We start from the raw sequence: 144179 nt of genomic DNA, 5'->3' as shown, positions 1-144179 counted from the left end.
GGTATCCATTTAGAAACTTCTCATCTTAGTTGTTGTGGCTTAGTGGTCAAGATGCGTTCTTTTGACATATCGTCTAATTTCATTGTCTGATTTAGGGTCAACGACGCATACTTAAATGGAGCTGCGAAATTTATAGATTTTGCATTTGCAAATGCAAGTAATGGAGGGAGGATCCGATGTCCATGTAAGAACTGTAACAATAACTTCTAGGTGTCTCGAGAAGTAGCATATGATCATATCGTGTGTGACGGATTTAATACAAGTTACACCTACTGGCGTTTCCATGGGGAGGTTACGTCTTCTTCCATGCCTGCTACCACAAATGTCGTAGGCGATAATCCAGATCCACATGATGATATGCACGGATTGTTACATGATGTGTTCGGTATTTCAAATCTAAATGGTGAAGAGAGTGATGCGGGCCACACGTCATACGGACCTACACAGGGGCAGAATACTGAAGCACAACAATTTTTCAAATTGGTAGAAGATGCTGATCAGGAATTGTACCCAGGTTGTAAGAAATTCACTAAGCTTTCTTTCGTTGTGAAGCTATATCACATAAAGTGCCTTGGTGGATGGAGTGATAAATCATTCACCATGTTACTTGAATTGTTGAAGGAGGCTCTTCCCGAGGGTGAAATGTTGCCAAAGTCTTTCTATGAAACGAAGAAGATTATTGGGGAGTTAGGCCTCAAATATAACAAAATTGATGCATATCCCAATGATTGTATGCTGTACTGGAAGGAGACTATCAATGAGCAATCATGTGCTATATGTGGTACTTCCAGATGGAAAATGGTTGAACATCAGTCAGATGATGAGGGATCTTCATTTGCAAAGGATCGAAAAATTCCAGGTAAGATATTGCATCATTTTCCCTTGAAACCAAGACTTCAAAGGTTGTTTATGTCATCAAAAACAGCTTCCTCTATGAAATGGCATGAAGTAGGACGCACCGACGATGGAATATTAAGGCATCCTGCTGATTCCCTAGCGTGAAAAACTTTTGACCACAACCACCCAAGTTTTTCTTCGGACGGTTGTAATGTTAGACTTGGGTTAGCTGCTGACGGTTTCAATCCATTCAGGACAATGAGTATTGTTCACAGCACATGGCCTGTTATTCTGATACCATATAACTTACCACCATGGATGTGTATGAAGCAACCTAATTTCATGTTGTCCTTACTTATTCCTGGCCCTTATGGACCCGGTAATGACATTGACGTATATATGCAACCTTTGATAGATGAGTTGAAGGAATTGTGGGAGGTTGGTGCAGACACTTATGATGCCTTAAGCAATGAGACGTTTCGATTACGTGCGGCATTGTTGTGGACTATCAATGACTTCCCTGCATATGCAAACTTGTCTGGATGGAGCACTAAAGGACTTCTCGCTTGTCCTTGTTGTAATAAGGACACTTCGTCTAAATAGTTAAAACATGGTCGAAAGTTTTGTTATATGGGTCATCGTCGATTTTTAGAACATGATCATAAGTTTAGAACTGATAGCAGATCCTTTGATGGCACGGAAGAATTTGGTGAGGCGCCAACTCCACTATTTGGTTCTGATGTGTTGGTCCAGTTGCAGGGAATTAATGTCACCTTTGGGAAGAAGACTGTAGGCAGTCATGGGCATAAGAGAAGACGAGAAGACAATGAGGAAGAAAGATATAACTGGAAAAAGAAGAGCATTTTCTTTGATTTGCAGTATTGGGAGCATAATCTATTGCGTTATAATTTGGACGTGATGCATATTGAAAAGAATGTATGTGACAATGTGCTTGCGACGCTGTTGAATATTGCAGGGAAAACAAAGGATAGTGTAAAGGCACGTCTTGATCTACAAGATATGGGTATAAGACAAACATTACACCCAAAACAGCTTTCATTTAACAAGACATATTTGCCACCTGCATGCTTTACTATGTCACCAAGTGAGAAGGATGATTTTTGCAAAATCTTAAAGTGGGTGAAAGTTCCAAATGGTTATGCAGCCAATATTTCACGTTGTGTGCATCTCAAAGAGCGTAAAATTTCAGGACTCAAGAGCCACGACTGTCATATTATGATGCAGCAACTACTTCCAATTGCGATACGAACAACATTACCTAAGAACGTAACATCAGTCTTGCTTGAATTGAGCGGATTCTTTAGAGAATTATGTTCCAAAGTTGGTCGAGTAAGAGACTTTGACCGATTGGAATCTTGAATTGTGTTAACACTTTGCCATTTAGAAAAGATTTTTCCACCAGCTTTTTTTGATATTATGGTGCATTTGACCATTCATTTAGCGGGTGAGGCAAAAATAGCTGGACCGGTACAATATCGATGGATGTATCCCATTGAGAGGTGCGTGTTAATGTTTACAAATTAAAATTATTTGTCATGATATGCTAGTCATGCTAATCGACCATATATTTTTAAACTTTTTATTATTGGTGATCACAGATATCTACTCACATTAAAGTCGTATGTGCGTAATAGAAGTCGGCCTGAGGGATCAATTGCGAAAGGGTACTTGGCAGAAGAATGCTTAACATTCTGCTCGAGGTACCTGCATGGTACAGAGACAAGGTTTAATCGGCCAATACGGAATGATGACTATGGTAACACTGTTAGAGAAGAACAATCCTCTATTTTCCCATTAATAGGTCGTGCATTAGGGAAGTCGGAGGATTGTGTACTGGATAACGTTACATTTGTACAGGCACATCGATATGTCCTGTTTAACTGCCATGAACTCAGCCCATTTCTTGAGTAAGCCAACTATAGGACTTAATTTATACATAGATAAATTTACTATTTTTTTTTGCTAAAACTAATGACTTTTACAGAGAACATATGAATGTTGTTAAGCGGATGAATCGTCGCGCACGGCCAAGGGACATAGAACGCATTCATAATGATACATTTTATAAATGGTTTAGTGATCGTGTAAGTAGTCGATTTGATAAGTTTAAGGACATGTGCATGTTTTTTATTTTTTATTTTTTATTATTCAAACATGAGCTTTTGAATGAATATTTTTGGTATCTGGATAGGTTGAACAGTTGCGCCATGAGAGGAATGAGCAGGTTTCAGAAGACCTTAGATGGCTAGCTCGAGGTCCTAGTATGGCAAGAAGATATAAAGGTTTTATTGTAAACGGCTTCAGATTTCACACCAAAGATCGTGAGAAAAAAAGAAAAACTCAACATAGTGGAGTTGTTGTGACTACAAAGACATCAAGCTTCCCAAGTGCCAATGACAGAAATCCCATTGCAAGAGATGTAACATACTATGGTGTATTGACGGACATCATAGAACTGGAATATTGTGGTACTCGGAAGGTTGTATTATTTAGGTGTGATTGGGTTGATGTTCGATCTCAAGGCAGGGGTGTTAAGAAGGATGGGTTGGGGTTCACACTTGTGAATTTGAAATGATTATGCCACACTGCTCAACATTTGTCTGATGAACCATTTGTGTTTGCATCTCAAGCTGAGCAGGTGTTTTACGTACAAGACCTCATCGAGAAGGATTGGCATGTTGTAGTGAGGACGAAACCTAGAGACTTATTTGAGATGCATGGGCAAGAGTCTGCAGATGATGTTGATACATTCTTAGGCATGTCGCCCTGCGATGATCAATGTTTGGAGGACCCGAGTGATGACACTGTTAGCTGGGAAAGGACAGATGTCGATGGTACAACAATTGTCACATATTACCACCCACCCAGCCGATGGTAGAAGAACAAATAGATGATACTGAGTTATCTGATCCCATTGGAGACAACATTTTGTACAATAATTGATTTCTTAAGTACCATGTTTTCTTAATGTATGAAATAGAAATTAAAATGTCTTTTTTCATATGGTTCTGTTATTTATTTATTCAAAATTGAATCGTCTTATCAACATGCATCTATTCACTAATGTGACTCAGGTTCTTCTTAAGACATGAAACGTGCTCGTTCTAAACGCACGACTAGGCTACCGATAAGCCTTATGATTGGTGGCATCAATCAGCCTCAGCTACCCGAGACTGATGTGGGTCCCTCTCAGCCTCAGTTGCCCCAGCCTATAGCGGGTCCCTCCCAGCATTAGCCTTCCCCGACTACATCGGGTCCAGTCCAGCCTTTGTTGCCCAAGTCTACAGCGGGTCCTTCTCATCCCCAGCTTCCCCTGCCTATGGCAAGTCTCTCCCAGAGTTTGCCTCAGGATCCACACCAGACAGTTGATTCATTAGAGGATACTTCTAGTGGTATGTTATGCATTGGTTCAAATATCCTTAAAAATTTAATGTATTTTTTGCTAATAAACTATACAAGTCTGCATATTATTTATGTGCATTTTTTTTTCAACAGATTTGTTGTTCACGAAGAGGAGTCGAGGCCCCACACGATGCCATCAAGTTTGGAACATGCGTGAAGGGCAACGCATTTTTATTACCACCAACAATCTAGGGCAACCTGTTAATGAAAATGTTAGCAAGCTGACAAACTTTTTGGGGACAATAACACGTAATGGGGATTACGCACCCCTTACATATTCTAATTGGAGGGTAGTGCCAAACGAGAAGAAGGATAATATGTACGAACTTGTCATAGTAATGGTGATTTGTTTTATTTATTTTATGTATTTGATTATTTATTCTTTATTCAATATGTGATTGTCTACTTTGTTTATGTAATGCAGCCCAAGTTTCAGTTTGACAAAGAGATTAAATCTTGGGTGTTAATGTCGATTGGAAAAAAAATGGAGGGATTAGAAGTGCGAACTGAAGAAATTCCACTACTCGCCTCATGATAATGATGAGGCGCGGCTAGCAGACCTCAATGAGCGTGTCCAAATGGATCAGTGGAAGGCCCTCATTGAGTTTTGGAACTCTGAAGAGGGAAAGGTATGTGATGAGTAGTTACTAAAACCTTCATGTTATGAAATTACACAATTGTCTTAAGCTAAAATTTCATAAATTACTCTGTTAATGTGTCACATTTTAGGTCCGTAATAAGATAAATACGGAAAATTGGAGAAAACAACGCATTAGCCACACTGCAGGCACGAAGAGCTTTGTGCGAATACGTGAAGAAGAGGTAATTTTTTATTAATCACCTAATAATTTGATGTCAATCTATTTCTCATATATAACTTATTTAAATAATGATAGAGAAACAAGAGGGCCAATGGGGAGGATTTGACCCGAGTAGATATGTTCTTGTTGACACATAGACGCAAGAATGGGATGCCTATGGATGAGGCCTCAGCAAGAGCAATGGTATGTATATGTATCTTCTTATTTTGTTTAATCTTTTGGCAATATCAAATCTAAATTAGTGATTTTTAATTGTAGGAACAATTAAATGAACGAACTTCGCAGCAGCCAGAAGCTTCACATAATAGCACTGCGAGGAAAGATATATTCTCAGAAGTCATGGGTGACGAACGACATGGCCGTGTCCGCACTTATAGGTTAGGTCCCTCTCCTTCTGATATATGGGGCACAACATCCCACAGTGTCCAGTCCCAAGGGATGACCTCCAATGCTCAGAAGATAGATGAACAATATGAGGAATTGCATGCTGAAATATCTTCACTAAAAGAAACTATGGCTGATAGAGATGCTCAAATATCTTCACTAAGAGAAACTATGACAACATTGATGGCTGCCATAACGAATCCAAGCATTAATCTAGCTACATTATTAGGTGTTTCAGCTAATCCTAGCTTGAACCAACCCTCCTCATCATCAAGCCACTTGGTTCCAACCCCTCAGGTAATTATAATATATACATGTATATTTTTATGTGTAATATGTTTTCAATTATACATAGTTCGAGCTGTATATAAGAATTGACATTGATTTATCATTTGTAAAGAGACTTGGTGAATAAGGGGAATTCTACGAGTTGCACTAATGTGACTCAAGTTCTTCTTAAGAGTATTGTAAGGCCTGGGGATACTGTAGCTAAAGGAATCGTTTTGAGCACGGATCCATTGACAAAAGTAGGGGGGCAAAAACTTGGAGTTGGTTTCTGGGAAGTATCTGTTCAAGTGGCAATCGTACGTGATGAGGATTTGATAAGGACCCATGGACGATATAAAACAATTGGGGATGCAATTGGAACGAGTATTGCTTGGCCCACTACTTTATGTATGGTAAGTTTTTATTTTTTATTTTTTATTTTATTATTATTATTTTTTAAGCAATAGAACTTATTGTATGAGATTGTGAATAATAATTGATTTATTTTTGTTATTTTTTATAGGGTGCAGACAGAAATGGATGATGACTACATGAGAGAAGTTTTTATTAAGTATTTGGAACTGTAAACATCTTTTGTAAGTGGGGGTAGTAGGGATCTGTGGTTTCAGACTTTTGGATTGAGTCAGACACATCTAAACAATTTATTTTTATCTTAGTTTAATTATAGAGAGCACATCTAAACTCATCTAATCTCTTTAATTTAATCTTAATTTTATAACATTATGATTTGTGATTTGAATTTTGCATTTGCATGTCTTTAATTTAATCTCTTCTGTTTCTTTTTTTTTTTTTTTTACATGTGGTCACTTAGTCATCATATTTGTAGGGTAAGAGTTCCTATCATACCTTTTAGTAAATTTGCATATAAGTCTTAGGCTCCATTTGGTCATCACATCAATCTTTATGAATATAATTTTTTCCGAAACCAAATGGAGCTTAAGCCCTTTTTTAACTCCACCAATGCAACTTCTTGCATTGCCGGTCCCAAGCCCGGGTAAAGGAAGAGGGAAAAGGGCGTCAAGGTGAGTTGTGTCATTTTCTTCCATTTTATGTCTTTTGCGATAGTATTCAATTAAGTTTAAGTTTAATACACTCATAAAATGTTTCTTCATGGCAGCCTTATGTTGACTTGGCGAATAGCTATGGCACTGGGAAAATGTCAGAATTAGAGAGTTGTCTTGAGACAAACATGAAGAAGTTCAAAACTGTGAGTTCTCTATCTTGAATTAGTTTTCCTTACTTTTTGCCAAAGCTTGGTAGTCAACATGTTACTAAAAGGCAGGCCACACTTATACCATTGGTGGGCAGAACATGACATGTTGTTTCTTCTGTTGATCATTTTATAATGCCTATTTGTATTTGTGTGTATATAATTTTATTCTGCTTTAATGGTTATTAGTTTAGAGTACATTTGGTTGCCACTAAAGAGATTTTTCTTCATATTTCATAATTTATAGAAACCTACTAAGAGCCTAAGAGTAGAAATTCCAAAGTCATAAATTTGTTTTTCTATGCCTGTGAAATGCTCATGAGCCAAATGCAACCTGAATGACTTTCTGATGTAAGATGTTAGAAACTATTCATGAAATGTAGGTTCCAGGGTGTGTTAGAAACTATGCAGGACTTACCAAACCAAGAAATGCTGTAAATGGCCTACTGATTCTTCTTGAAGTTAACTGTGCACAAAAGTATTTCCTTCATCGATTCCCATGAAGAGTTGTTGCTCTGAGAAGAATCAAGAACTGCTTTATATGCAGGATTTGATGTTGCAGTAGCAGCTAATACACCAACCGGTTCACCAGCAAGAGAACTTCCAGGACTATTTTCGTCCACCTGTCCATACTCAAATTGAATTATACAATTGTTGTAGAGGTTTCTCACTGTCCCATCATAACAGATAACGACATCTCTAAGTGTGGTCATTAGATTTTTAAACAAAGTTCCTGGTTCAGTAAGTCCTCTGGAAGAACGGATCAACACTTCCCTGGATGATATGGAATGGACCAACTCTTCATAGGGGGTCAGACCTTGAAAAAAGGAGCTCTTAACTAACCCAAATGCCTCAGAAGGATAGTCAACACCATTAACAGAATACTTATTTTGGAAGTGGAAACTCATATCCTCAACCAAACGCCTTGAATAAAACTTCCCTCGGTCATAAAGTTGAAGCCCCAAAAAGCCAAGTTGTTGAACAACCTTACTGATAACTGAATCATTTTTAGAATCTATCAAATTACCCAAAGCAGATAACTTTAGAATACGAGTCACGATAGGCAGTTTTACAGTTTTCAGTTAACTTTCCACTTGCGACTCTACAAGTTCATTGTAATTTGATCTCAAGTGAAGCAGCAAAGGTGATATGTCCTGGATCATTCAATCAGTGTGTTTTTCGCATGGTAGTCCATCATGTTCTGGACTAGGTAGTTCAGATTGATGGATTGAACTATTCAAATGGATAGATGAGACTAGGAGAACTGTTCAAACCAAGGGGCTGCAGTCCTCATGAAGCATTGTTCATTCAAAGCTTTCTTGTTCTCAAATATAATCACATTATATTGCTCACTTATCGTCGTTGTCTGCTTCATCTGGGCATGGGGTCATCACATGAGTTTTACGTGATGTGCTTATGTGGGGCCATCGGCTTACGATCATTGCATGCCTGGTGCTGATGGTTTCATTCATGGTAGCTGTGTATGCAGTGGTTGCACTAGAGTGCTTGTGGCTAGCTATTTTGATCTTGGCTATTGGTTGTAGTGGGCCATTCCTTGTCTACTATGTACTATTTGCAAAACAGTCCACAGAGGACCTGTATGGTGAGCCTTAAGCAAAGCAGGTTCTAGTAAAACTGGTGAAACACACATAGCCAATTGTTGCGCAGTCGCTTTGTTCAAGAAAAAAGTCTTAAACATGAGTTTCAGTGACAATAAAGAATCATGCACCAGTTGTAAATTCAGACTACCACTATGAGAACCACGGATTTGCTTTTCAACACTAAACAGCTCCAAAACTTCTACCTTTGCTAGTAGAGACTATGGATAAAATATATGAACACAATCCCCATCAAAATCCGCACCTAGGGGAGCACAATTAAGAGGATTGATCTTAACAGTATGGTTGTCATGCACATAGATAGAAAATGCTTGTAATGAATGTTTATGAGTACTAGGTGGCCTATTAATGAAAACAATGTCTCCGTCCATAATACGCCTATTTATGATTTGACCAACTTTCAAATTTGATTTAGTTTACTTTGATTCTCTTTTTTCCAATTCGGTTTTGAAAATTTTGAATGTTGGAGAAGTGCTACTATGATTTGTCTGGATGTATTTAAGTGACTATTTTGTGTGTTCTCTACACTATAATGAAGGACCACAGCTGGTCATAGAAAGTTGTGAGGTGCATTGGACACAAAAAGCTGAAATATTATGCTTTTGTACTATTTCAATTCCCAAATGGAAACATTGACTGTATGCTAGTGACAAAGGTGGGTGTAAATTGTGGCTGCTCCCTTTTTGAAATTATTGCTTGGTAGATTCATCTGTCAAACATACTTCCTTAAAATGGGTTTTATAAGATAGTTCCAGAATATACTTGTACTATACTGCATTCGGTTCCACAAGAAAGAGGCGTTCAACTATCGTGCCTATCTTTCTTTCAGTTTTGATGTGTTAAAAACTGAATCAGCAAACTGAAGAATGCAACCAGTGCAGTAAATTGCAGTTAATTTGAATGGAAAAAAATATCTGTTTTGTATACAAGAATCCAGGTTGTATACACTAAAATGATTTTTAAAAAAAAATCTTTTCATGCACTAGATGATAACTAAACCAACCCATTAGTGCAAACTTTTAAATGGTTACATGACTTTGCATCTCCATGGATTACACGAAGGAGATGTGAAATCCAAGGCGAAAGAAAGGGAAAAAAAAAAAACAATAATCATCCAATGATGATTTTCAAGAGAATTATTGAAAGATGGATTCCAATTTTGAGTTCTTGTTTGGGTAATAAGTGGAAATTTCATGTTCCTCTCACAATGCTCACCTAGTTTCTTCTGCCAAGAATCTAAAATCTGGAAAAGTGTTAAGGATTGCTTGTTGGAATCCACCATTTTCTCATCAACAATAGTTGGGGGTGGAACCTACACCTCTGCTTGAATTTTTGCCAAATTTGTATTTTGTGAGGACTTGTTTGAAATTATTATCGGGCCCACTTAATCATCAGTTCGGATTAGCGATTCGTTGTCCCATATGCAGACTGCAAGGTTGGCCACAGGTCGGCAATTACTCTGTTGGACTCTTGGCTGTTTTCATGTGTCTTTGCCCATGGATTTTTGGGTGTTTGGAAATCGACCTGTTTGAATTTTTGCTGAATTTGTATTTTGTGAGGATTTGTTTGAAATGATTATCGATTCGGACAGTGTGAAGCGACTTGTAGATTCGGTGTTTTCTGTCTAAAATTAGTTGTTTTAAGCTGGAAGATAATTTTGTTTTTATAGGATGTGTTGTTTGTGTTTTATTCTCATAATGGAAGATGTTTTTGTGTTTTATGCAAATTGCAAGGTTGGCTGTAGGTGAGGCTGAGGCCCTGCAATTACTCTATTGGACTCATGGCTGTTTTCATGTGTCTTTGCCCATGGATTTTTGGGTGCTTGAAAATCGACCCGTTTGAATTTTTGTTGAATTTGAATTTTGCAGGAACTTGTTTGAAATGATTATCGATTTGGACAGTGAAGTGAGTTGCAGATTCGGTGTTTTCTATCTAAAATTACTTGTTTTAAGATGAAAGATATTTTTGTTTTATGGGATGTGATTTTTGTGTTTTAATTTTCACAATGTTTCATTCATTCATGGGGGCTCATGATCCAGTGCAACTTCTCTGCATCTTATTCCCATGAGAATTCCTTTGTGGGACACAGGTGGGCCACTGGATGGGGGTATTCCTCGATGTGTTTCAGATTGTCATATGATCACCCAATTTGGATGATCAAAACCATCCAATTAAGGGCCTGTCAAATGGAAATGAGAAATTCAATGGGAGGCATCTGGATAGGAAGGCTTGGAACAGACGATCGGGTGCGGGGAAGATAGGAGTAGATCTTCTCTTTCTGAAGTTGCTTTCGTCTGCGGCTTGCGAACTGCTTTAAGGTGGCTCGAACGGGGAGCATGCATGAACTAACCAAACTCAACATGTTAATGGTCACATCCCTTGTTGGTTCTGTTTATTATATGCAATTTCTTAGATGACTTGATGCTTGTTTGTTCCTATAGAAGATCTCATGTGCTTGTTAGCCTAAAGCTGCAAATGTTATTTTCCACAGTCGATGCACCAACATCGCATGGGTTCCTGAAAATGAAGGCACTTTTGTCTTTTAAAGGGTATGACAATGGGATCGTCATTAACGTAGTCAATACAAGAATTTATCATCGAGAAACAAATGGTCTCCATCAAAGGTATTTTTTGTAGGCATTTAATTTGACTTGAACTGTTCAAACCAACAAATTTTTCTCGGGATGGAAATTCCCATGATAGAAGTTTTTTTTTTTCCTGATAGTTTTGATACAAAGTTTAGACACTCTCATGTCGTACTTTCTTATTCCTCAGTAAATTTTATTACTTTTTCGGCAAATAAAAAACCGCATGATCAATACACAGTGTACCCATCTTAATTTGAGAGCCTTTTTATTGGCCTTAGTTTGAGATCATTAATATCATTTTTATGTATTGAAATTTTCTAATTATTTTTATGTTTCCCAGTTATAGGATTTATGTCTAGTGATATGTAGGTCAACTTTCCATTTACCTATTTTTATTGAGCATAATTAATCAATGTCTATGGTTGTGCAATTTAAAGATTTCTCTGATTTTGAACATAGATTACCACTTACTGAGATAGATACAATAACCATAAACAAAAGAAACATATATCCAAAAGGAGCATTTAACTATCAAATTGAAAGCCAAGGCTGTCACGACTCACAAGCAAAGAAACATATATCCGAAAGGAGCACTTGACTATCGAATTGAAAGTCAAGAGTGTTACAAGCAAAGATATTTTCTGTTTTCACTACCTTGTCATTTTATGGTTGTCAATTGGCTGGGCCTGGAGTTGTCTTTGACCCGGGTTTTGAACTATTTGGGCCAGGCCTATGCAAAATTTAGATTTTACCTGGTCCGAGTCCAGCCCATTCACAGCCCTTCATGGATTGCATATACTGCCATTGCATGAACAAACTCATTATGTGAAACTTCCAAAAACTCCTTATCTAAGATTACATATATTGCTATTTCCAAAGCTACAATTATGCTACTCATAACCAAAGACTCCAGGATTCCGGATTTGGAAGATGCAGGACAATAGTGTGGTAAACCTAGACTCAAGTGGTAAATTGAGCCATATCATTGTGCTGAGCATCCTTGTGGTTTCTTTATAACTTGTAGGGTTTTGTTATCATGATGCACCATGCATCTAGGTACTAATATCTTTTGACCTTTCAAAAAACAAGCCTAGATTTTGTTCTAACTGAATATTCAGATGCATGTTTGCATATTTAGGAATAATAAATCTTCCTTTAATGGGGCCTAAAAGCACATATCGTTGACTCAGGAAAACATGGAGAAAATTGTGGATCCATCCATCCATCATGATGCGTGCATACACACATTCACAAACACACCTCATCCATCCATCCGTGCAAGCATACATACATCCATCCATACTCCATCCATTCATGCATGCATATACACACATAAAAACATGGATTTCATCATACAACCATGCACCCATTAAAAAATGAAATGGAAAATCAGGTTGCTTGTTTTGAAAACCAGTTACTTCCATTTTCTATTTTTTTAAGACTGAGAATTTATTCCTCATTGTGGCAGGCATACACGAACAAGCTGGAGAACAAGGTTTCACGTCTGGAAGAAGAGAATGAAAGGCTCAAGAAGCAGAAGGTCGGCATTTCATCTCTCCTTGCGATTTTTTTTTTTCTAAATGGGGTTGCAGGACCATGCAGAGTTGGTTATATCTAAGTTTTGGTCGGATATTGCCTAAGAATTAGATTGTGTTTGTTTTCCTTTTGGTTACATTTTAAGGCATCTTATGTTAAACAAGCTAGGATTCAGTGGCCTTATTGTTGTTTTTTTTTTTTTGTTTTTCATTAGTTTCTCATAGCAAGTTGCGATTTTGGTTCGTTTCCTTTTGCTATTGAAATGTTAGGAATTTACTTAGCATTTAGAAACTGCGGGCTGCTCCTTATTTATTTTTCTTTGTTGGATAGACTTGGTAGAAGAGAAGTATCTTGTCCCAGCTTCTTAGGGTCTGCTTCAAGGATCTTTTTTTTCTTGGTTGCCAAAATTCCTATCTAGGACCCTATCATGTGCGAATGAAAAAGCCATCTTGTCCATTATCACCACCTCTATCATGGTCTTGTTAGAGTATCTAAGGGCCCGTTTGGCCGAGTGGATTGGAAGCGATTGAATGGTATTAGGATGGATGGCATGGATTTCTAGGTAATGAAGGTGTTGTCAATGGATTGTCTTGAGCTCCATGGGATTGCTATATCCCTGGATTGCTATATCCAGTCTATTTGGCACTCCTGGCCAATCTGGGGATTAAACCTTCCCATCCCTTCCAATCCCACGAACCGAACATGTCCCAGGCAAATTTGAATGGATTAGGGTGGATTGGATGGGATTTAAAGGTAATGATGGTGTTATCAGTGGATTGTCTTAAGATCCATGGGATTGGGATCAGATTACCGACTCTGTTTGGCACGCCCGGCCAATCCCAGGATTTAACTTCCAATCCCTTCCAATACCATCCAATCCCTTCCAATTCGACCGGCCAAACGGGCCCTAAGGTAAATTAATGGAATCTTACGAATATGAATGAACTAAATCAATCATATTTATCATCTACATTCTGACTATTGAGTTTTTTTATTTCTTCAGGTTTTGGATGCTTCTTGTACATGCTTGACTAGCAACGAAATCCACTTCAAGAATATCAGGTGATGACTTATGTTTGCTTTTTCTTTCTAAAATTTTCATACTTGGTGTGTTTTTCTTACTGGTTTTCTTTTACAATGCCAATTTTTGTTTCCTTTGTTGCTTATGATTTGCAATACCTGCCAGCAAGCAATTGAGTAGGGGTTGTATTGTGGTGCTTGTAAGCCTTGTAGCACCGTATAGTTTGATACAATGACAATTTATTCATGTGATTGAAGTTCCAATTGAAGGCAAATCATTAAGAAAAAAGGAAATGAAAAAAGAAAGAAAAGAGAAGAAAAGTTCCAATTGATACAATGACAATTTTTTTTTACTGTGACACTTTCCCAACTATAGAGGTGACTTGTGAAGCTGATTGTCCTTTTATTTTCTTGTTTGTCATAGGCCTTGATTGTTTATAAAGGTTCAAGTCTTCAACAAATAGAGGGCTTGGTTCTGCAGCACTCTATAGTTCCAAGCAGTATAATCTCAATGCCGTGCCACTTACTGAATCAACTATATGCTTCTCAGCCCATTGTAGGGAAACTTCTCAGGGAGGAATTTAGGCTCATTGCAAGAAAAGGGCCTACATCACACATAGTGGACACGTGATCATGGCCAGTGAGGTTGGTGTTGTAGACATTTGCCAGAAGATGTGGCTAGGAAAGGAAGACAAAATTTTCCGGGTCATTACAAGTTCATGTGAAATGCTAAGAAAGGAAGACATTTATAGTTTGTTTTGAAAACTTTAAATGGACCATTAATTGTAATTTTGTTGATATTGTGCTAATTGTTGTCTTGATGAATGTTAGATTATTGGGTAATTTAAATTCTTGTCATTCAATCATAGGTTTTTGATAGTTATGCAGATAGAAATTTGATAGTTAGATTGATGGAGATATGATTGTAGGACAGCAATTATAGGAAAGGATTAGTCAGAATTAACAGGAATTTGTGTGAAAGGATTAGCAAAGAATCAAGAGGAATTTCTATTATCGGTACTTTTAGCGGCGTTTCTCTAATTTTTTAGAGCACTTGTTACATCTTTTAGGGGCATTTATAGTACTTTTAGCAGCGTTTCTAACAAAATTTACATACGTTTCTTATCACTTTAACGGCGTTTTTATAATTTTTTGCGGCGTGTTTTGTGGCTTTTTACCGGCGGTTATTGGAGTTTTTATCGGCGTTTGTACAATTGTTACCGACGCTTGGTGGAGTTTTTAGCGGCATTTTTTACTTCCTTTAGCGGCGCTTTTATAGTTTTTAGCGGCAATCGCAGAAGCGCCGCTAAAGTATAGTAAGCGCCGCTAAAGTCAACTTTTTGCGGCAGCTGTTAAAAACGCCGCTAAAAATGGGAGACCGCCGGTAAAACATACAGCATAGCCACATTGTAGTGGCACGTGCCCGACCGCCGGTAATTCTTATACCGGCGGTTTTTTGGACTTTTAGGGGCGGTTTTGGCCGCCGGTAAAGGTCATTTTTCTTGTAGTGTGATATTAATGGGTATAGAGCAGAAGTACATTACGTTTACCCCTGCTCTCTATGAGGCCCATCATGATGTAAGAATTTTATCCATGCCTTTCATCCCTTTTCTTGCATCATTTTATAGCAGGATCCTGAAAATGAAGTAGAACCAATGCTGAACTAGACCACAGTGTGGATTGAACACCCACCATTAAAAACTTCTTGGTAGCTGCAAAAGTTTCAGATCTAGCTGATATTCGTGTTTTCACTTCATCCAGGTGTGACCTTATGAATAGGCTAGATGGTAAATAAATATCACGGTGGCCACTAAAAGGTTTCAACGTGGCTGCCATTATCAGCGTTGCTTCCTTTAGTGTGGTAGACGGAAGCGGATTGGCTGGTGTACCGCACATTAGCTGTCACACTCCAAACCCGGAATTCGGATTCACAAGAATCCTGATCGCCGAATCCGGTGTCGACAGCCTCCGTGGTACCACATTCTCGGCTCCTAGCATTCATATGCCAGATTCCGATCCTGGGATTCTATAAGGAAAATTTTTTTTTTTTTGTACAATTAACTCATAATAAGCATAACCACAAGATTACCCAATTCATAAAGGTAACATCATCATCACATATCCACTAATATAATCATTTGAGTACAATGCTGAAAGGGAAATACATAAATCGAAAATCAAGCTCCAGAAGACTGATGTACACTCTAAGCTCAACACTGTTGCAACCTAACATCACCTGCACGCATCTATCGTGCATAAGCTTATAGAAAGCTTAGAGGGTGGTGTAAGTGTGTGCATAAGGTAAGTGCCAAGTATTCAATACAATGCCATGATCATACAATATCAAAAATACTGGTAATCCATAAATCGTATAATGTCGAAATAAGCAGAAATACTAGCAAGATCATGAATTATCAAAGTACACAGAAATACTGACAAGATCATAAATCATACGATAACAGAGTAAGCGAAAATACTGATAAGTTCATGAGTCATATAATATTAGAATACACAATACAAATCAATAATACAAATCAACAATACAAATGAGGAATCATATAGAGCCAAATATCAAATGCAGAGGATGCAACGCGATATACATTTCTGATGAGTAACACAAATAGCGTCAGCCATACCTAGACTATGTAAATGCAGAAACACAATAACCCAAATTGTCATATGCCGTGGATGTAATGCAACATGCGGTGCGAATGGAATGACCATGATAGGGTGTCAAGTAGGGATGGTAATACGTAATATCGCAGGCTATGGGGTCCATCACAATGGACTTCTATCCAAACGAGTCCCATACCTAATTTGGATAGTCAGACTCAATGTGGTAAACTCCTGATCTCAGGTTAGTCGCACGCCCCAACCAAAATCCTGGCCATTGCGAAGGTACACGTAACAAATCGTTGCACACCACCAGCCCGAGTGGATAGTGAATGAATGAATAAGTATGCAACTCCTGCTTGATAAGTCCACATATCAGTACAGTTCATCTCTGGGATCATCATCGGGGTCTAGTACACTCTCCACCAGCTTGCCGCCCCATCAAGCGCACAACTGGGTGAGTGAAATAGACCTCACTATCCGCCTGGGTAGTAGTTAGCTAATATCTACTTGGCACATCGATAGCGGACCCATTCATGAGCTGGTCAAACTCAGCCTAGCTATGCCTACTCCCTTAGGCGGGTAAGGCCACACCCCCTCCCAAGCGACCACGACACAGTGGGAGACGCGACCTACTGGTATACAGCCCTTATGCGCTCATACATATCCACTCGGTCTCGACGTTGGCGCGTCCTCTGGTACCAGGAGGGTTTAGGGATTTTCACTCAAGGCCATCTATGGCAGCCCGATGCTAATAACATATTTTCAGTGTCTCATCTAGCTATCCACGATATGCCTGTGGATACTATGGCCCTGATGTCGCTAGGGCGTATAGTAATCAAAATGCAAGATGCATGAGTCATACGATCCAGTCATGCATCAATCCTGCACATACCGTGCGCTCATGTGAGATAACCTCCACCTATCAGAGAGTCTCTTAACAACCTACTCAATGATACATGCAATGGTCAACCACATCTCATATCAAACATGCAAATGATGCGTATGGGCATGTATCATGATCATATGTTGTCACATACTCATAATCGGTATCGATAACCAACATCGATAATCAACATCAATAATCGGCCTAACAAAGGGCCTAAGGGAAGGTCACAATGAGGACTTCTAACCATCATTGCCCATCAATGTGAACATTTAACCAACATTGCTCCCAAAGAGTGGCCCATACAAGGGATTCATACACAGTGTAACGGTTCATACATACATCGCATTGGGCCTCAGCCATGGGCCTTGAATACATCACAATGGGCCTCATCATATGGGCCGGAAATACATCACAACGGGCCCCATCATATGGGCCTCGAATACATCACAACGGGCCTCGAATACATTCCAATGGGCCTCATCATATGGGCTAGAAATACAGCACAATGGGCCTCGTCCATGGGTTTCAAATACACAATAGGTAGGCCCTACACATGGGTCTAATATACATAATAGGTGGGCCCTGCACACATGTCAAATGAGCCCCAACAGATGGACAGCGTGCCTGCTATACACTCATTAAGGTGGGCCGCATAAGTGGACGGCATGGATAAAATACATACAACATGGTGGGCCCCATCCACTACCAAAATAGACGGATGGTACGGATATAAACTACATGTATCATAGTGGTGGGGTCCACATCCTAGTTGGACAAGACGGCGTGGTTAAAACACAAGCATCAAGGTGGGTCATACGTCCATCAAAATGGACAGACGATGTGGCTACAAAATACATGCAATCAAGGTGAGCCCGTCTTAAAATGATCTGGAAAACTGGATGGACAGCATAGATGCAAAACAGGTGGGTGGCGTGGAATACACCACATAATTCAAGTGGGCCCCACGGAACTTGCTAACGTCAATACCTCAGTTATCAAGTTGGTGTGAAGTACTCTAGCCAATCTGAATCCACCGTCCATAGATTGGACAGTGCGGATGCAATACATTAAATCAAGGTGGGCCTCAACAACAGGCCACAAACACATCAAGGTGGGCCTGTCACATGGGCCTCATATATATCAAAGTGGGCCCAACAACGGGCCACAAATACATCAAATGGGCCTAGTCATATGGGCCTCAAATATATCAAAGTGGGCCCAACAACGGACCACAAATACATCAATATGGGCCCCATCACATGGGCCTTATAAAAACCAAGGTGGGCCTCAACGGATGGCCACAAATACATTAAATGGGCCTAATCACATGGGCCTTATAAATACCAAGGTAGGCCTTAACGGATGGCCACAAATACATCAATATGGGCCCCATCCCATGGGCCTTATAAATACCAAGGTGGGCCTCAACAGATGGCCACAAATACATCAAGATGTATATAATATATATATATATATATATATATATATATATATATATATATATATATATATATATATACATGAATCATCTCAAAAGATCAACTGGACCGCACTCCAAATAACAATGGTAACAGTGATTTCCACCATTAAAATTCTTAAGGCCCACTGTAACATTTATTTTCTATCCAATCTGGCCATAAGACCACACAGACCTGGATTAAGAGGAAACAAATTTCCTAATGATCCAAAACTTATGTGAAACAAAAGGTTTCAATGGCAGACACTCAATCCCCACTACTTTTGCTATGTGGTCCACTTGATCCTAGATCTGCCTCATTTTTAGTCTCAAGCCTGAAGGATAAGCTAGCCAAATGGTTGGACGGTTTTGGATGCAGCACATGCATCATGGTGGGTCCCATCAGATAGATGGATCTGACTCATCCTTTAGCTCATGTCATAAATGAGCTTTCAAAGTGGTTGGACAGTTTGGATGCAACACATGCATCATGGTGGGTCCCACCGTCCAGGTGTGGACGGTGTGGATAAAACACATAATTCACGGTAGGTCCCACCGTTAGTGGATGGTGTGAATAAAACATATACATCATTATGGGTCCCACGTGGGGCCCACCATAATGTTTATCTGACATCCAAACTCTCAATGAGGTCACACAGACCTGGGCCCACTGAAATGTTTATTTTCCACCCAACCTGTTCATGAGGTCACTCGTACCTGGATGAAAGGAAAAATAAATTTGCATATTGACCTAAGCCTTATGTGAAAAGGGTTTCAATGGCAGACGGTTCATCAACACTGTTTCCTGTGACGTGGCCACCTGATCAATGGCTGGATGGAGTGGATAGGACACATACATCACGGTGGATCCCACCGTCCAGGTGTGGATGGTGTGGATAAAACACATACACCACTGTGGGTCCCTGCCTCGTCAGTGCACGCTGCTGCGTGCGTCAGCAACAGCAGGCACTGCTGCCTTTTTTTTTAATCAATTTTTTTCAAGGTTTTTCATGTGTGGGGCCCGCATCGGTGGAATCCACTCCACCCATTGGATTCTATGGCCCATGACGGATCAAACGAATCCAATATGCAGTATGTTTTTTGGCGGGTAGAGACATTAAGGTGTATTTCAACGATATAAATACTGTTTTCTATGTTATGGCCTGCCAGGTAGTCGGGTTGACCTTATTTTTTTTGACTCAACGCCTAAAATGAGATAAGAAATGGAATGAACGATGTGGATTTGATCTGTACATCAAGGTGGGGCCTACACCAGTGGCCCTCTCCAAAGCTCAAATATAGTATATTTTATTTTATTTTTGTTAGCTGTTAGTACACACCCATGTCAGTACACGCACTCCATGTTAGCCTATATCACATCCAACGTCCAGGGACGCTGGACGGCATGGATATAACACAAGCATTATGGTGGGTCGCACAGGTACGTGGCCCACGTTTCATCAAGGTGGGTCCCACATGAACGTGGCCCACCTGATGAGTTTGATATTTGTGTTTTCTCACTATCCAGGCCCACCGAATGGCCTGGATGAAACAGATGGACGACATTGATAAAATACATCCATCATGGTGGGTCCACGATCAGTGTGGATCTAGTGGGCCACGCCCATTACAAAAGACAGAGAGAGAGAGAGAGAAAGAGATTGGTGAGAAGGGGAGGGACCTCGCCACTATGGGCCCTCCCTAAATACAAAGCTTACATCAAGATGGGTCCCACCTTATGTGGGCCCTCAAATAAAAGAATTGACAGTTAGATCACCCCCCTCTAGGCCTTCTCCTTAGTCCCTCAGTCTTTTATGCACCTATGCTCAATGTTTAATGGTGGATGATGGAGTCTTGATGGTGGGGATGAGAGATGAGGGGATGGGCGACACTTCTTGATTTGGGAAAGCTTGGGAGGGCTTGGACATTTAGAGCTTGGTAGAGTGTTTTGAGAAATGAGAGAAAGGGAGAAAATGATATTTTAAAAAGGGATGGGTATTGTATGGAAAGGAATGGGAATGTATGGTTGTGGTTGAAAATTGTAAAAAGAGGGATGGTTAGGGGAGAGAGAGTTGACTAATGAAAAAAGGAGGGATGGGTTGTTGTACTTGGGGTATGGCTTGTACTTGACATTGATTGATTGATTAATTGATGGGACATATCGTAGAGATTCTCTCGAAATTCGCAACGCGTGACGTTTCTTGAGAATAAACGCGGACCCACATCTCCTGGCCTGGGTATCGGTTCGGTGCACGAGTCGCGGCGTTGGAACCACGGCGACGGCGCGATCGCTAAGGTATAAGTTTCGGATCGAGCCGACTTCAGTATGTAGGACCCGGCTTAGGCTCACGCGCAAACGTCGGATATAGGTCGAGGGTTGCCGGAATTCGATCGGGAGGACCACGGAAGCCTACGAAACAGTACGAACTAGGACACGGGTCTTACACTAGCGACATGGTTGGTGTGTTAACATCACCAAGTTCTATGGGTCCCATCATAAGGTAGTGTTATATCCCAACTGTCCTTTCCTTTGGCGAGCTAATCCTACGACTAGAATCGAAAACTATGACATATCCAAAGATCAAGTGGACCACACTGCAAAAAGTTGTAGGGGATTTATTGTCTACCATTGAAACCCTTATGCAGTCATAGAAGTTTTTGATCGATATGATATTTGTTTTTCCTCTTCATCCAAGTCTGTGTGACCTTATGAACAGATTCAATGGAAAATAAATGCCATGATGGGCCCTACAAATGTTTTAATGGTGAGAATCATTGTCCCTGTGCTATTTATGGTGTGCTCCACTTGAGCTTTGGATATGAATCTTTTTTTTATCATGCTCTAAAATGATCTCATAAAATGGATGAACGATGTGGATATAATAAATACATAATTTTTTTATCTCCTTTGAACCGTTCGTCCAACATAGCCGGTGTAGATATGAATCACTGGCGCTTTCTGTGGCTGCCCCTGATGCAGAATCGGCTACTAGTAAAAGTCCTACGAAAAATCCTAACGGTTCATACAAGTACTCTCTCATTTTCTCTTTAAAAAAACCTCTCTCTTTTATTTCCTCTTCCATAAGAACGAACGCCCATACTCTCTCTCTCTCTCTCTCTCTCTCTCTCTCTCTCTCTCTCTCTCTCTCTCTCTCTCTCTCTCTCTCTCTCTCTCTCTCTCTTCTAGGGTTTTGGTTCAGGTCGCAGTTAACGATGATGCACCTGGCGGAGGTCGCTGTTGCATTGGCTGATGCGACAGAGGGTGCAGCAGATGAAGCTATTGGCACTATTAGCAGTGGTTGTGGCTACAGATCTGAGAAGGATGAAAGATTAGAGGCGAATCAGAGGGGCGCTGGTGGTGGCTACGATCTATAGTCAGGGGTAGGTTTTTTGAAAATTTGAAATTCCCTTGCCAAGCCAGCCTGTTGGCCATCATGCATGTTTCATGTCCACCTTGTGTGGATGATGATTATTTTGGAGTTGATAAATAGATGTTTTTTGCCACCGGCTTGAATTGAGCCCGTTTGTGCAGATCGGGCTGTTGAATTTCTATGGAAAATGTGAAGTGATTGGGTGTGCACGTAGGGTGTTCGATGAAATTCCTGAGATGAATTTGATCGCTTAGAGTGCGATGATTAATGGGTATGCAAGGGTTGGGTTAGATAATGTGAACTTCTTGCTGAAGATCTTCATCACTTGTGTTTAAGAGGATCTATCTGGGATCTTTCTTCTTGGGCTGGGTTGAGAAGCCGTTGATCTGGGTTGCATTGTTCTATTTCTTCGTTTCTTTTTTCGCTTTTGCTGGCATTTTTCTTAATAAAGTTTGATTTTTCATTTAAAATAATAATAGTAAAAATGTCTACTAAAATGGACAGATGACTGCAAAGTTAACCATCCAAACATGTGGTTGTCTTGAGCACAATGATTTATGATCTGTGATCTATGATCTGATTATATTATCTTATGATCTGATTTTTTCAACATTTTTAGGACATTGGTCGTAGAAACTTTTAGTTTTGCAATAGCTCTATGCCAACCTTGTCTCAACTATGAGTCTTTTACCCACTTGATATCAAATCCAGACCATTCATCGTTCCTCTTTGTTTATTGGATGATGAATGATCATAGAAACTCTCATTTGAGTTCAGAATCGCTCTATGTCGACCTTTTATAAATTGCAATATTCTTTCGCCCACTAGATATCAAATCCTGATGTTCATCATTCCTTATTGTTTATTGGATGAGCAAAGGTCACAAATCAGGACTAGTCATCATTCCTTATTGTCAAACAATGATAGTTTCATATGATTTACGATCTGATTTTCAATTTGCCTATTAAATATTTATTTTTTTCGGAACATTGGTCATATAAACTCTATTTCGAGTTTGACAAATCTTCACCCGTAGATCAAGCCATCCACCCGTTGATTCTCAAGATGGACCATCACACTACAAGAGAAATCTATGTTTAGGGTTTCAATCACCTTGATAAATAGATCAAACCAACCATTGTCAATATCAAACGCCGAATCATCAAATTCATCGTCCATCAGGCCATGGGACTAAGAATTTATAATTTGCATTGATTATAACCTAAACACATAGGTAAACCATCATGTTTCTTCAAAATTAGGTGAGGGGGACTCTAGGGATCAGTAATGATTAGGTTTGGAATCAATCTAACCATCGGATCGAAGGAAATCAACTGTTAAAACAAATGTTCACTTGATATGGCCCAATTAAACATTGAATCCGCCTCATCTTTAGTCTAATAGCCTAAAAGTGCCTGGTTGGTAAAATAAGATAGACAGAGTAGATTTATCCTGAACATCACTATGGACCCCACCTTTGATGCTTGTGCACAACCGGTGTGTGCACCCGCGGAACGTCAAACCAAGTTTGACCCGACAATGCCCGAAGAAGGAAGTTTCCCTTTCATTTCCCACCTGGACAAATTCGAATGAGCGACGGCTGTTGTCACTAGTTGTGGCCCACCTTCATCATCCATCCGGATGATCTAAACCGTTCATCACAATCAGGCAAGAATCCCAACCAAACCCTGAATACTTTCACACAAAATTGCACATGTGTGTGCGCACATCACAAGCATAAATAAGGAGTGCATGTGGCTAATCACCAAAAATGAAAATCCATTTCAATGTTAGGCTGGCAATCTAGACAGTCATTTTCGGATCAATCCTAACCCTTCATTCTCGAAGGATCTCAGCCGTGCATCTCACCTTAGTTTTAAGGTTTCCTCCCTTAGAAAACCAGAAACCACGACCGGTTTTGGCTATGTTGGCCATATTTGGAGGTTGTTGCAAACTAGCGAGATCCAAGTCATCTATTCTTCATCCAACGACTCAGAGAGCTAGGGTAAGCCATAAAGGAGAGAGGATTAAACATAACCCTACTTTCTCCTCCATTTTTTGCAGCAGTTCAAGAAAAATAACCCATCTTCTTTCAAAGCTCGAACCCACCACCTAAACAAATTTGGAGCTTCGAAAACTCCCTCCTGCTAGTTTCCCTTGGCTGATCTTTGACGTCCATATGCCTCAGATCGAAGAAAGATTTGTTGGATGGAGTTTCGCTATTGGAGGAGCTCTTCCTGTTGGAAATCAGCCACCGCATGAGATGTTGTAACTGTTGACTTGAGATCAATTTCATCCACCAGGTAGGCCATGTATTCATCAATGAAAGCCCTGAAATAATCCCATTTTCAGATCCAAGTCAGTAAACGAAACTGAGTTGCGTGCGAAGCTGGTTGTCGAGTCAAGTTCGAGTTGACACACTGGCCGATTTAGTTTCTATAATTCCAATGTGTTGCTGGTTACATTTGTGTCGGTTTACTGGGTTAGAAAGAAAGAGAGAGAGAGAGAGAGAGAAGAGAAACGAAAATAAAAAATGTGAGGGCGATTCAAAACATCTGTGCCGCACCAACTGGACTCACCGTCATGTCACCATCCGAGTTTGGTGAGTTAGGGCCATGACTGTACACGCCTGGTCTGGAACAATTCAAGCACCATCTAGTCGAGAGAGGGAAGAAAGAGAAGAAAAAAAAGGGAGAGAGAGAGAAAGAGAAATGAAAGAGGGAGAGTGAGTTCGAGAGTGATTCGAGTCGAGTCATTACTGCTGGCTCGTGAGTTGTAAGACCCATATCCTTAACCGCCTCATTCCGTAGGCTCCCGCGGTCCTCTCGGTCAAATTTCGGCAACCCTCGACCTGTATCTGACTTTACGCGTGATCCTAAGTCGAATCCTACATACCGAAGTCGACTCGACCTGAAACTTATACCCTAGCGACTGCGTCATCGCCGCGGTTCCAACGCCGTGACTCGCGCATCGATTCGATACACGGGCCAGGAGATGTGGGCCCACGTTCATTCTGAAAAAACGCCATACGTTGCGAATTTCAAGAGAATCTCTACAACCCGTCACATCAATCAAGTCAAGTACACTACCATACCTCAATGCCACATCACCCTATCCCAAGTACAAATGCCCTTTCCCTCTTTTCCACAAGTCAACTCTCTCTCTTTCTCTCTCTCTCTCTCTCTCTCTCTCTCTCTCTCTCTCCCTCTCTCTCTTTCCCTTAGTGATGATGATGATGATGATGAGAGTGGCCCACTTATGACGTATGTATTATATCCTTACCATCTGTTTTGGGATGTATGGACCCCACCGTGATGAATGGATTAGATCCACACCGTCCATATGAGGACCACGTTTGAGTGGGGCCACCTCAATATATGTGGTTGGTGGGCCACGTGTACGTGGACCCCACCTTAATGAATGTATTGCTTCCATATGTTAGACATTCAGCAGCCTCTGCTGCTGGACTATGTAAGGGATGACCTAAAAAAAGAGAGAAATAATATTTAAATAATATATCATATATATATATATAATGTTATTATGGTGGGCCCCACGTGGGACCCACCTATTGTGGTTCAATCGCTGGAGCACCCAGCTGCTGGCTTTACGTCAGTAAGTTGGTGGGGACCACCATCATGTGTGTTACATATCAAGTCGTCCGTGCCTAGACGATTCCATGGGGCCCACATGATGTTTGTGTCATCTAGACCGTCCAGACACTGGGTCTAGACGGAGGGAAAAACACGAATATCACCTTGATTCAATCATGGTCGCCCACCCACGTGGCACCACCATGATGCATGTGCTTTCTCTCACCGTCCATATGATAAGGATGGTGGGCACCTGCTGCCATCCAGCCGTCCGTCCAGGACGTTGGATGACTGATTGTTAATATATATATATATATAAAATATTTAATATAAGAGAGAGGGTAGTGGGGTTGGCCCATCTATGTGGGACCCACCTTTAGTGTATGTGTATATGCACCGTCTAGATCCATCTGGATAGTGCCATGAGGGCCTTATATATGTGGTGTAATCCACACCGTCCACACCACAGGACAGTGGGACACCTTATGTATGCTGATGCACGTGCAGCAGCAGCTGCATGCCCGGGTGATGCATTTAGTATCCACACCGTCTATCTGTTCCCCTGCGTGGGGCCCGCTGATGTATGCATTATATCCAAACCGTCCATTCATATGGCGAGCTCGTCTCAGGGTTTGAGACTAAAATAAGACAGATCTTGTATCAAGCGGACCACACTACAGGGAGACAGTGGAGGTGGACGTCTACCATTGAAACCCCTTTGGATTACTGAAGCTTTGAATCAATATAATATTTATTTTTCCTCCCTGTTCAGGTCCTTGTGACCTTATGAACAGACTTGATGGAAATAAATACTAGGGTGGGGCCCACTGAAAGATTTAACTGTGAAAAATCATTATCACCACCGCCAACTATGGTATGGTCCAGATGATCCTTTGGAAATGGTTTCTTTTTTTAATAATGCTCTAATATGATCTTTAACAATAAAATGAATTGTGTTGGTTGGCCCATTCGACTTGGACTACTTGACTCGGCCCATTTGATCCGACCCATTAATTCGGCCCATTTAAATCGACCCATTCGACTCGGCCCATTTGTATTGGCCCATTGACTCGACCCATTTGTATCGACCCAATTGACTTGGCCCATTTGATCCGGCCCATTGACTCAGCCCATTTGTATCGGCCCATTTGATCGGCCCAATTGATTTAGCCCATTTGACTCGACCCATTTGATTCGGCCCATTTGATTAGGCCCGATGTGATATATGAGGCCCATTATTGAGGCCCACTTTGATGTGTATGAGGCTTGTTGTTGAGGCCCACCTTGATATATATGCAGCCCAATGATGCAACCCACTAGATGTGTTCGAGGCCCATGGGTTAAGGTCCATTGTGATGTATTTGGAGCCCATGGGTAGAGGCCCATTATGATATATTTGAGAACATGGGATGTGGCCCTTTGTGATGTATAGTAGGGCCGTGCTAGAGGCCCATTATGATGTGTATGCGGCCCATATGATGCGGCCCACCTGATGTATGAGAGGCCCATGGATGTGACCCATCGCGATGTGTGTTAGGCTCTTGTGTGAGGCCATGGGCCCACTATATGTTCGGCCCTATGTGGGCCACTCCTTGGGAGTAATATTGGTTAAAGGTCCACATTAATGAGCAATGATGGTTAAACGTGCATATTGTGACCTTCCCTTAGGCCTGGTTAGGCCCATTCTCGTCATTCTCTAGTGGGTTACCCCAAACGGTTAGGCCCCATTGATATTGCTTAGTCCATCATTAGTTGTCTATCTATGGATCCCACCTTGCGTAGAGGCCGATTCCGATTATCGAGGCCGATGGTTGAGGCCGATTCCGATTGTTGAGGATGATTGTATAAGCCGATTGTCGAGGTCAATTATCGAGGCTGATTTCGATTGTCGAGGCCGGATATCGAGGCCGATTGACGAGGCCCAATGTGATGTATATAAGGCCTATATGATGAGGCCCATTATGATGCATTTAAGGGTCAGGCGATGGAGCCCATTGTGATGTATGTTAGGCCAATGTGAAAGGCCCATCGTGATGTGTATTAAGCTCTTAAGTGAGGCCCATGGTGTTGTATATTTGACGCCTGTGTGAGGCCATGGGTCCACTATACATTTTGCTCTATGCAGGCCACTCCTTGGGGGCAATGTTGGTTAAATGTCCACATTGTCAAGACCGATTGTCGTTGTCGATTATCGAGGTCGGTTATTGGTACCGATTATGAGTATGTGACAGCATAGGATCATGATACATGCACATACACATCATCTGCATGATTGTTATGAGATGTGGTTGACCATTGCATATGTCATTGGGCAGGTTGTTATGAGACTCCCTGATAGGCGGAGGTTATCTCACATGAGCGCACGGTATGCGCAGGATTGATGCATAACTGGATTGTATAACTCATGTATCTTGCATTATGTGTTGTGATTACTGTATACCCTAGCAACATCAGGGTCGTAGCCTCCGCAGGCATGTCATGGATAGCTAGATGGGACAACGAAATTATTTAGTTCGAGCATCTCGGCACTTTGGATGTCCGTGGGTGAAAGTCCCTAAACCTCCGTGGCCAGGAGATGCCCCAACGTCGAGACCGAGTGGATACATGAGCGCCCGAGTGTCAAATACCAGGAGGCCGCATCTCCCACTATGCCATGGTCAGTTGGGTGGGGGTGTGGCCTTACCCGCTCAAGAGTAGGGGGCATAGTTAGGCTGAGTTTGACCGGGTCCGCTATCGACGTGTCAGGTAGATATTGGCTGACTACTGGTCAGGCGGATAGTGATGTCCCTTTCACTTGCATGATAGTGCATCAGTAGGCGGCGATTTGCATGTAGAGTGTACTAGACCCTGGTGATGATCTCATAGATGTACAGTACAGATTTGTGGAGCAGGCGTTGCACACTCATTCATTCACTATCCACTCAGGCTGGTGGTGCGCAACTATTTGTTACGTATGCCTTCGCAATAGCCAAGATTTCTGTTGGGGCGCGCGACTAACCTGAGATCAGGAGTTTATCACATTGAGTTTGACTATTCAAATTAGGTATGAGACTAGTTTGGATAGAAGTTCCTTGTGGTGGATCCCATAGCCTGCGATACTATGTACTATCATCCCGACTTCACACTCCAGCATGGTCATCCCATTCGCATCGCATATTGTATTACATCTATGGCATGTGGCATTTTGGGTTACTATGTTCTGCCTTTATATGGTCTAGATGCGGCTGACGGTATTCGGAAACTCATCAAGAATTGTATATTGCATTGCTTCCTCGGCATCTGATATTTAGCTTTTTATGGCTCCTTGTTTGTATAGCTGATCTGTATTGCGTACTCTAAATTTGTATGACTTATGGATTTGTCAGTATTTCTGTTTATTCTGATATCGTATGATTCATTATCTTGCCAGTATTTCTAATATTGTATGATTATGGCATTGTATTGAATACTTGGCACTTACCTTGTGCACCCACGTACACCACCCTCTAAGCTTTCTATAAGCTTATGCACGATAGATGTGTGTAGGTGATGTTAGGTTACAGCAGCATTGAGCTTGGAGCTTGCAGCAGAGTTTTGGAGCTTGATTTTTGATATATGTATTTCCCTTTTGGCACTGTACTCAAATATTTATATTAGTGGATATGTGATGAAGATTTTACTTTTGTGATTTGGGTAAACTTGTGGTTATGCTTCTTACGAGATAAATGTACATTAGAAAATCCTCCTTGCAGGACCCCAGGATCAGAATCTGGCATATACGTGCTAGGAGTCGAGAATGGGGTACTACGAAGGCTGTCGGCACCGGATTCGGCGATCGAGGATTTTGTAAGCCCGGTTTTCGTGTTTGGGGCGTGACATGAGTGCTCTATTGAGTTGGGTCTAGTCTAGTCCAGCAACTCTGCTAGCACATGGGTCTGAGTGAGAAGGAAAGAAAGAGAGAATGAGAGAGAAAAAGAGAGTAGAGAAAAGAGGGAGAGGGAGTGAGTCAACTCGCTGTCAAGTTAAGGCGATTCGGACGGTTAAGTCCGATTCGAGTTTGGGTCAAGTCAGTTGGGTCGAGTTAGGTTTGGGGCTGGACATTGTAGAAGAAAGAAAGAAAAAGAGGGAAGATAGAGAAGAAGAAAGGGTTGCATTAGCTCGTTCATCATCAAGTTAACTAGATTAATCTCACTGAGTTTGAGCTGAATCTAGCCCCTAGCTAGCTAAATTAGAGGAAGGAGAAAGAATAGAGTAGAAAAGAGAGGTGGAGATGGAGGAAGAAATGAAAATAGGGAGAGAGAGAGAGAGAGAGAGAGAGAGAGAGAGAGAGATCGACTCATTGTGGTGTTATATGTCCACAACTGATTTGACTCAGCTAATGACTTGAGGCCATAACTATTATTGGGCCCGATAAACCTGTTGGTCATGTATTTGTAAAAGAAAAGGAAAAGAAAGAATGAAAAGAGGGGAAGAAAGAACAAGAAGGATGAAGGAGAGTCGATGAGTCGACTCGGCGAGTCAATCCGAGTTCAACCCAAACCTGAATCGTTTCAAGAGTATTTTCAGTTCATTAGGCCGAGTGGTGATTGTAGCTTGGTCCAGTAACTGTTGCAGTCTTGACCAGCTCCGTGGAAACTCAGTTTGGATCCAAGTTGAGTTGAGTTGACTCAATGGTAAGGTGAGCAGAACTCCATTCTTTAACTAATTATAATTCTTATGTTGATTATAAGGAATTTGAATTCCAAATTTCATCGTTGGATCTTGAGTAGATTTAAGTTGGAGATCAAATTACTCTTGGGTTAAATTGCGGTGTATCAAATGTTCAAACGCAAATCAGAGCTCTAACCAATTTAGATGAATTGAATTTTAACTTTGAATGTAGGAATAACACTTCTCCTCAAACCCTCATTTTGATATCTATTTCGAGTAAGTCACGACCACACTTTAAGGTGAGAATCCCCCTCTAAGCTTTCCACTTAAATTCGTTAATCTTGATGTAGATGATGCTTAATCTCTTATATTTAGTATCTCCTGCATTACTTGATTAATTTACTTATCTCACTATATGAACATGCTAATCCAACTCTTAAATTAAATAACTAAGATATCTCTTTAATTTTAGTAAGCATGAATGATGTAATTGCTACATGTTATCTCAAGTTAGAGAATTCGTTAAACAATTAGATGTTGGTCACTTGTGATTACTTGATGATATTTTTAAAAGTCTTTGAACTAGTGTATATGTGAGGCCCGTATCCTAGCCCATACTGTTCCATAGATTCCCGCGGTCCTCACGGTCGAATTCCGGCAACCCGCGATCTATTATAGTTGTTTACGCGTGATCATGAATCGTGTCCCGTATATCAAAGTCGGCTCGACTCGAAACTTGTAACCTTGCTACCGTGACATAGTAGTGGTTCTGACGATGTGTCTCGTGCGTCAAGGCGATACCCGGGCCAGGAGATGTGGGCCCGTGTTCAGTTCGAGGAAAAACGTCGCACATTGCAATCCCTAGAGAACATCACATCAATCCTTTAAGGTTGATTTTGAATGGGTAGCTTCTTGTATATTTGAATGGTAATGAAATTTTCTTTTACGTTGATTTGTCTATTCTACGCTCATCTGCTTACTCTGATGAAAAAAACTATATACTTGAGTTTGACCATCCTTTAAGGTTAACACTTGGGTTTTTAGAAAACGGGTCATATACTTGGGTCCTGAAAAGTCGAAGCATTACACTTGTATTTGAGGCCCATGTGATAGGGCCCACCTGCCTTGTATTTAAGGCCCATATGATGGGGTCCACCTGCTTGAATCTGAGGCCTATGTGCAAGGCCCATTGTGATATGTATTAGGCCCATGACGCATGGCCTTTTTGATGTATTCGAGGCCCAGATACGTATCCCATTTTATGCATATGAGACCCATGTGTAGGGCCCACATGTTATGTATTTGAGGCCCATGAGCAGGGCCCACATGTTGTGTATATGAGGCCCATTGATGCAGTCCACTTGATGTATATGAGGCCCATTGGTGCGGTCCATTGATGCGGCCCACTTGATGTATTTGAGGCCCATGGCTTGCGGCCCATTATGATGCACTGAGGCCCATGGGTCGTGACCCATTGAGATGTATTTTCGGCCCATATGACGTGGCATATATGATGTGTTTCCGGCCCATATAGTGTGGCCATTGTAATGTTTTTTTTGTAGCCCATTTTATGAGGCCCATTATGATGTGCATTAGGCCCATGGGTTATGGCCCATGAGATGTATCTGAGGCCCATGTGCAGGGCCCACCTGTTGTGTATATAAGGCCCACGAGTGAGGCCCATTGTGATGTATTCGAGGTCCATATGATACGGCCCATAGTGATGTGTATATAACTCTTGTATGAGGCCCATTGCGATGTATATTAGGCCTTTGTGTGAAGCCATGGGCCCACTTTATGTTTGGCTCTATGCGGGCCACTGCTTAGGAGCGATGTTAGTTAAATGTCCACATTGATGAGCAATGATGGTTAGATGTCCACATTGTGACCTTCCCTTGGGCCCATTGTGAAGCCCATTCTTGTATGAGTAAGCTGTCTAGGCTCATCCTTGATATGAGGAAAGTACACCATCATCATATAACATGCTTAGTATAGCTTCACGACTTATACCCATGTGCATCATATGTATGCCTGATATGAGGAATGATTGATCATAGCACATGCCATTAAGCAGATTATTACGGGGCTCCCTGATAGGAGGAGTTGTTCACATGAGCGCGCAGTACGTGCAAGTTTGATGCATGACTGGATTGTATGACTCATGCATCTTGCATTATGTGTTGTGGTTACTGTAGCCTCTACAAGCATATCGTGGATGGCCAGATGGGACACTGAAAATCTGTTCTACCATCAGGCCGCCATAGATGGCCCTGGGAAAAAATCCCTAAACCCACTTAGTACCAGAGGACGCTCCAACGTCTAGACCAAGTGGATTATATGAGCACCTAAGTACCGAATACTAGTAGGCCACGTCTCCTACTGTGTCATGGTTGGTTGGAAGGGGGTGTGGCCTTATCCGCCCGATTCGTAGTGGGCAAAACTAGGCTGAGTTTGACCATCTCATAAATAGGTCCGCTATCGATGTGTCGGGTAGGTATTGGCTTACTACTAGCCAGGTGGATAGTGAGGTCTCTTTCACTCACCTAATTGCGCACGATGGGGCGGCAATCTGGTTTGGAGTATACTAGACCCTGGTGATAATCCCAGAGTGTACGGTACTGATATGTGGACTTATTGAGCAAGAGTTGCATACTAATTCATTCATTCATTCACTATCCACTCGGGCTGGTGGTGCGCAACTAATTATTGTGTACCTTCGTAATGACAAGGATTTCAGTTGGGGCACGCGACTAACCTGAGATCAAGGGCCTACTACATTGAGTCTGGCTGTCCAAATTTAGGTATGAGACTGGTTTGGATAAAAGTCCCTTGTGATGGACCCCATAGCCTGTGATACTACATACTATCATCCCGTCTTCACTCTAGTTTGGTCATTTCATTCGCACCACATATTGCATTGCATCCGCAACATTTAGCATTTTGTGTTGCCATGTTTCTACAGTGATATGGCCGTTAGCATTCATGCCTTGCATCACATAGCTTGGTACGACTGATGGCACTCATGGACTTACTAGTATGTTTCTGCTTACTCTGATATCTTATAATTCATTATCTTGCCAATGTTCCCAACATTGTAAATTATGGCATTGTATTTATGTGCTTGGCACTTATCTTGCGCACACACTTTCACCACCTTCTAAGCTTTCTATAAGCTTATGTACGATAAATGCGTGCAGGTGGCGTTAGGTTGCAGCAGCGTGGAGCTTGGAGTATGTAGCTGACTTCTGGAGCTTTCATTTCGATATATGTATTTCCCTTTCAGTACTGTATTCAAATGTTTATATTAGTGGATATGTGATGATGACGTTGCCTTTGTGATTTAGGTAAACTTGTGGTTATGCTTATTACGAGATAAACGTACGTTGGAAAATCCTCCTTGTAGGATCCTAGGATCGGAATCTGGCGTATGGACGATGAAAGCCGAGAATGGGGTACTACGGAGGCTGTCGGCACCGGATTCGGCGATCGAAAATTTTACGAGCCCGGATTCCGAGTTTGGGGCGTGACAGTATATGTTAATGAATTGAATGGAATTTGTCGTGAACTTAATATATTGCAGACCATTTATGCCCTATGTGGCTTTGATCACATCTTTGCCCTATGTGGCTTTGATCGTATATTTGCCCTATGCAGCTTTGATGGAATATTTTCCCATTTAAAATTTTGATGGAATATTTTTCCTTTTGATGCTTGATGGTTTAATTTGTTCACTTGTTGATTTTCGGGTCATTATGCGAAGTTCTTTATGATTTTCAGATGAAGTTGAAGTTCATTTATTGCTTTTCTAGTCACCTTGCAGAGTTCATACGATTTTCGAGTGGTACTAGAGTTCACGTGTGGTTCTCTCTTCATCTTGCTTAGTTCAGTTGTATTGTGATTTTTTGGTGAAGCTAAAGTTCATTTACTAATTTTCTAGTCACCTTGCGGAGTTCACGTATAATATGATTTCTGAGTGAAGCTGTAGACACCCCACCCAAGCTAACATCTTGAGAAAGCTAAGACAATCAGATAACCATAATCATATCCTTAACCAAACCCTAATCCCAGGTTAAACCCTAATCCGAACCGTAAACCAAAAATCAGCCCAACCCTAACCCAAGCCCTAGCCTTAAGCTTAAATCCAGATTAAACCCTAAACCCAGCCTAACCCTAGCTTAAACCCTAATCCAAACCCTAAACCATCGCTCAAGCCAAAAGTCAACTCTTTTATAAACATACCCCCAACATTCACTCTATTTACCATCCTGCCAAGTCAAAAGTCAACTTTTATATGAAATTACCCGTGTAGTTCACCCTATTTACCATCCTACCAAGCCAAAAGTCAACTTTCATATGGAATTACCCCTGTAGTTTACCCTATTTACTATCCTACCAAGTCAAAAGTTAACTTTCATATGGAATTACCCCTGTAATTCACTCTATTTACCATCCTACCAAACCTAATAGCCTATAAAAGTATGTCATGTGGCATTAACCTCTCCTTAACCAATCCCAAGCTGCCATGTCAACTTTTATCCTTCACAAACCCAATAATTACCACATTGCCATTAGAAAAGGCTATAAATAGTCCTCTCCTCTTCACATTTCAACACAACAATTCAAAGAGAGAAAACTCTTCTCATTTCAAAGGAAGGGAGGGAGACAAAGGAAGAGAATGAGGGTTAGAAGGAGCTCCTAAGCCTCAAAGTTCAAATTTTTTAGCTACCCCTTAGCCTCCTCCCAACCATCTCAAACCCCAAGTCTGGCACGGATTGATCATGGAGCTATCCATGTCTTAGCCTACTCAAGATCAAGCTAAAGATCTTTTCATTTTATATACAAGTATTATCATGACATTTGTTCCCTTCTCAACCCCATGCTTCTCTAGATCTCTAGTGAACGTATGTTATGTGACTTGCCATACATCGGATCCTATCACATCAGAAATTCCTAGTGATCTAGTTCACTTTTCTTTACCTTTTTACATAAGCATCATCACATCTGCCTTCTAGACACGTTGTTGGACGTATGCTCTTTGGCTTGCCAAAATCTCGGATCTTGCCACATCAGAAATCTACATGTGCCTAGTCCTATTTCAACTACATCATTCAACCCTTGAGATTTTCTTACCACACTAAGTAGAGACCGTACATTTGTATGGGCAAAGAGGATGCCTAACACCTTTCCTCTTTGTAACCGAGGTCCCTTACTCAGAATCCCAGATCGCAAACTAGGAGTCAATCTAAGGTAAGAGAATCTTCGGATTTCTCAAACCTTACATATTCCGCGGGTTCTAGCCGACTGTGAGATTTTGAGATGAAGTGGCTAGTGGTAACTCCAAACTGACAACCAAGGTTACATATCCCCCATAAAATACACATAAGAGAAAAAGAACAAAAGACGAGATCGCCTAAAAAGAGTGTGGGCGCCGATTTCCAGCGTTCACAGAAGCATATGTTTGAATATTAATTTTTTATTAATCTTGTAGAGTTCACTTGTATTGTGATTTTTAGTGAAACCGAACTTCACATGTTGATTTTCTAGTTACCGTGCAAAGTTCATATGATTTTCGGGTGAAGTTAAAGTTCATTTTTTAATTTTCTAGTCACCGTGCAGAGTTCTATATGATTTCCTGGTGAAGTGGAAGTTCACTTGTTAATTTTCTAGTCATCTTGCGAAGTTCATGTACAATCTGATTTTCGAGTGGAATAGAAGGTCGTATGTTAATTAGCTGACTATATAGATATATTCACTTGTATTATGATTGCTACTACATTTTTCTAATTGTGAAATTATATTAATTGGTTATATTTTTTTAGCATTTGATCATGATTTCGAATTGCGTTGTTATATATATCTCTTTTCATGCCTTACGAAGTATATTGGATTATGAATAATGAGTGTGTAATCTTATATGGTATTCCTCACTATGATAGCCATTGACGTCATTAAAACATATCAATTAACGCAAGTGTAGAGCGAGCCAATGTAGGTCACTTAGTTGTTGGAACATATCGGGTAGTTGAGGAGCTAGACGGGGTCCATGTGGCCCATATTGAGTGTCACGCCCCAAACTCGGAAACCAGGCTCACAAAATTCTCAATCACCGAATCCGGTGCCGATAGCCTCCGTAGTACCCCATTCTCGGCTTCCAATGCCCAGTTACTAGTTTCCGATCCTAGGATCCTACAATGAGGATTTTCGACGTACATTTATCTCGTAAGAAGCATAACCACAAGTTTACCCAAATCACAAAGGCAGCATCATCATCACATATCCACTAATATAAATATTTGAATACAATATTAAAAGGAAAATACATATGTCGAAAATCAAAGCTCAAGAAGTCCGTTGCATGCTCTAAGCTCAACGTTGTTGCGACCTAACATCACCTGCACGCATCTATCGTGTATAAGCTTATAAAAATCTTAGATGGTGGTGTAAGTGTGTGCACAAGATAAGTGCCAAGTATTCAATGCAATGTCATAATCATACAATGCCGAAAATATTGGCAAGATCATGAATCATATGATAACAGAGTAAGTAGAAATACTGACAAGTCCATGAGTCATACAATATTAGAGTACGCAATACAGATCAGTTATGCATATAAAGAGTCATAAAGAGTCAAATATCAAATGCCGAGGGTCCAATGCAATATGTAAATCCTACTAAGTCCGTTTAGGCCATATAAGTACAGAAAACATCACAACCCAAAATGTTATATGCCTGTATATGCAATATGCGATGCGAATGAAATGACCAAGTTGGAGTGTAAGGTCGGGATGATAGTACGTAATATCGCAGGCTACGAGGTTTATCACAAGGGACTTCTATCCAAACTAGTCTCATACCTAAATTTGGATAGTCAGACTCAATGTGGTAAACTCCTGATCTTAGGTTAGTCGCGCGCTCAACTGAAATCCTGGTCATGCGAAGGTACACGTAACAAATAATTACGCACCACCAGCCTGAATGGATAGTGAATGAATGAATGAATGAGTATGCAATTCCTGCTCAGTAAGTCCACATATCAATACAGTTCTTTTCTGAGGAATCACCGGGGTCTATTACACTCCAAACCAGATTGTGGCCCCATCGCACACAACAAGGTGAGTGGAAGAGACCTCACTATCCGCCTGCCAATATCGGGCCCAGCTCATCGATAGGGACCCATTCCTCGAGCTGGTCAGACTTATCCTAGTATTGCCCCCTCCTCTCAGGCAGGTAAGGCCATACCCCCTTCCGACTAACCACAACACAGTGGGAGATGGGACCTTATGGTATACAGCCCTCGTGCACCCATGCATCCACTCGGTCTAGATGTTGGAGTAACCTCTGGAACTAAAAGGGTCTGAGACTTTCACCCAGGGATATCTATAGCACCCCATGTGGAATAGATCTTTAGTGTCCATCTGGCCATCCACGATTTGCCTGTGGAGGTTACGGCCCTGATGTCCCTAGGGCGTGCAGTAATCACAGCACATAATGCAAGATGCATGAGTCATACAATCTAGTCATGCATCAATCTAGCGCATACCGTGCACTCATGTGAGACAATCTCTACCTATCAGGGAGTCTCATAACAACCAGCACTATGGTATATGTAATGGTCAATCATATCTCATAACAAACATGCAGATGATGCGTATGGGCATGTATCATGATGCTACGCTGTCACATACTCATAATCGATATCAATAACCAGCATCGACAATTGACCTCGACAATGCGGACATTTAACCAACATTGCCCCCAAGGAATGGTCCATATATATCCTAACATATAGTAGACCCATGGCCTCACATAAGGACCAAATATACAACACCATGGGTCTCACTCAAGAGCTTAATACACATCATAATGGGCCTTTCACATGGGCCTAACATATATCACAATGGGCTCCATCGCCTAGCCCTCAAATGCATCACAATGGACCTCATCACATAGGCCTCATATACATCACATTAGGCCTTAAACACGGGCTGAATACACATCACAACGGGCCTCAAATACTGGCAGCATATACATCACATTGGGCCTCAAACACGGGCCAAATGTACATCACAATGGGCCTCAAATATGGGCCGCACATTGGTCCTCGACGATCGGAATCGGAATCGATAATCGGAATCGGTATCAACAATCGAAATCGGCCTCGACAATCGAAATCAAAATCGGCCTCAACAATCGGCCTCGACAATCGAAATCAGCCTCGATAATCGACCTCAACAATCGAAATCGAAATCGGCCTCAACAATCGGCCTCGACAGTTGAAATCGGTATCGACAATCGAAATCAACCTCGATAATCGGCCTCGACAATTGTAATCGGCCTCAATGATCGAAATCGGAATCAACATTCGAAATCGGCCTCGACAATTAGAATCAGAATTGGCCTCAACAATCGGCTTCGACAATTGGAATCAACCTCGACAATCGGAATCGGTCTTGATAGTCAGAATTGGAATTAACAATTGGAATCGGCCTCAGTAATCGGCCTCGATAATCGAAATTGGAATCGGCCTCAATAATTGGCATCGACAATCAGAACCAGAATTGACATTCGGAATTGGCCTCGACAATTGGAATCAGAATTAGAATCGGCCTCAACAATCGGAATTGGCCTCAATAATCGGAATCGCCTCGATAATCAGGATTGGCCTCGATAATCGAATCGGCCTTGACAATCGAAATTGGCTAGAATTGGCCTAATAAGGCCCAAGGGAAGGTCACAATGTGGACATCCAACCATTATCACCCATTAATGTGGACATATAACCATCATTGCTTCCAAGGAGTGGCCCACAAAGAGCCAAATGTATCATAGGCCCATGGCCTTATACAAGGACCTAATACACATCACTATGGATCGATCAAATGGGCCTGATACACATCACTATGTGCCACATCACATGGGCCTAACACACATCACTATGGGCTTAATACACATCACTATGGGCGACTCAAATGGACCTGATACACATCATTATGGGCTGCTCATTCGAGCCAAACACACATCACTATGGGTCGCATCAATGTGGCCTAATACACATCACAACGGGCCGTATCAATGTGCCTCAAATACATCATATGGGCCTTAACATATGGGCCATAAATACATCGCATCAAGCCTTACCCATGGGCCTCGAGTACATCACAATGGGCCACAACCCATGGGCTTCAAATATACAATAGGTGAGCCTTATACATAAGCTTTATACACATCAAGTGGGCTACATCAATGGGTCATAAATACATCACATTGGACCTCATCGCATAGGCCTCACATACACCAAGTGTGCCCTGCACATACAGATGGGACACACCAATAGGCGGCCTAGATATAACACATAAATCACAGTGGTTTCCATCGTCCAGACCATTGGACGGTGTGCATAAAATACATAAATCACGATGACGTCCACTACACGGACAGTGGGGATCAACCCAACATCACGTGTGGGGCCACATCGAAGATCAAGACACTCTGGATAATGGCTGGACGGTGTGCATAAAACACATACTTCATGGAAGTCCCATGTGGCAGGTGGGTACCATATATACATCACAGCAAACCCCACCCACCACACCGTCCAGATGGATGGTGTGGATACAAAATACATATATCAAGGTGGGTCCTACCTACCCACATGTGTCAAACGTGTGGGGTGGGCCCACACCTACAACAGATGGGAGACGTGGATATAAACCAACCTACGCATCCAACAGATGGGATGGTGTGGATCATGTCCCATGGAATGGTGGGCCACGTGGATGGGATCCACGGATGGATGGAATGCATGAAGTAAAGATGGGTCCCACGTGGGGCCCACCATAATATAACATTATATATATATATATATATATATATATATATATATATATATGTATGTATATATATATATATATAAATACATACACATCCAGGCCCCTAGACAGGCGGCCTGGACAAAACACTTGAATAGTGTGGGTCCCACGTAATCTAGGATGGATGGCCAAGATAAAACCCATACATTGTGGGGTCCACATGATCTGCATGGACGGATAATGTGTAAGAAACACATACAAAAGGGGTGGGTCCCACTGTCAATGGACGGTGTAAATACAACACATAGATCATGAGGGGTCCAGGAGCGTGGCCTACCAGAGATTTGAATCTGCCACATTAGATGGTGTGGATGCACCACACGTGCACAATGAGTGGGGCCCACGACCTGGATGGTCTGACATAGCACAAACATCACTGTGTAACCCACCATCCAACAGTCTGGACGATGGAGGTACAACACATATATAATGGTGTGGCCCACGGCTTAGGTGGACGGACAGCGTGGATGCAATCCACACATTAGGTGGGTCCACACATGTGGCCCACCTCAGTTCAAAGATGGGGTTGATATTTGTGTTTTCTCTTCATCTGGGACTGTTTAGACGAACGGGCAGCAGGCCTGTCCACTGGACAGGCAGCGAGATGGGTTCCACCACCAGTAGATGGAGTGGATCATGCATCAAGGTGGGCCACAATCCATCACATAAAGAGAGAGAGAGAGAGAGAGAGAAAGGCAGATCAGATGGTGATGGAGGGACCTCGCCACTATGGGCCCTCCATGATTACAATACATACATCAAAAAAGGGTCCCATCACAAGTGGGCCTTCAAATAGAAAATTAACAGTGGATCACCCACCTATTGGCCTCCTTCTTGGTTCGATGGAACGCCAAACTCCTTATCTTCAATCTTAATGGAAGATGATGAAAAATGGACGGTTGAGATGGGAGATGAGAGGGTAGGAAGTGGGCCACACTTAAGCTCCTCTCATGGAGCTCTCTTGCTTGGACGTTGGGTTACTTGAAAAATGAAGAAAATGAGAGAGAGGATGGGATGTAAAGAGAGAGAGGGATGGGTGAGTGAGTGATGGGTGATGTGTACTTGACATGTAAGGGATGGGTTGCTTTGACTTAGGGATTGCTTTGGTAAGGGAGTGATGGGATATGTACTTGATTGATGTGATTGATTGATTGATTTGACATGTTCTCTAGGGTTTTACAAAGCGCAGTGTTTTTCTCGAACTGAACGCGGGCCCACATCTCCTGGCTCGGGTATCACCTCGGCGCGCGAGACGCCACATCAGAACCGCGGCGACGGCGCGGTCGTAAAGGTGCGAGTCTCGGGTCAAGCCAACTCTGAAATACGGGATATGACTCAGGGTTGCGTGCAAATATTGTATACGCATCGCGGGTCACCAAAATTCTACCGAGATGACTGCAGAAGCCTACGGAACAATACGAGATAGGATACGGGTTTTACAACTCTCCCCACCTAATAAAAATTTCATCTTCAAAATTTAAACCACAACACAACCAATACAGAGCTCTCAAAGGGATAAAAATCATACCACTATAGATATAATCATCAAACACCTAAGAGATGGGGACAATGCCCATGAACCTCAGCCTCTTGCTCCCAAACGCCTCATCAGCACTATGGTGATCCCACTGATCCTCGTATCCTGGATCAGAAACTATCGAAAATAAAATATTATGCAGCCTCATAATCTCAACGGTAAGGAGCTATATTAGAAAATCTCTTAAGTTATTCGAACTAGGGGATCTAATCATTCTAAGTCCTCAACAACCATAGAGTGAAGGGTAGCTATCAACAGATATGTGATGATATCCTTAGGTATTCCTAAGTTATGCTCTGATACCAACTTTTATCAAGCCCCAAACTCGGAAACCAAGCTCACAAAATTTCTGATCACCGAATCCAGTGCCGACAGCCTCCATAGTACCACATTCTCGGCTTCTAGCGCACATACGCCGGATTCCGATCCTGGGATCATACAAGGAGGATTTTCAACGTACATTTATCTCATAAGAACATAACCACAAGTTTACCCAAATCACAAAGGCAACATCATCATCACATATCCACTAATATAAATATTTGAATATAATGCTGAAAGGAAAATAAATATGTCGAAAATCAAAGCTCTAAAAGTCCGCTGCATGCTCCAAGCTCAATGTTGTTGCGACCTAACATCACCTGCACGCATCTATCATGGATAAGCTTATAGAAAGCTTAGAGGGTGGTGTAAGTGTGTACACAAGATAAGCGTCAAGTATTCAATGCAATGCCATAATTATACAATGTCAGAAATGTTGGAAAGATTATGAATCATACGATAACAGAGTAAGCGAAAATAAGTTCATGAGTCATACAATATTAAAGTACGCAATACAGATCAGCTATTCAAATGAGGAGTCATAGAGAGCCAAATATCAGATGCCAAGGGTACAATGCAATATGTAAATCCTGTTAAGTCCGTCTAGGCCATATAAGTACAGAAAACATAACAACCCAAAATGTCATATGCTTGCGAATGTAATATGCGATGCAAATGAAATAATCAAGCTAGAGTGTGAGGACGGGATGATAGTATGTAGTATCACAGGCTACGAGGTCCATCAAAAGGGACTTCTATCCAAACTAGTCTCATACCTAAATTTAGATAGTCAGACTCAATGTGGTAAACTCCTGATCTCCGGTTAGTCGCGTGCCCAACCGAAATTTTAGTCATGCGAAGGTACACGTAACAAATAGTTGAGCACCACCAGCCTGAGTGAATAGTGAATGAATGAGTATACAATTCCTACTCAATAAGTCCACATATCAGTACGGTTCCTCTCTGGGGATTCACCAGGGTCTATTACACTCCAAAATAGATTGTCACCCTATCATGCGCAATAAGGTGAGTGGAAGAGACCTCACTATCCGCCTGCCAATATCGGGCCTGGCTCATCGATATCAGACCCATTCCTCGAGCTGGTCAGACTCAACCTAGCATTGCCCCCTCCTCTTAAGCAAGTAAGGTCATACCCCTTCCAACCGACCATGACACATAGGAGTCGCAGCCTAACAGTATACGGCCCTCATGCACTCATGCATCTACTCGGTCTAGACATTGGATTAACCTCTGGAACCAAAAGGGTTCTGGGACTTTCACCCAGGGATATCTATAGCACCCTATATAGAACAAATTTTCGGTGTCCCATCCAGTCATCTACGATATGCCTGTGGAGGCTATGGCCCTGATATCACTAGGGCGTGCAATAATCACAGCACACAGTGTAAGATGCATGAATCATACAATCTAGTCATGCATCAATCTAGCGCATACCATGAGCTCATGTGAGACAATCTCTACCTATCAGGGAGTCTCATAACAACCGGCACTATGACATATGCAATGGTCAATCATATCTCATACAAACATGCAGATGATGTGTACGGGCATGTATCATGATGCTATGTTGTCACATACTCATAATCTGTATCAATAACCGACTTTGACAATCGACCTCAATAACGTGGACATTTAACCAACATTACCCGCAAGGAATGGCCCATATAGAGCCTAACATATCGTAGACCCATGGCCTCACATAAGGGCCAAATATACAACACCATAGGCCTCACTCAAGAGCTTAATACACATCATGATGGGCCTTTCACATGGGCCTAACATACATCACAACAGGCTCCATCACCTGGCGATCAAATGCATCACAATGGGCCTCATCACATAGGCCTCATATACATCACATTGGACCTTAAACACGGGCTAAATACACATCACAATGGGCCTCAAATACGGGCCGCATATACATCAAATTAGGCCTGAAACACGAGCCGAATCACATCACATGGGCCTCAAATACAGGCTACATATGCATCTCATTGGGCCTCGATAATTGGAATCGGAATCAACAATCGAAATCGGTATCGACAATCGGAATTGGACTCGATAATCAGCCTCGACAATCGGAATCAAAATCGATCTCAACAATCGGCCTCGACAATCAAAATCGGCTTCGACAATCGGAATCGAAATCGGCCTCAACAATCGGCCTCGATAATCGGAATTGGCCTCAACAATCAGAATCGAAATCGGCCTCGACAATCGGAATCGGAATCGACAATCGGAATTGAAATCGGCCTCGACAATCGGAATCGAAATCAGCCTCAGCAATCGGCCTCGACAATTGAAATTGGAATCGGCCTCAACAATCGGCCTCGACAATCGGAATCGAAATCGGCCTCAGCAATCAGCCTCGACAATCGGAATCAGAATCGGCCTCAACAATCGGCATCGACAATCGGAATCGGAATTGGCCTCGACAATCGGAATCCACCTCGATAATCGGCCTCGACAATTGGAATCAGAATTGGCCTCAACAATCAGAATCGGTATTGACAATCGGAATTGACCTTGATAATCAGCCTCGACAATCGGAATCGGAATCGGCCTCAACAATCGGCCTTGACAATTAGAATCGGAATCGACATTTGGAATCGACATCGATAATCAGCCTCGACAATCGGAATAGGAATCGACCTCAACAATTGGCCTCGACAATCGGAATCGGCTTCGATAATCGGAATCGGTATGAAAAATCAGAATCGGCCTCGACAATCGGAATCGAAATCGGCCTCAACAATCGGCCTCAACAATCGGAATCGGAATCAACATTCGGAATCGGCCTTGACAATCGAAATCGGCCTCAATAATCGGCCTTAACAATCGGCCTCGACAATCGAAATCGGCCTCGATAATCGGAATCGGCCTCGACAATCGAAATCACTTTTGATAATCGGAATCGGTCTCGACAATCGGCCTTGACAATCGGAATCGGAGAGAATGGGCTTAATAAGGCCCAAGGGAAAGTCACAATGTGGACATCTAACCATCATCGTCCATCAATGTGGACATTTAACCATCATTGCTCCCAAGGAGTGGCCCACATATAGCCAAACATATTGTAGGCCCATGGCCTCGTATAAGGACCTAATACACATCACTATAGGTCGCTCAAATGGGCCTGATACACATCACTATGTGCTACATCACATGGGCCTAACACATATCACTATGGGCTGCATTATATGGGCTTAACACACATCACTATGGGTCACTCAAATGGGCTTGATAGACATCACTATGGGCTATTTGCTCGGGCCTAACACACATCACTATGGGTTGCATCAATGGGCCTAATACACATCACAATGGGCCACATCAATGGGCCTCGAATATATCATATGGGCCTTAACATATGGGTCATAAATACATCGCATCAGGCCTTGCCCATAGGCCTCGAGTACATCACAATGGGCCACAACCCATGGGCTTCAAATACACAATAGGTGAGCCCTACACATGGGCTTTATACACATCATGTGGGTTGCATCAATGGGTCATAAATACATCACATTGGGCCTCATCGCATAGGCCTCATATACACCAAGTGTGCCCTGCACATACAAATGGGACACACCAATAGGCAGCCTGGATATAACACAAATCATAGTGGTTTCCATCATCCAGACCATTGGACGGTGTGTATAAAATACATAAATCACGATGAGGTCCACTACACGGACAGTGGGGATCAACCCACACATCACATGTGGGGCCACGTCTAAGATCTGGACACTCTGGATGATGGCTAGATGGTGTGCATAAAACACATACTTCATGGAAGTCCCATGTGGCAGGTGGGTACCATATATACATCATAGCAGACCCCACCCACTACACCATCCAAATGAACAGTGTGGATATAGAATACATATATGAAGGTGGGTCCCACCTGCCCACACGTGTCACACGTGTGGGGTGGGCCCACACCTACAACAGATGGGAGACGTGGATATAAACCACCCTACGCATCCAACAGATGGGACGATGTGGATCTTGTCCCATGGAATGGTGGGCCACATGGATGGGATCCACGGATGGATGGAATGCATGAAGTAAAGGTGGGTCCCACATGGGGCCCACCATAATATAACATTATATCTATGTATGTATGTATGTATGTATGTGTATATATATATATATATATATATATATATATACATATATATATACATACATGTCCAGGCCCTTAGACGGGCGGCCTAGACAAAACACTTGAATAATGTGGGTCCCACGTCATCTAAGATGGATGGCCAAGATAAAACCCATACATTGTGGGGTCCACATGATCTGCATGGACGGACGGTGTGTAAGAAACACATATAAAAGGGGTGGGTCCCACTGTCAATGGACGGTGTAGATACAACACATAGATCGTGAGGGGTCCTAGAGCGTGGCCTACTAAAGATTTGAATCTGCCACATTAGATGGTGTGGATGTACCACACGTGCACAATGAATGGGGCCCACGACTTGGACGGTCTGACATAGCACAAACATCACTGTACAACCCACCGTCCAATAGTCTGGACAGTGGAGGTACAACACATATATAATGGTGTGGCCCACGGCTTAGGTGGACGGACAACGTGGATGCAATCCACACATCAGGTGGGTCCACACATGTGGCCCACCTCAGTTCAAAGATGGGGCTGATATTTGTGTTTTCTCTTCAACTGGCACTGTCCAGACGGACGGGCAGCAGGCTTGTCCACTAGACAGGCAGCAAGATGGGTTCCAGAACCAGCAAATGGCGTGGATCATGCATCAAGGTGGGCTACAATCCATCACATAAAGAGAGAGAGAGAGAGAGAGGAAGGTTGAATGGTGATGGAGGGACCTCGCCACTATGGGCCCTCCATGATTACAATACATACATCAAAAAAAGGGTCCCATCACAAGTGGGCCTTCTAATAGAAAATCAACAGTGGATCATCCACCTATTGGCCTCCTTCTTAGTCCGATGGAATGTCGAACTCCTTGTCTTCAATCTTGATGGAAGATGATGAAAAATGGAGGGTTAAGATGGGAGATGAGAGGGTAGGAAGTGAGCCACACTAAAGCTCCTCTCATGGAGCTCTCTTGCTTGGACGTTGGGTTGCTTAGGGTTTGATTGAAAATGGAGAAAATAAGAGAGAGAGAGAGAGAGAGAGAGAGAGAAGATGGGATGTAAAGAGAGAGAGAGGGATGGATGAGTGAGTGATGGGTGATGTATACTTGACATGTAAGGGATGGGTTGCTTTGACTTAGGAGTTGCTTTGGTAAGGGAGTGATAGGATATGTACTTGACCTTTGATGTGTACTTGATTGATGTGATTGATTGATTGATTTGACATGTTCTCTAGGATTTTGTAAAGCGCGGTGTTTTTCTCGAACTGAACGCGGGCCCACATCTCCTGGCCGGGGTATCACCTTGGCGCGAGAGACGCGACATCGGAACCGCGGTGACGGCGTGGTCGCAAAGGTGCAAGTCTCGGGTCGAACCGACATTGAAATATGGGATACGACTCAGGGTTGCACGCAAATGCTGTCTACGCATCGCGGGTCGCCGAAATTCGATCGGGAGGACCGCGGAAGCCTATGGAACAGTACGGGCTAGGATTCGGGTTTTACATTGAGCTTCATCATTAGTTGATAGATTTCTATTTTGTTTAGCGTACTTTTAGTATTTGGTTTATACAAGTCCTGTATGTGCACCAAATTTTGGGTTTTCGTAATGAATGGAAAATTATTACTCAATGTATGGCTTATTCAGCTAATAATTGCTACTAACTCTGATTGATGACAAGACTATTTAAATTTAAACTTGAATTTTAAGGGTTAATGCTCGAATTTTTAGGAAACGAGTAGTACACTTTGGTTTCAAGAACTGGGGTGTTAAGGGGGTGGTTGGTTGTTAGGGTTCGACAAACTAAACTCTAAATTCAACAGATGTGGTTTATCGAAGAAGCCGTAAAAAAATTCTGACGGCCATAGGCCATCAAAATTGTAGGTTGTTATTCGACACTTTTTCCTGTTTGGGTTTATGTGGTCACATGTAATGCGTGCGGGCGTGCCATAACCGAATGTTCAACTTAATTCCAACCGAACAATTTGACCCCAAGTGCCAATATAGATATATACGATGACTATGATCATATATGACTGAGATCTAAGCACACCAATCGTCTATTCAGCCACTCGCAAAATTGTTTTAAAAAATGATAAGGTGATAATCGGAGGTTGGGATTCTTCCTCCGAAGATGGGTTAACGTTCGGCTTTGCCTTCTATGCGAAGTGACATTTTATACCAGACTGTTGTCAAACTAGAAGGAAATATTCATAATCAGTTGAGGCGCAACTACAAGGAATCTTTCTAAATGAAAACTGCTTGTATTGAGAATGAGTAAAGTCCAACATATGGGAGTAGACTTGCATTACAGGTAAAAATTATCGTTATTCTTAAGATAGAGCTAAAGCTAAATAGATAAAGACAAGATAAATTTGACTAGATTTATTGGATTGGTACGAGACTATTTCTTATATTGATTTCCTCTGTTATTTATAAACTTCTCTATTACGCAGATACTTTGTATCTATTTCTCCTCTTCACTTCAACCGTTACAGTAGCTGAATCATTGCCACGTCGAATTTTCAAATCCTCTCTTTGTATTCTTATAATTGTTTCACTTCTCTGCTCCTCTTCCCACCTTTTGGACTTTTTGGCCACACTCCATTATCAGATGATGTGTACCACTAACTGATCATCACCAGTGGTGCTTTAGTAAAAAGTGTTCGAAGTATTTTAAAGATCTTTTTACATGCTATATTATTTTTATGCAACAACACATCATTTTTCTAACTGGTTAATTCAAAATTGAAAGAAAAAAAAAAAAAAAGGGAAGCGTACAACAGTTGTTTTTCCACGATTTTCACACACCACGTCCAATACATCCCATCTTTTCTCATGAGCAGGTCTTTCTTTGATTCCTTTTAAAACTAAGAAAATAAGAATAAAGAAAGCATACCGAGATTATTCTGTAGGAGATCCCTGCCATACTAGGTAGCATGCGGTACATGAAAAATCCTTTGATACTATGGCAGGGTGAGATGGATAATACGTAGGCACTTTGAAATCGCTCAAGTACTATGTACGTGAAATGAAGCTACTAATTAAACCGTTCAAACCATAGACTGCATGAGCCAAAGTTCACGATTATTTGACTATCTGACTATTGGATTGGTGAATATTTTTTGGACAGTTAAAAATGAAAAAATCCACGAGTTTTATTTCGAAAAAGAAGTGTCAACGAATCAAGGGTTTGGATTTATTCGACCACTAAGATTTTGGGACCATAAACTGTACACAATGGGCTACACAATTTAGTCCATTCAATTTGAATTGTGTATGCCATGTGTACAAATTTTCAGTGTCTGCGTATCATATGCAGCCGGAGCATCAAATAACTCCCGCACGATGGAAGACAGCTGGAAGATTACGTAAAGGCATAAAATATTTGGTAGGCCCAACTAAAGATTAGGCTGGTCTAATGAGAAAGGTGGTGAGTTCCACCTGATAGATTGCTCAATCTCCACCACATGTTGCACGTGAATGTCATAGGGACATGTGTCGGTAGGGATGTCAATGGGCTGGGCTCATGCCAGGAAATATAAAAAAATTTAAGGGCCTTCAGGCCGTTGCCAACCCAGGCCCAGTCCGTTGATAACACTGTGTGGGCATGTCTTAGTAATTACTGTCAACTTGATTCATGGAATTTTCAAAGCCCGAACGCCTTGAGACCACTGCCCACTACCCAAGATATTGAAAATCTCGTGATATTTTTAAAGATAATATCGTGAGATTTTCAAATTATTGGTAGTTTTTCATTTTTTACAATTCTATTAAAATTTTATTTAGATATTAAAACAAAAATTATGCAAAATATAACTAATTCATTATATAATTATATTTTTAAAATTTTAAAATTATTTATTAATTTATAATAATTATTTTTTGAAATTTTTGTAAATAACTAATGATAAGGTGCTTACCAATACCCACATAAAAATAATATATTTGCGAATAACCATATTGTTAATTAGAGTTGGGCATAAACCGAGTTAGCTTGGTCATCTTGCTCGACTCAACTCAGCTTGAAACTAGGTTCGAGCTGAGTCGAGTTGGTTTTTGAAGCTTGAAAAAAGTTTGAGCCGAGTCCAAGCTTGTCCGACCTCGACTACTCGGACCCGGACTTGAACTCGACTTGGATCGAATTGGCTCGGTGACTTAGTCACTCAATATAAGTAAAAATTTTAAAAATTAGACTCTCACCCCACTCCCTTTTTCTCATTTCGAACGAATGGCCAAGCGAGCAACCCCTCCCCAAGCCCTACTGCCCTAGCCCTCTCTCTCTCTCTCTCTCTCTCTCTCTCTCTCTCTCTCTCTCTCTCTCTCTTCCCGAACAATCACCCCGAGCCCTAGCCCCCTTTCCCCTTCTCCCATTTCTCTTCTCTCTCTGTTCGAGCCGGCGAGCCCCGACCACCGAGCCCGTCCCGACCTTCATCCGAGTAGATCACTGCCCTGCGTGCCCCTTCAGTTGTCCCTGCCTCCATTCAAGCCCCTCATGGCCCTATGCACCTGTTCGTCGAGATCGTCCCTGCCTCTCTGCCCACCTTGGTAACACTTGCTCTCCTCTCTCATTGTCCATCGCAACCTAGCCAACCACTCTCCATGGTAAGGATGAAAGCTTGAGCTTCAAAGCTCAAACTCAAACTCGGCTAAAAAGCTCAAGCTCGGTGCTGAGTTAGCCTGAGCTGCTCACCAAACTGAGTCGAGCTAGTCAGTCAAGCTTGAGGACCGAGCTGAGCTGAATTCAAGTTGGAATTGGCTATTGGTTGAACCAACCTGAGTTGTGCTAGGCTCGACTCCCGTCCAACTCTATTGTTAATTTGTGGTTATTGTAAATATTAATTTTCAGGTACTGTATTTGCAATAATAGCTAATTAACAATGTGGTTATTTGCAAATATATTAATTTTTAGGTGGGTTTTTGCAAATGCCTTGTCATTGATGCAGGGATTTACAAAAACCTCTTATTTGAAAATAAAAATTAGATAGAATTTTCCAACAATTCTATGGAAATCTCAAAATTAAAAATCTCCCGAGAAAATTCGCTAGAACCGGACTTGTCTCAATGCTCTCCACCCACACAAGCACACCTTCCAAAATAGCACGTGGACCCAGATCCATATTTTCATCAGTTGGGCCACACTTGTTGGATCTTTCGGCCTAAAAATCATGACCTTTCACTCCTCTTGGGTCACAATGTACAAAAAAGGATGGCTAGAAACACTATCTCGACCGTCTACAATGTGAATTTGATTAATGGATCTTTCCCTTTCCAATACGAACCCCCAAATAGACGGATAAGATTGGGTGTCCATTTGGGCCTGTTTTTATTTGGCGCAATATGGTCACTTGATTAATGGACAGGTGTTTTTCTCTAGCTAGCGAGTGATGGGAGGTTTCCATATTCGTCAATCATGCCAGCTTGGCACATGTGCGAGCGTGTAGAGGCAGAGGTTTTACAAGTCCCGCACGTGTAATAGCTTTCAAGTGAGGTCCATCCTTAATTTCTGCAAGCACGAGGAGTACAAACCTCTTTTTGGCAACGTTTTTACTAACTCCAACCTTGCCAGATTGCCATTTGCAATGCATTTATCTGCCCGTGAGAGGAGGCTAGGTGGGCACCACCGTGATGTTGGTGAGAAATACACCCTGTCCATCCGTTTTTCCGGATCATACTACCATGTGGCCTGAAAATGAGGTAGATCTAAAACTCAAGTGGGCCGCACGAGAGGATAAGGTGGGTAGGGAAAATCTTACTGTTGAAACCTCCCTTGGGCCCAGCTTGATGTTTATATGCCATCCATACCGTTTATAAGATCATTCATGTTAGGATGAACTGAAAATACAAAAAAGATTAGCGTGAATCAAAACTTCCATCGCTAAGCGACTCCAGACAGAAAATGAATATGTAACTGATCAAATTAGGAGTAATCATGGGAAGAGTTTGAGAATAAACGTTTCCAAAAATATTGTGATGAAACTGGAATACGACATAAGTTTTCAACACCAAAAACTTCTCAACAAAACAGAGTTGCTGAAAGGAAAAATTGGTTGTAGCAAGAGATGGGTTCGGTTATGCTAAACAGTAAAAATCTACTAAAAAATTTATGAGCCGAAGCTGTTAACACTGCCTGCTACATAATTAATTGCGCATACCTTGAAGCAAGTCTAAACAAAACAACATATGAATTGTGGCATGAGAAGCCACCCAACGTTAAGTATCTACGGGTTTTTGGAAGTAAATGATATATTCTTAGAGACCTGGAACACTTAGGTAAGTTTGACTCTAAAAGCGATGAAGGTATTTTCTTGGGATATTCTTTAAATAGTCGCGCCTATAGAGTATATAATTTAAGGATACTCACTATTCAAGAAACTGTTAATGTGGTTGTTGATGACCAGCCACATGACAAAAACAATCCTACCATTGAAGTGGATGAAGATATGTAACCATGCGTTGTAGGTAAATCTGATAACAAATCCACTTCACCAAGAGAGTTTCAACCATTGGGAGACATACTGGTTGTCAAGGATCATCCTCTCAATCAGATAATCAGAGATCCTAGAGCCAGTGTGAAAACTCAGTGTCACCTTAAGACTATAAACAATGATCTTTTCTTTACCTCAAAGATTGAACCTAAAAACGTTGCAGAGGTTCTTCAAGATGAATTCTGGATTGGAACTATGTAAGAAGAACTGTGGCAATTTGAAAGGAATGAGGTGTGGGAACTAGTCCCTAGGCCACAATAAACAAATATCATCAGAATAAAATGGATATTCAAAAACAAATCCGATGAATATAGCAATGTAGTGAGGAACAAGGCTAGACTTGTTGCGCAGGGATACTCAGAAATCTAGGGCATAGTTTTTTATGAAACTTTTACCTCGATTGCACGATTAGAGTCTATTGGAATTCTCATGTCCATTGCATGTGCATAAAAATTTAAACTTTTTTAGATGGATGTGAAGAGTGTCTTCCTCAATGGTGTACTTGAGGAAAAAGTGTATGTTGAGCAACCAAAGGGATTTATTGATCCCAAATATCCTGAACAGGTATACAAGTTGAGAAAAGAACTCTATGGTCTGAAACAAGCACCCCGTGCGTGATATGAGTGATTGACACAATTTTTGCTAGACCACCAGTTTTTAAGGGGGAGCGTTGATAAGATCTTGTTCACTCAAAAGACTGAAATGCCTTGCTCATAGCCCATATTTATGTCGATGACATTATTTTTTTAGTCCACTTGTGAAGATATGGCTAATGAATTCACCGAACTTATGCAATCTGAATTTGAAATGAGCATGGTTGGTGTTGAATGTTAAATATTGCATATTTTTCCCTCGTTATTCATTGTTTTGGGGAACATAAATACACTTAATTGATCTATTTTCACAAGTTTTTTCTTGCGATGTAATTTTGAGAGCTAAGGAGAAAAGAATGCTTAAAGAGAAGATATATGCTCAAAAGATTACTAAATGAATATTTGGAGATTTGGAATTCACTAATGAAGAATTCACATGCCAAAGATCCAAGGAAACCAAGTGAGAAATGAAGAGAATCGAAGATTTGAAGTGAAGAAAATGAATCCTAAAAATTAGCAAGAAAAATCATATTATGAAATTCAGAGTCTAAAAAAGAAAGTCTTGAAATAATTTCAAAAATAGACTTCAGTCTGACCGAAATCACGTAAAACAGTCCAACGAGAAAGCGAAATTTTCAGCATTAATTCGGTTAGACCGAAGCATAACTTTTTGTGTAAGATTGAAACAGTTTTAAAGTCGGTCCAAGCAAAGCTTATAAATATGGGTCTTTTAAGAGTTTCTAAGGACGAATTAGGATTAGAAGAGTGGAGCAAGGTATTGGAGAACTTCAAGGAGTCCTTCCTTTTTCCCAAATCTTCCTCTTCTACTTAGTTTTTATGTTTTCTTTAAGAGTTTTAGTTTCAATTATGTCTTTGATTGGCTAATCTCTTAGCTAGAGCTAAGAGGTGAAGCTTGTGAAATTGTGGTAAAGAACCTATTTGAGATATGAACAATATGTAAACTAATTTATGATGGATATGATTATGCGTATGTGTGAAGTGTGATCTTAGATAATCAGATATGAATGTATTTAAGGAAATCACATAAACAAATGAAAGACAATAACAATCTCAAACACAGTCATTTTTACAGTGGTTCGACTTCTTATCTACTCTATTCCCAGTAACCGCACTCAACCCTTTAGTGTACCGAATTTCACTAAGGAGGTTTCACACGGTTCATCCCAAACCCAAGGTTTTAAATCAAGTTCACCTTTAACCTTTACAACCTACACCTAGGCTAACTGTTTATACTCTCACGAGCAAGGGTCAACACAACGCACCCACTTTTAGGCACACTGGCCAAGGATCTTCCATAAAACCCTAACTGTTTATGCTCTACACAGAGCAAGGGTCAACACAACGCACCCACCATGTACACTCCCACCGGAGGCCTCCTAGAGGACTTACAAGGGGTGAGAAACACCTTAGACCCATTCTTATAAAGGAATGATCACAAGGGTCCTCTGGACTCTGATAACTTATAGATAAGCAAATGAGTCCCTTTTAGCTCGTTAACGAAGATTTTCTCCTTTGTTGATGAAAAGTCTTTTACTTCTTTGAACCGCAACTTAGAAGATATACCAATGTATGGCGACGGGTTGGGTCAAGGTTATGATGGAATCCTACTCTCAAATGTTTTCCTATTGAGGAGATAGAGAGATTCCAATTATCTATGCATTCAAGGCATCCCAGCTTAATGATTTGCCAATAAGGTGGTAACCGGAGGATCCTTGAATGCGGAAGTTCATTCCCCAATCCACTCTATTGAATATTAATGATGATGGTGGATTGGAGGATGAACTTCCCTGAGAGAAAGGGATTTGGGTATATGATTTAAGGTTAAAAACTCAAAAGCACTCTCTTCTTTCTCTACCAGCAACAAAAGACAAGCTCTCTATATATAGGCAAAAAGTTCCAACGGATATAAAATGGTCACATTTATGACAGAGTTCGATATCATCAAGCAGGGTCGATATAATTGAGTGTGTACTCTCGATTACATCGACTGGCTGCTCGATGACACGAACTTAAATGTCATACGCTTTTGAAACCTTTTATCAGCTGGTCGAGGGGATCGAAACATGCGTCAATGTTATCGGATTTCGAACTCTGATTTCATCGAAACAAGGTTCGATTCCTCGACATTTGAAAATGAAAGAGATAAAGCCTTTGAAATTTTTCAGGTCAAGGATATGATCGAGGTACACTCGATATCATCGGAATTTGAATGTCGATGATATCGAAGGTCGTGTCGATGCATCGATAAATCCAAAGATTTTATCAATGAGCTTGCTGGACAGTTTATGTCGTTTCTCGATGCCATCAATCCGACCTTGATATCATCGATATTTAAATATCGATTCTATCGATTGACCCTCGATCTTAGATAAAAACCACCTGAAAAATGTTGCTGGGAAAACTGTGTCCGAGACCGATATCATCGAAGGCCTTCCGATATCATCAGTTTTTGAATTCCTAGGATATCGAGGAGTGTTTCGATATATCGAATGTCTATATGATTTTTCTTATAAAAAACAGGGACACATACACTTTGCTGTCAATTTTATCGAGTCAACTTCGATAGACTTGAGTTTCAAATATCGATGATATCGATAGGGGTATCGATACATCGATAATTTCGTCCAGATGAATATGTGGTTGCTGGACATCTTTGGTCCTCATTTCGATGGTATCGATTGATCATTGAAGACATCGACAGCACTTCTCGATTATATCGATAAGTCTATCAATAAATCAACAGAAGTAGAAAACTTAGAGATTTTCTGATATTTTGAAAAGTTTTCTAACTCAAAAACCCTATGGTATTCTAATCAATTTTTAAGGGTTTTAAGTACCTGGTGTTTTGGGACATGGGATGTGAGGCTTAGATTTACCTGTGGTGAGTTTGAGTACACATCCGGTTGAGGCAGACGGTTGATTGATCTTCCTATGGAGCTTCTCTGTCTTGCTGACTCAACACTCACGCTAATTGACAAACCAGGGTACTTTCAATCTCCCTCTTTGTCAATTACATGATAAAATACCAAAACACCCTAGAACAGCATCTAGACAAACACATCATAAATTATGTGTACATGTATTTTACACAATTTTACAATGTCTAGTAAAACCATACACACACTTAGTAGCTGCTCTCTCTAATAGCATTCTCCCCCGATCTCGATGCACCCTCCCCCTATCTTGATGCAGCTTCTCCCCCTAACACCTACATTACCATTCAGGCAGATATATAATTTTCCTTTCAGGGTGTTTGAAATGTTCTCCCCCTTTTTGTCAGTCATTGACAAAGATGAATATAGCAATTGATATTGACTAAAGTTTGAAGTATGTGAGAGAACCAACATTCAGAGAACATACATATATAAAGGATAGATGTATAATGATCAAATCAGTTTAATCAAACATCATTTTTAGAAACTATGTATGCATAACAAACCAGATAGAGCAGTGATATAAGCAGATAGAATCAATCATTAAAAAAACATCACATGCATTCCACATATCAGAAACTAGATAAAATCAGGGGATCTTAACACAAAATCATGGTAGTAAATAGGAGTGAATTATAACCGATCATATCCAAAAAATATCCCAAAATGTATATACTGCCCCAGATTGGCAGCAGTTCAACGAGGAATCCAAGAAAAAAGTATTCCTCACTCAGAGGATATTACACCAAAAATAGACTTCAAACTTTGTAAGTTAGTAATGTGTCACACCTATATGTGAGCGAAGGGCATTAAAAAAGATATTTATGCCTTAGGCATACCAGGGAGACTCCAGGTATGTGATGCATTGGACGTACTATAGACAATCAAAAACCTTTACTACGCTAGTATGAAATTCAGAATTTGTTGTTTAGCATGTTGCAGAGTTGTCAGCATCGTTATGATCTCTAACAGACAGACTTCACAGTCATCCAGTCGTTTCATTATGTAGGATTGAGATATTTAACATGAAGCACATTCTTTGCATTGCTCGGTATAGTAACACCATTACATAGTGCTCGAGTAACTTCTCCCAATACACCAAAACCATTCATATTTCGTTCTGATACAGGTGTCTTAGTGAATTCTACCCCAATCAGTCGACTTATCAATCTAGGGGTGATGTGCTTAGTCTGATTTATGACGGTGACTGAAATGATTGGAGGATAATTTTCAACATTGTAAATTAAGTTCAGAAACTGATGCACCAGATTATGCTGAAATCCTCCACCAAAATTCATGCTATTCCCCCACCCAATCAGTTCTAAGAGGCCGATGATCCCAAAGGGTTCAATGCATTTTCTCTGAACAGTTCGTTCTGCCACACAGTTTAAGTCGGAAAATGGAGATGAGCCAGTTGCATTCTTTTTATCTTTCTTGCTCTCCATTGAGAAACGTTGTGGAAGAACCAGTCCTTTAGACATTTTTGCTTGAGATGAAAGAAGGAAAAAAACTGTTCTGAGAAATGCACTGACATACTGAGATCAACAAGTGAGCCTCTTTTTTCGTTCTTTCATTTTTAATTTAGCAGTGACTTTCGATATCATTGAATATAGTTTCGATGATATCGAAATACCTTAACTGATATTTTCAATGAAGATCAGAGGGAAGACCAACCGACACGACAATTCAATTGCTCGAGAGTTCATCGATGGTATCAATTCATGTTCGATGTAATCGAACCGTTCACTCGATGTATTAACAGCTATATCAAAGGTGAGTGTTTTCAATTTTCAGCATTCAGACAACCCTTCATATATACTTTAGTATATCTATGAATCAACAATATACATAGCAAAATTTTGTACAAGCATTGTACAAATCAAAATTACAAACATTAGAATGTTTATTTACAAAAAGATTGAGGTGAGAAAGCTCAAATGTATCATTAGAAGCTTGGAAAAAATTGCATCTTTTCAGCACATATCCAGATCTCGATGCATGACCTGGACTTGTTTTTCTATGCTCAACATTTCTAGGCATGGGGATCATCATTTTCCTTTACCTTCGATGACATGGCAATGGTTATTTGTGCGAGAACCCTTTATTACTGATTTTCCTAAGAGGTCTAGGATTTCGCATTTTTCTTTGTTGAATGTAACCACGTGCTCATTGTCACATATTTGAGAAATGCGTAGAAGATTGTATGTTAATCCTTTAATGCAAAAGGTATTTTCATTTTTGAGCAAATCTATTCCTTTAATAATTTCCTGTCCAACTACCTTAGTGGTGCTACCGTCTCCATAGGTGACTATCCCATTATTAAGATCTGAATAATTTGTTAAGGAGAGATTTGTTACCTGTGACATGTCTTGAACATCCACTATCCAGGTACCATTTAGTTTCATTGCCTGGCATATGGTTTGAATGAGTAACCAGACAATTCTTCTTTTCTTTTGGAACTCATTTTATGACAGAATTTTTTTACTGTGGTAGATATTGTTTTCTTGTTCAATTCGACCACTTGATTCACTAGCTCCTTGTTAGTCATTTTAGGTGGTGATGGATGAGTATTTTTAACCAATCTCTTAGGTGGACTTTTGACATTCTGTATTTCTCTGGCCAGTTTGAATTTACTAATATGATTTTGACCAAGGTTATGTGGAGTCCTTCTAGGTGTCAAGCATTCAAACTTATAATGACCTAAATCATCACATAAATGACAAACTGGAGTAGTTCTTGTATTACTACCTAAAGCAGTAGATTTTTCAATTGTTGGTGCTGCATATCCAGTCTTTGTTTTAAATTTTTCATATCCTAAGCTGCTCTTGTCATTTCCAAGTCTTCCCATACCTAAGAGTTTTTCTAACTTCTCACCACTCTAGGAAAACTTGTAGTGTAACTTAGTGATTTTTCTAGATTCTTCTACATTAAACAGGAGTGTATGATTTTCGTTTTGAAGGAGCATGTTTTTGTCTTTTAATTACTCAACCTGTTTGTTTAGTTTTTTAGACTCGGATTTAAGGAAGGTGTTAATTCCCTCAAGTCTATCATTATCTAAATGATATTGTTATAAATCATTGATTAAATGTGTATTAATTTCCAGAGTTTTATCCAAATCTTTTTGCAGCACTTTTTGTTTTCAGATATTCCAAGTCTTCTAACAATGTTGATGCTATAGATGTAAAGTTGATTGTAAGCATGTTGTAGTTTGTTATGTTCTTCTTCTTCTTCCTTTTCAGTTTCCTCACCATAAGGATTTTCAAAGATTTCTGATCTCCATCGCTCTCTGAGTCGTTAGATTCTGAGTTTAACTCTTTTATATCATCCCATGTGCCAAACATTGACTTACCCTTTGTTTTTCTGTTTGAGCATTCATTAAACAGGTGTTCAAACCTCTGACAGGCATAATATTATGGTTCTTTGGTCTTTTTACCAAATTTACCTACAGAAAGTCTATTGTCCATCTTTCTTCCTTTAAATGGACAGCCACGATTTTTCTGAAAGAACTTCTTGAATCTTTGGGCCAGCAATGCCACTTCCTCATCTTCATCTTCTCTTTCATTTTCAATGTCCTCATTAGTTGTTTTCTTTGAAGTTTTGAGGACAGTATTTTTAGATTTTTGGGTTTGTTTGAAGTGTAGTTCAAATGTTTGTAGGGAACCTACAAGTTCTTCTACTTTCATTTTATCTATGTTTATACATTCTTCAATGGTTGTTACTATAGGGTTGAACCATTCCGGTAATGATCTTAAAATTTTTCTAAAGATTTTTGGTACCGGAACTTTCTCTCCTAATCCACCTATAGAGTTGCAAATGATATTCAACTTTGTGAAAAACTCCATTAAGGTCTCATGCTCTTCCATTCTGAGACTTTCAAACTGCGATGTTAGGAGTTGTAGTTTGGATCTCTTTACAGTACTTGTTCCTTCATTGGTTGTTTCCAATAAATCCCATGCTTCTTTGGATGTCCCACACATACTGATTTGATTGAAAATAACTTGGGACATAGCACAGTAGATAGCATTCATAGCTTTAGCCTCAGCATTTTGATTTTCTTTGTCGAATGTTGTCTATTTTTCTTTGGATTTTAGTTTGGAGATAGTTGTGCCATTTTCAAGTACTATCTGTTCAAGTGGTGGCACATATCCTCTTCAACTATGTCCTAAACTTCATGATCCAAAGATCTCAGAAAGTAGTGCATTCTAGCCTTCCAGTATGCATAATTTGATCCATCAAATACTAGAGGTCTAGAGACCAATGAGCCCTCTCCATTGGCCATATTCCCAACTTCAGTCAAGATCACTCTCTAGGCGGTGAAGCCCTCTAAGAGAGACCCGCTCTGATACCAATTGAAATTGCGGTAAAGACCACTTTAGTTGAAGTAGGAATATGCCAATATGTCCTAGAGGGGGGTGAATAGGACTTTTTAATAATTTTATGATAATTTAAAATCCTATCACTCTAATCCTAACAACAAGCATATTTTAGGATTACTCAAGAGTAACTTTACTGGCTTCCAAGCCCGGTAGAGGATCCAATCATAAACTATTTGAGAGATGAACAATATGCAAACTAGTTTATGATGGATATGACTGTGCGTGTGTGTGAAGTGTGATCTCAGATAATCAGATATGAATGTATTTAAGGAAATCACATAAACAAATAAAAGACAATAACAATCTCAAACATTCTCATTTTTATAGTGGTTCGACTACTTATCTACTCCACTCCCGGTAACCACACTTAATCCTTGACTGTACCAGATTTCACTAAGGGGTTTTCACATAGTTCACCCCAAACCCAAGGTTTTAAATCAGATTCACCTTTAACCTTTATAACCTACACCTAGGCTGACTGTTTATGTTCTCACGAGCAAGGGTCAATACAACGCACCCACTTTTAGGCACACTGGCCAAGGATCTTCCATAAGACCCTAACTGTTTATGCTCTTCATAGAGTAAGAGTCAACATAATGCACCCACCACGTACACTCCCTCCGGAGGCCTCCTAAAGGACTTGCAAGGGGTGAGAAACACCTTAGACCCAATCCTATAAAGGAATGATCACAAGGGTCATCTGGACTCTGATAAGTTACAGATAAGCAGATGAGTCCCTTTTAGCTCGTTGACGAAGATTTTCTCCTTTGTTGATGAAGAGTCTTCTGCTTCCTTGAACCGCAACTTAAAAGATATACCAATCCATGGTGACAGGTTGGGTTAAGGTTATGATGGAATCCTACTCTCAAATGTTTTCCTATTAAGGAGATAGAGAGATTCCAATCATCTATGCATTCAAGCATCCCAGCTTAATGATTTGCCATCAAGGTGGTAGCTGGAGGATCCTTGAATGTGGAAGTTCATTCCCTAATCCACTCTATTGAATATCAATGATGAGGGTGAATTGGAGGATGAACTTCCCTGAGAGAAAGGGCTTTGGGTAAATGACCTAAGGTTAAACACTCAAAAGCACTCTCTTCTTTCTCTACTAGCAACAAAAGACAAGCTCTCTATATATACGCAAAAAGTTCCAATGGATATAAAATGGTCACATTTATGATAGAGTTCGATATCATCAAGCAAGGTCGATATCATCGAGTGTGTACTCTCGATTGCATCGACTGGCCGCTCGATGACACAAACTCAAATGTCATACACTTTTGAAACATTTTGTCAGCTGGTCAAGGGGATCGAAACATGCGTTGATGTCATCGGATTTCGAACTCTGATTTCATCGACACGAGGTTCGATTCCTCGACATTTGAAAATGAGTGAGAAAAAGCCTTTGAAATTTTTCAAGTCAAGGATATGATCGAGGTACACTCGATATCATCGGAATTTGAATGTCGATGATATCGAAGGTCATGTCCATGCATCAATAAATCCAAAGATTTTATCAGTGAGCTTGCTGGACAGTTTATGTCCTTTCTCAATGCCATCGATCCGGCCTCGATATAATCAATATTTGAATATTGATTCTATTGAGTGACCCTCGATCCTAGATAAAAACCACCAGAAAAATGTTGCTGAAAAAACTGTGTCCGAGACCGATATCATCGAAGGCCTTCCGATATCATCGATTTTTGAATTCCGAGGATATCAAGGAGTGTTTTGATATATCAAAGGTCTATATGATTTTCTTATAAAAAACAGGGACACATACACTCTGCTGTCGATTTTATCGAGTCAACTTTGCGGTCGATTTTATCGAGTCAACTTTGATAGACTCGAGTTTCAAATATCGATGATATCGATAGGGGTATCGATACATCGATAATTCCGTCCAGATGAATATGTGGTTGCTGGACATCTTTGGTCCTCATTTCGATGGTATCGATTGATCATTGAGGACATTGACAGCACTTCTTGATTATATCGATAAATCGACAGAGGTAGAAAACTTAGAGATTTTCTGATATTTTGAAAAGTTTTCTAACTCAAAAACCCTATGGTATTCTAATCAATTTTTAAGGGTTTTAAGTACCTGGTGTTTTGGGACATGGGATGTGAGGCTTAGATTTACCTGTGGCGAGTTTGAGAACACATCCGGTTGAGGTAGATGGTTGATTGATCTTCCTATGGAGCTTCTCTATCTTGCTGACTCAACACTCACGCTAATTGACAAACCATCGTACTTTCAGCTTGTAGTTTGTTTAGATGTTTATCTTACTTTGATTCACGTTTATATTGAACTTCTATTGATTCTTAGTTTGAATTAAGGAATATTTTCAATTTTTCTATGGTTGTTGTGACTCTAATTGCAGTAGATGCTTGGAAGGCTTTTAATACTTTCTTACTTGTTTTATAATTGTGTGGTCTGTAAAATTCATGATTCACTATTGTCTCCTGGGCATGGTGGATGGTTGAATTCCCTACGATCATAACATTGGTGCTTCATATGAGAACTAATTCAATAGCGAGTTCAGATTATAGTTTAACTGCTCTATCATCCAATTGGATAGGATAAGACTCTGATTCCAATTGTATTTATTGAATCAAGTGAGGTAGCATCTTAATAGCTACAAATGGATCATTGGTGCTCTAGTTTCCTTTTTATTATTAATAATTCTTTCACAAGTAATGTCTCTCTTATTTCAGATTCTAGTTTAGATCTTATTATCATTCTAGTTCTAATTATTTTCAAAATATGTACAAGTTAAGTCCATGTGGATTCGACCTCGGTCTCACTGAGTTATTACAATAGTGTAGCCCTGCACTTGGGGTTGTGAACAAGTTTTTGGCGCCATAGTCGGGGACTTCGGCTACGTTTTTCTAAGATTGGTTAGTATTGGAATTAGTTTGGGATTAGAGCTAACTCTTTTATGTGTTTTAGGTTAGGTTTTGCTTAATTTTTTTTTAGAAACTAACCTTGTTTTCTGTTTTGTAGCAACTTACATAGCAACTGCAATCCAGTAACTCCTTTCCAACTCTTTTCTTTTCATATTTCTAACTGTTGTTGTTTTTTTTTAATTTTTTAATTTTTTAATTTTTTAATTTTTTTATTTTTTTTTAAGGTTTTAATTGTTTAGAACTTGAAGGTTGTGAGTGTTTCATGCCCAAGTGGGTAAGGGACCATACACTAAGACTTTTGATTTAAGGAGATTTGGTTAAAGGACTCGCACAGGATTTTCATAAAAATTTTGTTCATTTTCAACCATATTTCCATAAGATGATTTAGGAGTATTTGGGTGTCTTCTAACTCATCGATGGATTGAGAGCCCATCAACTAAACCTCCTTCGATCAAAAGTTTCAATGTATGATCCCTTACCCACTTGGGCATGAACCACACAAAGCCTAATTCTAAAACTTAATCCTAAGTCCTACAGCAATTAAGGAAGCAAGTAAAGGGAGTGAGGAAGGATCTTATCGGTAGGGAAGAACTAAGCTTGAAGATCCTACACATACCAAAAAAAAAAACAAGCAACCAATGTTAGTGATGTTAGAAATTCTGGAAAAAAAAAATTCTAAAAAATTTTAAAATTAGAAAACCTAAAAAAATGAAACCCTAAGTTAGAGAAATTCAGAAAAATAAAAAAACTAACGTAAAACAAAAATCAAACCTAAAAAATCTATACCTAATTGTGTTCAACGCCACACCCCGGCAACGGTGCCAAAAACTGTATCAAACTCAAGGTTTGATAACCCCAAGTGCAGGGCTACAATGCAATAATAACTTAGTGAGACCGAAGTCAAATCCTTAAGGAACGGAGAACACAACCTAGAACTACTCTAAACGTAAAGGGTTTTTCTAGGTTTTAATCTAACTCAGTAAAAAGGGATTTAAAACAATTAATAAAAAATGATTAAAGATTCAGGAATCTACTTATAACAATCACAGAATCCTATTTACTATTCAACTTTTTTACTCAATTGAAATTGAAGTCTTATCATATCCAATCATTAAATAATTCTATTAAACCAATTATCAACACCAATAATATATGAATTCGATTGAACGATTCTCTCATGAAGCACTCAGCTTTCAATCGCAGGGAATCAAAAGTGCCTAAAGCACCCTTAGGTGACAATAGATCAATCAATTATACAAATTGAGTCCTTCAATGCCATGGATGAGATGGTTACAAAGCCAAACACAAGTGATTCCTAAGAATCATAAGAAGCCCATGATAATCCTGATAAATAGATGTATCCAATCATTGATTGTACCTAGCCTTGTGTAAATGATCATGGCCATCCATATTAAAAACCATTGATCATGTGGTTAAGGTTTGTCAGAAATGTGATTGTGTTGGCTAAGTGTCCCAATGGAACTAGGAGCACAATATATTATAATGATATGGGAGCACTTAATGTAAAGCAAGTCGCAGACCTATTTTTGGTATAGTTGGACTGAAAGAAGCCCGAATGAAAGCCCATGTAATCTATCAAAACCAGGCCTAGCATAGCGCATGACGTAATTCGACTTCAAACTCGTCCAGATTGAAGAAATTCATTTTGGACAAGGAGAAATTACTGTCTGAAGTGTAAACTGTAAATTGGCTATAACTTTTGATTCAGGTACTATTACTGTTGGCACTTGGGTTTGTTTTCTGTCACGTGTAATATGTGCAGGTATGCCAAAATTGATAAAGTGGCTCAATCCAAACCGATCAACCTAACCCCAAGCGCCGAAATAAGCACATACGTCCTCTAATATGAATGTATATGCCTAGATTCTTAGAAGATTGGTCACTTACTCAGCCACTTACAGCAATCAGGCGATAATCGAAGGGTGTAGTTCTTCCTCTAAAGATGAGTTACTTTATGCTTTCCACAAGAAAGAACTTTTAAAATACCAGTACAATTAAACAAAAGAAAAAACTCACAATCGGTCACTAGGAGCAACTGCAAGAATGTGTCTAATGAAAGAACGACATGATATTAGATAGAGAATAAATCCAGTGTATGAGTGTAGATTTGGATTACAACTAAAACTTATAAATAAGAATTACCACTACTGGATTATCACTACTCCTTGGATAAGTTGAGATAAAAGTAGATTGATATATTTGTTTGGTTTGATTTATTTGAGACTGGATTGATTGTATCTTGCTCTAGATTCCTCTGCTATTTATAGAGTTCTTTTGCAACTTATTCTTTCAGATCTTTCTTCCATTACTGCAACGGTTATGGCAGTTAAAAAGCTTTCTCTAGATCTTTCCTTTTGTTGCGTTTCTCTTTTGTGACTGTTCTTCTTCCGTCGCTCAAGTTTTGTTCCTCTTGATTGCCTTTTTGTATGCCGAATTGCTCGACCGCGTTTTTATCTTCGCTAGTTAGACTTTTGGTTAACTCATCAATCACATTAATCTGTTGACCATCCACTGATATGTAAAATTAGATTTACGTCACTTATAATTTCACAAAAAGCATTCTAAGTATCTTGAAGTTCTTTTCATCCACCTCTTATTTCTCATGCAATGCCACTTGTCTCCCTCCTATTGGTTATTTCTAAAATTGCTAGAAATAGAGTACAACAGCTATAGAACGCACAACCTATGAATTTCAAATATAATATGCCATCTGGGTCAATTGACATGCATAATCAGGTCATGTCGGTCCATTTCACGAGAAAACTCTTTCTTATAATTCAAAATCACAGTTTTAAGAAAATATTACTGTTCTTAGTAAATTTTAGTTTGGACATATCTCATTCGTCTTAAAGATTTAATCAAGTTAGGACTCCTAATTAGGATTTTTCTTTTTCCTTGGGAATATGAGATATTATTGATTAATATAATTTTGAATTCCTTTTTATTTCCTGTGAATTCAAGGTTTTGCATACTTGAGGTGGATGGTGATCTACCTCTTCACACCCTTCCCAACATTAGCACCGGAGTTCTCCTCTGAATTTATTAAATTACTGAGTAATACTCCCATACACCCAGATGTACAATCCATCGTCAATCTGTAGAGATCACTGGCTCTGGCCTATTCTTGTGGGCCACCGTGAAAAAGCTGCAAATGGCAATGGATACTGTCCATCCAAGTAATCAGCCTTTGAGAAAGATGGTTTGGAACGAAATTAAAAGACTTCGACCCAACAATGCCAACCACGATCTCTGGCTTTGAGCGGAAATAACAACATGGTTGGTGTTAGGATGATTAAAATCCCCTGATGGGATTATTTTTCCACCATGTCCTGTAAAGAGCAGGCTATAACTAATGGACGGTCCAGATCAATGGTTGGACTGTCCCATGTCCAGAAACACAAAGGTTCTCTTAAGGTTCAAGTAGAATCGGGTGCACAGGATCACAAAATACCTTTTCCATAGTAAAAAACAGTTACATACTACAAACTAGAACATAATAAAATTCTTAATTGTATTTTAATAATTCTTTGATATGGTCATGGAAAATTTTTACTTTTTTTTTTCTTTTTTTTTCTTTTTTTTAAATTTCTTTTGCCGGCAATCCAAACTACCGCCCAAAGCCGGCTTCTTCTCAACGATTGTTTCCATTTTAATCATTGATTATGCTTGTAAAAACCACTCTATAAATACACTACTCTACGCTCCTTCAAATCAATCAATACATATTAAAAGCTAATAGAGATTTAAGAGATAAGCTCTAAAGCTCGGATGGGTTCTAAGCTAGTGTCAGCCATTCTTATACTTGTCGTCATAGTTCCTACAGTTGCTTTGGCAACCGAACACATGGTTGGAGATGACAGTGGTTGGACGATTAAATTCGATTATGAAAAATGGGCCGAGGACAAGGAATTCCGAGTTGGAGATAAACTCGGTAATTAACTCACTAAGACTACTTTTATTTCTATTATTTTCTGTTATTTTCACAGCCCACCCAAGTGACACCATATGGTTTGCCTAACAACCACTTTTAGCCCATCCCATCATGTTCCATGGACCCTTCATTGCACAACTAAGTGATGTTTTTCGATTTAGAAAGATACTTAAGAATTATTATTTGATTTTTTGCAGTTTTTAAGTACCCACAGGGAGTTCACAACGTCTTCAAAGTGGACGGTACGGGCTTTAAGAACTGTGTGGCGCCGTCGGATAATGAGGCTTTATCAACTGGAAATGATGTGATCACCCTAGCAGCTCCTGGAAAGAAGTGGTACATATGTGGAGTTGGCAATCACTGCGAGTCCGGGGGACAGAAGCTGGCCATCAACGTCCTAGCCGCAGACCAGAAATCAGCGGCCAACGGGATCCTGACATTTGGATATCAAGCAATCACAGCGGCAGGGATTGCATTCGCAATGTGGTTCCTAGTTTAATCAGCGTCGACTTCAGTTTTACCAAGATTTTTCTTGTTCTTTATATATATATATACATCATTGGATACCTTCCCTTTACATGAATCACTGCTACCAAATATTTAAATGGCATTGTGAAAAATTACCAAAGATCTACTTAGTCCGACACAGTCAATCCATATACACCGCGCCATGCATCAAATCCTCGTGCTCTAGCAGTCGAATCATCAGGTGGATCACACTCCTACATTGAATGTAGACCGTTGGAGAATTTATCTAATCTTCCATTGTGGTATGTACATGTGTGACTCTCTGATCTTATAGACTACCATGCTCAGTTGTAAAAGGTGTGACGTTGATGTTGGTGAGATCTCATCTTAATCATCTCATGATCAAAGTTAGAGATAAATCTCAATATATGTACGTCTGTATCACTGCCCATCCCCATTGCGTCCACCTCATTACAGTTGCAGTAATTGGTCAAAAAAGTTGAAATAAAATCTGCCAGGAATGATCACGTGTTCTGTTTACACCTGTTCTCAGCACGCCTACATGAACCAATGAGATGCCGTCACTTGTTGGCACCATGCACTTAATAATGATGAAATTTTACTCGCCCTCAAAGATATCTTTTGCCCCTCTTTAATCGGAGACACGTTACTTGTCAAAAGCAAGGTGACGTAGAACCGATGCACATTTATAGATAAGACAAAGCAACAAGTGACACGTGCCCCTAATTCATGTTGTACACATGATCGAGGCAACTTGTTCGGCAAAGCTTAAAAAGACCCACCGAAAGAAGGCTCTTATTACAAATCCCGATGTGCCTGACAAGGCTGTCTCTTACAATCTTTTTAAAATTAGAGATCTTCGCAGGCATTTTGGTGCTCTAATAGCAATTATGAAGATTTGAGAATTGGATCATTATCAGAACGGATGGAAACCAATTGATTCAAGATCGATCTGGGTCTAGTGGGACTGATCCTGTAAGATCTACAGATCCCCACAATCATGCTGGCCAGATATATGAAAACAGTTTCTAATATGCAAAGATCCTTTTTGCTAGATAGGGATGATTAGAGAATAACCGAGTGTCATGCTTGTTAAGAATTTTAGAACAAGAAGGAAACCCGACGACGGTTTCACCACCTCCCCAAGTTATAAAAGGGAGCAAGCGATAAAGAGCTTTATGCCCACGTCAAACACAATCTATCTATACAACGCAATGCTACTCTTCTTTTAGTTTAGTTTCTAGTTCCTCAACTTCTGTCCAGCCACACAGAATGTCTGAGGCTTAAGTTAGCATAGAACGCTATTGTTCAGTGCCATCATTGCAATACACTTAAGAGTAATATACATATCCATGACCTTCCGTCACTTAATTAGGTTGTTTATCCAAGGTGATCAGATGTATTTATATTTTACTTATTTCTCTACTTTATTTTGTTCATCCATCGATTGTATTGAGCATCATATATACATCAATAAAATCGTCATTTTTAGTCTCTTTAGTTTTAAATTCGTTCGTCTTTGTTCTATTGAGAAATATAAAGGCCACCATCACTAGTGAAAGAAAAGTCCTGAATGCAGGGCAAAAAGAATCCATTCGAAAGGAAACTCCTACCTTTCTAAAATCGCGTGACCGATGTAACTGTCGGTGGTTGAAAGGGTTGTCAATCCCAAGATTTTGATCTTAATTGATATATCTCAACGCAGGAGCACCAACATTAATCAAACTTGAGTCGAGTATGACTTTGGCAAGCCTGCACTAGTCTAATTGCACACGTTAACTAAATATAGGCCCTCACTAACCGATGTAGCATGGTGCTTGACAAAATTGCACAAACACTCCTTTCAAATTATGTACGGAGCATCACCTCATGGGCTCCATGCATCTCAAAACTCACGTGGGACAGATGGCAAAGGGCTTCTGTTTTTTTAACTCACACCACATGCTCCTCTTGGGCACAGGATCCTATGATCTCAATGTTGAAACAGGGTTTATCTACCACCGTTCCATCTGGAAGCTTCTATTGTGGGATTTTTGGCTTCTAGCCCTATTATTGGCAGGCGCATTTAATGGACGGGTTAGAAGTCACACATCACGGTTAGCCCCAAACAGCTGAAATGGATATGACCATTCCCTTATATCTGCACACTTGTCATGTTGTGCGAGAAATTGAGTTAATTAAAATCTAACACAACCACATCAGCAGGGAATAAAAGCATAATCAAGTAGACAAGGACGAGTGTATGTGATAAACTTTCACTAAGAACGGACGATACACCTTCCGCAGTCATATCAATCTTCACACTGAACTGTTCTCATATCAAAGTTTGTTTTAATTGCTGCCGGATACACATGAACAGGTGGCCCAGCTTATGGTCGTGTTGGTCTAATCATTTGGGTCACTGGATCAGGCATCGCACCCCCACCTTATGTAATCATGGCTTCATTCATATTAGAGATTCCAATGTCGTTACTCCAACAAGCGAATAGCTATATTGGGGCATTGAGTTTTAACCCATGAGTTGATAAGAGGGACGCATGTACCCACATGTGGGAAGATTTAAGTTTGTTTTCTTGGGTCCAATGGCAGGTGCAATCTTAGAAACGGGTGTTAGAATACCCTTGGTGCGTTTGTGTTATTTTTCACCATTGATTGATGAAGGCAGTAATAGTTCTAAAACTCCCTGACTTCACTTGGAAGCAGGCGAGTCAACTCAACTCAGTGAGATTTCGAGCCAAGCCCCTGGAAACTCAGTTATAGGCTTCTGGCCTCTTGACTCGATCTTGTCTCTGGAAAACTTGCCATTTGAGTAGATCACTCAGTCAATTACACGCGACTCAAGATGACCTGGGGGGAGGGAATCAACCCGCAACCTCATGCAAATGGAGAAAATCGCATAAACCAACACATCTACCAGCAGTTCCTAGTTCTAACTAATTAAAATATCTATTTGCTGATGCCTAATATTTTAATTATACTTATTACATATAGGGTGCAAGATTGACCAGACCCGGCCGATCATTGAGCAAAGTTTTCGTGTTTTCCAGTTAGTGGAAAGCAACTCCAAAATTGCATCCATAGAGCCGTTAGAAGCATCCCATTAGAAGAAGTCAGTTGATAATTTTATTTTCACCCTAAAGCAGCGGACCAGATGTACCAAAACAAGGTCATGCAAAATGATATACCATTGATTAGCAGGGGCCTATAATACATACCTCTTCATTATATAGTGAAACATAAAATAACCGTTCGGATTAGATTCCTAGAGTTTGCAGTTTTTTTTTTTTTTTTTTTTAAGTTGGTTGCTAACAAAGATACAACCAATGAAGAAGTATCAATGTACACAAAATATATGAAACTGGGAAACGAAGGGCTGTAATACTTGTCACTCATTCACCGCTGCATACATTTCTTTGCACAACCTTTGTTTCAAAATCGTACAGAAGGGAGTCCAATGAATGTCATCAGCAATGCTTGGAGCTGCACTGATCTTGACAGTGGTGGCGAGAACATCTCGGTGTTTCAACCAGATTCAAGGTGTAGATCAGTCTGCATTCATGAGTAGATTCAGAAGGACATGCAATCAGAAACTAGGGAGCTATTGAATATAGAAATGAACCTGTCATGTGCGTGCAAGGTGTGGTCCAGATCATTTTTTTCAAGTGTGGATCTATAGACACTTCATTCCAGTTCATTTCTTCCATATCACACAGCCACCTGATGACCAGACCTACCTGGTCTGGGCCCACGGCAGATGCAAGGGGGGACCCACCTGGTGAAGGCCTCAGATCATACACACATGCCCACATATATCTTTGCATTTCTCACTTAACCCAAGTTGTACCAACATAAAATCAGAATTGACTTACATCTCGGGTAATGGCCACTTCCATACGGAGCAGATCCATGCCTCGTCTACATAACAAGAACCCAACCAAATTAGCATGGGTTCATAACCTACGTCAAATCAAACTCTGAAGGATATATTGCGTTTAAATAGTTAAAGCTCATGTACACACCACAAATGTGCCAGCATGGCACGATACGCCAGAGATCCAATCCATCCATTGGTATGACACCACTATGTTGATGCCCTAGCCCAAGAATCAGGTTGATCCACTGGTTAGGTGTGACCAAGTTAGCAAAACAAATGTACGGATCCGAAAAACTTGTGAAGTTTTATAATCCATCCACCTGTTTCCAATATTTGGGGACCACATTCTGGTTGGACCAGATTTTATTTTTGGGAAAACATGTATATGGTCAAACCAACCGAACAGATGGATTAGTGCAATGTTGGCACATGTGTGGCATGTACACGAGCTTTATTGCACAAGCATGTGCTTAGCAAAGATCTACACAGAGATGTGCTTGCTTTCTTAAATGAAATTTTTTATCAAGGTTGTATAGCTTCAGAGATGGGGGCCACATTCATAGCATTAATTCCTAAAAAGGAGCCGAGTGTATAAAAGATTTCAGACCAATAAAAGCCTTCTGGGTGGTCCGTATAAGATCGTGTCAAAGCTGCTCACCTCAAGATTTCGAGCAGTGTTAGGAGAAGCAATTTCAGAATCGCATGGGGCTTTTGTAAAAGGTAGGCAGATTGTTGACAGTTTTCTAGTGGCAAGCGAATGTATAGATGCGTACAACAGAAATGAGTCAAAAGGTTTGGTGTGCAAGCTGGATATAGAAAAAGCCTATGATCATGTCAATTAGGACTTTTTGGATTATATGCTAGCTAGCCAGGGATGCAGGGTTAAATGGCAGGCTTGGATGCAAGAATGCGTTAAGTTAGCTAAGTTTTCAGTCTTAGTGAATGGTTCCCCTAAGGGTTTCTTTCAGGCATCGAGAGGTTTTCGTCAAGGGGATCCTTTATCTCCCTATCTGTTCTTGGTGATTATGGAAGCTTTCAGCAGACTCGTAGGCAAAGCGGCAGAGATGGGGTTAGTGAAAGGTTTTTAAGTGGATAATTCCAATTTCCAGATTTCTCATTTGCAATATGCGGATGATACTCTGTTATTTTGCAAAGCAAACGCTTATTCTGTGGAGAATCTGAGAGCAATCATAGTTACTTTTCATGCAGTTTCAGGTTTAAAAGTTAATCTTACAAAGAGAGAAATTTTGGAGGTGGGGATTTCGAAGGAGGAAATGAAGTTTTTCACTTCCAAGTTTGAGTGTAGGGAGAGTGCCTTTCCTATGTCGTATCTTGGCCTCCTATTGTGCATTGGTAAGCCCATGAAACATCTTTGGAACAAATTTATCGAAAGATTCGAAAGTAGATTGTCTCATTGGCAAACTCATGCTCGTCCTTGGGTGGCAAAATTACTTTACTCAAGTCAGTTTTATCGAATCTTCCGGTGTATTACATGTCACTGTTTAAATGCCCAAAATCGATCATAGATAAGTTGCAAAAACTAGGGATTTGTTTGTGGAAAGGTTCGAAAGATGATCACAAATTCCATCTTCTGAAATGGTAAGAAGTGTGTAAGCCTACAGATTAAGGGGGAGCGGGTTTTAGGAAGTTAGAGCTCATAAATGTAGCTCTGCTAGAGAAGTGGGTTTGGAGGTTTGGGGTAGAAGTTCGCTACCTATGGAGAGAGGTGATTCATAGGAGATATGTGGAGGACAATAGGGGATGGTGGATTAGTCAGTCTTCGTTGTATAGAGTGCCTCCTCTTTGGAAGTCAGAGGCGTCAGTTAAACATGAAGTTTGGGAAAACATTGGTTTTAGGCTAGGTAATGTTAAGAACATCATATTTTGGGATGATACATGGATCGCAGGGAACAGGCTGAGGGATCTCTTTCTAGGTTGGCGGGTATTTCAAGTGGGGCAGATCTCAAAGTTGAGAATTGTTTGTCTTTGGTGGGAAAGGAAATAGTTTGGGCTCCTCCTTGCAGAAGGAATTAATCAGATGAGGAATATTCAGAGTTGAACATTTTGTTGCTTTCCAAGGTGTTACCGGTTATTTCAGAACTAGATTCGCTGATTTGGTTGAAAAGTAAATCTGGTCAATTCTCCGTGAAATCCCTTTATATGTCTATTAGTGGTGAGATTGCTCCGGGGGAGTTCTGTCCGACGTCTTTTGTTTGGAGGTATCAAGCTCCTTTAAAGGTGGCAGCGTTTGCCTGGTTAGTGGGAAGAAAGAAAGTGCTTACTGTGGATAATTTTCGAAGAAGGAACATGATTTTGCCAAATGTTTGTCTTCAAGCAGAGGAATCGGTGGATCATTTGGTTATCCAGTGCTCGTTTGCAAAAGAGTTACAGGATAGTTTTCTCAAGTTATTTGGTGTCGATTGGGTCTCGCCTGGATCTATGGATCCTTTTCTTTTGAGTTGGCATGGAGGGGGTATAAGGAAGATTGGGAGGAAGATTTGTCATCTTCTCTTTTGGTTGTTCTTTGGGCTCTTTGGCTCGGAAGGAACGATCGTTGTTTCAGGAATCGAAAGAGGCAGGTTAAGGAAGTCTTTCTTAGAGAAAAATTTCTGGTGGTGGAATGGGTACTTTCAACTTCTATCCTCTTCTATCATCTGGATTGATGGGGGGTTCTGTAGTTTTTTTTTTGTTTTTGTCCTCTTGCCGTCTCATAGCTTTGACCTTTCTTTCAATAAATTCATCAATTATCGAATTTAAAATTTTAAAAAAAAAAAAAAAAAAAAAAAAAACAAACAAACAAACAAACAAAGATCTATAGAGATTGAATAGGGGTTTCCATCTGGGTAGAGGGGCTGTACGGGTGCGCACTAACAAGGGCATGATGCATGGCAGCAAAAGGTAGGACCATAAGCAGTAATGTGGGTGCTCAGGTTCAAGCTCAAGGATCATGCAGGGGTCTCTAGACCCATAAAATTAAGTGTAAAGAAAACCACCAGACTCCAGCGACACGCAACATCATTTGGGAGAAGGAACCTTAAATAGCATCAGAGAATATATGATTTCTAAAGAGCTGACCCCATGTAGTTGAGCTAAGGCTTAGATGATGACGATATGTGAAGGAATGCTAAGGCACTACCATTACAGCTATTCAGGGAGTGCACTAATGGAATTGGATCCAGTGCAGGCATGGGAGGTGTTGTACCTCCCATGTCATTGCTGCACACGTGGCTTGATAGACTATAGATCAACAACTGTGGATTTGATCGGTCAAAGATTGAACAGGCGAAAGTCCAAAAATGACCTGTTTCAACAATCCTCTGTGGCATACAAGGAAACCAAAAAGAAAAGTTAGAAGTTGCTCATTCAATGAGAAAAGGTCCATCTATTGAATGGTTTGGAAGGTCCAATCAATGCTTTTCAGTAGTAGCCAATCAATGGCAAAGCCTGCAGGATGCAGGATGCTGGAATACATTTGCCAAGATCTAGAGGTATGAAAATGCCATGCCACCAGAGGTGGCGGATCCCTTTTCGTTGTTAATTTTATACCATTTCTATAGCTTTCATGTATTCATTATCTTGAGGCAATTTTCAAAATCCCAAGCCTTCATATAGCTTTGAGACAATTTTCAAAATCCTAAGCCTTCAATGAACTAAATGCATCAATATCATTGTTGTCATGTGCGACCGCATATGCACATATCCATATGTGATCACATATGCGATGTATGCATATGAAGTTGGAAGATCAAGATTCAAGCACTTGTTATTTAATTCATTATTTAATTGATTTTATTTCTCTCAAATATATTTTCAATATGTAAAATTAGTTATTTAATAACTTGAGAAAGTTACCCTTAATTTCTTTTTTTTAACAATTTTTTAAAAAAAAAATCATATTTTTTGATTTTTTTTAATTTAAAGAAAAACAAAAAAAATGCGGTCGCATATGCGATTGTGCGATCACATATGCGCATACGCATATGCAATTGCACATGATCGCATATGCGATTCGCCAACATTGATCAATATCCAAGTCTCGCATAATCGAAGCTACTCCTTTATGTACACAGCCAATACCTGGAATGTGGTCGAAGGGTCACTAGCCCCATAAAGCGAACCTAATGTACCAATAGAGGAACACACTTGTTACAAAACAAGATTTTGACAAATGTCCAATTTTAAACAAAAGCTAATAACCTCAGAAAGGTATAGTATACCTGCTGTATAGCCAGAACCAGGTCGCTGATAAGAAGATGGGAGTGATGTCCCAGTCATGCCGTGGGACAATGTGCTGTAACTAAACAACAAAAAACAGCAATCACAAATATGCGTAAATCAAGATACTCTGCTCTAACATATGCTTCTTAGAGGGACTATGGTCTGGCCCTTGATAGAGTGTAACGGTGGAACAGGATTCATGTAGCCGACCGCGATTAATTTGGATAAGGCTTCAATGATGATGGTGGTGGTGGTGGTGGTGGTGAATCTACTTTAACATGTCTCATTGACAGAAATGGATATTGTATAATGTTTGGGCTGAAAGGTTGCACAGTACCATTTGAGTTTTCAATCAGTACAAGTGGGGCCAATGGTTCAGTGATTAAACGGTTGACATCATGGGATCCAGTGTGGATCACCTACGCACCAAAAATCTGCCAGATTGGGAGAATCCTTACCCTTCAAGAGGTGGCCAAAAAAATAGATGGTTAGGAATGAAAATACAGCAATGGTTCAAGATAAACCAAGGCGGCAAAATATTGACCTTCCAATTTAGAGATTTTTTGTGCATCGGACATCCATGGTGGGGCCTATCATGTCAGCAGTTTGGATAACATACATACCATGGGCCACAGTTGTACCAACTGAAATACTGAACATTACTACAACCCTTTAACCCAAGCATTGTATAATACCTCAAATGGAAAAGAAATCATGTTAGAGAAAGCTTTCAGCTGCCAGATATTTTGAAAGGAGGGAAAAACCTTGAGCTTGCAACTGGGAAAGAACCATCTAGACGAGCACGAGAATAACCTCTTGGATCCGAGTAAACCATATCATCTCCCTGCAGAATCCAATGTAAAAGTGAGGGTATTCTGAGAAGGATGTCTCTGAAGAGAGCATCTGGTTACAAACATTTTCACATTACCAATGAAGAGAAAGGACGCTTTCCTCCGGGTAATGTATACATGTAACCTTGGTAATCTTGAGAAGTAGAGCCTGTCACAATAAACCCACCATTGCTTCTTCACATGCATCCATGAGAATGTCTCATAGAGATAAATATTTATAAACCCTCAAATGTTGGTGCTAAATCATAGATTGTGCTCGAAAGTTAGCAACCAAAACTAAACCATGACAATGCATGTTTATACACTTGCAAATGGACAACTGCAACCAAACGTGCAAAGGAGCAATCACTGTATGCAAGTAGCTGTGGACAATTTCACGCAATTAGACTTGGGAAGTAGTGAACTTTGTGTTTTAAAAGGACATTGGAGGGATTTCAGACATAGGGGAGGGTATCTAGGTAATCTCTCTCCCTCCATGTGTGTTGCGCGTGCCATGCCCACTAGTGCCCTTAATGGGCAGGGTTGCACCTGAATTTGAATACATGATTATTTAACAGGCCCTGAATTTTAGGTCTAATTAAAACTGAGTAACTCAAAACCTGCCCCATACCATTGCCATCTCTATGGAACACATGTAACATTCTCCACATGGCTCCTACATGTAGGCTTACCGAAAGACTCAAACTTCAGTTTCAACAGTAACTAAACATGTTTCAATTTTAAAATCAGGATGATCAATCTTCCTGATGTCATACATCAATCCAAAAAAGAGAACTGATCATACCATTCTAAAAGGAAATCTCCCTGCTCATGCAACTTTACAGAAATTGTTGGAGAAGTATAGCTGTTCCGCAGCAAAGAGACGTATATATGTTGAAAAGAAATGATCCTTTATTTGCTCAATTAAAACCTAGTTTTGATTGCTGATAAAAAGCATTTTTATTTTTATTTTTTTTTGACAGAGATTGCTGATAAAAAGAATATGGCAGAAAACGAAAAGACAGCAAAAGCAGGGAAAAAAACAAGAGGAAAAGATGAAGCAAGAGCATGCAGTGAAATGGAGAAAATAATAAACATTCAATCAACAGAGTCAAAATACTGAAACCACACTCCATAATGAATAACAACAAAACACTTTTTTTTCATAAGGTATGATGACAAACACTTTTGGAGTGCACTAAGAAAATATCAATCAACGGTCTCTCTCAAACTCAAATGGCACAAGTATTTTTTTACTACAATAAGTTGTTCGTCTTTTTTGTCATTCACACAATATCAGCAAAAACAAGTTTTTAACTCTAACCATCAACAACAAAAAGAACATCTCTATGGTAGTGCCCACTTTTATATATCACCACCACCATCTTGTCCCAAGCAAGCTTATTTTGGGTGGGCTTTACAGATCCCTTTCTTAAGCCCCAGTCCTTGCTGAAGTGAACAAGTCTTCATATAATCATATTCCTCCTCACCACTTAGATCCAAGTTCATTTGAATCTTTCAGGCATTCAACCATAATCTAAGTTCCCTAACCAAGCTTTCTCCAGTTTTCTTAGCACAAGGTAAAAACATTAAACTAGGCTTATCTTTCATTGGGCTTACTCTTAGCTATGCTTCAACCATTATAATTACTGATTCTATCTTTCCTATCCCAGTCTTGCCACCACCCATCTCAACACCCTCATCTCTAAGTTCATCTCCTGCTCATGTTGCCATCTAGTTTGCCCAACCTAATATGGCACATCCAGTCAAATAGTTGTCCAAACCTTTAATTGGCATATCTGGAGGCACGTCTCCAGTTCATACACGTAGCTTTAATGCTATTGGAAACATCCTCCCGAATCTCTCTTATCATTTTGAGTTACAGTCGCCTTGAGGAATCTCCCGCCCACCTATTTTAACAAACACCACACCCGTATAACTCTTCTTACTGAATTTGCATTCCAGATAATCTGTATTCAACCTCTAGACTCAAAAGCCTACCTCCACGCCTCCAATTTAACATTTACCCTTCTCCATTGTCGTGGACCAACAATTTATCCAACATACACCAAGTGACTTCACCCTGGTACTAGTGGCTAATTCATCTATAGCAAAGACAAAAGCAGTGTTTTAAATAGAGATAGCGTGATGCATAGCGCTCAGCCCTCTATAGCGTGTAGCGTAAATACGTAGCGTGTCGCGTAAGCTATACAATACTTTTATTTTTTAATTTAAAAATAGGACAAATATAATAAATAGTGAATATATATATATATATATATAAATGCCTAAAAGATGATTCATTTTATAAATTATTAGCATGTTCAAAAAAGTTATTAGTTATCATTTATCAAAAGCCAATCCACATATATAAGCCAAATTAAATAATTATCACATCAACAACTTTCTAAGCAAACCACTTTAATTAATAATGTCTAATTGAAACCACAAGTCACAATTATGAAAAGAAATAAAAATCCTATAGGTTAAAAGTATCAAGTACAATGCAAGTGTTACATTCCTCAACATTAGAAACAAAGAAAACGTGAAAAAAACAAAAAAAAAAAAAAAAAGAATAAAAAAATAAAACAGTAAAAAAATACATTGTAGCTTATGCTATGGACGCTACGCGCTACATAGCTGTAGCGTACGCTACGACCCCCATAGCGTACGCTACGGGGGATTTACGCTATTTGGGACGCTACGTAGCGCTACGGCCACGCTACGCTACGTAATGTACGCTACGGGCGCTAACACTGGACAAAAGTAAGGGCTTAATGTCAACCCTTAATAAAAACCATTGCTTTAGGGAACTCCTTGGTCTCAACCTTAGGCAGGATCCTTCTAAATGAGTGCCGCTCCCACTTCAAACAGCACTTCGGACTCTCGCTCCAGCTCCCTCTTCCTAACTAGTTTATACTTGTTTACACTTTAAAACTGACGGTTCTCCATATAGAAAACGTAATGTACTTATATAATGTTAGTGTGTATTTATGTGTGTGCATGTACACAGTGTTGTGTTCTCTTGAGGAACATGTGTTTCTAGTGTTATAATAAAATGTGTACGGGCATGTGGCCCTAATACACAAGTGATTCCCTCTCAAAACTCTCCTCTCACACTTTTCCTTCTCTTTCCTTTTCTTATTCTCTTCCTAAATCTACTCAAGTCAACTTGATGTTAGAGTGAGGACTTTCCACATTAATTGAAGCTACGGGAACCTGCTGATATCATCACCGTACAGCTGGCATCAGCATCTGTATACACTGTACGAACATTTTCTCATCGGGAAGAGCATGATCTCATGCAGCTCGATTTTAGATGACTTTTGGTGATTTTTTGTAAGATTTTTAGGGCTGATTTGAGGTGCATTTGGAACATTTTTCATGACCAGCAGGAAAACCTTAGGGTTTTTTTTTGACAGTTTTCTTCTTCAGGTGGATCGGTTTTACCATATTTGGGTATCCATGGAGTATTTTGCTTTTTATCTGGGGGGGGGGGTGGATGATCTTCTTTTGGTAGTGTGTGGTGCTCAAGCAAGTTTATGAAGTTTCTTGCTGTTTCTAGTCTCTTCTGCTTCTAGACCTCCAGCCCATCATCTGGACCCTAGTTTTTTGTGGAGATATGACCCTTATATAGGTTTGGTAGCTGAACCTAATCGTGTGAGCACCATTTTGTGTGTTTTGTTGCTTGTGTTTCATGTTCATGGACCCTTCCGGATATGGTATGGGGTCTTCAATACCTCATCCCTTGTTGATTACAACAGTTAAAGTTGAATGGTAATAATTATTTGCAGTGGGCTCAATCTGTGAAGCTGTTTTTGGGGGGAAGAGATGGAATTCCATATATTGGATGAACCCCCTGATTCTACAGATACGAATTTCAAGACGTGGACTAAGGAGAACTACCAAGTCAGCTCGATTGCTTAACAGTATGGAACCAACTGTAAGTAATTCTGGCATGTTTCTAACCTCAGCGAAAAGGATATGGGACAACCTTCATATTGTGTATTCAAAAGCTCAAAATATATCCAGAGTGTTCACATTGATCTTAGACATTGGCAGAATTCAACAAGATTCAATATCCCTGAAGGAGTCCTTTTCCGCTCTTTGGGGTATGTGGGATGAGTTGAACCTCTATCATCCCCTTCCCTCCAACTGTACCATGGACTACGAGCATGTATGGAAGCAGCATGAAGAAAACAAAAGTATCCAATTCCTTTCTGGTCTCAAGCCTTGAGTATCATGTTGTTCAGATTTTGGAGACAATTATAGTCATGGATCTTCTTCCTTCTCTAACATATTTACGCAACATGTCAAAGGGTTACCACATCGCTCGCCTCTCCCTTTGTTTCACCGATCAATCTGTACATGTTGTTAGAGACCAGTCTTCATTTAGCCATGGCTCTAGAGCCTCAACATGGGGTACTCAAATATGTGGACGAAATTTTGGATCGAGTAATCGAGGTAGGGGCCATGATGTTGATCGTAGAGGACATGATAGCCGTGGTCGTGGTAGACAAGGACGTGAACGTGACAAACCTCGCACTTGTACTCACTATGGGGGTACCAACCACTATGTTGATCATTGTTGGGATCTTGTTGATCACCCATCTTGGGCAAGTGTGTCAATGGTTGGTAGTGCATCCACTAGTTCCAAGAAGACTTCAGAGCCAATTGTAGCGGAGCGATCTACCTCAAGTGATTTCGCTTTCTCGTAGGACTGTGCGGGAAAGGGATAGATAACTCACATACTAACTAAAGAGAGAAGAGCTGGTTTGTTTGGTTAAGGCATGGATGAGGATATCAGTCTTAATAGTCATGAGAGTCACCAATTCTCCTACTTTTAACATCCTTGGGGAGGTAGGAGGATAACCATGACCAAGTCAAGCAAAGCGAAACAAAGTGGAGGAAAGGGATTCCCCAGTGATAAGCTTTAGAGAGAAGAGGGGGTGAAACGAAGTGATGCGGGGGAATCAAATCACTTGACTATTATGAGTTCTCTCGTACCATGAAGCATGTAACGCCTTGATGTGACTGCATGTGCATGAGGTCCCTAATTACTTCCAGAGCCTCTCGTACTACCCTACATGTATCCTCTCATACTTCCTAGGTCATTGATTTCGGAGCTACCCCACATTACTGGTAAGCCTCATCCATTTAGCTCCTATTTTTCTTCTACCCAGTCATATTGTCACTGTTACTAATAGAAACCAAACTCTTGTATCTAGATTTGGTTCCATCAAGGTTTCTCCTACCATGCACTTGTCTTCAATCTTGCATGTACTTAGCTTCCCACTCAATTTATTATCTGTCAACCCTCTCACGAAATCTTTGAATTGTTCAGTAACCTTCTTTCTTTCTCATTGTGTAGCTCAAGACCTCCAGATGAAGTAGATGATAATGATTGGTGGGGGCCATGAACGTGGAGGAATTTATTTTTTGATGATGCTCTTGTGATAGCACTAAGTGCCTTGTCCGTAGGGAGTCAGTGTCCCGATGGCATTGCCGCTTAGATCCATCCTCATCTGAATGAAAACTTTTGTTTCCTTCAATTTCTATATTTAAACATTTAAGCTATGAAACTTCAGAGTTCTCCAAACATCACTAGGTTGTGTTCCCTTCTAGTTTATCTAAGAAGAAATCCATACTGTTTGAGTTAGTCCCCTCTGATGTTTAGGGTCATGCTCCCGTTACCTCTCTTTTTTTACATATTTCTATTACATTTATTAAAGATTGCACACGGATGACCTAGGTTTATCTTCTAAAATCCAAGCATGAAGTTGTTGACATGTTCAAGCATTTTTACAATGACGTGCTCAACCAATTTCAATGCCCCATCAAAATTTTACATTCTGATAATGGGGGCGAGTATATGTCAAATGCATTTTTGTTTTTATTTTGCAAACCATGGCATCTTGTCTTATGCATTGTGTTCTCGAACCCCTCAACAAAATGGTGCAGCTGAGCACAATGTCATCAAGCTACATATGCAGTTCTGTGCGATCGCATATGCCTATGCACATATGCGATTGCATATGCAATCACATTTTTTTTTTAATTTTTTTTAAAAAAAATAAGGGGACATTTTGAAAAAAAAAAATGTAGAAAAATATAAAAACTTAAGGGAAACTGCCCTAAGTTAATAGATAACTAATATAGTAATTTTACAAATATAAAATCAGTTTGTAACTTGTGAGAAAAATGAATGAAGTACATCAAATTCAAAATTCAACAATATAGTTAAGTAGGAAAACAATCAATAAGCTATTTATTATACAAATACAATTTTAAAGTTACATCTTAATGTTATTATTTATACACTATAACATTAACACTACTTACGAGCTACAAGTTACAACTTAGTTACACTAACACTAAGTTACATTCAACAATATAGTCAATGTTCGAAATATCTCCGATATTATCTTTATCTCCAGCTCAACGACACCGATAACACTGGTAGCGATAACGATAATGCTGGTAATATCAGAAATTCCAGGTATTAGCAATGTATCGCTAAGTATTGCCAACGTATCAATATTGCTAATATAATCGCCAATATTTTCAACTATGTAAATTCTAGGTGTCACTTGTATTGCTAATGCATCAATGTCGCCAATGTATCGCCAATATTTTCGACTATGTAAATTCTAGGTAATGCTTGTATCATAAGTGTATCGAAGATATTTCAATAATATCGCCAACGTATTGGTATCATCAAAATTTTGTTTATTAGAAAAAAAATTTCAATTTTTTTTTTCATGGGCACATGTTTGTATGTAGTGTTCAATTTGTCATTGATAATATTGATAATATCTCGATCTTATCGATATTGCAACATGCGCGATATTGAGACCACAATCTTTTGTTTCCTTTCCAATTGTTGATGATTTCTTGGTGAAATATCCTGTGTTGTTGATATTTTGTAATATCGATGGATGTTTGGATGGAAGGTTGGATGATTAAATATGGTCGGATGGGATGGTTGGGCTGATTTCTTACAACAACACATGCTTTTAAGGCCCCATTAAATGGAAACTTGTTATGTATGCATTCTTTTTGTAAATTTTTTAATTTCTAAATATACAAATATTATATTTTAACATTTCCTGAAGTTTCGTTGAAAATTCTACCGTTTTTCCCATGTTTCCCCACATTTTCGGTTATCAGCGATATTATCGACGATATCGATATTGTTTCCATATCCCTAGCCAACGAAACTTGTAGTGATACCGATTCTTCGAACACTGAATATAGTTACACAACTTACAATTACAAGTTACACTTACTAAAGTTTGATTTTTTTCCAAATAATAATAATAATGTGCCAACAATTGGCATATATGCGATCACATATGTTGTATGTGATCGCATATGCGGTATGCGATCACATACATCACATATGCGATCGCATATCCTCGCACATTTAACATATGCAATCACATATGCACTACGATAGCATATGCCATCATGGCATATGCAATATGCATATGGGAATTCACATATGCGAGTATGCGGTCGCATTTAACAACACTAGCTGAGCGAAAGAACTGTCACCTTCTTGAAGTTATTCATGACATTTACGTGGACTGAACCTCCAAAGCAATTCTGGAATGATGCCTTGATGTTGTTTTTTTGATTAATCGCATTCCATCTCGTATACTGTCACACAAGTCTTCATTTGAAATCTTGCACCCACATGACAAACTGTTTCCATTACCTCCTAAAGTTTTTTTGGTGTACATGCTTCTCAGATTCATGATGGGAGTAACAACGAGTAGAGTCATCGGGCCATAAAGTGTACTTTCTTAGGTTACTCTCGGTCACAAAAGGGGTATAAGTGTTATAATCTTCTGACCTGTAAGTGGTATGTGTCAGTGGATGTCACCATCTTTGAAGATATTCCAATACTTCTCTACTGGAGGGTGATATCTACTCCACTTACTAATTTAGGGGAGAGGAGCTTATACAGTCTGACTCTAAATCTATACCTCCCAGTATTATGTCTTGATTATGAATCTCCTCCGTCTGTTTCAAAGCCTATTCTTATGTATCAGGTATAAGCTCTCACCCTCAATCTCATGACGATCTTCCCATTGCCTTACGTAAACCATCCTGCTCATGCATAAAACATCACATTATTAATTTTGTTTCCGATCAGCATTTTCACCTCATCTCCAGTCTTTTACATCTTCCATATCCTCCTCTATTATCCGTCGCATTATAAGAGAAGCTATGAGTAACCTTGGCTAGACTAAGGCTATGATGGAAGAAATACAGGTGCTAGTGAAAAATATTACCTAGGAGCTGATTTCCCTACCTAAGGGAAAACAGACTATTGAGTGTCGATGGGTTTACACCACCTAATATCATCCCAGTGGTTCCATCGGTTGTTATGAGGCACGGTTAGTCGCAAAGGGTTTTACTCAAACATATGGCGAGGACTGATTTGTGACATTCTCTCCAGTGACCAAACTCAACTATGTCCGTGTGGTTATCTCTTTGGCAATGAATTTGTTTTGGCCCCTATTTCAACTAGATGTGAAAAATGCGCTCTTACATGGTGATCTTGTTGAGGAAGTTCATATGGACTAGCCCCCAATTTTTCTATGCCTCATGGTCCTCATGAGGTCGCCTCTTGTGTGTCACTTAAAGAAATCAAATTATTGTCTCAAACAGTCTCCACATGCCCGATTTGATAAGTTCAGTCATGCTCTTCTGGACTCTGGATTTATTCGTAGCCAAGTTGACCATTCTCTATTATTTGTCACCAACCCACAGGGGTTATGGTACTAATTGTCTATGTGGATGACATTGTGTTGTCTAGTGATGATATTGAGAGAATAGTGGTGGTATTTCCTAGGGATTGAAGTTGACCAATCGAAGTCGAGGGTGGTGCTATCTCAAACGAAATGCACCTTTGATCTATTCTCTAAGACAGGGATGCTAGGATGCAAGCCTACCACTACGCCTATGTATACTGCTCTAAAACTCAATTCCGAAAATGGCACTCTCCTCTTTGATTCAAGGATGCATTATCAGTTGGTTGGCTGGCTTATCTCACCATTACCCAACCAGATCTTTCTTATGATGTGGGTGCTGTCAGTCAATTCATGCATACCCCTCACACTAAGCATTTGATGGCAGTGTATCGTATTCTTCAGTATCTCAAATCCGCCCCTGGTAAAGGTTTGCTCATCTTCACCTTTTTGGTTACTCGATGCTAATTGTGCTGGAAGTTTACATGATTGATGGTCTACTTCTGGGTACTGTACATTTGTAGGTGGTAACTTTGTCACTTGGAAGAGTAAGAAGCAGTCTATTATTGCGCGATCTTCTGCCGAAGCCGAGTATAGAGCAACGGCTCATGCGACATGTGAACTTGTTTGGCTTCAAACTCTCTTACAAGAACTTGGCAATAATCTTTGAGTGTCATTCCTTTCCACTACGATAATCAAGCTGCCATTCGCATTGCCAGCAATCTAGTGTTTCATGAGCACATGAAGCACAGTGAGATCAATTGTCACTTCAGTAAGGAGAAGGTCATTAACAAGGAAATTATGACTCCCTTTGTTCATTATAGGGAACAACTGGTTGATGTCCTTACCAAGTCTCTCAGTCAGGATGCTCTTCTCCATATCACTGGCGAGTTGGGCATGATCAACATCTATGCCCCAACTTGAGGGTGAGTATAGAAAATGCAATGTACTTATATAATGTTAGTGTGTATTTATGTGTGTGCATGTACAATGTTGTGTGCTCTTGAGGAGTAAGTATGTGTGTTTCTAGTGTTATAATAAAACGTGTTAGGGCTTGTGGCCCTAATACACAAGAAAGTGATTCCCTCTCACAATTCTCTCCTCTCACACTTTTCCTTCTCTTTCCTTCTCTTATTCTCTTCCTTCCTCTTCCTAAATCTACTCAACTCTCCACTCCCGCACCCAAATCTATTGCCACTTTGCTTCACACTCTGTGCAACTATAATCCCACCACAAGACATCTCACTTTTTGTAGATGAACTACAAATAAAGAAAAAAGAAAAATAAATGTATAAATTAAGACAAAGAACAACAATAATTTGCATTATCAACAGATTTTTGGAATCAATCTATCTGAATCATTATTTTATGTATCTCATTAAACAGACCATGTCTCTTTGATAACAAGAATTCAACAAATTCTTTTAACCAATAAACACAAGCAACACTAGCCTTGAAATTCTAGCAGCAAGCTAAAACAGGACACAACCACTAGTATGCAAATCACGATCACAAAAATGTTAAAATGAGATAAGGTAAAAGCAGCAGTATACAATGCTCCAGCCTAAAGCTTGTATGGTGATCCCCTGGTTCAGCAATCCAAATTGTCGGCTATGATGGAACACACCATCAACGGCTGTTCATAAAAGATTCTGGAATATCCTAGCTAGAGAACATCTTGGCCTTTTTCCTTTTTTCTTTTTTTAATGTTTTTGTTGTATTTTGTTTCTTCACCTGTTTTTTGGCAACCTAATGAAAGGTTAGGATTTTTCCATTATGGAAGATTTTGGTGAGTGGACCATCCACTGCAAGGCCCAAAGTCGACGGTTTGGATCACTGAACTATGGGTCCCACTGGTACAAATTGAAAACACAAATCATACTGTCCAAACTACTGGACTCAGCATTTTATAATACATGAAGGTAAAACATGTTGCAGGTCAAAAATAAGTGTATGCAAGTGCATGGTAATAGGCATGACACGACCAAAAATACATTTATAAAACCAGATAATCAGCGTATGGAGACAGCGATACATCATAAACAAGTCACTTCCAGAGGATATTAGAGAAAATTGAAACATATAGCCGTACCTCTAAGAAAACCTGTTTGTCCCTGTCCCCGAGCTGCCTGCTCCCTTAGAACTTGTATGAGTTCATGGGTTGTGGAAGACTTCTTATCCACACCAATGTTACCAGGGACTCCTCTAACATACTTGCCTTTATTGGAGGGAAGACTTACAGTTATGTCACCTATACCATCCAAATGTGTTAGAAAATTGTCTTACAAGAAACGCTATGCTGTTTTTTCAGGAAACATGGTTATTAAGCATTCCCACACACATGGACAAAACTTCACAGTTTCAAAGTTGCACAACAATTCCACATTCCCTTACCCCATAAATTGATCAGAAACAATACAAATAAAAGATACAAGCATAAAAGTTGAGAACATTTTACAGAAATAATCATTAATCTTTCACAACAAGGGAAAGATTGACTGCATCTCGCACAAACGCCCTTCAAGATCTCACAACCTATCACACTTAAATTATCATATTAACAGTACTAAGAGTTGTGACACTATCATACTTGTAACCTGGAATGCGAACAAGACATGATAACAAGAAACCAAAAATCTATTGCATGATAGTATGCAACCACAAACATATGCACATCCAATCAGAAGTTTGTTTCGCAGCAAGTCATTTACTCACCAAATACCAAGGTATTCCGTAACAGTTGCAACGGCCGTAATGGCCACCACGGCTTCTTCTCGTTCTTGTTCTTCTTCTTTTTTCTTTTCTTTTTTTTTTTTTTTTTTTTGGGGGAGGGGGTGGGGTTTGTGGCCATTATAACCCCATAATGTAAAACAGTTGACACCATTATTGTTACGTAACGGCCGTTACAGCAGACCATGACAAGTACTAACAAAACATTGCAATCTCTGAAATAAGCTCAAAATGAGAAGAAGAAGAAGAAGAAATCTCTCAACGTACTTTGTAACTCCTAATCTAGCATCGCAAGCAATCTATTGGATCCAAAAAGCATTAGGTCTCAATTTCTTCTTCTTCTTTTTCCTTATGAGAAGATAACAAGAATTATATTACTAGAAAGAAAGTCTTATTTAATTATATCCCTTAAAAGATCCAGAACCCAAAAAACCTACTCATAACCTTTGTTGTATGAACCTTAGACCTAGGTGTTGCTAATGCTTCTGATCACACCTAGAAATCACACTCCCGTTCCTGCTTCCTACTTATTTATGCTTGCTGACATTTTGAAACACACCCACATCTGGTATTGTTGCCCTTCATGCTTCGTGCAACAATGCTCATAACAACTTTATCCAACATTTTTTATCCCTTCGCAAGGTGTCAAGTGGCACTTTAGGCTTCCCTTTAAGATCATAAACAAGTTGAAAAGAGGAATGTACTCCACATCATTCTTTCAAAAGACAACACAGTAACCACCAGGATAAAAGAGTTTTACAAGGACACCTCCATAAATAAACAAAGAAAGCAATAAAAGGATCAAATCAAAACATCACTGCATTCACAAAAGAATTGTCTGGTTCTTTTTTCTTCTTTTTTTATTTTGAATAGTAAACTTGTTTGGTTCTTTCTTTTTTCTTTTTTCCCTTTTTTTTTTATATATATTTTTTGAGAATGTAAACCTGTCTAATTTTTCAATTTAGATTTTAAAGTCCTTCAGGCAATGAACCCATTCTTCTATTTTATTACTTCTGACATCCCATGCTTGGAAAATTTGAAAGCGAATGGAGGACAACTGAGAGATGGTAAGAAGAAGAGGGAAAGCCCCTCTAAGATCAACTAATCATTAGAGGGTAAGGTGGATGACACTCTTCGTCATCAACCTTCCTTGCATCTCAAAGAAGGATGTGGACCTCTAATTCAAAGTAATCGATGAGGTAGGGAAGTCATCATCTTGAGAGACAGGAGCTCTAGGTTATTGAGAGGTTTCGCCGACATGAGGGTGGACTCTGAGAAAATCGTTGTAAAGGCTATTGAAACCATCGACAACTCTAAGATCAATACAAGATTCATTTGTGATCAAAGGGCTAAATATGGACCAGAGGTGCTGAAAGGAAGGGAAAGAAGCAGCTCAAGAACTAGTGGGAAATCTAAGAGATCTCAGGTTGAAGATGAGCATTATAAGATTTTTGAGGTTGGAAGAATGCTTCTAGATATCAGTATCAGAGGGCCTATCTGGGATGGATTTTATTGCGTTTAAGGGGGGAAATTTTGGAATTCGTGGGAATTTTGATGGGTGAAACGGTAGCGATTGGATATGGCAACGCTAGGGTTGGTTGAAATCGAGGATGATTGACCTCCTTGCTCAAGCAGAGAATTAGGAAAAAAAAATCAGCTTAAGTTTCATTTATGCCTTGGGGGTTATTTATAGTCTCCAAAATACAATGACCTTGGACACCAAACCAAAAACATTGAACCTAGACAGCAAACCAAATACAATTAACCTAGACACCGAACCAGATACAATGAAACTAGACCCATAGGCAAGGTCCACAACCCCTCTTCTAATCTAGACCATTCACAAACTCCTCCCCTTACAAATCATCTTAAAGAAATTAAAATATAACTAGGAAAATAAGATAAAAATAAACAGTCACATAACATCCCCTTCCCCTTCACATGAACCTTTTCCACAAGGTTCAAAATCTAGAAACCAATGACAGAGCAAATCCAAATCCTCCCAAGTGGCATCCACCAGAGGCAAGTTGTTCCATTGAACAAGCCCCTCGGTGAGCTTGCGGCTCCTACGTTGGACGGTCCAATATTCACAAACAAGGTGCGGGACTAGCTAGATGAGTCCACCATCTGCAACATTTGAAAGGTCTAAAGACACTGAAACACCCTGGCCAATATGCCCTTTGAGAAGTGAAACATGGAAGAACGGATGGAACTTTGATTCTGGAGGGAGGTCAAGTCGATAAGCAATTACACCAACACGCTCAAGTATCTAAAAGGGCCGAAAAAAGTGAGGGGAAAGCTTTTTAGTGGAGTGACGGCCAACGTTGGAATGGCGGTAAGGTCGAAGCTTTAGATACACCAAGTTGCCAATCTAGAAATTTCATTACGCTCGACGACGGTCATGTTGCACTTTCATCCCCTTCTGAGCATTTACCAAATTAGTTCGAAGCCAGTACATGAGTTCATCCCAGTCGCACAACTGCTGGTCCACTTTCGCCACAATAGTGGTGCTGGGTAAATACAAAGAAACAGTAGGTGTGGAGGGCAACCGTAAACCCCCGGGGTCATCTTAGCAACCGTCTGAAAAGTTGTGTTATACAACCATTCTACCCAAGGTAAACTTTTGAGCCACTACTAGGAACAGTCCCCTACATAATACCGAATATAAGTCTCCAAGCAATGATTAAGCACACCTCTGTTTGACCTTTTGTTTGAGGGTGGTGGTAGGCAGTGCTCATCTTCAATTCGGTACCTCATAATGAATATATATATATATATATATATATATATTCATGTCCTTACAAAACATGCGGACGGTCTCCTAATTGCTAGTCAAGTAGGGGTGTTGTGAGAGGGGCACCGATCTTGCCACCATAATCCCGAACGAAGCATCCATAATAGTCTGTGAGTCCAAGAAACTCTCGAAGGCCCTTCATTGTCATTGGTCGAGGCCAATCCACCATGCATGCAAATGTGGAAGGATCAACAGTCACTAAAAAATGATCTAACCCAAATATTCAATAGTCTGTTTGGCCAAACATACACTTGGAGCGCTTGATGAATAAGCGATGAGCACGAAGGTTCTAAAGGGTCTACCACAAATGCTATCAATGCTCGTCCCAAGTTTGGCTATACACCAATATATCATTAAAGAAGACCAATATGAAACATCAAAGAAACGGTCAAAAAACATTGTTCATGAGGCTCTAGAAGGTTGTCGGTGCATTTGTGGGGCCAAAGGGCATCATCACTAAGAATTCAAAATGGCCACCATGTGTACGAAAGACAGTCTTATGGACATCCTCCAAAACCTAAATATGATGATAACCGGAACAAAGATCTAGCTTTGAAAAGTAACGGACCACTCGTAACTCATCAAGCAGCTTTGATGGGGACATCTCGCACACGCACGGCCCCCTTATGCACGTACGCAAGGAGGAGGGCCCCACCTTCGATCTGGATTGATGACGACATCCATGAAGGGCCTCCTACTTAGAGGACTATGTTTTGGTTCCTTGGGGTGGACCTGATCATCATGTGGATCTCATCATTGGATCTCATGATCATAGCCCACTACCCTAGGTGACCTAGGACTTTGAGTTTTGTTTATTACCGTTATTAGGAACATCATGAACGGTTTAGATTGCATTGATTAATTGTTATGTTTTATTACTTTGTCTTTAAGTAATAGTCTACGCACATGGCACGGCTTTTGGGGTATAGGTTTTTCTTATGAATAGGCAACCCCTTACAGGGTTTTTTCATTAAAGATGATTAATAAAATTCTACGTTTTCCTGCTTCTCTAGTTCTCTGAGTTATGGAAACTTAATTAGGTACGAAACCCTCCTTTCTTCGAAGGGCTAACTACTGTAGTGCGAAGCCACACCCATCCCAAATTGCCCCCATCTCCTACCCTCTATATTCCTCATCTCCTACAATCATCCCCTCATCAAATCCACCCACGTTTACAGCTAATCTTTCCCCTACAGCAGATTTCCAGAATTTGACCCTGCAGGAGGGCTTAAACTTCGGCGGAGTACCATGTTCAAACCGATAATCCATTTGGCCTGAAATTTTGAGGGAAGGTGGCCTATCCCTGGCCGACAAAACCCTAGCTGGCCGATTCCAGATTCATGGGCCCCACACACATGCGGGCTGCCATCCACGCACGTGCGTCAAGCCGGTTTGCTGTCCACACGTGCGGGCTGATCACAAGTTCCCTCTCGTCTCTATTTTACTCCTTTTTCGCCTTGTTTCCATAACCCTAACCCTAGATCATCTCAAATCCCCAAGTTTTATTCCACTATTGAAACCCTAGGTTTTCACGAATTGAAACGTGAGAATCCCTTGGATTGGGAAATAATCTTTTGCATGTGTGGATGAATCTACTATCCTTTAAGCATTGTTTGGTCTATAATTTTTAATTGATTCAGCCCTAACATGTGTAGGCTTGGACCCTCGTAGATTCCCCTTGTTGAATGCTTGACTTTATGAAGGATGTGGAATTACTGTGATTGTTTCTAAATTATTATGATCTAAAGCCTGAAATCTTGCACATCATATTTATTTTTCATGTCCCGCATCAAGCTTGTCAATCACCGGAATTGGGAATGTCTGACAGTGATCTGGTTTGGGGCATGGTAAGCGAGACAAAAGCATCAAGAGCCATCTTTCTTGCGAACAAGCAACACCAAGGATGAATACGGACTGCTGCTAGGAGCCTAGGACGGATGACGATGGAACCGAAAGCAAGAATCTCTTCCACAAACTACTCAATCTCTGCTTTCTAAACATGGGGACAGTGATCGGGTTGAACATTAGCAGGGGGTGCTCTCGAGATAACCTCAATGCGATGGTCCTCAGAATACACTGGATGCATTCCTTGTTGTTCTGCAAAAACATCTGCAGAAGTATCCAATAAATTAGTGAAAACAGGAGGGTGGGATGGAGGTTCATTACCCGCTGGTGAAGGGCTCCTCTGCATCAACTAGCCTTGCGGTTGATGTTTGAGTAAGCTTTCCAATGAGTGGACACTAGCGGGACATAAGTCAACCGCCCCTTGCCCTTATAAGTGTAATACTAATCACCTATGGAGAAATCCACCATCATGCGCTTGAAGTCCCACAAAACAAATCCTAACTTTTGCAACCACTAAATACCCAACACCGCATCCGATCCTTTAGGAGGTAATAAAAACGTATCAATTGTGAATCGATAACCCTGGATGTCAATTTTGACATCTTTGCACTAATCCGAACATTCTATTTTTTGTCATTAGCAAGCATTACCTCAAAGGTGGAGGAATGGGCTATTTCACAATCCAAGTGTTCATTAATAAAATATGCATACTCCCACTATCAATTAAAATTAAGATAGTTTGTTTTTTTTATCAACCCTGCCACCTGCATAGCTTATGGGGAGTGAGACCAGAGAGAGCATGGAATGATATAATTCTAGTTGATCCTCGTCTTTCGTTGATTTCTCACCCTCGATCTCATCACAGTCCTCGAGCAAGAGAAGTTATTGGGTTTTACAATTATGGCCCTACGCTAACTTCTCGTCACAATTGTAGCACAACCCCTTCTCTTGAAAAGCTTACATATCTGCCCAAGTCAACTTTTTTTTTGGGAATGGTGCTACCAGTTCGAGGGTTGTAGGTAAGGTGTTCAATGATTTGCCTGAAGCGAATCTATTGTTTCAGCAAAGCAGCTGGAGCTTTTCTTCTTGCATACGTGCTACCCCAATTGCTTGCAGCAATGTTGAAGGCTTGAATATTTTCACATCCATCTTGATCTCCTCCTAAAGGCCACTAATGATGCAGCCAATGAGTGCCTTTTCAGACCAGCCTACTACTCGGTTTGCCAACTTCTCAACTCCGTCTAGAATAGAACCTAATTGACGCAACTTAGAGAGTGCTGCATCAAAATCTTCATAATCTGTCAATCCAAAACGTACGCAAAGGGCTTTAACAAAATTGTTCCAAGTTAGATTTGATTGAGTTTTCTTGTACCATTGAAACCATTTCACAACTTCATCTTCAAGATGGAAAGAAACAAAAAGTACCTTTGATCCTCTGTAGTGTTGTGATATTTGAAAAATTGTTCAGTGCGATAGATCCAATTCATAGGATCCTCTCCTGCGAATTTGAGAAAGTCAATCCAAGCAAATTGGGTCTGGATGTTGTCGGTTCCTGCCTTAGATGATTGTCCACCACGCATGGCTTCGGGTTCCGCGACACCCTCCGCCCTTTTGCATTTGTTGCCTGCACCAGTCGATCATATTTCAGATTCATGGCTGTCAAGGTTTCTTGTATCTCACGCAGTGCTCCAGACAACTGCTGCACTTCGTTCTCCAACTTTTCCAACTTAGAATCCATCTGTTGTCTGGTATTTGTCATGGAATCGTCAAGAATGAAGCTCTAATACCAAATGGTATGGATTCTATTGCGATTAAGAGGGAAAAAAAAAAATTGGGATTTGTGGGAGTTTTGAGGGGTGAAAGGGTGGCAAGTGGATATAAGAATGCAAAGGCTGGTCAAATTCGAGGATGACCAGCCTCCTTGCTCACGCAAAGAATTGGGAAATTTCAGCTGAGGTTTCATTTATCCCTTAAGAGTTATTTACAGTCTCCAAAATACAATAAACCTAGACACGAAACCAAATACAATAAACCTAAACACGAAACCAAATACAATAAACCTAGACACGAAACCAAATACAATAAACCTAGACACGAAACCAAATACAATGAACCTAGACACCAAACCAAATACAATGAACCTAGACCCATACGCAAGGTCCACAACCCGTCCTCTAATCTAGACCATTCATCAACTCCTCCCCTTACAAATCATCTTTAAAAAAATAAAAATATCCTATGAAAATAAGGCAAAAATAAACAGTCACATAACAGTATCAGCCAGCTGAAAACCAACACTGTACAAGTGTTAAAAAATAAAAAATAAAAAATAAAAAATAAAAAAAGCAGGCCAAAAAATAAGTGTAAAATTATAAGTGTTGTTTTGAGAGGGGGGATTCAACAATATGTCATTTCTGTGTTCTAGATATGTATATAGGGAAAAGGTACTATGCGCTCGACCTCACGAGTCCGTCCCATGAGGTCGAGCTGTGTGGGCCCCACCGTGATGCGTTTCGAACATCTAACCCATCAATCAGATGCACCATTCCATCGTGGGCCTAGGTCTCAAAAATCAAGTCAATCCGTTACTTGTGTGGGCCACACCACATACATAAGTGGGGAGGGGCCGTGCACCATTAAAACATTCATAATCAGTTTTTTGGGCCCACAGAGATGTGGTTTGCAAATCCAGCCCATCCATTATGTGTGTCCCACTTGCATGAGGGTTCAGACCAAGTTTCAGCAGAATTCAAAACTCAGGTGGGCCCCACCAAGTGCTTTTATATGTTTTAACGGTGTTTCACATGATTTTAGATGGTATGGCCCACCTGAGTTCCGTATACGGCCGATTTTTGGGATATCCCATAACTTAGAGGGTACCCATCAAATGCACGGTGTTGATGGTCGACACGCATCACGGTGGGGCCCCCACAACTCGACCTCACGGGAGCTAATCGTGAGGTCGAGCGCATAGTACCTTTTCCCTATATAATAGTGTATCAGACTAATCTTTAATTTTTATTTTTATTTTTTAAATGTTGTCTAACGACTTAGCGTGCTAAAGGCAAATCAAATGGGCCCTAACTAAACAGAAATCAAGTTTGATTTCACAGACTAAGGCCCATTACATTGAAATACAACCAAAAAAAAAGATGAAAACACGGAAAACAAAAATAATAATTAAAAAAAAAAACATTAAAGTGATGGTTTACCCTTCTTTTCCTATTTTTCTTATAACGGCCCATTCCGCTTTAATTTGTCAAATCCCACCAAAATCTATTGTTTTGATACCCAAAAAAGACCTAGATCTAGTGTAAAATAACTCTTAAGCTTCCACAATTATTAAAATAAAAGAGGAAAAATGAGGTAAAATTATAGAGAAAATCAAATTCGAGTCTTCATTGCCGAATTAGGCTGTATCGGCCGTATCAGACACGTATTGGTGTCAATACAGCCTGTATCGACAGATACAAAACATTTTTTCAGAGACAAACTGATGCAGACCCACATCATGTATCGTAACAAGCCGATACCAAGGTGTTCCGTAACAGTAACGGTGGTGGACCTTTATGACACGGGGCATAACAGCTGTTACGGCCCCGTAATGGCCGTTATGGTCTCTCTTTTTTACTTTTTTATTTACTGAAAAAAAAAACCACCGAAAAACCTATATCTGCCCCATAATGTTGATTAAAAAGTATGACAAATCTGTAGCTGTCCTGTAATAGACCATTATGGGGCTATTATGGCCTTTATAGGGGATGCAACATGCTGTTAATGGCAATTACGGGTCATTTTTTCCATAACGGTTGTTACGGCTGTTACAACCCCATAACGTGTAATGGTTGCCACCATTACCTTTATGTAACGGCCTTTACGGCACACCATGGCCAATACAAATATAATACATCAACTGATAAGATGCGAATATTCTAAACCATGTTGGACAAGGATCTTTGGGGAAGTAGCTATGGCAAGGCCGGGCCATAAAAATATCACAACCATCTCAGAAAACTTTCAAGGGAGGTTGGGTTGTTGAAGAATCAAGAATCAAACCCTGTTAAAGGTTGGCATCCAAATGATTCAAGAAAGAAGGATGTCATGCACTAATGTCATTTATCTTCTCACCAACAATACCATATGTTTGCAAGATATTTTGGGACTGGATTTCCACCCATAATAATTGTTTTTTTGTCTATAAAGGCGTTAGTAAAGAGACTCCACAGATCCAAAGTGTGGATTTCATTAATGGAAAGAAGTGGAAAAGATGCTCTAGGATGGGAGCTTGTTCTCTTATGGGCCTTTGCAAAGGATATGGACAAACTTGGAAGAAAATGAGGCAGTAGACGAGGTGGAGGGGCCTTCGCAACCTCCCTCTGGTGGCTTGGAAATGATAGCTATGCTAGGATCCTACTTCGGTGAGTTGTGGAAATTGATCCTCGATCAAGATCAATGAAGAATAGAGGAAATTGCAAGGGTTTCCATTAGGAAAGTCAAATTTTGGGAAGGATTAAGGAGATCCATTTGTAAGTTGAAAATGTAAGGTTTGAAATCTAGGTGTTGCTGAAAGATGATCTCTAGAATCGATCTTCTTTTTCTAACAGCAGAAATTCTTAAGAGAATGCTAGACGAAAAAACCAAATGCAAAGTAAACCGCAAGATCCTGGGGAGCAGTCAAAGGAGACAATGACGTGGGTGGGTCACCCTAACAACTAGGAAATCGAGTGTCACAAGTTTTCCAATCATTAGGAAGTCATGCTACCACATGACCCTTGTGACATGGCTTGTACAAAGTCTTTTTAGAATTTCAAACTCCATGGGCAGATGGTGCTCTCGTGGGACAGTTGTCCCGTTTAGCATCATGACAGGGGACTTGTGGAGCTTGAGGCGACAACACCCTTAGGAAAGGGTTAGTTGGTAATCCACAAGTCAACAATGAGGATTTAGTAGTTGCTCCACATGGTCATGCATGATGACGATATTTGAGAGAACAACATCCTTGTCATTTCACAGATGGAAAATGATGTTGCCCTTTGCGTCTTATTCGCAACTATTACTAACAAGTCCAAACAAATCTCCAGACCAGAAAAGAGCTCTATAAAGTGTAAGATGAATTGGAGATTGTTGTCTATAAAACCAGGAGGGGAGTATTCTCCAAGGAAGTTGCCGCGATATCGTTTGGTAGCCAAACACCCTTCTAGTAATTCCTCCCCAAATGTTTAGACGAGAAAAATAGTGAAAACCATTGGGCAAATTAGGTTGAAGAATCAAAGGCAATTGAAGAGAGCAGGGAAGGTGGCCATCAATCAGGCCAGAGAGGCAATGACAATCTCCTTCAAGACTCCGTGGTGAATCCGATTATGATCAAGGCAGGTAAGGTGGTGGGAATAGCAATTGATCCAATGGAAGGCAACCCGCGCCACATTCTCTACCATTTGGAAGAACAGGCAATAGGAAAGAAAGCAATCATCTCTCCATTGAAGTGTCCAATTAAAGGTGGGAAATTTGTAATCTTTCTTCTTCCGTTAATTATGAAAAAAATAAACCTGATTAAAGGAGGATAGGATCTGTGGGTCAAGATCCAAAGGAGGGAAAGAGTGTGAAGAGCGGTTCCCAAACAAGATCATCACTAGAAAAGTAAGGGGTTGGGTTGACCAAAGCTCAAAAGACACATACATAATGTCTTAAATATCATTAGTTCAAACCAATAGCTCTGGCTAATAGCTCAATATCACTAGATATGCAATAAGATATCCACCTATAATGGCCCTGCTTTGTTGCGGAAGCATTGAGCATTACGCTCACCCCAAATGTTCCAAAGGATTGCGAGCAAAGACAAATGCCAAAGAGCAAGCCCTTCCTTAACAACCAGGACTCCATGCCACATCCAGAACAGTTGTTCCACTAAATTGAGGCATTACCTAAAAGATTTCAAACACTTTAAACAGATGCAACCACACCTAACAAACAAATGGGCAATGCAAGAATAGGTGGTCCGCATCACCCTTGCAAAGGAGATGTGTTGGGAAGAATCATAGCCCGCTTCTGAAGATTGTCAACCGTTATAATGGGTTGCCTTCCTAGTTCCCACCAACCAAGCAAAAGACACCACTTTCAGAGGAACGCCATACGACCAAAAAGCATGGGAAAACTCACGACCTCCGGTACTCGCCCTTGCCCGAATCAAGGTATAGAAAGACTTAACCGAAAATTTGTTGAATGGGAAGGCACTCCAAATTAAGGAATCCAAATGAAAAGGGCAAGGATAGACAAGATGAAGGCAATGTTTTAAATAGCGAATGGCGTGTGGTGTAGCATTCACCCCTCTAAAGCGTAAGGCGTAAGCTACATAGCGTGTAACGTAAGCTACATGCTACTTCTAGATTTTTAATCAAGGTTGCGCTTAGTTGCACTAATTTCATGATATTTTGGACCAAATTAGATTGATTAATAATAAAATTTAACAATATTTCATGATATTTGGTGCAACTAAACTCAACCTAAAATAATATAGGGTAATGATTAAGTGTAAATGTAAAGAAAGCAATGAAACTGATTTAATACTATTACTTATATTATTTTTACTAAAACCTTTGAAAAATTAACTAATTTTATTGAAAATAGAAAAATGTAACAAATCATTGAAAACATTAATTGATTTTAATGTTGTAGTGAAAAAAAAAATTGTAATGTGAGCTACATAGCGTGTAGCATAATCTATATGGCATGTAGCGTATGCAAATTATTATTATTATTTTATTTTATTGGTTAGCTTGTTAGTACACACCCCACTGTCAATACAGGCTTCATTGTATGCAAATTATTATATATATGTCATAATAGAGATATCCAGTGGATGATTGACCACACCACTCAAGACCATGATCATGTGGTGCTCATGTCACACTCGACAAAGCCAACTCAACATTTCTCGTCTTTAAAAATATTGGCACAAAATGAGGAGGCTATTGCACAATGCCTTGGATCCATAGACGCTAATGATAACAGGGTAGCTCCACTTGCATGTCGCCTGATGGATATAGCTCGTATGGCTATGGCATGAGCAACTCTGACCATCGGGAATATGCTTATGGACGAATGTATTTAGGATATGGGTATGGGTATGGAGCATTCAACCATGGCCACAATCAATGCCACTGGGAGCAGCCGTGACAATTATAGTGACAACTCAGTATACACCAATGGGCACACTAGTGCACATTGATATTGATAAGGATGAGTACCATCAATATGTTCGAGAATACATGCCTGGCATCATAACCTAATAGTTGGGCACAATATTGCAGTTATGTAGAGCAACAATATTATGGCCGCCCCAACATGACATTTGAATGATATAAACCCATTTTGAACATAATTGTGTCATTTATGGCTGGGGACACGTAGTTTTGTCCCATAAACAATGGAATATTATTATGCATAGGTTTTTGCAATTTTTTTTTTTTTTTTTTTTTAGAGAGAGAGAGAGAGAGAGAGAGAGAGAGAGAGAGAGAGAGAGAGAGACATGTGCAATCATGTCCTTTAACATCGCTTGAAGTTCACTGAAAATTCCACCATTTTCCTAATGTTTTCCCAATGTTTCCCTTGGACTACAATACTTTATACACAATATCTGCAATATTTCCCAAAATATCCGGCAATATTTTCCCATTCTCGAAGGTGCAATATCATGTGTGATGCCAATACTTGGAACATTGTGCATATAGCCACACTTCAAAGGGGGAAGATTGAAGATACGTCCAATTTGATCATTAGATCGGTGTGAAACGGTGGTAACAAGGTTGATTGAGTGGGGTTGCAATTAGTTAGAGCCTACAAAGGAAGGAATAGTAGTCATCTAAAATGTGGAGCTCTTTCAAAAGATGGATAGTTGGTCTAGATCATGCTCAATATTCGATTTGAATCTTGAAAGAATGATTTTTAATGGGTACCTTCTGCCAGATCCAGCTTGTAGGAGGAACTGGATTCAGTCAATAGTAGACGGTGTTGGGGATGTCGACAACATCATCAGATCTACATAGTGATTTTCTAATATCATTGGATTCCATTGGGTACCTTCTACCATTCTCTCCCACATGTTCCTAGTGCGATTCGTAAAATTAATTCCATAATGGTGCAACTTTGTGCATCTCCTTTATTCTTGTAAATAGGCACTAGGGGTTGCATGTGGAAAGGGGACGAGTAGGAATGCGGTTGGGATGTGTGTGTGTGTGTGTGTGTGTGGGGGGGGGGGGGAATGCTTGATACACAGGCACCCTGAAATTGTACACAGTACACATCACCTCAATCATTCACACCATCCAATTCGAAGGGTCCACCGTAAACCCAATCCCATATTAGTATTTGGTTGAACAATCCTAACGTATAAACTATTCAAACATGTTTTCTAAATCGGGGCCAATGGACCTTTTCATCTCAAGCGCCACTAAATGTTTGTAAATCATTTAAATAAATTATGACGAAAGTGTAAATTTTGGCTTATGATCCATCTAAAGTGCACCTCACAATTTGTACAATCCAGTTTAATTTTTGTGTTTTTCACAAATAATACATCTCACTGCCTACGTATCATCCATCATGCTATTTCAGATTTTGAAGGTTTTCCTCCTTTGTTTGGCATAGACTACACAATTCAACTCTTAATTACCTACATGCCTTTTGGTTTAAAACCCTTCCCATGTCCTTTTTTTCCACACACTCACACACCCTTTTTTTTCACATACTCATGCACTCACACCCCCACACACTCTCTCACACACTCGCACCACAAGGGATCTCAAACCCATGACCTTGTGTTGAAACTCCAGAGAGTACCACCGAGGCACTGCAACAGGTGCCCCTTCCCATGTCCTTTAATAAGGCATAATTTAGCAACTAAAATAACTAATTGCATCAAGATTTTCGCCCCTAGCTTCCTTTAGACATAGTAGAGATGATGAATCCAAGCATTAACTGTTAGATTTAGCATCACATGGAGGAGAGAGAGAAAGTGGTCTGCAGAATGCGGGAAAAGGGAGGAGATTGTGAAAAGGTCCCTTTGATGAGGAATTTTTTTAAATGAATAGAAGGATATTATTGAAAGAGGCAAAACACAAATAAAAAACCACAAATGGCAAACAACATCTCAACAACAAAACATACGGATATGCAGCAAGGCGCTGCACACTCTACTCAATGATACCCAATCAGTAGCAGAGAATATCCCGTAGCACACCTTTCCACTCACTGATCCACTTCAGAAATAGCCTCACAAGGAACGCTAACAGGAGGAAAGCTCCACCCGACACACACATCATGGATTTCCGCAATAACATTTGCCACTCTCCAGAGGCATTTAAGGCTGGAACCCCAAGAGATTGTATTTCTGGAGTCGCCCTTGAGAATCACCAGCCCTTTAAAAATCTCCATCACCATCTTGAGATTCCTTTATGCCTATCAGAGCTGAAAACTCTGCCATAACCTTGCCCATATGACCACAAAGAATTCCCCCAACACACGAGCGCCCTGGGTTCCCCATGAGCACCCATCAAAGTTCATCTTGAGGTGACCCAAGGGAGGGGACTTCGGACTTCCACATGGCAATGGGCTTAGAACTTTTCCACCAGCTGTGGACCTCGAGCCAAGCAACTGAGAAATCCAAGGCAGGCATTCCGAAGAATCTATGATCAGCCCTGGCCCATAGGGTGACTGGAAAAAAAAACCGATTGATAAGCAACGCGGCAAGGCCTTTTCTTCAAAGATCCTGTCATTTCTCTCCAGCCAAAATAACTAAAGATCAGCAAAAAGGACTTCTCTAAAATCCTGCCACTCCCAGTCACACCCCAAGCCTTCACCAGCCAGCCTTTGTCTCCTGAATGGACACTAGGATCATTCAGTAAATGTCAAACCTAGAGAAAATCAAAGCCCAGACCTCACGCGCATAGCAGCAATGGAGCATAATATGGTTTGCATATTCTTCTTGATTTTCACACAGGAAGGACCAGTTAGGTGATGCAAAACCACAGTTCTTTAGCTAGTCAACTGTCAAGATTTTTCCCACGCTGCAATCCAGCGAACACACGGACCTTCAACAGCACCCTCACTTTCCAATTTTTTTCAAAAAACTAAGAATGAGGGGCCATTTCTTTCCACCAGGAAGCAAGCTAGAGACTTTCAATAGAGATTCCACTGGGTTCTGCCATCCAAATCCTCTTATCAATCCAGTTATGCGGCAAGGACACCTTCTGCAGCATGTTAAGCAGACGCAAGAGACTGGCTATCTCTGAATCTTTAGGGTTTCACTGGAACAGTAGGCACCACAACACATGATCCCCCTCCCTCAGAAAAAAGAGGCCACCGGAGCTTCTCTTTGATTAGAGACCTTTTTTTTTTCCTTTTTTTCTAGAAAGGCAACCGACTTTTATTAGAATGGGAGCCAAAGCTCAAAGAATTACAACCAACTAAATCCCAGAAAGTAACTGCCAATCCTCTTGGCAAAACTAAGGCATGAAGCCCAAAATATTACATCCATCCTTATTGGCCGAACTTTTTGATGAGGTATTGACTACAATACATCTCGAGGTATTGCTATTTTTACTTGTTGGCTTGTTGTTCAATCTAAGGACATGTATAAATAATCCAAACCATTTATATGATGGGCCTCATTGTAGATGGGGGATACGTGGGGAAAAATCTCAGATTGGAATATATCAAGCCTTTGATAATTGAACTACTTTCCTTTTATCATGGACCATCTTCATTAAACATTCTTTTGTGGACCGGTGTTTCGACATTGAAAACTGTTTTTTTATCAATCATTTATTGTGTGTATAATCTGTGCAGATCATTGCAAAATGACCCCAGATCCAAGGGAAGTCCAGAAGTGAGAAATAGCAATAATTTGGGATGCATTTATGAGGGCCAAGTATGAACTCAGCCCACATTTCGTGGGTTTAAGTGAGCAGGTAAAATCTTGCTGACCTCTTGACCTAAGGAGAGGCAGTAAACAATTTCAACTGTACGTTGTGAAACACATGGCTGGACTCACTACATACCTAAATGCCTTTACTTTGGCTAAAAGCCCTTCCCATGTTCTCAAATAATGCAAAGTTTTAGCTATCTTGGGGACTAAGTGCATGCAATTTTGCCCCTGGCTGCTCACGTTAAAAATTAGTACATGTTGCAAATTGATAATACATCTATTTATTTTTCATTTGATATCTTGGTTAACCTTTTTTCTTAGTTATCAATAAATATATTTAGAAGGTATAAATCACAAAAAGGCTAGAAACTCATTATTGCGAATAGATACTCTTAAGACCCCTTCTTTGCCAAAAGAATCAAATGGTGTTTCTACCCTCTCTAAAATATGACAGAAATTACTTATATGGTGACACAATCCTACACCATAAACCAATGTTTTAAATATCGACGATATCAGCCGACATATCCCACGATATATCTTGTATCCCACCTGTGCGATACGAAACACATAGGTAGTGCCGATATATCCCACCTATTCAATCTGGTGAACATTTTTGATTTCCAACCAAGTTTTTTATTGTAAATCACATAGAATCAGTGTCAAATGGTTACAAATCTATGAATCTTCATGTTTTCCATGAAAATAATAAATTTGGAGCTTCGATTTCGAGATTTAGGGAGATGGGCCAAGTTGCAAAAAATTGAGAAAAATCAAAATTTCTCAATTTCTTGCAAATTAGTTGCAATCTTTGTATCCAAATACAAAATCAAACATGTATGTAACTTGATCTAGTGATTCTTCTTTTGCTTTTGAATGTATTGCTTGTGTTTCCATACATGTCTTCTTACATTTATAAATGATATAAATAAAATTTGAATATACTTGCATCAGTTTAGTAGGACAAGGCATATATTAGGACTCCATACAAAGGAAACCCCTATTATGTGCACCTTTTTTTGTAGTGTTTTGATTTCTAAGTATGTATTAATGTCTTTTTCAACAATCCATTAAGTTTCATTGAAAATTTCCACCAATTTCCCAATGTTCTCATGTTTCCCAACAACAACGATATATTACACAATACAACCGATATATCCCATGCGATAACTGACATGTATCTGCATCCCAAGGGTGCGATACATTACACGATAACGATATTTAAAACATTGCCATAAACATTGAACAACGAAACAAAACATAGCAAGGTGAGAAATCACCTTACCACAACAACGCTAAGCACCTATATTATATTTGTCATATGATAAACCCAGCAAGTATGCATTGAATGTTGGAACCAAATTTCTTATGTTCTAATTCTTTCTCTATAGAAAACTTTCCAATCAGTACAGCATGTGAAACTGGTCCTTTATCACTGTCCCTACGTCATCAGTAAAAGCTTGCAAGCCAATGCAGAGCCCCTCAAAGTAGATGAAATGTGTGCATCTTTAGAACCACAGCAGAATGTATCAATGTAAAAAACGGCGTACTTCATCAATTATAATTTTCATCCCACTACCATCCCCACTAAAGTATAAAGAAGAGTTTAGAGATTTCCGATATAAGCATTCCTTTTTTGGAGGACAATTCAAAAGTGAAGAAGAGACTTATGATCTTTTCTTTTTCTTTTCTTTTTCTTGAGGGCATCCCTGCACCTCAGGGAACTCAAAGCATGTAAAAAAACAGGCCTAGCTTGGCACTCCTAGGGAAAGCAAGGCATAATATTTACAGAGAAGCATAAGGGATATCGTAGTTATGTACGAACATTCAATAACTAGGCATGACCATTTATGTCAGCAAAGCAAGGATTCTCCATTTATGATTATCATTAAATGTGCATAATGGGACAAGGGATACACCCAAAAGGATGTGGGTGAAAGTAATAAGGATTTGATGACCTGTGGTTTAATTGAGGACATGGTCCTTGATAGAGTGGAATGGCGGGAACGGGATTCATGTACCCAACCCCAGTTAGTGGGATAAGGCTTAGATGATGATGATGATGATGATGATGATGATGACGACGATGATGATTGAACAAGCATGAAAGCAAGAAAATAAATGTGAGACCACATTTGTTGTGGAAACAAGTCAACACTCAACACTAACCCAATCCAAAAACAATGACAAAGAAAACCATTGGTGAGATATAAAAGGGACCCACGTTTGACTGGCTTTGGCTTCTCTTTGATATAATCCTTACTGCTAGAAGTTGACCCTCCTTTGCTTTGTTTACCCTTTTGTACAGGCCTGGCAAGCGATACCTTCACATTCGCCTGCAGAATGACAAGGTGACAGTAAATTTTAACCAAGTTTCAGCTACAAATTAGTAACCCAAGTGACTGTAGGCAACAAAACCTTCAAGTCCTCATCAATCAACTCCTCCTTATTGAAAGATTCAATGCATGCAAGGGCGGATTCACGAGTTTTGTAATTAACAAAGGCAAAGTCTTTTCTCCTCGCCGATTGTATGTTTCGTGCAAGCACAACTCTCTCAATCTCCCCAAACTTCTTGAAATGCTTTCTCACTTTATCTTCATCCCAAGTTGATGGTATACCATCAGCATAAACTGATTTGACCTATACAAAGGGAAGTTGAACCAAAAAGTTGCGACAATCAACAATCTAATAAAAGATTTTACAATTAAAAGTGAAATAGTGAATCTCCTCACTATATTCAAATCCGCTGTCTAAAATGGTACTAGTACACAAGAAAGTCTACAAAAAAAAAAAAAAAAAATGAAATCAGTGGCTTTAGATCCTATATTGAAATGTGTGTAAATAAACCAGCATAGACTACAAGTTTTGATGTTTGTTAATCAATAGCTGGAAATGTATAACCTCCATGCATAAGCCTCCCACAAAACAAAAATATCCATTTACTACTGAAATGTAAAAATAAATAAATTTCTCTGTATAAAGAGCAAGAGGGAGCGAGAGCAAGAGAATAACAATAATAGCACACAAGGTACTAAATGAACTAGAACCATACCTTCAGCATCTCTTCTTCATCTGGATCGTTCAGGGGTTCCGCCCAAGAAACTTTGATATTTCGATCCTTACCAAAAACATCCTTCTTTTGAAGTTTCTTGTATGCATTTTGTGCATCTTTATTAGTTTCAAGTTCAAGAAATGCAAATCCACGATTACAGTTATGATCATTAGGATCTGCCATGACTGTAACTGTGTCAATGTTGTCGATTCCAATTTCCTGTAACAACTTAGTAATCTGCTCATTTGACAGAAAAGAGGAGGAACGAAAGAAAAGTTAGCTTAGATAAGTTAAATGCCCATAATCTATTAACTGTTGAATAAAACACTGAATAAATAAGTACAAACCATACATCTTCTTTCTTCCATTTTTTGTTGATATTACCAAGAAATATTGTGTCATTTCCCTCGACAGCTGCTGCTCCACATCGCTTTCCGCAAATCTTCAGTAATATTTCAAGGATAAGTATATGAGTTGCAACAAACAACATTGTGGACTTCCTTTTTTTCTTTTTGATGAAACAAAGATTGTCAACTAGAGAAATGGGTGATATTAAATAAACTCGTGCTATGCATATCAATATCTTTGACACAAATGCAGGCCAATGTAGAGATATCTTAGTTGCACAAAGCAAGAGGGAGGGAGAGAGAGAGAGAGAGAGAGAGAGAGAGAGAGAGAGAGAGAGAAAGAGAATGGGAATCACCCATTTTTGTTAAGTTAGAAATTCAGAACATCTTGGAATACATATGGTATGACCCTTGATAGAGTGAATGGCAGAGCAGGATTCATGTAGCCAACCCTAATTAATTGGTAGAAGGCTTACATTATGATGATGATGAATACATATATACAAATATAGATACAGATATATAGCACACTATATATATATATATATATATATATATATATATATATATAGTGTGTGTGTGTGTGTGTGTGCGTGCTTGCATGGTACTGGCACCACAACTTGGTGTGGTACCAAGCAATTGTGGGGCCCACATGATGTGTGCATCAAATCCACCCTGTCCATCATGTTCAGCCCCTCACACTCGCTGTAGAACCCAAGAATCAAGCCAGTCCAAGACTAAAATGGACCACAATATGGGAAACAATGTCAAATCATGCCTAAAAGCACTAAATTCACAAGGGCGCCCCACCAAAGTTTTGGAATGACCTGAATTATGGTATATCCCTTCATATCCTGGTGGGATGTGTCTGATGCATGGATTGGATGACATATACACAACACAATAGGGCCCACAATAAATTTGGAAGGTTTTATTGGTTAGGCATCCCCTCATAACTGCTCGCTGTGGTGTGGCTCACCTGAGCATAATAAAGGCCACTGCAGAGTAGCCCAACTCAAGAACCCTTTTAGAAGTATGTTCTATCCATGAGGTGGAAGGAAGTACGAAGATACCCAAGCAACATACTTGCTTTTGTACCACAAGAAAGAATATGATAAAGGCTTTAGTCTTGCAATTCCAAACTTTAACAAAGTCTTCAAGGTGGAACCAATGCTTCAAATGTTGGTATTGAGGCAATGTTAAATCAGGAAAGAAAGATTATCACTTTCTTTAACGAGAAACTTAATGATGCACAGAAGAACTACTCCATGCATGATCTCAAGTTTTATACAGTGGTCCAAGGCTCCAGGGGCTATGACACTGGGGCATTACTTGATTCATCAGGAATTTATTTTATGCTTGGACCATGAGACGTTGAAATATCAACTGCTAGCAGAAGCTGAGTACTTGTCATGCAAAGTAGATAGCTTTTCTATAAGACCATACCTTTACTTTACATGAAGATGCTGGAAGTGAGAACTCCACGCATAATCTCAAGTTTTAAACAATCAGTAATCCAAGCGCTACAACATTGGAGACAATTACTTGATCCATCGGGAATTATTCCATACTTTGACCATGAGGCATTGAGATATCTTGACTCACAAAACAAGTTGATTGCTCATCATGCAAAGTGGGGAACTTTTCTACAAAACTATCTTTTGTGTCACAATGTAAGAAGTCATAACAAAACAGCACACACTTTTGAGTAAGAGATTTCACATTCGTTCATTCTTGACAAATGGCAAAAGATCTTAATGAGCTACACAAAGGATTGAGTGGACACTTTGAAGGAGATGAAACATTGGTCATAATATAGAAGAATAGTATCAGCACCACACGTGTCATAACATTGAACAGTTTGTAAGCACAATGTCACAAATGACAAATCTGCAAAGGTGACGTGCAATACCCCAGCCTCTATGTGCCTCTTCCAACCCTAGTCACACCATGGGTGGATATCATCACGAACTTTACTCTCTATCTTCCCAAAAATCAAAGCGGAACAAATTTACTTTCCATTGTAGCAGATTGTTCCTCGAAAGTGGCCCACACCATTCCATGCAAAAGGACAATGGAAGCTACACACGTCACCAACATGTTTTGTCATATCCTGTTTTGCTTTTTCTTCGGTCTTTTCTTGCAGTGCCACGGCTCCCTGTTAAACAGTTCACTTAATCTATCAGCTGTGGTTTTCTGGGTCTTTAATCAAGCAGCCTTCCCATGTTGTTTACTTCATCCTTTTTAACAATATTCTGCTGTTTCCTTTTCAACAATATTCTGTTTGCTTTTAAAAATTTAAAAATAAAAAAATAAAAAAAAATAAAAAGGCCAATGTATTCCCTAGAGAAATTGTGCAAATTCATGGTGTACTAAAAACGATAACTTCATACCACAATATGAAGTTTGCAGGGCATTTCTAGTGCACTTTAAGCATGTGGAGACTAAGCTTCAATTCCTAGGGCACATCAACCCCAAACAAATGACCAGACCGAGTTAACCAACATGGACCTTGGCAATCTCTTAAAGGAGTATCATAGGCGACAATGCATCTCAGTGGAGCATAACTTTACACTAAGCCCGAGTTTGCCTACACCAACTTAATAAATTGTACCACGAGCAAATCTCCATTTGAGATCATAAACAGACGAAGTTAACATCATATGTACTTGACTTAGTACGGTTACCAATACAAGATCGAGTGATCGAAGATGATCTTTCTTCAAACGCATTCGAGACTTGCAAGCTCAAATGAAGAAGAAGAATCAAGAGAGACACCCAGGTATTGAGAAATTGTGAATATACATTACAAATGTGTGTGTGTGTGTGTAAAGTGACTTGGTCATGAGCGTGATCTTCTAGAAGAGGCAACAGGCTCTCGGCGGAAGACATAATTAAAAGGGCAGAATTATCTTTGTGTTATGCTAATCGAGCTAGGGAAGAGGAAATAAAGTGGCGCCAAAGATCCAGAGCAGTTTGGCTCAAACAAGATAATAAAAATACTTGCTTCTTCCACAGTATTACTAGTGGATGGGGTGAGAATTTCAGATAAATAAAAGGTTTACGATTCGATAGGTTTGTTTTCTAAGAAGTTGCTGGCTGCTGAAATATGGGAGAGGCCAAGACTGGACTGTTTACATATTCCTAAGCTTTCCTCTATCAATGCCTCTTCCCTCGAGGAAGTGTTAGCAACTCTGAAATCTATGTGCGGAGACAAAGCCCTGGGCCCTAATTGTTTTCCCATGCTCTTTTTCCAGAAGTTTTGGCATGCTGTCAAAAGGGATGTGATGAAGTTTATTGCAGAATTTTTTTTTAGTAAAGTTGCCTTTCTTCTGAGCTTGGAGCCACTTTTATAGCCCTTATCCCTAAAGTTGAAGGGCAGGAGCAGTAAAGGGACTCAAGACCGATTAGCCTCATAGGGGTTCTTACAAAATCTTGGCGAAAGTTCTTGCCGCTAGGTTCAAGGGAGTGTGGTCTACGGTTATATCAGAATTTCAGGGTGCTTTTGTTGCGGGAAGACAGATTTTGGAGAGTGCCCTAATCGCCAACGAATGTATTGAGTCCAGATAAAGGGAGAAAACTGGATTTGGCGGGGATTAAGAGTCTCGAACAGATGAACATTGCTCTTTTAGGTATATGAATTTGGCGGTTTCGCTCCGAGCTAGGGAGAATGTGGAAGAAGTTAATTGCTAATAAATATGGAGTGCATCGAGGTGGATGGTCGGTTAGGCGATCCTCTCTTTATAGAGCTTCGTCGATGTGGAAGGCAATTGCGGCATTTGGTCCAAAAAGGAATCTCCCTCTCTTGGCAATGGTCATAACATCAGGTTTTGGGTTGATACTTGGTGTGGAGATACAGCTTTGCAAGCTTTATATCCGAGATTGGCAAGGATTGCTGCCAATAGATTCATCAGTGTAGCTGACTGTTATTCCACTAGCGGCGCCTCCTCAGCTTGGAGTCCTCCCTGTTGCAAAAATCTAACAGATGTAGAAACTGAAGATTTTATGGATCTGCTCGCCTTACTTCAAAAGTGTATGCCTTCAAGTCAGAATCAAGACTCTATTGTTTGGAATGCTCACAGCTTGGGGATATTTTTGGTGAAGTATTTTTAAGATACGATATCTAGATCTTCTATTTCTTGCAATGTTCCTCATCCTTTTCATCATTGGTTTTGCAGTGCCCCTCCTTGTGTGGTGGTGTCTGTTTGGCTGGTGGGAAGGAGAAGGATTCTTATTATTAATAATATTCAAAGACAATCTCTCAACTTGCCAAATGTGTGTTTGATGTGTATGCAAGATGTGAAGTCTGTTGATCACATTTTCATCCATTGCTCGTTTGTGAGGAAGAATTGGAATCATTTCTTATTATCTTTAAGCGTTGTGTGGGTGATGCCTAAGGCAGTTGAGGATCTCCTTTTCACATGGCACAAGGGAGGTTCAGGAAAGGTTGGAAGAGCCATTTCAAGAATGCATATTATGGCTATTTTGTGGGCAGTTTGGGGAGCTAGGAATGCTTGCTGCTTTCATAACGATCCGGCTTTAGTTGAAAATGTTATTTGTAGGATCAAAGACCTCACTTCTAAGTGAGAAGCCTATGTAAAGCTTTCCTATGACAGTTGGGGACTTTTCTTTTGTTTTTTCTTTATGGTTTTGTATTCTTTCGTGCCTTTGGTGCACTTTTCAATAAAATGTTGTTATCCCTCTCTCAAAAAAAGAGGGAGAAAACAAGCAGGATAGTTTGTAAGTTGGACATCAGAAAGTGTATGACCATGTGGATTGGAGGTTTTTGGACTACATGTTGGATAGGTTGGGTTGTCGTCCGAAGTGCAGGGGGTGGATCCAATCCTATGTTCAGTCGGCTTCTTTTTCCATCATGGTTAATGGGTTTAAGGGAGGAGGGTCCTCTGTCCCCTTATCTGTTTGCAGTGATTAGGGATGCCCTTAGTCTGATGCTTCGGAAAGGGGAGGAGAATGAGTTGTTTAGTGGGTTTGAGGTTTTAATCAATAGTAGGTAGATTAGTTACCTTCAATATATGGATGACACGATTCAATTTTGTGATGCAGAAGAGTACTCAGTGGACAATCTTTGGAAGTTGCTTGTGTGTTTTGAAGCTGCCTTGACGTTGAAGATCAATCCGGCAAAATCCGAAATGTTGGGGGTTCATGTTGGTCATGATAATCTCAACGATCTTGCTCGTGTCTTTGGGTGTAAGTTAGGGACCTTTCCTTCGACGTATCTTGGGCTCCCTCTTTCCATTAGAAAGTCGCCTATTCATTTGTGGGACAAATTGATAGAAAGAAAGAATTCAGAAAAAAGCTAACTTCTTGGAAATGTAGGTACCTTTCCTTAGGAGGCCGTTTGACCCTTACCAAGTCGGCTTTCTCTAATATGTCGGTTTACTTTGTCTATATTCAAATGCCCCAAGTCAGTGCTAGAAAGACTTGAAAAGTTAGGAAGAGATTTCTTTTGGAAAGGTGCAAAGGAGAGTAGGAAGTTTCATCTTCTTAGATGGGAAGAGGTGTGTAAACCAATTAATGAGGGTGGAGTTGGCCTCAAAAGTTTGGATGACACAAATACAGCTCTCCTTGGCAAGTGGATATGGCAATTCAGATCAGAGGCAGTCAGGCAGGTAAGAAGTGGAGGGAAATGCTGGTTAACAAGTACGGATTGCAAGAGGGTGGGTGCTTTGTGAAGTCCTCTTTATATAGAGCTTCGAGCATTTGGAAAGCAATTGCGGTGACTTCCCATTTAGTTAGTAGGGGGGTTTCCTATGCACTTGGTAATGGGCGCCGAATATGTTTCTAAATGGATATTTGGTGTGGTGACCGTGCTTTTCAAGATTTTTTCCCTCAAGTGGCTCATCTTGCCATTGATAGGTCTATTGCATTGGCAAATTATTAGTCTTCTTGTGGGGGTTCGGTGGTGTGGAATCCTCCTTGTTGCAGGAACATGTTAGATGGTGAGATTGCAGAATTCACTGGGTTATAGGATCTTTTAAAAGATGTGCACCCTTCGGATCAAGAGGAAGATTGGATTGTTTGGTCTAGACATAGCTCCAAAAAGTTCTCTATGCGGTCACTACTCGGGTTGATTTATAAGTCCCCACGTACTCCTGGGCCTCCTCGCCCGTTTCATCATTCGTTTTTTGGAGCTCCTCCCCATGTAACAGTGTTTTCTTGGTTGGTGGGCCAGAAGAGAGTGCTAACAATCGATAACATTCAAAGGAGATCCCTTGTCCTCCTAATATCTGCTTGATGTGAATAGAAAATGAGAAGTTGATTGATCATTTTTTCATTCATTGCCCTTTTGTCTCTAAAGTTTGGGAGTACTTCCTTCGTCTCTCTCATATTCATTGGGTGATGTCAAAGTCGGTGGAAGACTTGTTGTGGGCTTGGCATGGGGGAGTTGGGAAAGCTGGCAAAGCACAGTGGAGGCTAATTATTGTGGCCGTTTTTGGGGTATTTGGGGCGCGCGGAACAGTCATTGCTTTCGAAATGAGTGTGTGGGCGTCGATAAGTCTATTTTGACAATTAAGGATCTCATTTCAAATTGGGTTGTTTTTGTTTAGGCTGCTTCGGCTATGATCTCTTTCGCTTTCTTGTAGGTTTTTTTTTCTTTCAATTGTATTCTTTTCTCACCTTGCACGAGTTTCTTAACAATACTCTTTGTTACCTCTCAAAAAAGAAAGGTTTCCAAGGGAACTTGGAACTTATAATAAGCTCAAATCTAAGAAGATTGGAGCATTCCAAACCAAGAGAAAGTTGGGAGACTGCGCCTATGAGATTGAGATGTCAAATGACATAGAAATCTTTTCAATGTGGTCGATTTGTTCAAGTACTATCACAAGGTACATGACATGCAAGGCAAAGTTGGTGCTAATAAAGACAAACAACTTCTAGAGGAAAAAGAATGAAGAAGTTGAAGAATTGTTGTGCATGAAGCCACCAACACTTGATGACATCAATTCAAGCAGTATTTTTTTAAAGATAAAGCAAATTTTAATGAAAAGGCGCGAGATGGCGCCCAAAAGCTTACAGCCCCTAAGAAGCAAAAAGCAAAACCACTACAAGGAGACTAATCGGCTACAAAAGATTTCACCCTGCAAATGATGACCCGAATATCATTCCTAGAATTGTTGAAGCGTCTCTCATTTCTTCCTTCCCCCCCCCCCCCCCCCAAACACCGACTAGAGGGCCACAAGAATCGCCAACCGCCATTCTGCTCGATCTTACTGATGAAGACAAACACCATGGCCAGCCTTCAATAAACTACTTCAAATTGAAGGAAGAAAGAATCGAATCCTAAACCTCCATTGTAAAGGGGCAATGGATGAAAAGATGATCAACAATTTCTGCATTAACAACATTACCCGTACATAAAATGCATATGTTCGGAATCACCATTCCTCTCTTCAAAAGGTTTTCGATGGTTAGGACACTTTTCTTGCCCACAAGCCACGCAAAAGCCGCCGCCATTTTCAAAGGGACCCCATACCACCAAACCATAGATGTTAGGGCTTGGCCCTACAGCAATGGAGAACGAAGCAACCTGTAGAATGAGGCAACCAAAAAACGACCCAAATAATCTTTTCGCCAAACCAAACAATTGAGCTCCCCGGGTGATGGGCAAACTAAATGGATTCTTTAAGGAAGTTAAACTATATCTTCAACATCTTCATTCGATAGGTTCCGGCGACACAGAGGAGACCACATGCCTAATGTTCCACCATTCGACCAACAGTCTGCAATCGAAACATCCTCATCTATTGCTAGCCAAGCTAATCTTGGGAATTCATTTTTCAAAAAGGTCTCTGATACCCAAACATCCTTCCAAAATCTAATATGCTCACCATTCCTAGCTAAAGAAAAAGATCCATTCCAAAAATTAAGCTTTGACACCATAAACACCCTTCTACAAGCTAGAAGCTCTATATATTGAGGTATCTCTAGTCTAGCCCCACTCCTCGCAACCATATTTAAAGGCAACCGATTTTCTCCAAAAGAGAGATTCTTTAAATATGATTTTGAAGATTCTTTAAAGATTTTGGGGATGATTCTAATTATGTCACTCAAATAGATATTTGGGGATGATTCTCTAGATTTACTTTCATTATTTTTAAGCCACTATAAATTGGCCAAAATCTTTATGGGTAGTGTTGATGCTATCTTTGAGAGAATAGGTCAATTTGAAATCAATCTAGTGTTGGAAAATCTTCACTACAAATTCATAGTGCGCGTGTATTTTAGTGTGTTTAAAAGCGGGTTGTTCCAGGAGGTAAGAGGGCTACATTATCTAAGTTTTGTGAGGTTTATTTAAGTATTTGTAAGAAGTTCCAAGTTTACTAAAGTTGTTTATACCTCTATACTCCATAATTGTGGGTGTGTTCTTCGTTCATTTTTGCTATTCAAGTACTGAGATCTCACTAATTTGATAAGTTTGGATCAAGAATACCCACCTTCCGCTTGTGAATCCAAGGTGAGCTATCCACGGTTGGTCAATCAAATGAACTGTGTACATTACAAGGGAAACAATCTATAAATTATTCCGGAACTTCAACTCCAATATCAACCAACACAGGTCCATTCATGATGAATCCATGACGAGTAAATGACACAAAGAAGACGGGAATCCTCATTCCTCAATCAACCTCAACACCGGATAATCAGGTTTCGTCCCATGTAAGGTACTCAAGCAATGGCTGAACCAAAACCACCGGAAACAAGAGATCTACAAACAATTTAGAGAGGACCCAACAAATTCCTTCAAAACATGGCTAGAACAGAGATTAAACTCATGTTTTAAAGAACAAAATCAAAATCAACTGATGCAACCTCATCATTGAGACAATCAGCTGCAGAGATTATGAAAGCAGAGCAATAACTAGAGTCAACACACGAAAAAACAGGCTTTGAAATCCTGCAAGTGGTTCGGCAACAGATTGACAAAAGCCAAGATTACAAGAGATCGGCAAGCTACTTGGCAGGATCAAGCATAAACCTTTAGTAAATTGAGCACAACCCTACAGGAACTGCGAGGAGAAAAACTTGCTTTTTAAGAAATCAAAATCAATTAAATGTATTAGAAAATTCTAATTTTGAGGTTGTGCATTAATACTTTTTTTTAAAGCAGAAAAAACCCCATTGCTTCTAGTCCTATCTATTTCAATTTTATAAAAAAAAAATTAAACGACCATACCCCAGTATTCATCACAACCTTATAGGCCTAGGGATCATTTGGATGGGAGTAAATGGAGGTAAATGGGAGGAATTGAGAGTAAAAGGAGGTAAATAGCCTCTGAGGTGCATTTGGATGGGAGTAAATGCATGGAAATGAAATGAATTGGGTACAGGCCTGTAAATGAAATCCTCTCTCAAAGGAGAGATTTGGAAGTAAATGGGGTGAAATGCCTTTTTACACTCCCTTGGAGAGTCACACAAGTAAACAAAGGCGTAGCTACACACATGTCCGCCGTATACGTGGCACGCTAATGGTACTCCGAAACAATCCAATTATCGGCCACATAACTAAAATTACACCAATAGAATTATCCAAACCGTCCAAAGGTTGGCCATCTAAATGGATAGTTAAAAAATGTTGGCAAGTTGCTTGTTTGTGATCCTTACATTTGTGGCCCACTCGAGGCTCGAAATTTACTCATTTTTGGCTAAAGTATATATTTCAATTCTATCATATTAATTGAACATTAATTTGGGATATTGAAGTTGATTTGAGATATCGCATATGTTCCTGTGAATATATTGAAAAAAATCCCATGCATTCCAATTCCTCCTTATTTACTCCCACCCAAGCAGAATATTTGGATTTCAAAAGCATTTCAATTACTTCCATCCAAACACAACTAAGTCATTTTTTTTTAACACACGCACACACATCCCCACACACTCACGCCGTAGTGGGATTTCACCACCTATGGATACTCGAACCCTCGACTGGGTGTTGAAACTCCTAAGAGTCTACCACCGGAGCAAGAGTAAGGATCCAAAAAAAAAAAAACACAACTAAGTCATTTACTCGCAATTCATTTCCCTCCAATTCCATTTCGCATTTACCTCCATTTACAAGATCTCAAATGAGCCCTATGGTAAATTGGCGAGTTACAAGATCTTGGGATCGTTCGAAAGATAACTCAATAGGATTTCAAACAGGACCAATTTCATGTCTTTCTGACATTGTTTGCTACCCAAAAATGGGCCACAAGATTAGTGACGCAAATACTATGGCAAACAAGCTCTCTAAGTTAAACAAATTAATCAGGGAAAACAGCTAAACAAGTTAAACAAGAACTCATGTTCCCTAAGGAACGTTTCATGGAACTCACAAAGTTGGGAGTTAGGACCAACCAAGTGGGCTAACTGGCCCATAGAAGATCACAGTTCACCAGAGTAAAAGATAACAGCTTAAACACGATCTAATGTGAATCTAGGGTATCGATCAACTAGAATGCTAGCGGTTCAGTGATCAAGGGTGAATAAAAGTCTCGCCCTGGTGCAACCTGCATCAATACAAGATGTTGCCAAAACTAAATGCCAATGGTTAGGCCAAGATAGCATTACAACTCATCAAATCATCACATTTTAATGTAAATTCAAGCTAACAACACGAAACAAAAAGGAAAAAAAAAAAAAAAATTCAAGAATAGTGAGACCTCGACTTTGGCAAATTCAGTCACGGCCCGCTTTGCATCCACAGCCGAGGCGTATCTCAAGAACGCATATCCCTTGTTCTTCCCAGTCTGGCTATTCATCATCAGACGAATCTCAACCACCTCCCCAACCTTTTCGAACACTTTCCGGATATCCTCCTCCTTTGCATCCTTATCCAACCCTCCGATAAAAATCTCTGTCTTCCGCCGTCTCCGCCGCTCCGAAACTGTCATCTCATCATCCTGAGCAGCACCTAAATCCCCTTTCTCAGTTTCATTTTCCACCATGATATCATCGAGAATCTGGTTTTCTGCAACGGATGGGCCATCCGGAGGATTGGCATTTTGGGCAGTAGGAAGAAATTGGGCCGGAGCAGTGGTGGGGTTGTTCAGGTCGAGAATTTCAGTCTCAATGGATTGACTAGTGCTAAGATTCGGGTTAGGGTTAGTTTCTGCTTCTTCTTCTTTCCTGTTAGGAAGTTGTGGGGCGATTCCAACTGGTTTGCGAATAATCCTTTTTCGCTTTACGATCTTCTTTGTTACTTTGATGATGGTTTTGGGCTTGGTGATTTTGGAGGCATTTTCAGGAGAGGTAGCTTTCAGAGTGCTAGTGGTTTCCACAGTTGTGGTTTCAGGAGTGATGGTGGTTTTAGAGCCAGCGGTGACTTCGGAGGCTGCATTAGGATTGGGAGCGGTTTCTGGAGTGGTGGTGGTTTCTGGAGATGTACCGGCTTCAGCAACGGTGGTTCTTGAGCTGGCAGTGGTTTTGGAGGTGGTGTTCGGGGAAACAGTGATTTTGGGAGCGGGAGCAGTTTCTGGAGTGGTGATGGTTTCCGGAGATGTAACGATTTCATTGGTATTTGTAGTGATTTTGGAGGCGGTTGTGGGCGTGCTGGTGGTTTTGGAGGTGATTTGGGGGTTGGCCGGGGTTTTGCGTGCTGTGGTTTTGGGGGTGACTTTTTTAGGGGCAGTGGTTTTTCTTCCAGAGGAAGGGGTGGTTTTAGGGACAGTGGTTTCTTCAGGGTTGGTATTGGTTTCTACTGTTGTGGTTGTTTCAAGGGAGGTGGTTTTGGGAATGTTGGGAGAGGTCTCAGGGGAGATGGTTATGGGAGTGATGGTGGTGGGTTCCAGGAAACTAGTTTTGGGAGTGGTGGTGGTGGTGGAGGTGGTGGTGGTTTCAGGGGATGTGGTTTTTTGATTGGGGGTGGCTTCAGGGGACGCTGTTTCGGTGGAATTAGTTTTGGAAGCGATTCTGCGAGTGGTTTTGGGAGTAGTGGTTTTGACGATCTTTTTCTTGATTGTCGTCTTCGGAGGCATTTTGTTGAGAGGGAGAGCAGAAGAGGAGAAGAGGGGATTGGGAGATGACGATGGTATACAGAGCAGATAATAAACAATGATCGGCCGGACGGTCTATCCCAGTGTTTTGAAACGCGAACCGGGCCGACTTGTACCGAGCAGGCGAGAACCAACAAGACGGCCGGTCCCGAGTGGCAAAACTTGACCGGGCCAGGAAAGTCTGGCTTTGAGCGACCATTTCCCACGCCAGTTGCGCCCGGGTTGTATTTTCTCAACCCGACTTTAAACAGCTTGGGTTTGGGTTTGTTGAGTCAGACAGAATTCATGAATATTTTTACCCCTACAATTAGGTTTCTCAACCCCATGTGAATGAAGGGCTTAAATTTAACCACTCTGGTAAGCACCCCATTTGAAATAGGAAAATCTACCCCCACTTGATCTGAAACTAGTAGGGAAAGAATAGTCTAAAAACACGCAAGTGTTGTACCCTATTTTTTAGGGCTCTTTGAAGAATCAAGTAAAAAAGGACATGTGTCTTTACACAAAGAAAGGACACGTGTCATTACACGAGATGTATATATCGCTTTCTTCTGTTATTTTCTACACTAAGTGTGCAAGCGTACCAAAATTGAAATTGCGGCTTCAATTCAAACCGAACAACAATTGACCTCAAGCGCCAAGATAGGCAAACACGTAGTGTATGACCGAGATCCAAAGAGATTGGTCGACTATTCAGCCACTTGCTCAATGTGTAAAATTGGATCAAGTGATATTCAAAGGGTGGGGTTTGTCCTCTAATGATAGGTTGTACGTTTGCCTTCTGTACGAAAAGACTTTTCAGTATTGACATATTGAATGGGAAAATGGATTCTTACATTCGGTCGATAAGGACAGCTGCGGAACACCTTTCCAACAGATGAACTGAATCCAGGGTGGAAGCTTAGACTGAAATTACAGCTAAAGGTTACCAGTTATTCGGTTATTATTACGAGTTACACTACAGAATGTAAAACAACAAGCTTGGAAAGTAAATATTACACTATGGAATGTAAATCAACAAGATAATTGAAAAAATAATTTGAAAGATAAATTCGATTTTGTTTAGGTTGGTATGAGACGACCTTCCTTAGTACTTTGCTTTGCTATTTATATATTTGATTCGATCATCCGGATCATTCTCACATTCCGACGGTTTCTATAACCATTCTCCATTACTACTTTCTGGATGCTTCTCACGTTATGGTTGTGACTGCTTCTTCTCTTGCTACCTGTCCTGTAACCATTCGCACACGATTGCCTCTTTATTGACTGCCCAAGCAGCACACGGCACTGCTTGATACGTTCTAGCTATGCTTATCAAGAAATCTCTCTGTACATATCTGCAAATCTTTGAATACACCTTAGTTCAAATTCTTCCAGAAGCGAATGCTTTGGAATATTCCATTCTTGTAGCAGCCACCGCTTTGGATCATATCTGTACAGATCACACGTAACTCTTCCTGATTGGATGTTGTAGGGCATGGTGATAATGGGGATGAACATTTGCCGCCCATGTCGTTTTGCCTTTGGAAAGGGTGAAAAAGACGTGTGACCCCTCATTAATGTGACATTAATTACCTACATACATCGCCCAAGCATTAACCGCCTTCGGCCAACTCTTCATAACACATCAGCGATGGTCGCACATTATTGAGATAGGGGAAGAACCCCATGCCAACACGTGCTCTTAACTCGTTCCTAACAAAACCTTAATGATGCCCTGATAAATGCTTTATTTCTTCGGCCGATATAAGCGTTGTTTCAATTTTTCCTCTTCCCCCTGCTTTTATTTCTTCTTCTTACTCCGAAAAACGTCCCTGCTCCGATCTCCAAATCTCAAGTAATGGCTACCTCTTCCTCTTCTGCTCATGCCTTCCAACAAATAGATCCGATGATCGTAATGAACGCTCTTGTTGACAAGTGCGTCGAAAAGACTATCTTTAAATTGCCCCTGGGCAATTATCTTTGCTTGGGTCCTGCATTTTGTCATGCAATGGAGAGGGAGGAAGTTCAAGCGATGGATCCCCTTTTCCCCATCTGCCATGGGGAGACACTATTGATTCAATCTGACTCCATCCCTGACGTTGCGAACACTTCAAAGAGCCCTACGACATGGCCGAAATCGCTTCCGGAATGGGAATGCTGGTTCATTCATGTGTCTTCCCAGCACGAGGAGACTTGGAGAGAAGTGAGCATCTACGAATACATTAAGCTTTCCGTCTACGAGTATCTTGTGAATCCAACCATCCTTACTGCTTCAGCTTTCTGGAGCGCCTCGACAAACACCTTCTTTTTTGGTTGTTGGTCCCATGAGTCCGATTGTCTTACACATTTCGGTTCTAACTCAGTTACTCCCTTTCGGCACGGCCGTTTATCCAAGTTTTGTGCCTTGGCAGAGCAAGGATTTTCCTAACAAGAATGCAAGAGCCTACACCAACTTCATGAAGACCTATCTAATCTCAACGGCTCGGTCAATGATGAGGAACATGTGGCCTTCTTGCTTTTCTAGATCTACAGGCATCCGCTCTATGTGAATGCTCAACAAATCATCGCAGAGTATGTTTCATTATCTAAAACCCTCTCTCATGGTCACAAACTTTCTCTAGCACCCTTTGTGCTCGGCCACTTATGCAATGGGGCTTATGAAGTCACCCACGAGAGTTTGTATTATGAAGGAGGACCATTGTGGCTCCTGTAGATGTGGCTGTACAAGTATTTATGCACTTCCCTTGTACATCATTTCATGTATTCTAATATGGCTTACACTTCATACGATGAACGGATCATCTATTCACTTAAGGAGCAACACTCATGCAAAATGTACCTGTCTACATTATTTTTTCCTTTGAATAAAAATAAAAAGAACCGGTCCTGCCTTTCTTCGAGGGCGAATATGATCCTAGCTGGCTTACCGGCCAATTTATGCCAAATGATGAGGAGGCAGTGACTCGGTCGCATTAGGCTTGGGGAAGTTATTGTTTGAAATCTTCTATATGGGGGGTCGGTCAAACAAGGCAAGAACGCTGAGGCTAGGGTCGAGCAGTACTATTCTCAGTTGCTTGGCAATTTGGCCTCGTCCAGTACATCCCTTTCCCCTTCACTCACAAGACTTATAACCATTTAGTAGACATGTTGTGACTGATTCAGGTCTTTACCCCTCGTTTGAATTTTTCTTATTACAAGGCTGCCAATGCTCTCAGACTCTCAAGCTATCCAAACTGACCACATGCAATGGATAACTTCTTCAAATGGTGGGAGAGCCATTACCAAAAGTTGTTGAAGCACCCAAGAGACATCGCCGGTCACTTCTCTTCGCAACTTGAGTTGAAGGGGAAAAAGAGAGCATTGGCCCAATTAACCGCAATGCCAACAAGAAAATAAGTAAGCCAAAGACAAGGTCGGCCACCTCCTCCCCTTCTGAAGCTCCACTGACCAAGGTTGTTGCTCCAGCAAGCCAAGAGATCGTGTCAAGGATTTTTGCTACTCCCATGCCTCCACTAGCCCACAACCTACAACAACTCCTCAGCCTCCAACCCCAAAGAGAATTTTGGACTTGGAAGCTCCACTCGGTCCACCTCCTAAGGTGCCAGTTCTAACCCTTGAATGTGTCGATCCTCTTCAACCAACAACAATAAACGAGGATCAACTGCTGCCAGCATCTTCAGGGCCTCGACGACCATCAAGTACTTCTTCAACTAAGGTCATATCTTCTTTTGAAAAATATTCAAAAAACAAGTACTGGCCGGGTCTCTCCATTGATGATTACTCGAAAGAGATCGAGGAAACCTTAAAACATCACCAGGAGGCTCATTATAATAAATGTTGGAATAAATAGTGGTGGGATAAAGAGAGATATTAAATAACATTGATCTTCCCTTCGATGGAAAATATCTTACTCCTTATCATCCTAATCCACCATCATTCCCTACTTCGACTCGTTGGCGATAATAATAAAAAATTCCTAGTCTGTCAGTAATCGGCCCCTCGTCTATGTTGTCCAATTTGACTTAGGTGGAGATCGCTCGCTTATATATATCTAACTGTTTAGAGTTTTATTTTTCACATGAGCTAATTCCTTTTATTCCTATTGTAGTTACTCGGGAGCTGACAGTCACAGACAAACAAATTTTTGTGGCACAAACACTGCCACAACGTCCACCAGTGGCCAATACTCCCATGATAACTGAAGTCCAGACTATTGATTCGGAAACAACGGTCAATGCTGAGGGTCTTCCTTCCCACAACCCTCCTGAAGTCAGCACTCTCCCCACCAATTCCGAGTATATGATCATCATCCCTTCTAGCCCTTTCGCTATGGTTGACCAAGGTGAGGGCACCCCTCCGTCACCGATTGGCTAAGAAGCCATCCTCTCAACTGAAGCCACCTTCACTTGTAGAACTAACTCCTCCCACAGTTGAAGAGGTTTCTGCCCCTGAAGAAATCGTCGTTATACATGAAAAAGACACAGCGACTGAAACAACGGAGCCCGATTCTTCTTTGTTGCCTACGCCAATGCCAGCAATAATGAGTGACTCTCCTACTTTTGTCACCCCTAGTGAAGATGAACTTCAAATCGACGACATCCTCTCTTCCCTTAAGCGAGCCCTGGCTGAGGACGTGGTTGCGGCCAAATCGCCCTCTCTTTTAACTAGCTTGTAAAGTCTCACGGAAGAATTTCAGGTCCTCCTGGAAATAGTGATGTCTAGGACCTTGACAGAAGATGTAGTCAATAGACTTGATCAATTGGTCAAGTCCTACAATTCTCTCTCCTGCTCTGAACCTAGCCTTGTGGCCGAGTTACCAACCCTTCATGAGTTCCTAGGGTTTGTCAAAGAAGAGTACAAGGTCGGCACCCTTGTCAGCCTCTCAAAGCAGAACAGGTTGCAACAAAATCCCAGTTGCCCTCTGCTCAGGATGTTGTCGATCAACTCTCGATCGATGCTACTAGGTTAAAAACATATGAGGTCGAGCTAGATGATATGAGGGTTAGAATGATAGCTATGGAGGCAGAGCTACTTATTCTGAAGAAAAACTATGTAGATAAGCACATTGAGCTCTGTCGACGGAAGAAATCGGTCAAGGACCTAGCACCAGTTGCTCAAGCTCAAACAACAACGATCGGTCGGCTTCCTCAGGTTGCTGTTAAGCGGGAAGCCGCTCTGCACACGACAAGAGGCCGATTACAAGAAATGAGGGCATCGACTCAAAAGTTTTCCTCTTATAAATTGAAACCAGCTTCTTGTAATAAATAGTATATCATTAATTGAATCTACCATCGAGCCTTTTATCTCCTCATGCCTTGGTTTTTTTTTTTTAATAACTAACTGTGACTTAGCCCTAAAAAATCGGTGCATTGTGGGTTCGCTTTGTACTTATAGCCTTAACCGCTACACATTCCTGATTGCTCAGAACATACAACAATTTTATTGTCATGATAACCCTAGATCGTGGGTGCCTGGACTGCCTATTTAAACAACTTTTAGCCTCTGCTTGGATTCATATCACTCTCTTCTTACCATTCCACTTTGTTCGCATGGCTTCCAATTCTTCTTCCCTCATTGATGGTGTCGAAAGCTATCTGAAGGAAATTTTTGCATGGGGGTTGAGAAAATTCTCTCAATCCGCATTATTGTTTGATGCCAATTACTTTGCTAGGGAAGCATTGTTAGAAGTTGAATCAAAGGCTACACTTGGGAAACTCCTTCAGATGCCAAAAAGTCATGGGGGGATGGATTCCACAAACTAATATTTGCTAACAAATTCAACTCGATATTTCTTTGCCAACCGGCATTGGCTTAAGAGGATTCTGCGAAGATGAGTAAGACGCATGAACTGGCATGGTACAATCGATTGTAGTGCACTTAGATGCATCATTTCAATCAAGCCATGTTGACGATGTTGAAGGCTTATCAAGCTGGTTTGGTAGAAGAATTGAAAGAATGAGAATGTACCATCTTTGCCATGGAGATGGTTATCCCAGAAGATCTTTCATTTTTAGATAAACAAATTGCCCTATACCAAGCACAGTCGAAGGTAAGCATTTGCACTAAGAAAGCGGTCGAGGATGAGTTTTCCTCCAGTAGCCTTCATGTTGATCAACTACTTCATCTTCCACCAATCATCATCGAAAAAGGGACGAGCTAGGTGTCGACACTAGAGGAAAACGAAGCCTAAATGTAAGCCCTCCTCAAGGAGTTCGAGGAAATGAAAATTTGAACTGCTCGACCGCAGCCTTGCCCTTTATCTTTCATTGTTTTGTTTTCTTCTTAGCAGAATGCTGCCGATGGCCTACAAACTTTGAATAAACTTTCTGATGCTAGTGTGAAAATTTCCAATGATTGGTCTTGGATGATTAACCATGACCGGGTATATCAGGTGGTGCTTCTATAGTCGGTCAAGCATGTGTACTATTAGTCGGCCATCTAGCACTTAGCCTTTTTTAATGCCTTATCCGTGCTGACTCAGCGGGAAGAACTGCATGCATTTTCCAAGACAATCCCATTTATTTCACCACATTCTCCCACGATCTCGGAAACACATTGCCGCCCCCAGCTGTTAGCTTTGAGTTCCCAACCGTCACGTTTCATCTAATGTGTGCATTAACTATAAATTCCTAAATCTATAAAAACATTAAAAAAAAAATTAGATTTACGACCAACCACGAACGAGAAGCCCTAACAGTGACACCTCTTGGAAACCATGGATCCTTCCTCGCAGGAAAGAAATCTTTGTAGAGGGGATCAATTCTTTCTCACGTTCCTCCTTTATGCACTATCCATATCCCTTCCTTAGGGACGCCGCTGGATCATCCGAGAATGATAGGCCTCTATTAGAGATTCTAAAAATCACCTCAAAACTTCAACAACTTAGAGTTGCATACTCTATGGCCGACCGGGAGCTTGAATGATGCGCTGCTCCACTTATGTAGGTATCAACCCTTCGTGCTGAGTCTGAAACTCTCTCGACCCGTTATAAAGCGACTTGAAAAAACCAACTGCACTGAACACGTGAACATCGCTTCAATAAGGAGATGTTACGGTCCATGGAGGTTATACTTGGCAACCTCTTCACTGACCTCCTCGAGGCCCAGCGACTCTACCCAGACTGTGATCGGTCGAGAAAATGAGGACCTGATTGTCTTCACTGAGTCCCAAATAAGACTCTATCGGGCACGCATGGAGTCCAGCAAGGCTGAATTAAAGTCAGTCGATTTAGAGTGCGTAATCATCGATCAACGTCTCAAGGCAATCACTCGCCTCTCCAATCAGCTCACAGCCTAGCAACCATCATAGAGGGAGAGACGTAGGATGGTGGTGAAGGCGAAGGCCAAGGTGTCGACCTTCAAGATATTTGAAGAGCTCAAATCGGTCCACTTATAGCTCGGCCAACTAAACCTTTTTTTTTGTGATCGACCGACCTCTATTCTAATGTCGTTATTAAATGAAATATTTTTTCTTACTCCTTTTCTTATTAATTCCCTTTAATATGTCTTTTGAAGACTTCCCACAGTCAAGGGAAGCAGGGTTTTAAGAATCGACCGTTTATAGGAGAACTTGCGTGTAACACCCCGAACTTTTCAATACCTGAGTATTAAAAGTTCTCAAGTGTTACCATGAAATTTAACTTAATAGGTACATTTTTACAATACTAATTGAGCTATCCTGACCTTACATCTATTCTCCATCATGAATCTAACCATTGAGAACAGTCCCCACCCACAAATCAAGTCATCTGACCATTGATCACGTAGTTTGATACATGTACATTTCTCTAACTAAATCAATGAATAATTCTTCATACATAATGATTTAGACATAAGTTCTTTTGTAAGAATTACTTAGAAACGTGTCTACAACCATGTAGAACCATTAGATCTCACCAAACTCTTAGATCAACAATAATTATGAAAATGCTATTAACCTAGACCCCTGAATTTTAGATGGTTCCCATGATCTGTTTAATGTGAAATTTTATACCAGGCCTAATTATCATAAATTAACTATACATGTCAATTTTCAGCCATTAGATCATCATATAAGTGAATCAATTGATAAATCAAACCGTATCTATTGATTTTGGTGTCCATCGCATGAAGAAACCTCGTGGGTAGTCGTAGTTGAATGTTTTTCTCTATATGAATGACTTGAATTGGCTATCATATGGACCAGGTATAAAATATAAAGACCTCACTTTGGTAGTTTTTACTTAGCCGCCAAGTTATCCTTTTAAGGCTTATCAACTCCTTATAAATCTGGAACTTTAGATTTAACCTCTTCCTGTCGTCCATTGAAACTCAAACTTGGACCATACCTTAGCCTCACATGACTACGAGTTTATACAAAATTTAGACCCCGATTTATATCATACACTATTGAACGCGGAAGCCAACTCCTTCCTTTTGATACAGAAGGTGATATTTCAGATCTAGGCCTTTTTCACCATTGATCAACCACCAAATTCTGTCCAACCATTTGCCTATCCTGACTACACATTTTTTTCAAAATTGGGCCTTGATCATTAAGCTTGGACTGCTAATCAAGATTAAGTTCGTTTCAACACCCGCTAGGAGAATTTATAAGATAAGCTTATTGAAGGCTAGGATCTGCATCATATTTGGACTCATGGGCCAACATGACCCGACTAGACTAATAAGTGGAATTGATTTCCCAAAAATTCATCATAGTGGACCCCACTTAATCCGTACAACCGAATTAGAAGGTGTAACTTCCGCACGATAATCATGTCTATCGGTCTAATTCTAAGGATAATTTCGTAAGAAACTACTTACGTAACCAGTTTCTCGTGTGATATGTACACCTTCTAATTCCGTTGTACGGATTAAGTGGGGTCCACTATGATGAATTTTCAGGAAATCCATTCCACTCATTAGTCTAGTCAGGTCATGTTGGTCCATGAGTCCAAATATGAAGCAGATCCTAGCCTTAGATAAGCTTATCTTATAAATTCTCTTAGCGAGTGTTGAAACGAACTTAATCTTGATTAGCGGTCCACGCTTAATGATCATTATGGATGAAGGGTTAGTCATTGATTTAGTTAGGGGAATGTATTGTATCAAACTACGTGATCAACGATCAGATGACTTGATTTGTGGGTGGGGACTGTTCTCAATGGTCAGATTCATGTTAGAGAATAGATGTAAGGTCGGGATAGCTAGATTGGTATCGTAAAAATATACATATTAAGTTAAATTTCATGGTAACACTCGAGAACTTTTAATACTCAGGTATTGAAAAGTTTGGGGTGTCACAATCTACCCCCCTTAACAAAATTTCGTACCCGAAATTTATTTATTTATTCCATTTACATTGATCCATTACATTTAATATTTTACTATATTCTTATTAAGGTAGATGTATATGTTTAGGTGTGCGCATAATTGGCTACATGAATTCGGGATGCTACATTACGACTCTTCCATTCATATCCCTAAGGACATAGGCTCCCCTTTAAGGATCTGGATGATAAGATACAGTCCCTCCCATGTGGGTGACCATTTCTTGCTAAGGGATCGATCCTTATGACTGATCGGTAATATCATTTTCCAGACCGTATCTCCGTACCCAAAAGACTCTCTTCACCTTTTTTTTGTATGCTCACACCACGATCGCCTTGTGGGCAACGATCGAGTCTAGGGCCATCATTTGTACTTTGTCCAACCCCTTAAGCTCGACCAAAATTGCCTCTGTGAATTCTAGAGGGGTCAACCTAGCCTGATAAGCAATCTGAAGTGATGGTACGGTGACCTCCAGAGACACGACTGCATCATGCCCATAAATCAATGCGAACGGGCTCACCCCAATACTGGTACGAGGTGAATTTATATAGGCCTAAAGAGCCTCTGACAACTTGGTATGATACTCTTAAGAGTTTTCTTCAATCATCTTTCTCAAAATATTTTTAATCACCTTGTTATTGGCCTCATCATGGGGATTAGCCTGAGAATAGTATGGCGTTCAATGTAGGATTTTTTTTCCATATTTATTGGCCATCGCCCATACTTCCTTAGCCAAAAATGTTGCACCTTAGCCCATGGTAATGGAATATGGGATCCCAAATCGGTGGATGATGTTATTCTCAATAAATTTGATCATCTCTCGGTGGTCGACTCCGTTCGTGTGCTTCGCTTCTACCCACTTAGTGAAGTAATTGGTTGTTACAATGATAAACGAATCCATGCGCGTCGAAGGCGGGGTGTATGTAACCGATCAAGTTGATCGCCCATCCTCAGAACGGCCATGGTTTTATTGTGGAATGTATCTCGATTGTGGGTACATACTAGATTGGCCCATTCCTTTTGCAAGCCATGTAGCCCTTAGCATACTAGATGCAATCAGTCATCATTATTGGCTAAAAGTATCTGTAACATCTAAGTGTGAGTCTCATCTTTCTTCCAGCCTAGTGGACCCCACATATCCCTTCGTGGACCTTCTCCATGGCTAACATGGCTTCTTTTTTTGACAAGCATCGGAGTAAGACTCCATCGGCCCATTTACGATACAATTCGCCATCGATCATGACATAATTAGTGACTAACCTCTGTATATTTCTATCGGTCTTAGTACACGAACTTTGTAAATAACTCATGAGATGATCTCTCCAATCTTCTTCCTCTCCTACCTCTATCTATCATACTTTCATGACATTCCCTCTCTTGAAGACAAAGGGCAAGGATCTTCTTTGGACCTTGATCGTAACCCCTTAGTACATCAATCCTTGCAACAAGCTGTGCTATCTCATTAGCATCCACATTGTGTTCTCTAGTAACATACATCAATTCAACCTCTTTAAATAAGTCGAGCATCTAGGTTGCTAGGGTGTAATATGGCAACAAAGTTGGACTAGTAAATTTGAACAATCCTGCCATCTTATTTATCACTAACTGTGAATCCCCTATAACAGTCATAGTCCTTGTGCATAATTCTAATCACAACTCAAGGCCAATTATCATAACCTCATATTCAGCCTAGTTGTTTGTACAACTAAACTCTAGTTGGAACGTAAGTTCTTGCCAGTTCCCGTTATGAGTGATCAAGATCAACCCAACCCTAGATGCATCATGTGTCCTTGATCCATCGAATATTAGCTTCCATGGTGTTAATTGTACACAATACAAATCCAAGATGCTAGGGGAATTTGTTTATCAAGATTAGAAGGATGATCGACTAGAAAATGAGTTATGGCTTGACCCTTCACTACCTTTTGTGGAATGTAATGAAGATTAAACTCAGATAAAGCAAACACCCATTTACCAATTCGGCCATTCAAAATCTGCTGATTCAACATATATTTTACCAAATCGTTCACCACTATTATATTAATTCTTTCAACCAATAAGTAATGCCTTAACTTAGTGGTTGTAAAATACAATGACAAACATAGTTTTTCCATAGCGGAATACCGTCTCTCGGCATCAAGCAATGTTCTGCTCAAAGTAGATCGCATGTTCCTTTCGCATATCATCATCTTGTATTAAAAGAGCTCTTACCGATTCTGTTGAGGCTATAACGTATAGCTTGAGCGATCGACCTTTGACCCGTGGCATCAACATGGGCGACTTCATCAAATACTCTTTGATTTTGTCAAAATTCAGCTGGTGCTCTACTTCCCAAACAAATTCGGATCCCTGCTTCAATTTTATCAGTGGAGAAAAGATGTTAGTTTTACTTACATAATTAAATATAAATCTCCTTATAAAATTAACTTGGCCTAAGAACCTTTGCAGCACCAGTTTATTTTTCGATGGTTGGGCATTGATTACGACCCGAGCCTTATTCTGATAATTTTGATCCCTCTTTGGTGTACGAGGAATCTTAGAAATTACTGGCCAAGACCCCGAAAGCACATTTCAAGTGGTTCATTCTCAATTTATGGAGCCTCATTCATTCAAAAGACTTACGCAAGTGGGCAAGGTGTCCTTCCACATTGGCTGATTTAACCACTACATCGTCCGCATAAACTTCCATGAAACGGCCGATCATGTCATGGAAGATGGCATTCATTGCTCTTTGATATGTTGCCGCCACATTTTTAAGTCCAAAAGGAATCACTACCCAACACTAGGTTTCAAATGGATCAGGACACCTGAATGCCGTTTTGGGCACATCGTCTAACGCAATGTAGATCTGATTATACATGGAATGCCCATTCATAAAGGACACAATTCCATGTCCAACAGCCCGATCAATGAGCTGATCAGCCACCAGCATGGGGTATTCTGTTCACAACCCCAATTGCAGGGCTACGTTGTAGTAATAATATCAGTGAGACCTAGGTCGAATCCACAGGGACTTACTATGTATGTACTCTGAAATAAACTATAACTATAACTAGAATCTAAAAGCTGGAAATTTAGAGAGATTGCTGTGAATTAAATCTATTAAAGTAATAAAAACTAGAGTGTCAAGGGTCCACCTGTAGCTATCTTAATGCTACCTTATTTGATTCAATAAAGAATATAATCAGAATTGAAGTCCTATCCTATCCAGGTGGATGATAGAGCGTTGAAACATCATGGAATTCAGTAAAACTGAAGCTGAACATTCATTATATTAGTTCACTCATGAGGCATCAATGTGATAATCGCAGGGAATTCCAAGCATCTAACATGCCCAGGAGACAATGGAAGATCACAGAACTTTACAGATTACACAATTGCAAAACTGGAAAGAAGATATCAAAAGCTTCCCAAACATCTATTGTGATTAAAGTCGACAATAGATCACAGTAAACTAAAAATATTCCTTCATTCAAATTAAAAATCAATGGAAATTCAATATAAACTTGAATCAAAGTAAAATAAACTACAAGCTTCACCTCTTAGATCTAGCCAAGAGATTAGTTAACCATAGACATAATTAAGCTAAAACTTTTAAAGAAAAATATAAAAACTAACTAGAAAAGGAAGAAGAACTCCTTAGAGGCAGCACCATCCTTTGCTCTACTCTTCCAACCCTAATTTATGCTTAGAATAATTCAGAAATCCACTTTATATAGGCTTTGTTATGACCGACTTCAAAATTGACTTCAATTTACGCAGGTTATGTAGCTTCGATGAGACTTCGATGGCATCAAAGTCCAATCTCCATGTTTGATTCGAATTCGAAAACTATCAAAACCGTCTGTGTAAGTCCTTCAATGAAATTACCCGACCTTCGATGGCATCAAACTGGCTTCGATGTCATCAAAGACTTCCTCAATGGGATCGAAAAACAACCTAAACTGTCCAGCTTGTTTGTCCAAAAATTCATGATAATTTTGATGTCATCGAAATGGCTTCAATGGCATTGAGCGTGTCTTTGAAGAGATCAAAGGGGTCTTCGATGGGATCGAGAATTGCACCCAATTGTCCAGCAAGCAAACTTTATTTTCTTAAATTTCTCTGATGGGATCAAGGCTCCTTCGATGGCATTAAACACTGATTTTGATGACATCGAAGCTGTGTTCGATGTCATCGAATTATCAAGTTCAGCAGTTCCAGTTTTTTGCACTTTGCAATCTTGATTTTCTTCCTTTTTCACTTGGTTTTCTTGGATCTTCGACTCTTGAATTCTTCAATCTTGACCTCTAAAGATCCACTCCTCACTTTGGTCATTCTTGAGCGTCAAATCCATGCGTTTAGCATCCTTTTCACCTTAATCTCTTAGAATCACCTTGTAATAGAAAAAAATTGTAGAAATAGATCAATTAAGCAGCATCATGTTCATAAAACCAAGGAATAAATAGGGGGAATATGCAATATTTCACACTCAACACACCCCCAACCAACATTTTGCTAGTCCTGAGCAAAACATGCGTGAAACAATCTGTCAAGCCTTCTAATTTCAAATCTTTCTTAGAAAAACAACCTTTTGTGCAATCATGCATTGATGAGTAGAATTCAAAGATGAAATAATTAAACTTTGATAATTAAAAACCTAATCTCATGAGTAAATAAATGAACTAAGTCCTCCTTCATTAACTAACAAATAGAATGGATTCAAATATCAAGTTTTTATTGTGTTCAATGATCCTGACTCATGTTTCCATGGAAGATAACTTTTGTTTTATAACGTCAGCCATGTTCATCACTTCAAGGTGGAAGATTAACACAAGTTACTGATTCTAAATCTGTCTTTTTTTATTCTTTTTTTTTATATACTTATTTTCCAACGTTTCGATTTTGTATTGACAACTTTCATATTATTCCAATCTTTTTCTTCTTTTCATTGATATTTCTCTGAATCATATGTACTAGATAGCCTTTTGTCGAATTCACTATTTTCTAACTGGTTGTTTCTTCGTTTTCATTGTTTACAAGGAAGATGAGGATCTCTAGACTAGGCTTCTAACACTTTTTAGTAATACACGTGCTAAAATAAAAAATTCAAGTTATTTTCATAGAAAAATGAGTCAAGTATAAAGTTGTAAGCTAGACTCAATTGATGTTCAAACTTTCTATTAATTAATTCATTAGGAGAACTTATCTAATGGTTTACTCAGTTAATCAAGTTCTAAATTTCAAAAATTCAATTCTTCATCTTATCATAATGCTCAAAACATACTCAACTACACAAAATATCAATTGCAAAAAGAGTTTTGAAATGAAAATTTTTGAAAAATTCCACCGATTTTTGCTCAATAACTAGGAAAAACACATATGAGATTAGACTACCTAATCGCATCCCCAACCTAAAATCTACATTGTCCTCAATGTAAAAGATATGATCAATCATTGCAACATGAGACAATGAAAACAAAAGGGGAGCGAGTAAGAAGGATAGTACCTGAAGAAGTAGAATTTAAATAGTTTCAAAGTCTTCACCATTCAAAGGGACTAGCATGAAACTAAAAACAAAATAAAACAAACTATCCTTGTCCTAAGTCCAAAGAAAGAAGTAAACCTAACTATACCTCCAGCAGACTAGGAGGTCAATCCTGATACACAGGGCAATCAGAGGAATGGACATATCATCTGAATCAAATTTCTCAACGAATGGCTTGAGACGATAACCGTTCACTTTTAAAACATTACCATTCATTAGACTCTCAACATCGACAGCCCCATTAGGATAAACCATTTTAACAATGAAGGGGCTGGTCCAACAAGATATAAGCTTACCCAGAAAAGGGTGAAGTCAAGAATTATACAATAGGATTTTTTTGATTTGACGTGAATGATTTACGAAGAGTGTTCCAGTCATGGAACATCTTCATCCTGTCATTGTAAATTCTCAAATTCTCATATGCATCGTTTCGAATCTCTTTAAGTTCATTTAATTGAAGTTTGCGCAGTGAGCTAGCATTGTCCAAATTAAAGTTTAGATTTTGATTGCCCATTAGGCCCTATGTTCTAGATCCATAAGCAAATGACAAGGCTTCTCATAGACGGGCCTAAAGGGAGACATTCCAATAAGGGTCTTATACATTGTACGATAAGCCTATAATGCATCAGTTAGTTGAATTAATCAATCTTTACGATCGGGGTTCACCGTTTTCTCCAAAATTTTCTTAATTTTCTTGTTAGAAATCTCAGCCTGATCGCTTGTTTGTGGGTGATAGGGGGTACTCACTTTGTGTGTTATGCCATATTTTTTCATTAAAGTCTCGAATGACTTATTACAAAAGTGTGACCCTCCATCACTGATAATAACTTAAGGCGTTTCGAATCGCGAAAGGATATTTTCCTTTAAAAACTTAATGACTCTGTGATGGTCATTATTTTGGCATGGGATCACTTCGACCCATTTAGTAATATAGTCAATTGCTAGCAAAATGTAAAAATTTTCGAATGATTGGGGGAATGATCCCATGAAATCAATGCCCCAGCAATCAAATGCTTCAATAATCAGAATGGGTCTCATTGGCATCATGTTTCGACGGGACAATCTTCCCTACTTTTAACAAGACTCACAAGCTTTGTAAAACTCATGAGTGTTTCTAAACATAATGGGTTAGTGAAAGCCACATAGTAAAATTTTGGCCATGGTCTTTTTGGTAGAGAAGTGGCCACCACAGGCTTGTGAGCGATGGAAGGAGATTACACTTTGATGTTCGTTGTTGGGCACACATCTCCTTATGATTTGATCAAGGCAATATTTGAATAGATACGAATTTTCCCAGATAAACTTGTACACCTCAGTGTAGAATTTCTTCTTATCTTGCGCAATCCAATGTGTTGGCATGAAACCTGTATCAAGATAATTGGCGATATCAGCAAACCAAGGTAGTTGGGAGTGCTTAAAGAGTTGATCATTAGGGAATATGTCATTGATTGGTACTGGCTCAAGGGAATCTGATAAAATAAGGTGTGAGAGAGGGTCAACCACTACATTCTTTACTCCTTTCCTATCATGTATTTCAATGTCGAATTCTTGGAGTAGGAGGATCCATCGTATAAACCGAGGCTTGGTATCCTTCTTAGAAAGAAGGTATTTCAGTGCCGCATGATCATTATATATGATGATCTTGGATCCGATCAAGTAAGACCTAAATTTATCAAAAGCAAACACTACGATTAAGAGTTCCCTTTCTATAGTAGAGAAGTTAACTTGGGCATAATTTAGAGTTCTACTTGTGTAGTAGATTACATAGGGTTTCTTCTCCTTTCTCTGACCCAATACCGCCCCAATAGCATAGTCGCTAGCATCGCACATTATATGAAAAGGAGTACTCCAATTGGGTTGTTGCATAATAAGAGCGGTAGTCAACATGCTCTTGAGCTTAGAGAAAGCTTTCTCACACTGTTTACTCCACTTTAATGGGTGTCCTTTTGGAGAAGATTACATAAAGGATGAAAAAGATGACTAAAGTACTTTATAAATCTTATATAAAAATTAGCGTGTCCTAGAAAGGATCGCATGTCACGTATGCTTTTGGGTAGAGGTAGGTTAAAAATCAAGTCTATTTTGGCCTTATCTACTTGATTCCCTTGAACGATATTATGTGTCTAAGAACTATCCATTGGGAACCATGAAATAACATTTTTCCTAATTCAGCATGAGATTTTTTTTCTTCATATCTCTTCAGCACAAGTTTAAGATGCTCAAGGCATTCGCTGAAGGATGGACCGAAGATAGAAAAGTCATCCATAAAGACCTTTAGATATTGCCCCACCATAACGAAAAATATGCTTAACATGCATCGTTGAAATGTGGCGGGGGCATTAGATAATCCGAATGACATCCTTCGGTAAGCGAAAGTGCCAAAGGGACATGTAAATGTTGTTTTCTCTTGATTTTTAAGGGCTATCTCGATCTAATTGTAGTCCAAATATCCTTCCAAGAAGCAGTAGTAAGAATGACCCACTAACCTTTCTAAAATTTAATCAATGAAATGTAAAGGAAAGTGGTCTTTCCTAGTGACGGTAGTTAATGCACATCCTCCAACCACTAGTGACTCTAGTTGGCACAAGTTCATTATCAGCATTGGCTGTGATGGTGATTGTAGACTTCTTAGGAACCACCTGTGTTGGACTCACCCATTGACTATCAGATATAGGGTATATGATACCCACATCCAACAACTTGAGTACTTAGCCTTAACCACTTCCTTCATATTTGGATTTAAGCGGTGTTGTAGTTATCAGGAGGTTTACACATTATCTTCCAAATAAATGCAGTGAGTACAAATCAAATTGTCAATTCCCTTTAGGTTGGACTACCGGGGTCCTTGTATTTTTGTCACACATCTTGCTTAAGGATTGTAAGGCCCATATCCTAAATCATACCGTTCCTTAGACTTTCGCGATCCTCCTTGTCGAATTTTGACGACCCATGACCTATAATTGGCGTTTGCGCATGACCCGAAGTCGTGCCCCGTAGATTTGAGTCGACTCGACCCGAGACTTGTACACTAGCGACAGCGTCGTCGCCTCAGGCCAGGAGTTGTTACCTCGTGTATATTTCGAGGAAATGCCGCATGTTGCAAATCCCGAGAGAATCACCTTCCACATCAATCAATCAAAGTACAACCCATCACTCACCTATACCTCTCTCTTCCCCAAAGTCAACACAATCCAAACCTCTCAAGTCAAGTATACCCATTACTCACACCAATCACTCACCCATCACATGCATCCCTCTCTCCTTACATCCCCTCTCTCTCTCTCTCTCATTCTCCACCTATTCCCCAAGCACCAAGAAAGAGCCAACATCCAAGTATTCCAAGGGAGAAAGAGAGCCAAGTGTGGTCCACCTTCCTACCCCTAATCTCTCATCTCCATGTTGAGGGTCAAATATCACATATTAGACCCCAATTATCACATGATTTTGTGTACATGATAATGCTTAACAGCCTGTTTTAATCGTGTTTATGTTGCAAGGTGGATTTACAAGCTTGGATTGAAATGGGGTGCTAAAAGCATGGAATTAATGCTCAAAATTCACCAAGTCAAGGGACAGAATCTAGGGGACCAAGGTTGACGGATTTACACGCCAGAGATCCGAGAAAATCGAGAAACTGAAGCTCAATTGGCTCGAAATTGGTCCAGAATGCAAGATCACAAGGTTCTCACCATCCGTTCGGCTTGAAAATTCATACATGGCCTGGGGACCATAAATTAACCGTACACGTAAAAAATAAGCCATTAGATCTTGGTAGAGTAGCCCAACGGACAGATCAGCCTATGAAACTTTGATTTAGGGCCCACCTGAGAATTGGATATGCTTCAAATTTGTTCTCAACCCATCATATGACAAGACAAGACAATTGGATGGAGAAGATTTCTGATAAACACTACATGTGGACCCAACTAGTTGTGCCAGTGTATAGTGCACAAGTGCACTCAACGTGCGATGGACCTGCTCGCACGGTCAGAGTCGGTTTGACCGACTTTCCTAGACAGAGACAGAGTTTCTCTGTTTTCGTTCACGCACAGCCGTCTACGAGATGTAGCAGTGGGCCATCATCATCATGTATTTAGATGATCCACACCGTTCATTCACTCAAGACTGTAGGCGTGACCATCGCCTAGGTGACGGACTTCCAGAAGACAGCGTGACTAGTTTTTAACTGTCCAAATGGCAGACAGACAGTGGAATGAAATCATTCAGGGGCCACCAAGAAGCTGATCCAAAAATGGTCATGTCCGACCTATTTTTCGTGACTAAACTAATGGACGGGCTGGATTTCTCAAATAATTATGATCAGGGGCCCCACCAAGCACTAGCGCAAGACGAGCTGCGTAATGACAGCGTCCGTGAAAGCCGGCCGTAACATGATGTTGTGACCCACTGTGATGACCCATCTGACCATCTGGACAGTCAAAAACATTCTCAAGGTGTGGCCGACCAGGGCCAAGAAGACTGAACGGCTCAGATCTGCCATTGGGGTTCTTCTAAGCGCCGAACGCGGGTTGAGTGCAAAGGCTTTCACTGCACAAAAACAGGGTGCGCGTCCGAGACTTTTCCTGCGCAAGAGAAGAGTGTGGAAGCTCGACCGACTTCCGTAAAAGCTCCATCCCCACCAACTCTTGGCTGCCTATAAAAGGGAGAGAGAAAGAGAGACGGGGGGCATTCCACGGCTGAGAAGTTGGCTTGCACATATAAGAGAGAGACAGTAGAGTTTGTTTTTATTTTTATTTTTATGTTTTTCCTTGGTTTTAGCATGACCATGCTAGGCTAAACCTCTTAGCTAGGGCTAAGAGGTGAAGCTTGTAGCGTGATGAGAGAATTTATGCGTGTGCCTTTTGTTTAGATTGAATGGATTTTGCTTTAATTTTATTATGGGAATATTTTTAGTTTTTAATGGCCTGTTGTGACTGAAATTATAATGGGTCTGCGATGGCTTTGAGTATTTCTTTTTCCTTATTTTGATTATGACGTCAGGAAGCCCTGTTGTTTGCCATTGTCTCCTGGGCATGGTTGGATGTCGGTACCCTTCCTAACCTTCATATCATGTTGTTTGGTTGGTAATTAGTTTAATTCTGTTGTTTACTTTGTCTCCTGGGCATGGTTTGGTGATGGAATCCATTCTAATTCATATAACTTTCATCTTTTTAAAAACTATATCAAAGGAAGTTTAGTCTAATTTTCATGGTTACACCCTTCAACTGTATGAAGATGGACTCTAAGTCTAGTTGAGTTTCTGATACAGGCATAAGATCTCCCTGATCTCTACAAGTGGATCCTCTGAATCCCTAGTTTCCTTCCTCTGAATTCCTTAAGTTTTAGATTAGTATTTCACTATTATTCCTCAAAATCATTCGATTTAGATTTCATCTTAATCTAGTTCTAGTTCTGGTGAGTTTCAGATTACGTACAGGTTTCAGTCCCTTGGGATTCGACCTCGGTCTCACCGAGTTTATTACTACATCACAACCCTATACTTGGGGAGTGAACACTCCACCCTTCAATCCTCATCTTCCTCCTTTAAAGTTGTAGCTAAGGAGCTAAGGAAGCCATAGAACCAAGAAGATTAGCAATCGGTAGGTGTTTATAGGATTAAATTGTGATTTTTATGATGAACCAAGTGGGGCCTACCAATTGATGGTATGGATCCTATTTGGAACCCATCTTGATGTATATATTATAATCCGAGGAGGGCTCATAGTAGCGGAGCCCTCCATCACATGATTTCTCTCTCTCTCTCTCCTTCTTTTGTTTATGATGGCCCACCTTGATGTATGACCCACGCTGTCCATTTTGTGGGCCACACCGCTGTCCAAGCGGGGCCCACCTCATTACCATGGCTAAGGCCCATTCTAGTTGTCCATTCGGATTGGCCTGGACCGAAGGAAAATACAAACATCAGCTTGATTTAAAATTTTGGTGGGCCACACTAACGTGGACCCCACCTGATGTATGCGCTCCGTCCATGGCCGTGGAGCTCACATGATGTATATGTTTTATCCATGATGGCCTAGGCCCACCGTGATGTATGTGTTGTCCGCATCGTCCAGTCCCTGGACGGTGGGACCCACTGATGTCAATGATTTATCCAGGCTGTCCAGCCCTAGACGTAGGACCTATCGTGATGTATGGTCCACCGTCCAGCCAAGGACAGACTCGGATGAAGAGAAAATAAATGTCAGCTTGGTTCGCTGACTGGTGGGCCACGTGTACGTGGGACCCATCAGATGTATGTGTTCTGTCCTAGTCTTCCTGATGGGCAGGATGGTGGGACCCACCTTTGATTTATGTGTTGAGTCTCCACCATCCATCAGATGGACGGTGGGACCACCATTGCATGTGTTGTATACATACCGTCCAGCCACGTGGGACCCACTTACCTGGACGTTGATTGGCTGGTGTACACCAGCCATATAGCTGTTGTATCACGTCAGCGAGGTTTGTGGGCCTCCACCATGAGGTATATGTTATATCCCAAACCGTCCGTCCATTTTTCTTGGATGTGGGACCCACCCCACAAGTGTTGCACGTGTGGGGGTGAGGCCCACCTTGATTTATGTAGTCTATATTCACATAGTCCATCTGGACAGTGTATGTGAGGCCTGCCATGATGATGTGATGTCCATACCATCCAAACATTGGACGGTGGGACCCACCATGATGTATGTAAATATCCACACCGTCCGTCCATTCTACTGGACTGGTGGGCCACACATGTGGACCCACCTTGGGATGGAAGCAGATTGGCTAGGGTACTTCACGCCAGCTATCTAGCTGTCGTAATGACGTCAGCAAGTTTTGTGGGCCAGATCATGGGGTATGTATTACATCCACATCGTCCATGGGACGTGGACCCCGCATGATGTAGGTGTTTTATCCAAGCCGTCTGACCCCTGGATGTGGGGCCATGGTGCATATGTTGTAAATTAGTACCGTCCAGTGTTTCTGGACGGTGGAGCCTTCAATGATGTACATGTTTTTATTCCAAGACGTCCACCAGTTTATAGATCATTATAGGGCCTGGGCCTCAACAGCCAGGCCCAGTAGAGCAGTCAGCAGATTCATCTACTACTGGACCAACATCCAGCAGCAGTTGGACCGAGACCCACCATGATATATATATTTTATCCTTACCATCCATCAGTTTTTAGGTCTAGGTGATGCTGCCCAATGTGACGTATATGCGGCCCATATATGAGCCCAATGTGATGTATTTGATGCCCAATTCTGAGGCCCATTGTGATGTATTTGAGGCCCATGAATGCGGCTCATTGTGATGAATATGCAGCTCGTGTTCAAGGCCCAATGTGATGTATATGCTGTAAGTGCTATAGTTTATATCCCTATCTGTTGTCAAATTTGTGGCGCCAAAATCACTGTTATATATAACTTGCATAAGTGAAGCTCTCTCAAGGATCAACATTCATGAACAAGCTAAGCTCATAACAAGCAAAGCTCACAAGTACAAGGATCAATCTTGAATGCAAGAACTGCTCACAAGACAAGACTCAAGCTGCAAGATTTCAAGAAGAGTATAAGGCAGTTTGTAAAGAACTCAAGACACATTCAAGATTGAGCTACATCAAGATTTCAACTACATCAAGACTTCAAGGCTCATACTTCAAGGTCACTAGTTCCTAATGTTTCAATGTCCTTACTTCATGGTTGAGGTTTGACTGACCATAGGTTGACCTTAGAAGTAGGTCATTTTGGATACATAAGTTGAATGCTTATTTTAATGAGTTTGGTCTGTTCTTCGACTAGTCCTAGGCCTTCTTCGACTAGTCCTAGAGTTGCTTCGACCAGTCTAAGAAATTCCTCGATCAGTCGTGAGTTTGTTACAAATTTCGAATGAAATCTGTTAGGCATCGACTAGTCCAGGAATCTGTTCGACCAGTCGAAAAACTTTGACTCGAAATCTAGCGATGTTTTTCAGGTTCTTCGACCAGTCGAAGGTGACCTACGACCAGTCGAAGGTGACCTACGACCAGTCGAAGGAGACCTTCGACCAGTCGTAGAACGGTCAGAGCTTATCCCGCCGGATCTTTCAAATATCTGTTATTGCTTCGACTAGTCAAAGAGCTCCCTAGACCAGTCGAAGACCTGATCTGCTTACCTATAAATAGTGCACGAATCTCAGAAGAAATCATCGAATTAATTAATCCATTCAAGCCAATCTTCGTCGAACTTCTGAGAGATAATTCTGTGCTCCATCTAAGCTAAGTATGCTTATTTAATATTCTCTTTCCTTAGCTTTATTTAATTGATTTTGTTTCTGCTATTCCAATCTAATTTGATAAGAGGAATTGTTATTCCCTTTCTTTGGAATCAAAATCAATTAAGGCAAGCCCTATTTGGTTTAATTTAAAATCTATTAGAATTAGAACCATTGTAATTGAGTACTGGACATTGAACTTGGACGTTCAATCATCTACTCTGATTTGGTTCTACCGGGCTGCTACAACGAAGGAGATAATCAGGTATTTTACATTTAATTGTAAATTCCTTTTTGTTTTGGTTTCTTTCAAGATTTGTCAAAAAAATCTTGTTGTATTGGTTATCTGAGGAGAGCCAGGAAAACTCAGAAGTGTGGTTTTTTTAATTGTGTAAGCCCACAGACAAAGACACAATTGTAAAGGTTTTGGGTGAACCTGGAAAAACCTATTTTGTTAGTGAATGCTAATATCCCCTGTGTGAGGATATTAGGAGTGGAGTAGCATTCTGTGTGGCTGTTGTTTAACAGTTGGTGAACACACAGGCGAACCACTATAATCCCTTGTGTTGTGGTTGAATGATTTATACTTCTGATCTTTAATTATTCTTTTGTGGGATGTATGTATGGTGGTGAATGTTGTAATCATTTAATTCAAGCATTGTGAGAATGTTGTAATAGTTTAGAATTTATTTTCTGCTATTCCTTTATCAGCTTGATATTCTATTTCCTTTAAAAGTTATTCCAGCAAGGTTGCCCTGCTATTTTTATGGTATATAGCTGTCCCTAGAACAATACATTTGTGATTACAATTTATTTTAATTCAGTTTGTATTTATTTCTGTATTCCTCTTCGGTTTGAGATTTGATACAAAGATCTTTCTAGAAATAAGGTTGTCCTACCATAAACTCTGGTTTTTGGTGTAAGGTTGTCCTTAGAACAACATTTGTATCAACCTCTCAAGATCTAAATTTTGAGGCTGTTTTACTTTCCTGCATTGTGATTTACTTTGGCTATCATATTCTTTTTAATTCCGCTGTTATAAGTTTTATTTGGCATTGTCCTATTCACCCCCCCTCCCCTCTAGGACATATAGCTAGGCCTTTTCAAGTGTTATCAAAGCCTAATAGCTCTTTTTTATTCTTGGATTTAATTCCTGAGCTAACGATTTAAGCTATTTAAGATGTCAAATTTTGATAGCCTTTCAGTCACAAGGCCTCCACCCTTTGATGGCTCCAACTATGCCTATTGGAAAGCCAGAATGAGGATCTTCCTCAAATCAATGGATGAAAATGTGTGGCAAGCCACAGTGACTGAATGGAAACCTCCTATCATGGAAGTTACTGGGGTTGATGGTTCAAAATCTATGAAAGTCACACCATATTACCAATGGAGCACTCTTTAGAAAAGTGAGAGTAGTGCAAATGCTAAAGCACTAAATGCAATTACTTGCACACTATCATCGGATGAGTTCAAAAGAATCATTTCCTATGATACTGCAAAGCAAGCTTGGGATATATTAGAAATGACACACGAGGGTACTACAATTGTCAAAAAATCTAAAGTCCAACTCCTCACAACCAGATTTGAAGAAATTCATATGGAGGAAAATGAAATGTTTATGGACTTTTACACTAGATTGAATGACATTGTAAACTCAATGTGGGGTCTTGGCGATAAAATCCCAGAAAGTAAAGTGTGTACAAAAATATTACGCTCACTTCCTGAACGGTTCAATTCTAAAGTAACCGCGATCCAGGAACTTCGTGATACGGATAATATGAAGGTAGAAGAACTAGTTGGTTCTCTACAAACCTACGAGTTAAACTTTAAAGCTCCTAA

General features: G+C 40.2%; 3 protein-coding genes and 1 long non-coding RNA gene across 6 annotated transcripts in view; 3 read left to right on the top strand and 1 right to left on the bottom strand.

The window, feature by feature from the left end:
* The window catches only part of LOC131233850 (uncharacterized), a 6278-nt gene extending 1691 nt beyond the window's left edge, over positions 1–4587 (top strand). Inside the window, exons 3-4 of the long non-coding RNA XR_009165373.1 lie at positions 3933–4250; positions 4354–4587. This is a non-coding gene — a long non-coding RNA (uncharacterized LOC131233850). The remainder of the gene's footprint in view (positions 1–3932; positions 4251–4353) is intronic.
* Positions 4588–4710: 123 nt separating this feature from the next.
* Positions 4711–6433, top strand: LOC131233144 (uncharacterized). 2 transcript variants are annotated; one of them, XR_009165101.1, is made up of 5 exons: positions 4711–4889; positions 4990–5082; positions 5157–5264; positions 5340–6145; positions 6256–6433. XR_009165101.1 is itself a non-coding variant. In XM_058229757.1 (4 exons), exons 1-4 carry the CDS (start codon positions 4839–4841, stop codon positions 5841–5843), a joined length of 756 nt encoding a protein of 251 aa, XP_058085740.1. In that variant the 5' UTR covers positions 4711–4838; the 3' UTR covers positions 5844–6202. The 2 variants fall into 2 exon arrangements, 1 of the variants encoding a protein (XP_058085740.1); XM_058229757.1 differs by lacking the exon at positions 6256–6433 and having other exon boundaries at positions 5340–6202.
* A 60824-nt stretch (positions 6434–67257) lies between these two features.
* On the top strand, positions 67258–67919 carry LOC131232408 (blue copper protein 1a-like). Its single transcript, XM_058228629.1, has 2 exons — positions 67258–67420; positions 67618–67919. The coding sequence occupies exons 1-2, from the start codon at positions 67258–67260 to the stop codon at positions 67917–67919; spliced, it is 465 nt and encodes a 154-aa protein (XP_058084612.1).
* Positions 67920–71079: 3160 nt separating this feature from the next.
* LOC131232887 (nucleolin 2-like) lies at positions 71080–119373 on the bottom strand. 2 transcript variants are annotated; one of them, XM_058229403.1, is made up of 12 exons: positions 117947–119373; positions 107285–107374; positions 106933–107169; positions 106299–106520; positions 106105–106216; positions 87683–87841; positions 76930–77000; positions 76766–76845; positions 76001–76074; positions 75861–75901; positions 71779–71824; positions 71080–71458 (listed from the first exon to the last, which is right to left on the bottom strand). In XM_058229403.1, exons 1-12 carry the CDS (start codon positions 119258–119260, stop codon positions 71454–71456), a joined length of 2451 nt encoding a protein of 816 aa, XP_058085386.1. In that variant the 5' UTR covers positions 119261–119373; the 3' UTR covers positions 71080–71453. The 2 variants fall into 2 exon arrangements, with proteins under 2 accessions (XP_058085386.1, XP_058085385.1); XM_058229402.1 differs by having other exon boundaries at positions 76001–76080; positions 117947–119370.
* Between the last annotated feature and the right edge of the window lie 24806 nt (positions 119374–144179).

This window comes from Magnolia sinica, chromosome 18, assembly GCF_029962835.1.
Source record: "Magnolia sinica isolate HGM2019 chromosome 18, MsV1, whole genome shotgun sequence".
NCBI classification, from domain to species: Eukaryota; Viridiplantae; Streptophyta; class Magnoliopsida; order Magnoliales; family Magnoliaceae; genus Magnolia; species Magnolia sinica.
The sequence above is the reverse complement of the archived record's forward strand: the minus strand, read 5'-3'. Positions and strand labels throughout refer to the sequence as shown.

What these genes read in the sequence shown, in the direction of transcription:
- LOC131233144 (XM_058229757.1), top strand. Translation starts at nt 4,839, where the DNA reads ATGGATCAGTGGAAGGCCCTCATTGAGTTTTGGAACTCTGAAGAGGGA. An exon ending in TGCGAATACGTGAAGAAGAG is followed by an intron (nt 5,083 to 5,156) that starts GTAATTTTTTAT and finishes AAATAATGATAG; the next exon opens with AGAAACAAGAGGGCCAATGG. An exon ending in AGGCCTCAGCAAGAGCAATG is followed by an intron (nt 5,265 to 5,339) that starts GTATGTATATGT and finishes TTTTAATTGTAG; the next exon opens with GAACAATTAAATGAACGAAC.
- LOC131232408 (XM_058228629.1), top strand. Translation starts at nt 67,258, where the DNA reads ATGGGTTCTAAGCTAGTGTCAGCCATTCTTATACTTGTCGTCATAGTT. An exon ending in CCGAGTTGGAGATAAACTCG is followed by an intron (nt 67,421 to 67,617) that starts GTAATTAACTCA and finishes GATTTTTTGCAG; the next exon opens with TTTTTAAGTACCCACAGGGA.
- LOC131232887 (XM_058229402.1), bottom strand. Translation starts at nt 119,260, where the DNA reads ATGCCTCCGAAGACGACAATCAAGAAAAAGATCGTCAAAACCACTACT. An exon ending in TGATTGATGAGGACTTGAAG is followed by an intron (nt 106,217 to 106,298) that starts GTTTTGTTGCCT and finishes GTCATTCTGCAG; the next exon opens with GCGAATGTGAAGGTATCGCT. An exon ending in AGCGTCCTTTCTCTTCATTG is followed by an intron (nt 76,846 to 76,929) that starts GTAATGTGAAAA and finishes TGGATTCTGCAG; the next exon opens with GGAGATGATATGGTTTACTC.